Here is a 137,772-nt window from a genome sequence, read left to right as displayed (position 1 = left end):
TAAATATTCGTGGGATTTGGCTGTATGAAAATTAGCTGCCACGTTTCCACCATTTTGAAAATACTTCATGGGGCAGAATGTTATATTTCGCAGGTGGGCCTGACCCGAACAGGCATAAAATCGAGAGAGGTGACGTCGGACGAACGTCCCAACATCAAGGCACACCCGCGCAATATTTCGCTTGGCGGGCGCGCGCGGCAGTCAGAAGTGCGCCTGCCAACAAGTAAGCCCATTAATGGCGCAACCCTACAGTCGGCCGACAGGCGAATCGGCCCAGGCAGCCTTTACATTTTTGATGAAACCTCATCCAAGGGCGGGACGAAATCTCCGTCAGGAAACAAAATAAAAAGAAACATCTGGGGACAGCATTTTTTTGAGATAGGCTTTCAGGGGCTTGTTTGTGCTGCAGGGACATTTTTTTTTTTGCAGCTTTTTTTGTGCTTTATTTTATGATTTGCAAGTCTGCAGCTCCCTGAGGCAGCTGCCTGCCTTCGGGGAGATCTCTCTCTCTCTCGCAGCGCTCACCCACGCCCGTGGTGACATCGGCACCCACCCCCACAGGCAGTGCTGAGTCTTTCTCAGGGTACGTTTCACGCTGCCTGTGCGTTAATTTGGCCAGCCAGTGTGAAATCGCAGTCTGTTTCCCTACCGCTCCTGGAACAACCAATCACGCGCGCCTGACAAGGGAAAGATTGAGGCTCATCGGTTGTAAAGTGCTTGGGACGATCTGAGGTCCTATATAAATGGAAGTCTTTCTTTACTAGATTTTGTTTCCTTGCCCAGTTGCTGAGGGCTGGAGCCCAATTGCACAGGCGGAAGTGAATCCTTGTGCTCTCGAAGTACTGCCGATCATCTTTACCTAGTGCTGACACGTCTGCTTTCCAACAGAACCACAGGAAAGTGTTTGGGCATCTGAGCTTTTAAACCAGGAACGAAGAGGCTCATCATAGCAATCCTACTGACGACAGCTAGCTCAGCACTGGCTGAGCACTGAAACACATTTTTTTCTGGTCCATGACTCAGCTATTTAATGGATAAACTCGCCAAGCCCTTGGGTAGTCCCCAGATTAAATGTTGAAATGGAGTGAAATAGCAGATGGGAACCCCCGACCCATTCACTTCCTGGGGCTCAAATTACAATATGGGCTCAAATTGGTCACTGCTAGCACCATGAAACAGGCTCAGAGAGAATCAGCATCTGATTTTCTTTCCACTGAAGCCTGCAGAATGATAGTCAAACTTACTTTGGAGACTCCTTTCCTAGTCTTACTGTCACTTTTATTTGGCTCATCATTAAGAATTTCTGCAATATGTTCCAAGCCAATGGAAAATAAAAGCTGGAGTAATGAAAAATTGGCTGCAAGCTAGTTTCTATGGCTCTGGTGTCGACCAATTTCACTCCCAATTTCTCTTCTCTATCCAGGGCACTTGAAACCAGTTAGCTTCACATCAGATAATGGAATGTTTCCTCAGAACCTTAACATCTAAAACCTGAAAATACAATACAGAGGAGTCAGGGCAGATTTCAAAAGGCAAAGCCATGCTTGATTGACCAATCTTATTGAATCTTTTTGAACAAGTACCAGACAGAAAGTACACGGGCAGTGCAGTTGACAAAATATATTTCGATTTTCAAAAGGCCTTCAGTAAGGTACCACATTTTGGCTCATGACTGAGGCCATAGCATGTACAGCAGTAAAACGGATAGAAAGTTGGCTGCAAGAAGAGAGTGGGAGTTAAGGCACGCTACTCAGACTGGCAAAAGGTGGGAAACGGCGTTCTACAGGGATCGGTGCAGGGAACACTTGCTTGAAATTTACATGAACAATTTCAAAATTTGTGGATAACACCAGTTTGAAGAGTATATAAATACCGAGGAAGAACAGTCAAATACAGGAAGATATCAATACACTTGCAGAATGGACATGTAATTGGCAAGTCAATTTCAATGCACATAAGTTTGAGATGTTACATTTTGGTAGGGAGAATAAGGAGGCCACAAACTGTTTGCATGATAAGGATCCAAAAGATCCTTGGCACAGATACATAAATAACAAAAAGTAACAACACAGGTAACTAATAAGATGAAAAGCAAGCCAAGCACTGGGACCCATTTCTGGAGGGATGCAACTGAAAAGCAATTCACAAGTTATCCCCCCCCCCCCCCCCCCCGTGGATGTGGCAAGCCACTTATATCTCCATTAAGTTCGGTGGAACTGTAATATCCTGCCGGGCAGGAAGGGCCGTAAATTCCTGGCCTTGGAGTACTGTATACTGTTCTGGTCTTAATGCTACAAAAAGGATATAGAGTCATTTTAGAGAGTGGAGAGAAAAGGTTCACAATGATGATTCCAGAAGCATTGAGCTTATCAGAAAAAACTGAACAGTCTGAGGTTCTTTTCTGTAGAAAAGAGAAGACTCGAGGGAGTGATCGAATAGAGGTATTTAAGATCATGAAAGGATTTGTTGGGCTGGACGCAAGAAAATATTTCCAACGTTATGGGGACACCAAATCCAGGGGCCATAAATATGACATAGTCACCAATAAAACAATTAGACAAGTCTGGAGAAGGTTCTTTACCTGAAGAGTAGTTAGGATGCAGAACCTGCTACTACTAGGAGTAGTTGAACCAAATTGCACAAATGCATTTAAGGGGAAGCTGGATTAGCACGTGAGGAAGAAGGAAATAGAAGGATATATTGATAGGTACAGGTAAAGAGGAGTGGGAGGTGGCTCTCGTAGAGCGTAAATGGTGACTGGAGCTTATTTCTGTTTTGTAGAGTCAACACAATTCTGTGTTATCTGATGTCTCACTGCCTTTTTGTTGGTATCTGTATTGCCATCTTGTATCATTTCATGCAGTATTGCCGGCTTCAGGTTCTTGTGGTGAACAGAACTGTGGTGTGGATTTATTGAAAGCGATGACAGTGGAATAAAGGAGTTACAGGCCATCAGTACATCAGCCCTTATTCTGAATTTACTCTTTCCTCATTTCTGGCCTCAGTCATGGGGAATTCCTGCCCGTCCCTCTCAGCAGTGTAAAGATTTGGATTCACACAATTGTCCTGGGTCAAAATTGCCTATCAAAAAAAGTGAAAGCATTAGCGCTGTGTAATTATCACCACACAAATGTTGAACATCTGGTACATTTATTTTATCCGCTATTTTGGTTAATGCCTCCATTAAAGAAACAGACTGAGGAATTCTTTGTGAAATTTTCGTTTGCATCATTACACACAATAGTTCCAGGACTGCAGTGTGTGGGTTCTCTCCCTCTCAAAAGAAAAGGTCTTGTTTTTATGTAGCACCTTATATGACCCCAGAACTTCCCAAAGCCCATTGCAGCCATTGAAGCACTTTGTCGCTGTTGTAATTTGGAAGCATGACACTCAGTTTGCGCAAAGCAAAGTCTCACAAACAGTAGTGTGCTGATGACCTGACAGTCTGTTTGTGATTTTGGCTGAGGGATCGAGAGTTGCCAGGACACCAGCCATAACTCCCCTACTCATCTTTGAATCGTACCATGAGACCTTTTATGTTTATCTGTGGCAGAAAGAGTCTTGGTTTAACAAGTCATCTGAAAGACAATGAAAGGCCAAGGAGGATGGGAGCAGTTGAAGATAGTCCCAGTTGATCACCAGACTGTCAAGACTGTACAATAACTGGAGGTGTGTTGTGCAGTTCAGTTTGTTTCAAACACCATTCCTTTTTTCCAATTGTCTCTCCATATTGTTTGAGTCCTAATGAATAATGGAGCTGGGGATGGACTCGCCAACCCAAGACAAAAGGAATAAATGAACCATGAAATTACCCATTGGGTTCTTTTTGAGTTTCTTCTTAAAACAGAAACATTTTTAGGACCAAGAGAAAGTGTTAGGCCAAACATGCACAGAGATAAGCCCACCCTCTCTTCTTGATAACAAAGTACATGGAAGAATGTGCCTCAATGTCTGGAATGAGAACTCCTTGTCCATCAGCTTTCAGTGGTTTCAAAGCTCAGTGAGATGAGAGCTAAATTCTGAATGGCTTTGGAGCTCACTCACTCACTTATTCTTCGCTCATCCTTCATTCATTTGCTGCTCACTGACTTCCTCACTCATTGAACCCCATCCTCACTAACTCATTTGCTCTGATTGACCAATTTGGTCCTGTCTCACTGAGTCAGTTCACTCACTCACTTACTCTTCATTCCTTTGCACTCTTCCCCTCATCAGCCTTGGCTCAGTGGGTAGCACTCTTCCCTCTGAGTCAGTAGATGGTAGCTTCAAGCACTGCCTGAGGGACTTAGCCACAAAATCGAGGCTGACATTCCAATGTACTGTCAGCGATGCCACCTTTTTGCTGACACATTAAACTGAGTTCCACCTTCCCTCTCAGGTGGTTGTAAAGGATCACATGGGCACTATTTTGAAAAGCAATGCATTTTTCCCAGTGGCCTGGCCAATATTTATTCTTCAGTCAACATCACAAAAACAGATTATCTGGTCATTATGACATTGCTGTTTGTGGGAGTTTGCTGTGTGCAAATTAGCTGCTGTGTTTCCTACATGACAACAGTATCTACAATTCAAAGGTATTCAATGGCTTTAAAGTGCTTTAGGGCATCCAGTGGTCATGAAAGGTGCTAGAAAAATGCAAGCCTTTTTTATTTCCCTTTGCTTTCCTCTCCTTTCCTCATTCCGCGCCAGCCCACGCTACCCCCCCCGCAACCCCCGTCCCCACCCCACCCCCCCCCCCCCCCCCCCCCCCACAACCCCGACCCTTCCCTCCTTTCTCCCTCCCTTCCTTTTTTTTTCACTTCCTCCCTCCCTGCCCCTCCCTGAAGTAATAAAATACCTCTCTTACCATTTTCTCTTCTTTGGTAGGAGGATTTCTTAGGAAGATACAGAGTGGAGCATAGGAAATGTTAATTACTCCAATGATGACCATTAGCCAATGGAATCCAATTGCTTTGACAATGGCTCCTCCAATTGAGGGCCCTGGATGGTAAGAATAAAATTATTCATCTTTAATGTGAGACATTCACTTTTTCAGACATAATTAGCCAGTGATATATGTCTACCAAGGGCTGGAGGTCTTTGACTTTGTCTGAAAAAAATTAAAATAAAATAGTGCAAGTTCCGACAACATTTGAATTTCCAGGAAGTCTTTTGACAAGATCTCACATGGAAGACTATTAATTAAACTAAAACCTGGAGGAATGCAAGGTAGAATGTGGCACTGGATAGAAATTGGTGAGAAAACGGAAAATTAAGAATTAGTGAGAGGCATGGTATCACCGGGGAGATGGGGGAGCTGCTCAGCAGAGGAAGACTGGGGTTGGTGCTTTGACCATGGTGTTTCTACATGAATGATGAAAATAGAAATTAATTGAAAATTTGTTAAATTTGAAAACAAAACTAGGATACTGCAGCAGGGGTGAAGGATGCAGTTAAGTGTTGGGTAGGCAAACATTTATTAATGTTGAATGGTGAAAAATATGTGTGATTTCACTTCGCATCCAAGACAAAATTGATAGGCTAATGAGTTGTTCTCCTGGCTTTGCCTCGATTACACCTACTGCCTTGGCTCCCTTACAAAGAGCAAGTGAGGTCCAGAGGAGTCACAGGTGCCAGTGGAACTGTAATTCAACAAGAGTCAGTGCCTTCAGGGGAGAAAGGAGGAATCTCGGAAATAAAAGAAACAATAGAATATAATCGTTGGATGGAAATGGGAAGCTGCAGAAGTGAAGGTTGCCACTCAGAGAGGCACAGCGTTAATTTGAAATGGTTAACATTGAGCAGCTGTAGGCCCACCCCAGCTCTATCGTTGGGCACTTTCAGAGAGAGGGAGAGAGAGAGATACAGACTATTTAAGCAAATGTGCACCCAAGAAAACATTGATATTGACTCACCGATTGCAAATCCTAAACAAAGTGCCACGTCAGCGATGGCGAAAACACTTCCATATACAGATACATGACGAATGTCCACCAGGTACCCCATTATGGGAATCATCGTGGAATCAATCATCCCTGGTTATTTCAAAGGACACATTCAGAATTAATGCTGCAACACCCAACAATATTTTCCAAATGCAGGATTAGATTGGAAGCAGCACCTTAATCATGGGGAAACCCTTCTAGAATCGAAAAGCTTTGAATAACCTCCACTATGGGCTAGGGTTGGTCTTTTCTCCAGGACTCTCTTGATGGAGAGACCTGGGCTCAGTACAACTCTGTTCCTCTCATACCCATTTCAAACTGAAATTATGGAACAGGAAATGCTAAGATTCATCTTGAATCAATTCGTTGAACATCTGACATTAAAATAGGAGGTTTATTTTGCCGATCAAACCTTTGGACATTGTTCACATTTTATATCTAAATTCTTCCCTTCATATTCAGCATGGTGGACTCCAGCTGATCTGGTGCCAGGCAACTTCATGACAGGGTTCAGTAACAGGACCATTTTAAACCATGACCAATTGTTGCATCCCTTATTTATCCTGAACTATGTCAGGCAGCTCAGCGCCACCAACATCAGCAAGCAGTTCAGATCCCACCCTCAGACTTGGAGACTTAGCTTAAGTCCCAACCCATGTTGACACACGGGGGAGAATTTCCTCTCTGTCATGCAGGCCAGTCGGGATTGGGCGCGGAGCCGATTACCGCCTGCAATCGGCTGTGTGCTGCCATTTTATGTGGGCGGGCCAATTAAGGCCCACCCAGCGTGATGCACACCCAGTAGTGCTTAGCATTACCTGTGTGGGCGGGGGGAGGAGGGAGAGTCGAGGCCTGCGTTCTTTTGCGCATGGGCGTGAAAGCGTAAAAATCTCCCTGAGGCACGGAGCTGCCTCAGGGAGATTCAGAACATACTGAGAATTTTTAATAAAGTAAAAAATCATGTACTGTTGATGAAATGTGAAATATTTATTTATTAATTTAATAAACCCTTCATGAAACCTCATCCCACCCATGGATAAGGTTACATGAAAAACGTGAAGGCCGCTTGGGCTCTTCGTCTGCCCGCCAACCTTAAGGTTGGACGGGCAGCCCTGTCAATTACCTCAGTTGGTTCTTAAATGGCCTTAACAGGCCTTTGACAGTTTGGCAGGCACGCAGCTGCCTCCGGCGCATGCCAGCCGAATGGAACATCGGAATGACGCGTGGTGACGTCGGGACAATTCTGCCCCTGGTCTCTGCAAGTACAAGATGCTAATTCTAGTTGAAGTGTTCCTCACAGACGAGAATGAGAAATGTTGTTGGGACCCTCGTTTTGGCTGCAGTTCCATTATTAGGTCCAGCTCTGACTGCTTCTCCGCAAAAAAAAGTTAACATCCTGAGTAACAACTTAGTAACCATTAGTTTGTGATTAAGTGCTCAAGTTTGCTGATTCAGGAGGGCTGAGTGAAAGGGCTTGGAATACAGACAGGAACCATTGAAGGAAAACCCTTGCAGAGTGCCAAAACAGAGGAATATTGTGGAGTTAAGAGCAGAGAAGCTGAACCCAGGGAGAGTAAAGCTACCTGAGCAAAGGGAATGGGAATATGGGATCTGGGCAGAAGACAGGATTTTCTGTGTTATTTTGAGGGCTGCTGGAGGTTTCGGAGGTTAGAAAGAGATGAATGGCTTTATCACAGTGGATACAATTCCTGGGACAAGCTGTTTGTATTTATTGAATGAACTTCACTCAGACTGTCTATTTCCACTTTTGTAATATTTCCTGACTTCACTCCTGTCTCAGCTCAACTGCTGCTGAAACCCTCATTCAGGCCTCCATGACCTCTAGACTTTAACTATTATAATGCACTGCAGGCTGGTTTCCTGTTTTGTAGCCTCCGTAAACTTGAGATCATCCAAAACTCTGCTGCCCATGTTCTGATTTGCATTCCCTTAACACCCTGGACTTTCTGACCCACATTATCTCCCCATCAAGCAACGTCTTGAATTTAAAATACTCATCCTCGTTTTCAAATCCCTTCAAAGCCTCATCCCTCTCTCTCAGCCCCATACCCTTCCAAGACATCTGTGCTCCTTTAATTCTGGCCTCTTATGTATCCCTAATTTTACTTGCTCCTCATATAATATTTTCAGCGCTTTCTGTTTATATTTCAGATTTCCAGCATCTGAAGAATTTCCCTTGAATTTAATTGCTCCACCATGGGTGGCTGCATCTTCAGTTGCCTTGGTGCTAGGCTCTGGAATTCCCTTCCTACACCTCTCTGCCTCTCTACCTTGCTTTCCTCTTTCAGACACTCCAGTGAAACTTCCCACTTTGAACAAGCTTTTGGTCATCTGACTTAACAAGTCCAATAAGTCCTTATGTAACTGTGTCATATTTTGTTTGAGAATGCTCCTCTGTGGCGCTTGAGGACGATTTATTACATCAAAGGCACTATATGAATATCAGTTGCTGCTGATGAACTAGTGTCCCCTTATATTACTGATAAATCTATCAGAGGAGAAGTTGTTGCACAACAAGAGGAGTGCAATATCACATAATGCACAACATTGTTCCGTTGCTTTGTCCCTTCAAGGCCATAAAATCAAGTTGCTGTAAATAGGACCATTTAGAGTTGTCAAAGTGGGAAATTTGTGATCAGTGAGTTGCTAGTAAATTTCTGACTCCCAGCCAGTAGAAATCAAAAAGAAAAGACATTTTTAAAACTTTTTTTTATATAGAATATGCACAGAATATAGAAACTGTCCATTTGGCCAAAACAGTCAACGCCAAAGTTGCTTCTCTTGAGCCTTCTCTCATCCTTCTCTGTCTAATTCTTCTCAGTGTTACCCTCTATTTCCATCTCCCTCCTATGATTATCTAACATCCCCTTAACAGCATCTGTGCTATTCATCTCAACTACTCCTTATGATAACAAGTTCCACATTCTCACCACTCTCGAGGTAAAGAAGTTTCTTCTAAATTTCTTATTTGATTTTTTTTTTTGGTGACTATCTTATGTTAATGGCCTCTAGTTTTGCACTTCTCCACAAGTCAAAACTTTTTAATTAAAAAAGTTAAAGACAGTACCAAACTTAAAAAGCATCAGGTCAGAAGATTGGACAGAACATAAAGAACAGCAAAGAGTGACAAAAAGATAAGGAAGGATGAAAAATTTAGAGTATGAGAGGAAGCTAGCTAGAAATATAGAGACAGATAGTAAGAGTTTCTATAGATACTTAAATAAGAAAAGAGTTAACAAAGTGAGCATTGGTCTGATAAAAAGTGAGCCTGGGGAATTAATAATGGAAAATAAGGAGATGGCAGATGAATTAAACAGGTATTTTGCATCGGTCTTCACTATAGAGGATAAAGTAACTCCCAGAAATAGCTGTAAATCAGGAAATGGAAGGGAGGGAGGAACTCAGGAAAATTCCAATCACCAGAGATGTGTTATTGAGCAAATTGTTGGAGTTGTGGGCTGACAAGTCCTTGGGCCCTGATGGACTTAATCCTCGGGTCTTGAAAGAAGTGCTAGTGAGTTGTTGATGCATTGGTTTTAATTTTTTCCAAAACTCCCCAGATTCAGAGAAGGTTCCAAAATAGCAAATGTAACCCCTTTACTCAAAAAGGGGGGGAGACAGAAAGCAGGAAACTACAGGCTAGTTAGCTTAACATCTGTCCTAGGGAAAATGTAAGAAGCTATTATTAAAGATGTTATAGCAGGGCGCTTAGAAAGTTTCAGGCACACAAGCAGAGTCAACATGCTTTTGAGAAACGGAAATAATGTTTAATCAATTTATTGGAGTTCTTTGAAAGAATCACATGTACTTTGGATATAGGGGAACTGGTGGATGTACTGGACTTAGATTTCCAGGAGGCATTTGATAAGGTGCCACAACAAAGGTTATTGCGGAAAATAAAAGCTCATGGCGGGGTAACACATTGGCTGGATTGAAGATTGGCTAGCTAACGGGAAACAGAGACCAGGCATAAATGGGTAATGTTCTGGTTGGCAGGCTGTAACAAGTTATGTTCCACAGGGATCAGTGCTGAGGCCTCAACTGTTTACAATTTATATAAATGACTTGGATGAAGGGACAGAAGATATGTTTGCTGAATTTGCTGATGACACAAAGATAGGTGAGAAAGTAATTTGTGAAGAGGACACAAGGAGGCTACAAAGTGACATAGATAGGTTAAGTGAGTGGGCAAAGATCTGGCAAATGGAGCATTAAGTGGGCAATTGTGAAATTGTCCATTTTGGCAGGAAGAGTAAAAGGTATCTAAATGGTGAGAGATTGGAGAGCTCTGAGATTCAGAGGATTCTGGGTGCGCGAGTGCACGAATCACAAAGGCTAATGTGCAGGAACAGCAAGTAATTAGGAGAGCTAACAGAATGTTATAGATTATTGCAAGGGGAATTACAAAAGTTGGGAGGTTTGCTTCAGTTGTACAGAGCACTGGTGAAACCACATCTGGAGTACTGCGTACAGAAGTAAATGTGCCAGAAGCAGATCAGAAAAGGTTTACTGGACTAATACCAGGAATGAGCAGGTTGTCTTATGAGGAAAGGTTGGACAGATTATGCTTGTATCCACTGGAGTTTAGAAGAGCAAGAGGTGCCTTGATTGAGACCGTTGAGATCTTGAGGGGTCTTGACAGGGTGGATGTGGAGAGGATGTATTCTCTGGGAGAATCTAGAATTAGGGGTCACAGTTCAAAAATAAGAGGTCACTCATTTGAGACAGAGATGAGAATTTTTCTCTCTCAGAGGATCGTGAGTCTTTGGAACTCTCATCCTCAAAAGGCAGTGGAAGCAGAGTCTTTGAATATTTTTAAGGCAGAGCTAGATAAATTCTTGATTAATAAGGGAGTGAAAGGCTATCAGGGTTAGGTGGGAATGTGGAGTGGAGGTTACAATTAGATTCAGCCATGATCTTATTGAATGGCAGAGCAGGCTCGAGGGGCCGAGTGGCCTACTCCTGCTCCTAATTCGTATTTCATATGTGTGTATGTAATTTTAAAAGCTGTATTCTGTCACCTCTCGCTTTCACTTTTCAAGAGAAAAGAGAACCAGCCTGTTCGCCCCTACCTGATACTTTTAACATTCGACATGTGAGGCACACGATTTTTATGAATAGACAGCTAGCTGTCATCTAGGTATATGATAGGTGATTGAAGGATAACTGGCCCTGCCCCCTGTCTGATCCTGGGTACAGATATAGTCACATTGGTATGCTACTAACCGAGTGAAAAGCCTGTTCCACAGCCGGGTGCTATCAGTAAAAAAATGTTAGTTGCCAGGGGAACCTAAGGCACAAATGGTATCAAATTAGGAACAAGAAAAACAAACACTGAACAGAGATTAAAATTGTACAAAGTGTAAAGTAAAATATGCTTTAAAATCAAACTGAGTGTCTTACAGTGATCATACTGATCCCCAAAATCACCATTCCAATCAGGGAGCACAGCCACCTGCAGATACAGAGAGAAGTGTTTAAATGAATGTATACACAAATGCTAACTGTTATGGGAGAGTATTCCTGTCGTTGAAGCCTGGTTAATCCACATTTGCTTGAAGAACAACAATTTGAGCTGGACAAGACTATTGTATAAAGTTTGTACCTTAGCCTTTTCAAACACTGGAGCAATGTCGCGTGCCTGAATAATGTTATTTAGCAGTTGCCCTTTTCTTGTCTTTCACCAAGAACCATTCATCTATCACCCCTGCGCTCGCTGATCTTCATTAGTTTCCGGCACCCCATTGACTCAGTTTTACAATTCTCATCCCCATGCTTAAATCCCTTCATGGCCTCGTGCCTCCTATCTCTGTAAACTCCTCCTGCCATAGCACACTCAAAGATCGCTGTACTCCTTCAATTCTGGACTCTAGTGTAACCACAGTTTTAATTGCTGCACCATTAGTAGCTCTGCCTATAGCTGCCAGGATATCAAACTCTGGAATTCCCTCCCTAAACCTCTCCTCCCTCTACCTCTTTGTACTCATTGAACACAGTCCCTAAAAGCCACCACTTTGAGCACTTTTATCTAAATATCTCCTTTTGTGACTTGGTACCAAATTTTGTCAGATACTGTTGCTGAGAAAAGCCTTAAATTACATTTCTAGTGTTATATTAATGCAAGTTGTTGTTGTTAAAGGTGCTATATGAATGTAAATTCTTGTTAAAAGTATATTTAAATGGAAGCTGTTAAAAGGAGAGGCGGTGGCATAGTGGTAGTGTCACTGGACTGGTAATCCAGAGACCCAGGGTAATGCTCTGGGGTCCTGAATTTGAATCCCATCAAGGCAGGTGGTGGAATTTGAATTCGATAAAAATTTGGAATTACAAGTCTAATGATGACCATTGTTGATTATCGTAAAAACCCATCTGGTTCACCAGGGAAGGAAATCTGCCTTCCTTACCTGGTCTGGCCTACATGCGACTCCAGACCCACGGCAATGTGGTTGACTCTTAAAAATACCCTCTGAATTAGGGACGGGCAATAAATACCCAGCGATGTCCACATCTCATGAACGAATAAAAAAAAAATTGCAAATTGTTGCTAAAAAAGTGTTAAACAAATATAAGTTGTTGTTAAACGCACCTTATAAATGCAAGTTGTTCTTGTTAATAAGATAAACATCACCAGGATTGTCCTGACACCAGACTGGCAACACAATGGACTTTTGGGCCACTGCATCCCACAGCAGGTCCCTTCATGATGGAGCTAGAAAATCCTGGCTATTTTTCTATTATTATTCTATTATTTTTCATTACTATTCTATTTCTATTACTATTTCTATAATTATACTATTTATCCCGACTCTGACTCTATTTGCTTAATATGCTCTGTTCATTCCTGTCACACTCTGGTTATCATACCTATATTGTTACCCTGCATTATGACTTGTCTTAATGCAGGGTAACAATATAAGTAAATTTCCCCTCACATGAAGCCTCTCCTGCATTATTTTGTTTAAAACCCTCGTTATTCGATTCACCAGAACACTGATCCTAGCACAGATCAAGTGAAGTCCGACCCAATGGAAAACTCCATGTTTCCCTAGTCCTGGCACCAGAGCCCCGTGAGTTGAAGCACAATTCTCCCTCATCAATTTTTGAACCATGTATTCAACTCTCTGATCTTATTTATCCTTATTCACTCAATGCTAATTTGTTCATGGCTTGGGTAGTAATCCAGAGATTGTTACTCTTGTGGTTCTGCTTTTTAATTTAGCCACTGGCTGCTCATATTCCTCTAGCTGAAGTTCTTTCTTAGTCCTAACTTTGTTATTGGTCCCCACATGGACCACGATAACTGGATCCTTTTCCTCCCACTGTAAGTTCCTCTCCAACCCCAAGGAGATGTCCTCAATCTTGACACCAGACTGGCAGCACAGCCTTCGGGACTTACCCTCTTGGCTGCAGAGAACAGTGTCTAACCCCCTAGCTATATTGTCCACTGCCGCTACTACATTTCTTTTTACTCCCTCAACATGAATGGTCATCATTCCACGGTGGTGTGGTCAGTTTGTTCGTCTTCCCAGCAGTCTCTGCTCTCGTCCACACAGGGTGCAAGAACTTCGAACCTGTTGGATAAGTGCAAGGGCTGAGGCTCCTCTATTGCTACTTTCTGTATCCCCATAAGTGCATCACTCATAGTCAAACTCTTCTGTCCCTGATCACAGACAAAATCTGAAGTACTTAACATGAGGGGGTGTGACTGCCTCCTGGAACAAAGTTTCCATGTAACTTCCCCCCCCCACCCCCCAACCCTGCCCCCGATGAATTGCTAAGCCTGAAGCTCTGACTCCAGCTCATTAACCCTGAGCCGAAGTTCCTCAAGTACAGACACTTCCTGCAGATGTATTTGCTGTGGGTCACGCTGCTATCCACTAACCCTACATACTACAGCTGCAACACACCACCTGCCCTGCCATCTGAATTTTATTTCAAATATTAATTAGGGTTTCAAGTTTTGAAATATTGCCCAACAATTATTTGTAGTTTCATTATGTAGTTTAGCTAGTTAAGCTATAAATGTAATAGCGTAACTGTATTTATATCTCCTCAGTCTTAGTGTAAACTACTGCCCTAATTTGAAGAAAAAAAACCTGGTATCTGAAAGCAATTAATGGGTCCTTAAATCTCTGTACTTAATCGCTCAACTTTCCTGTTATTTGCACTTTGATTCCATTCCATCAATGCAGTGGTGGTGGTCATCCAGAGCGTGTATTGCCATTGAAGAATTACTGTAAGTTTATGGTGAGCTATGCATGACATAAACGGAATGGTCTCGATAAGACAGCAACCGTAACCCTCACATTATTTCATTCAAATAAACCCCTTCTTACAGATCAGAAGCTGCTGCAGTATTGCAAGAGAAGGTATGGGAGTCCATTGATTATGTTACTTTGCTAACCATCCAGAGGCCAGATCTCAGAATCCACTCATTCAACCTATCTATATCCATCTGCAACTTCCTCATGTCCTCTTCACAACATACTTTCCTATCTTTGTGTCATCTGCAAATTTAGTGACCATGTCTTCACTCCCCTCATCTAAGTCATTGATGTAAACCGTAAAAGGTTGAGGCCCCAGTACAGACCTTGTGGGACATCGTCAGAACCTGCTAATCGACTAGGAGACCTGGGACCCTAGGACGTAGTCTGTCGGGACCTGGAAATTTGCCAGCCGGCAGCTTCATTAATTTGCTCAGTATTGTTTCCCTAGTGAGTTCCATTTCACCAAGTTCCTTTCTCCCGTTCACTTCATGATTTGCAGCTATTACTGGAATGTTTTTTGTATCCTCTTTCGTGAACACATAAGCAAAATATTTGTTTATTTCTTCCACCATTTCCTTATTATCTACTAATAACTCCCCACTGTCGCTCTATACAGGGACCAACGCTCACTTTACTTACTCTTTTCCTTTTTAAATACCTGTAGAAACTCTTGCTATCCTTTTTTACATTTCTAGTTAGCTTCCTCGCATACTCTTAATTTCTTTCTCCTGATTAACCTTTTAGTCATTTTCTACTGTTCTTTATATTCTGCCCAATCATCTGTCCTGCCACTCATCTTTGCGGAGTTGTATGCTCTTTCCTTAAGTTTGATGCTTTCCTTAACATCTTTAGTTAACCAAGGATGGCGGGTCCTCCCCTTAGAATTTTTCTTTATAGTAGGAATGTATTTATTCTGAATACTCTGAGATATCCCCTTAAATGTTTGCCACTGCTTTTCTATTGATCGATCCTCTAGCCTAGTTTCCCAGTTCACTTCAGCTAGCTCAGCTATCATCCCCACATAATTCCCTTATTTAAGTTTAAGATACCAGTCTTAGACCCATGCATATCCCTTTCAAACTGGGTGTAAAATTCAATCATATTGTGGTCACTGCTACCTAGGGCTGCCTTTACTCTGACGTCATTAATTCATCCTGTCCTGTTACACAATACCAAGTCTAATATAATCTGCTCTCTGGTTGGTTCCAGAACAAGCTGCTCTAAGAAACTATCTTGAAAGTATTCTAAGAACTCCTCATCCAGGCTACTACTGCTAATCTGATTTTTCCGATTAATGTGTAGATTAAAATTACCCATGATTATTGCCATCTCTTTATCGCAAGTACACAATATTTTCTCTTGAATAATTTGTCCTGTACTGTGGCTACTGTTAGGGGGCTTGTAGACCACTCCCACTACTGACTTATTTCTCCTAATATTCCTCATCTCCGCCCAAACCTATTCTACATCCTGATCTCCTGAACCAAGGTCATCTCTAACTATTGCACCAATGCCCTCTTTGATTAACAAAGGCTACCCCTCCAACTTTACCTAGCTTCTTATCCTTCTTGAATGTCATGTACCCCTCGACATTAAGGACCCAATCTTTGTCGTCCTACAGCCATATCTCTGTAATTGCTATCAGATCATGTTTATTTACTTCAATATGAGCCATCAATTCATTTACTTTGTTATGAATACTATGTGCATTCAGATAGAGAGCCTTCAGTTTTGTCTTTTAGTTACTTTTACAACATCTAGTCTTGACTGCTAATGTATTCTTAGGTTTTTTTCTCTCTGTCCCTTCCTGTGATTCTCTTAACCTCATTTCTCATATTACTAGTTTGCTCTCCTGTGTTAACTCTACAACTTGAATTGCTACCTCTACCCAAGCTTGATCCCTCATCCCTCTTGTTTAGTTTGAAGCCCCCTCTCTACTTCCCTAGTTATACGATTTGCGAGGACACTTGTCCAAACATGGTTCAGGTGTAAACCATCCCAACAGTACAGCCTCCACTTTCCTCAGTCTGATGCCAGTGCAACCAATATCCACTTCTCCCAAACCAGTCTTTGAGCCATGCATTCATCTCTCTAATCTTATTTGCCCTATGCCAATTTGCTTGTGCTTTGAGGTTCTGCTTCTTAATTTGGTACCTAGCTCCTCATGCTCACTTTGCAGAACATCTTTCCTAGTTCTACCTATGTCATTGGTAACTACATGGACCATGGCAACTGGATCCTCCCCCTTCCACTGCAAGTTCCTCTCCAGCTCCGAGCAGATGTCCTGAACCCTGGCACCAGGCAGGCAACATAGCTGTCTGGACTCTTGCTCTTTACTGCAGAGAACAGTGTCAATCCCCCTTACTATACTACCCCTCACTAACACTACATTCCTTCCTGTACCACAATGCCATGGCCAGCCACCTTGCAGGCTTCGCTTTCATTCACGCAGGCTGCGAGCACCTTAAGCCTGTTTGACAACTGCAAAGTCTGAGGCTCCTCCACTACTCTCTGTTCGGTCCCATTACCTGCCTCACTGACAGTCCCATCCTCCTGTCCCTCACTGCTGACCAAAATAGATGTCCCTCTTCTAAGAGGTATGACTGTCTTCTGGAACAAAGTATCCAGGTATTTCTCCCCTTCCCTTATGTTGCGCAGTGTCTGCATTTCAGCTTCCAGATCAATCATCCTGATCCGGAATTCCTCAAGCTGCTTACACTTCCTGCACACATGCAAATTGGCATCGGGCATGGATCACCTTGGCATCCAAAAGCTCCCACGTCTCACAGCTGCAACATGACACCTGCCCCGCCATTCTACATTATTTAGTTAATTTACTTTAATTACTTTCTTCCTATGTATGCTACAAAATTTACTGTGTTTATTGAATGCTAGTACCACTGACAACTAAAGGTTATGTGCTTATATGTGTTGTAGATCTTTGTTTAAATTACTTTATTTTTATTGCTTTTTTAAATCTTTATTGCTTGATTTTAATTTTAAAGTTTTCAAGTTTTGTTTTACTATTTTAAAGTTTTGACTCTTTTAATTTATAGATCTACCTTAACTTGCCTGTCCTAAGCTGGTTTCTCACACACTGTCTAAGCACTTACTGGCCAATCAACTTACTAGCTTTCTGTGACGTCACAGTTGCTTTTTTGGCTTTTTCCCCGACTGCAGCCTCACAGCAGCTGAAAAAGTGAAACAGCCACTCCCCAGCTCCCGACTCTCAGCAAGGTAGGCCCCATTCAAAGCCCCGGTCTGTATTTATAGGCCCTACTCAGCTCCCGACTGTCTCCCACAGGTCCGCTCTGCTCCGACTTCTAATGGATACAAACCTAGTCTGTTCCACCTTTCCTCATAAGACAACCCACTCATTGCAGGTGTTAGTCTGGTAAACCATCTCTGAACTGCTTCCAACACATTTACATCCTTCCTTAAATAAGGTGACCAATATCATAAACAGTACTCCAGATGTGATCGCACTGAAGCATAACCTCCCTACTTTTGTATTCATTTCCACTCGTTATAAGTGATAAAATTCTATTATCTTTCCTAATTACTTGCTGTACTTCCATACTAGCCTTTTGAGATTCATGCACTAGGACACCCAGATCCCTCTGCACCTCAGAGCTCTGCGATCTCTCACCATTTAGATAATATGCTTCTCTTTCATTTTTCCTGCCAAAATGGACAATTTCACATTTTCCCACATGATAGTCCATCTGCCAGATCTTTGCCCAATTACTTAACCTATCTATATCTTTTTGTAAGATGATGGTTTCAGCCGTGGTGTCAACTATGCCATTAATACAAGGTAAATATGCAGTAGTGATTGATAAACACCACTGCAGAAACAGAACCTCACTCAAACCAGGTTAGCACCAATAGCTGATACAATGTAATTTCAAAATTGTGTAAACAGGATTGTAAGCTGTAATTAGCAGAAATATGCAGAAACATTTTTGAGAGCTCTGCATTCGACTTGCATTCTAACTCAGCGAGTTAGACCAGAAAGGCTACAAGTTTAATGCACAGACTTTGCCGAGTTGGCTAGAATGAGCTGGTACGGCGATTGTTAGCAGGTGAAATGGATTTCAGTGTCTGGCTCAGGGTAAGGGAAAAGAAATTAACTTGGATTGCTCAGTGACCACCCACCCCTACCCCAGCTGGAAAGTGCACCTGAGACCCGGATGAGATGGGCTATGATGCCAGCACTCATTTGGGTAAGTATTTAACAGTGTCTCAGCACGAGTCATCATCTTTGCAACAAAATTGTGGGAAGGGATGGGGGGGAGCTGTTGGTTTTGGCGTGCAGTTGTTGGAGGGAGTCGGGGGTGGGGTGGTGTTGGTGGGATGGGGGCTGCAGGTCAGAATTAGGAAGAAAGAACCTGAATTTATATAGTGCATTTTACAATCTGAGAATCTCCTAAACCATTAAGTACTTTTGAAGTGTAGTTTCGGTTGTCATGAATCTGGCAACATGTATATTGTGGGTGTGAATGTCATAGGATATGTTATTGTTTCTTAAATATCACACTGTAAAGAATGACTGAGTTTTATCTGTGGGCCAGTTGATGCACATATCCCACATTGCTCCTACCTGCCTATTTTGTTGGCAAGAACACCGAAGAGATTTGTGCCCATCAAGTAGCTGATGGTGGATGGCAGGAAGGCCAAACCTACCAGAAGAGAACAAACACCAGGTCAGGAAATGGGGGAGCAAGCTGACTGTGCCTCAGTCTTACATCTCACCAGATACAATGGTTTTAACTTGATCTTTGTATAAACATACCCAGGTGCAGTTTAGGAGAACACATAGTCTTCATCATCCAGATTGGCAGTGCCTGCTCCAGCATAGCGATGGCCATATTTGCGAAGCACAGGCTTCCTAGAAATAAATAATAGGCCCACCTATTAATTTGCACATTGGCTGACCTAAAATGTATATTTGACAAAGACATGTTGAAAGTCCGAGCGAATGGAAGCTTCCCCGCAGCATTTCGGATGAGAAAGAAGCCAAAGTAGTCTATTCACTCAGGGCTTGCTCCATCATTATTACAAGGTGGTGTGCAAGTGATTCAACCCTTACGTACATCATCCACTGAGCTGAGTGCAGAGAGTACCATTCAACCAGAGAAGACTTGAGTTTCCGACAAAATAAGAAAATGTATTTCAAACCTTAGAGAAAATTCAGGGGCACACCATTAAATATATCAGGAGACTGCTGTATTGTAGTTTGGTACATTGTTGAATCCAGCCTTAGCATGACAAATTGTCACTGACCCAACTGTTCCAGAAAAATATATAGTATTCTCTTACTCTGCATTTCTTTCTTACTTTTCAAAAACTTATTCTTGGGACATGGCATCATTAGAAAGGCCAGCTTTTATTGCCCATCCCTTACTTCCCTGAGATGGTGCTGGTGGACCTTCTTCTTGAACCACACCTGGGCCACTTGAGGGGGTAGTTGAAAGTCAGCAACATTGGTGTGGGACCATAGTCACATATAGACCAGACTGGAAGGTCTCCTTCTCTCAAGGTAACAGTGAACCAATAGGGATTTTACAACAATCCGACTACATTTTTTGGCCATTTTAACTAACGCTTTCTGGATTACTAGTACAGTAGCATAATCATGAGACTATCATGCGAACATATGAAATAGGAGCAGAAGTAGGCCATACGGCCCCTGGAGACTACTCCGCCATTCAATAAGATCATGGCTGATCTGTTTGTGTTTCAAATTCTACATTACCATCTACCCCTGATAACCTTTGATTCCCTTGACTAACAAGAATCTATCTACCTCCACCTTAAAAATATTCAGCGACCCCACTTCCACTGTTTTCTGAGGCACAGAATTCTAAAGTCACACAGCCTTCAGAGAGAAAAAATTCTCCTCATCATTGTCCTATCAGGATGACCCCTAATTTTAAAACAGTGTCCCCGTGTTCTGGACTCACCTACAAGAGGAAACATCCTTTCCACATCCATCTTGTCAAGACCATTCAGGATTTTATCTACTTCAATCTTCTAAACTCCAGTGGAAACAAGCCCAGCCTGTCCAACCTTTCCTCATAAGATAACCCGCTCATTTCAGGTATCAATCCAGTAAACCTCCTCTGACCTGCTCCAATGCATTTGCATCCTTCCATAAATGAGGGGACCAAAACTGCACCCAGCATTCGAGGTGCAGTCTCACCAATGCCCTGTATAACTCAAGCATAACATCCTTACTTTTGTGTTCAATCCCTCTCATAATAAAGGATAACATTCGATTAGCCTTCTTGATTACATGCTGTACCTGCATACTAACTTTTTGTCACTCATTTTTGAGAATACCTAGATCCCTGCGCACCTTGGAATTCTGCAGTCATTCTCCGTTTAAGTAATATTCTGCTTTTTTATTCTTCCTGCCAAAGTGAACAACTTCACATTTTCCCACATTATACTCCATCTGCTTTTTCCTGCTCACTCAACTTATCTATATCTGTCTGCAAACTCCAAATGTCTTTTTCACAACCTACTTTCCTACCTATCTTTTGTCGTCTGCATGCCTTTGCTCCCCTCATCTAAGTCATTGATGTAAATTGTAAAAAGTTGAGGCCCCAGCACAAGACCTCTGCGGAACTCCACTAGTCACATCCTGCCAATCAGGCCAAGGCCCATTTTTGCATACTCTCTGTTTTCTGCCAGCTTGCCAACATTCTATCCATGCTATTATGTTACCCTTGACACCACGAGCTTTTATTTTCCGCAATGATCTTTGACGTGGCAGCTTATCAAATGCCTTCTTGACATCCAAGTACAGTACATCTATAGGGCCCCCTTTCTTTATCCACAGCACATGTTACTCCTTCAACGAACTCTAATAAATTAGTTAAACATGATTTCTCTTTCACAAAACCGTGCTAATTCTTCCCAATTACTTTGTGCTTTTCTAAGTGCCCAGCTATAACCTTTTTAATAATCAACTCTAACACCTTCCCTATGATGGACATCAAGCTAACTGGCCTATTGTTTCCTATTTTTTGCCTCCCTCCTTCTTGAGGCATTCTGTTGTGCCATAGTCTCTGAAACTCCCCTTAAGGACACACCTTAAGTAGAAAGACGGTTGCTTACTGGTAACGTCACTGGACTCGTAAATCAGAGGCCCAGACTAATGCTCTGGGGACAGGGATTCAAATCCCACCACGGCAACTTGTGGAATTTAAATTAAAATGAGAAATCTGGAGTTGAAAGCTAGTCTCTGTAATAGTGGGTACAATTTTGCAGCCCCTCCCACTGGTGGGATTTTCCAGTGCCACCTAAGTCAATAGGCTTTTGGCTAGCCACAATTTCCTGCCCTGCTTCTGCCATGGCAGCACTGTAAAATTCCACCCAGTGACCATGAAACTATCATCAGTTGTCATAAAAACCCATCTAGTTCACTAATATCCTTGAGGGAAGGAAATCTGCCATCCTTACCCGGTCTGGCCTACACGTGACTCCCAACCCACAGCAACGTGGTTGACTCTTAATTGCCCTCTGAAATGACCTCGCAAGCCACTCAGTTCAAGGGTGATTAGGAATGGCCTTGCCAGCAACACCCACATCTCTTGAAAGAATAAATAATGAAAAGCACATGATCTGAGGCACAGATATAAAGAACCCTCTTGCTGCCTTACAAACTCCTGTAGATTTTCTAGATTAACATTCATATTTTATGAGCCAACAATAGAATCTGCAGAGTATCTTAGAAACCAAGCTCCCCACATGAGGAAAATGATTCAAAATCGACAGTCAAGCAAATATTTCTCAAAACTCTAAGAAAATCTCAACTCTGCCTGGCACAATGCAGAAAGAATGAATCTGCTTACCAGCAGCGATCAAAATGTAGGGGTCTCTTAACAGTGTTAGGAGTGATGATCCTTTCTGACTCTGTAACCAAATTAACAGAAACAGCAGTGAGGCAAGCTGCTGGATAAGCCCTCAGACCGTTGAAGAGATTTAGCATGAGGGGCTAGCTTGAATTCTGATAGATGAGGCCAAGTGCCAATGTAGTAAATTATTAATCATGAAGTATAAACCCTACTTTAACATTGAGGTGAAAGCAAATCCAAAGACGGGAGTAATGGATTTCTTGTTGAAATCATAAACATATCTTTCAAAGGAAATTGTAAATGCCCGATCCAGGTCTAAAATAGAATTGAATGACCTGCTCAGTTGAATTTGAACTATACTGCTCAGATATATTTCGAATTCAGGATGTTGGACAGCTTGTTCTGTGAGTAGAACAGACAGAAAGAGTGAGATCAGTCTGTGACGATTTTGAATGTTCACTGTCTGAACTGAAAGATGCATTATTCGCAAGAACACAAGGAATAGGAGCAGGAGTAGACCATATGGCCCATCAATATGATCATAGCTGATCTTGGGCTTTAACTCACTTTTCTCACCTGCTATCCATATCGCTTAATTCCCTAAGAGACCAGAATTTGAGTGAAGTAATTTTCCTCATTTCGGTCCTAAATGATTGGCTCCTTATCCTGAGACTATGCCCCCATGTTTTAGATTCCTCAACCGGCGGAAACAATCTCACAGCGTCTACCCTATCAAGCCTCTTAAGAATTTTGTAGGCTTCAATGAGGTCGCCTCTCATTATTCTGAACTTTTGGGAATATAAGCCCAGTTACTTAGCCTCTCATCATAGGACAACCCCCTCATCCCAGGGACCAATCTGGTGAACCTTCATTTTACTTCCTCCAATGCAAGTATATCGTACATACAAACATACGAAATAGGAGCAGAAGTAGGCCATTCGGCCCCTTGAGCTTGCTCTGCCATTCAATAAGGTCATGGCTGATCCGTTTATGTTTTGAATTCATATTCCCATCTACCCGTGATAACCTTTGATTCCCTTGCCGAACAAGAATCTACCTACCTCCGCCTTAAAAATATTCAATGACCCTGTCTCCACCGCCTTCTGAGTCAGAGAGTTCCAAAGTTGCATGATCCTCTGAGAGAAAACATTTCTCCTCATCTCTGTCCTAATGTTAAAACAGTTGCCCCTAGTTCTGGACTCACCTACAAAAGGAAACATCCTTTCCAAGTCCACCTTGTCAAGACCGTTCAGGATCTTCTATACTTCAATCAAATCACCCCTCACTCTTCTAAACTCCAGTGGAAACAAGTCCAGTCTTTCCAACCTTTCCTCATAAGACAATCTGCTCATTCCAGGTATCAATCTAGTATACCTCCTCTGAACCATCCTTAACATACAGGGACCAAAACTGCACACAGTATTCGAGATGTGGTCTCACCAGTGCTCTGTCTGACTGAAGCACAGCATCCTTACTTTTATGTTCAATTGCTCTTGCAACAAAGGATAGCATTCCATGATCCTTTTTTAAATGTAGGGACCAAAACTGCACACAGTATTCCAGATATGATCTCACCAAAACCCTGTACAAATGTAGCAAGATTTCTTCATTCTTGTACTCCAATCCACTTGCAATCAAGGCCAACATGCCATTTGCCTTCCTAACTGCTTGCTGCACCTGCATATTAACTTTCTGCACACCCAAGTCTCTTTGAACATCAACAGTTACACGTTTCACACCTTTTAAAACATATTCTGCTTTTCTATTCTTATGGCCAAACTGAATAACTTCACACTTCACTACATTATATTCCATCTACTATCTTTTTTTCCCACTAACTTAACCTTTATTGTTCAAGGTTGCTTTTGTTTCTCTGCCATTTCCACTTCTTGTTCTTTCCCACTACAATCCTGTCCACCAAAAATCTCTTGCAAAATTCCTTGGCTTTGCTACCTTTTTACCCATCTTCAAAGCCTTAAAAATCCTTCCTTTTTACATGACCCTTAGGCTCTTTCCCCTCAATTATTTTCCTTCCTTTTTTTTTTGCTTTGTGATTCTCACCTTTTCCTGCCCTCTCAGAAGTTTGCTTTACATGACACCTATCCTCCCTTGTGGTCTTTGACCTTCACTGATCTAATGGTCCAGCAGAGCCTCAAATTATTAATTCTTCTCCTTGTGTTACTATCCCTTATTCGCCTTTCCCCAACCTATCTCTGTAAACCTCCTCAAGCTTCAACATGCTCCAAGAACTCTGTGTTCCTCCAATTCTGACTTCTTATGCATTCCCGTTTTCCTTTACCACACCATTGGCAGCTGTGCTTTCAGCTCTCTAGATCATAAGCTCTGGAATTTCTTCCCTAAATCTCTTTGCCCCTCTACCTCTCTATCCTCCTTTAAGACACTTCTTAAAACCTTCCCCTTTGACCAACCTGTCTTAATATTTATTTCAGTAGATTGATGTCAAATTTGGTCTGGTAAATCTGCCATGAAGAACCTTGGGACCTTTGAATCATTTAAGGGTGCAAGTTGTTGTTGTGAGAGGGGCTCTGTAGAATCATAAGTCGCTCATGGAGGAGAGAAAAGGCTGGTTACTTACCTCTACAGTAGCCTTCGTGGGCTGAAGGATGCAGAGCTGGAGAACTAGGTCAAGTAGGGACAGGAATTCAGTAATTCAATAATTAAAGCAAGTTAGTCATTACAGTGTTATTAATTAAAGCATGATATTTAAGTAAGTTATTAGTTTAAATGAGTTATTGAATTATTTTGCTGGGTGCCATGTACTGTGGCATTTCCCTCCTGATCAGCTTTCTCTCAGTTTATTTCTGTGGTTGTGAGATGGAGTCTACAATCTGCCTGGTTCAGCCAGTAGACAACACCTGCATTTCAAAGTGACACACTGTTCACGAATGGGCTACTTCATCGTTCTTCAAGGACACAGAGGTTACCATACAGAAGCAACTGTATAAAGCAAAGTCACACAAAGTGGTCCTGTAAAAGGCCATTCAGTTTGAAACTAATAAAATGTTACATTCTGCAGTTCTTTTTAAAAACTCTTTCCCCTTCCACAATCTCCTAACGGAGGGGACCAGTGGGTGACTTGCTCTCAAACTTGTCTCTGGCAGATGCCCACATTTTGAGCTGACTGTTTGGTTGGTCTTTTTCTCCCACAGTGAGAAAGGGACTGAACTCCTTCCTGAGGCCTTCTGAATTTCATAGCTGAGTTGGCTACTCATGAATCTCTTGTGAGATTGACCAATGTGAGGGAGGATTGGAGAGCGAAGCCTGTCCCCTTGGATCAGTATACATGTGGCATGGGGAGCAATAAGAATGGGGTTTTAGGAAATGACATTACATTGACAATTTGTCTGTCAACTGGTAAAATTGTATTTTGTTAACAAATGGTACACATTAGAATTAATTTAAAAGGATTGCTTTGGGATAGCAGGTTTTCTCTGTGATTGCCTGAATGGCAACATCCCAGAATCTTAGCTGACACATCTGAGAAGAAGCATGTATAATTGAAGGTGGAGAGATCCCACAGGGGAGTATCTGCCAGATTGGCCTATACTGGTCTCCAGTAAGGCTGATGTGCAGAATGTGGGTCGCCATAGGGGGAGAATATTCTTTCTACTTGATAATTATTAGAATCTGGAATGCACTGGCCAAGAGTGTGGTGGAGGCAGATTCAATCAGGGCTTTCAAAAGGGAATTGGATATTCACCTGAAGACAAAAAAAAATTTTCAGGACTCTGGGAAAAGGGTGGTGGCGTAGGATTTGCTGAGTTGCTCTTGCAGCGAGCCGGCACAAACATGATGAGCCAAATAGCCTCCTTCTGTGCTGTGCACTATCCTATAATTCTATGATTCGAAATAGCTGATTTACATGAAAGAGAGCATTCATCTGGGAGAACATTTTGTCCATAAAACTTCCCAGTAAATCATGACTCCTTTACAAGTTAACAAAATTTTACCAACCTCCGTCGATTAAAGCCAAGGCTGCCAAAGTCAGAAAGGGAGCTGACTTTCCCACAAATTCATACATCACACTTCCAAAAGGTGCTCCAACTGCAAGCAATGAAATCATTGGAATGAATCCACAGTAAATATATAGGGCAGAATTTAGCCCTTGTCAGGTGGGCTTGGTGGGGGTAGGTAGTCGGGAAGCCGACCACCGCCCGCGATTTCATGCTGGCAGGCCAATTACGGCCTTCCCAGCGTGAAACGCGAGTGGCAGCGCTCAGCGCTGCCTGTGCAGGCGGTGGGGGGGGGGGTGATAGGGCAAGCAGGGTGAGTGTGCATGTGTGCGAGTGCACACTTGAGAATCTCCCTGAGGCACAGAGCTGCCTCATGGAGATGAAGAGTTTTCAAAAAATAAATCAGAAAAATGTTATACCACATGTCCCCTCATGTGACTCTGTCCCGACCCGTTCAAGTGCGAAATGACGTGTGTTGATGTCGGGCGAGCATCCCAATGTCAATGCGCAGTCGCATTCGGTCACACAAGTAGGGACATGTTATAAGTGAAATTTGAAAAGTTTTATTTTATTTTTATTTGATGTTGGAAACCTCATCCCACCCATGGATGATGTTTCCAAAAAAATGCAATGGCCATTTGGCCTTTTTGCCTGCCTGCCTACCATAAGGTTGGACAGGCAGCAAAAAAATTTAACTTCATTGATACTTTAATGGCCTTAACAGGCCTCTTAATTGTCGGCAGGCGCACTGCTGATTCCCATGCGGGCCTACCAACTGAACTATCGCGCGACTACTTGTTGACGTTGGGATGCTTGCCCGACGTTAACATACGTCATTTCATGCTTGAGCGGGTCAGGCATGCGCCCAACTGCTGAGGTGAAAATTCTGCCCATTACGTACAAAAGGTCAATCAGTCTTGTGTGTTGATCTGTCAGTGCTGCTTGAGAAGTGAATGAGAGTCCTGCAAGATGCTGGTCTCTTTGTTTATCCTCCCTGCTTCTGCACCTAACCTAAGCAACTTTGCTGAGAACAGGATCGCAGCATGAGTGCTGAGGTTGTGCCTTTCTGCTGAGCACCCTTAAAAGGTGATAAGGGACAACAGAAGCAGCTACTAGAATGTTTAGTGTTTTTTTTTATCCATGTAAGTATAGCAGTACATGGTTCAATGCAAGTCCAATATCCAAACTACTTACCGAGCACCCCCACGGCTATGCCTCCCAGCACTATCCCCATGGCTTTGCCTCTCTCATTGTCATCTGTATAATGACTGGCTAACATTCCCAAACCTACAGAGGAAGAAACCATTAGATCAACAATCATTCAGCCTTAACAAGAAAAACTGAAGGTTTGCGTCATACTTTGCACTCGTCTGAATGTCATCCTTAATCTGTCTGCCCACTTTACTGTTGCTTAGAGTTTCAATGAACGGTCACCATTCCACTGTCACACATGAAAGCTTCTAATTATTTAACCAGCTTCCATCAGGAGTCCAATATTTCAGTGCTGAGTGGTCTGATCTATTTGACTTCTCTTCATAATTTGACTGAGTTTATTAATACTCTCCTAAATTCACTGTAGTTAACCTTTGCAGAAGCAGGCAGATGTGAAGGATATTCTTGGTAACTTCTACCCTCCTATCCATTCTTCCATTCTGTTCAGCGCTTCTTACTGATCCTCCCCTCTCCAGACTCCAGTCCTATTGATTCCCTTTCATCATCTTTAAGATGTGTACTTATAGGCCCTCCTTGAAGCAATAACCATATTGTTCTAAGTCCAACTCCATTTTTCATTGTTGTTGGAAATTTCCTCATTCACCTTATCCTTAAGAATGATGATTCTCTCCTAACTGTGTAATCACTGCTCCTTTGCCTTCACATTGGTACTTTATAAAATTAGGCAAGTTACTGTCAAATGTGAAATATTGCATTCATCAACTTCCTTCACTGCATGCTCTTCATACTTATAATCTGCGATCTTCGTGAATTATAATGTAATTTGCTAATAAAACATTTTTTTCAACACTTGACTCAGATTCTTCAAATCTCTTGTTGACCTAATAAAAAGCTACAACCTTCATTGGCTCTTTGGTGTTCCTTAATCTATTGGCATCCTCACTTCTCGCCTACCCTTTAGCTCAAGAGGATCCCTCACTTCTAAACTTGTCTCCAAGAAGTTTGATTTTCCCTTTCATTCCAAACAATTTTGATCTTCTCAGAACTTGGTGTCTCTCTGTAAAGCTCACGATTTCAATACTACCTCCCATGTCTGAGACACTTTTCAACCATCTCCCTCACATTCTTGAACAGACACAAACAAACTTGTCATCTGCTGGTAATACTTATGTCACTTCTTTCTTTCTCTCCCACAACTATATTTCTATGCCTATGCCAAATGCTCCTTTGAAGTTTCTTCTTGTGTCCCTTCTGCCCCTAAATACAGCATCCTACAAGCTATTCATGCTCTCTGTCATGATGGAAACAGATTCAATCATAACTTTCATAAGGCACCTTATTTGAAATAGAAAAAATTGCAGTGCCATGAAAGATAAAGAGAGTCGGATTAATTTGATAGCTCTTTCAAAGAGCTGTCTCAGACATAATGAGGTAATGGCCAACTTCACGCTGTATTTTATGTTTCTCTGATCTCCCCATTCTGTTGAGATCAAGGCTTATTTTACAGTTTTATACTCTAATTTACTCTTTCTCAAGACTCTATATGTCCCTTAACCATTCCTTCCTCCTATAATCTCCCACCTAATTACTGCTCTCTGATGTACGTCGTTTGTTCTTCTCTCCTATTACTAGTGGTTTGCACTTGGCCCTTCACCTAGGATTTCCCGATACCTAAAGAAATACCTGACACCGAGGAACATGATGAGCCAATTCCTTGTAGAGCTCGAGCGGCAAATAACCAGGCGTAGGTGTTCGCAAAAGCATACACTGTCAACAAGAGGGAGGAATAAAATGAAAAGCAAATCGATGGGAAGAAAAAGAATTTGTCTGAGTTTTCCAAAGAAAATGCATTTTTCCACATTAAGGAAGGATACAGTTCATCCAGTCAGTGAGGAAAATCTCATAGCTCATGAATAGAATGGATACAGCATTCTTCTGTAGCCCTAATCCTCCACCACAATGCACCCCACCCCCCCACCCCAACTGTTCTTTTAATCCACTTAACAATTTATTAATCAGGAGTACTGCTCGCACAGCTCTCTACTTGCAACTGCTTAATTGCTTATTCAATTTATTAGCCAGTTTACAACATGCTCCTTTATCTCAAATCTTAAGCTTTGGTCACAAGCCTCTTATATGGCAGTTTTTCAAGCGCTCCCTGAAAGTGAGTTATAAAACATGCACCATCATCCTGCAGTGGTCCATGCGTAATTGCTTTTAATATTGTGCAATTAAAACTCTACTCACTTATTGTTGACGCAAATAATATCACAAAACCAGTGAACATTGGAAGGTGATATCCAATCCTGAAAGGAAGAAAATACGTTTTATACCATGAGCGATGACAGCTGTAGTATCAAGGAGTATCCACATGGCTGCCTTAGCTGAATATTCTCATGCTCCTTACAGGACAAAAGTATTGATTGTATCTTTTAATATGCATTTCAACAACATCACTACTGTAATGAAGGTAGAGCATTCAGGCTGTAATGAAGGTAGAGCATTCAGGCTATTTTTTATTCATTCATGGGATGTGGATGTTGCTGGCCAAGCCAGCATTTATTGTCCATCCCAAGACTCTTACTACCTTGACTGGGTGAACTGGTCAGTTTATTTATGAACGGATCCTTTTAAATTTCAGACCCTCCAAAGAAGACAGATCTACATGATACAACTTCCAGAGCTGAACTAGTATGACCGGTGTCAGTTGTGAAGGAGAATAAAGTGATTTCCTATCCTGGCTTTTTATTTTCTAGCTCACTTATTCCACTGGTTTGCAGTCAAATCAAGCTGCTTTGCTGCCTTCGCAGCTTGAAGGAGGAGCTGAAGCATTTAGACTTTCACTTTGCCTTTAGCCTGGAATTAGTCGAGAAAAAGGTGACAAAAATTGAAACCTTAGACAACTTAACTGAATCGGAAATTCTGTGTTGTGACAATGAGCAGGAATTAAAGAGTTTTTCACAAAGGGAATAGTTGAAGTCCTGCTGGTTCTCTCCATTGCCCACACCATTCCCTCAGCCAAGGGGCCGATAGCAGGCACACCTTAACCTTTGGCACTGCTCTTTTAGTTGTGGCTGCCTGGAGACAAGATTCATTCACAGATTCTGTGCTGCTTTAGGCCATGACTGATGTTCTCTTGTGTCAGAAACTGAGAACTTAAGACCAAATTCGAGGTCCATGGTACAAAATGTTGCATGCATGATACACTGGTGGTCTATGTAGTTCAGTGCCCAGTCCATACAAGTTTACCCAGTTACCTGCTGGTGCAAAGGCTTTCTTACTTACCTGTTGGTCAGTGGCCCAACCATTGGATTAACTAGCAGCTGCACAATTGCTTTTGAAGCAAATAACAAGCCAACGTGAAGATTTTCCTCTGATAAAAATGATTCATTCCTGCTGCAATGGACCTTTCCAGTAGTTGGCCTCAAGCCCAGAGTGGGAGCTCCTGTAGTGTTTCTCCATTCAAACCCTTCAGTCTTGCTTTCAGTTTTTGCAGTTTTCTCTGTCGTAAGTTGACCACCACTAGAATAGGGGAGGTCAGGGGAGGCAGTGGAGAGCAGTGCTTGAGGCTGCTTTGGTGATGCTGAGCTATTCATTTCTGTGTCATATTTATCATACAAGAAACTGGGGATGATGGGTACTGAAACAGAAGAAAGGATTATTATTATTATTATTATTGTTGACCAGTGATTAAAATCCCCTTAAAATTCCTTTGTAGCCATTGTAGACTTGAGTGCTGGCATGTGGGATAATGGTTCAACTCTCTGAAGCCTTAGAATAGCCCAAGGGCAATGGCTCTTTGTAACAACTGTGAGTTATCATTTGGAGACACTTGCCACTGGAGATAACCTAATGTACCATCTCTTTGCATAACTTAGAGACAAGATGAGGGGGGAAGCGGGGGGATTGGATAGCCCAGTAATGTAAAGTGTTGTTTTGCAAACATGCTGGAGACTGTGGATTTCAAACATAATTTTCCACATAGTTTCTTCTGACATTCAGGTTAGTCAGGTGGAAACTGAGCCAGTAAGGCAAGGGACATGTTTGAAGAAAAACTGTGAAGAATGTCAACCTGAACCTTGTGAGTGTGGTTCAGAACAGTCACTGTGGGAAGCCTGGGGGCAGATTTCCTAGCTGCCATCTTGGTTGGGACTGTGGAGAAAGTGGTGAACAGAAATTGAGGAGGAGGAAGAAGATCTGCAGTTTACTGTTCATTGTAGTGTGAGGAGATGCATCAGTATGTGAGAAACTCGACCCCTCAGTCCTAGAGATACTCACTGAGAGGCTTGGTCCCTCAGTACATTAGAAGCTCGAGCCTACCATTCTCCTAAAACCTCTGCCCTTCAGTATTGTTCTCCTATTCTACCTAATGGCCAGAATGTTATTTTAAAACTACAATCTCCAGATGATATTAAACTTGAACTTACCAATGACAGTTAGCAAAGTATAGTCCAGAAAGAGTGCAATATAAACAATAACTAGCACCATTGTCCTGGACTGCCTTGCCTTCTTCAGCCATTTCCATGCTCTGCACTCCTTTACAAATGTCACCATTTTCGTCCTGGGCAAGTAGCTCCCTCGTCAACCTGAAACAACTTGACACATTGATCATCAGATGTAGTCAACCCCAGCCCCTACCTCTAATTAACAACTTTAATTACCACAGGCTAACTCTGGGTATCAAAATGATTCTAAACAGAAGTAATATTTTCAAGCTGAGACTGTCATATCCCTACACTTGCCAAAAACCGATTTAGAGATTCAAGTAGTGTCTGGGATTCAGGTGTGCCTGTTTGGTAATGGCCCATCATTCCAAGCCGAGAGTTAAGATAATTCTCAAAACATTTTGTTTCCATTTGCATCAGTACAGGCAAAATGGGTAGAGTTAACCTCTTTCTGTGGTGTAATTTCTGTTGTGCTGTTTCGCATAAACAGAATCAATGTTGCAGGTAGCAACACATAGTAGCAGAAACCTGGACTTAAAGCCTTCTGACTCAGGCAAGAGCAATACCAACTGAGCCAAGCTAACATGGTGACATTACAGAAATAATCTGATGTGATTTTGGTCTCTAAGTCCAAGGTCTTAATAAATGAGGAGCTAAATGTTCAATGCAGCCCCTGCTTCACGAATGTGGAGATAAGTAACTCATAATCTGTGTGAGCTGTGAGCTTAGGGAATCTGCTTACATTGTCTCTTCATGGCCAGTTCCTCAGACATGTCCAGCTTCAGCTCTCATCACTTTGCAAGCCTTAATGGGGAACTCGGCTCAGCTCACCTCTAGTCTGGACAGGTCAACAGGAAATACTTGAGATTTAAGGATATTTTCTTGAAATGAATTCCATTGCTTTAATATGATTTGGATGGGCATTAAAAGGTTTCAGAGAAGCAGATTCACCTGGTGTCCTGTGTCACCTCTCCCGACCCCTTACACATACTGTGGAACTGATTAGTTAGACAAATGAATATTGGGGTAAATTGGAAGAGAACAAAAGAGAGACAGACAAAATCAAAACACAGATTGAAATATTAGAGAACACAAAGATAGACTTGAAAAAATGAACTTTTCAATTTAAGAGATTATTGCTATCCGTTTGCAAAATTGAAATCTATAGAATAAGTATAGAATGGAATCTTGTAGTACGGAATGAGGCCACTTGGCCCATCATGTCTATGCCAGCTCTTTGAAAGAGTGAGCCAATTAATCTAATTTCTTTACCCTTCCAAATTTTTTCCATTGCAAGTATTTATCTAATTCATTTTTGTAAGTTATTGAATCTGTTTCTACCACTCTTTCAGACAGTGCATTCCAGATTATACCAACTTTCTGTCTGAAAAAAAGGCTCCCCATCTTCTCCCTGGTTATTTTAACAATTATCTTAAATCTTTGCCGTTTGGTTACTGACACTCTTGGCTGTGGCTCCATCTACTCCCTTTGGGTAATTTTTCAGACTATCATTAAATATCCCCATAACCTTATTAATATTGTGCACAAGATGAGTCTAAAACTGATCATACAATCATCGCCATGTGTACACATGTAAGACACTTTTTATCTTTTTATCTTTTTAAGTTCAGTTGCAAAACAGCACCTGCATCATTTAACAACTCTGCGCTTACCTCCTCCACAACGTGCTGTGCTGTGCCCCTGGACTTAGCAGATTGTTGTCTGCTCCACTATGTTTTGTGCAGTTTCAGCTGCAGGCGGATATAAAGAGAAATGTTTTTATGAGTCAAATCTAATAAAAGACCCGAAACAAAATGTAGCCCGGAAAATTGCTTCGTCCCTTCATCAGTGCAGGAGGAAATGAATCAGGTACAGGGCTTCATTTGAACAGAACAAGGAGAGTTTGACATTGTTGTGATTTGTTTGCTCAAGATAATCTCTGTTCAAACCTATTCGCCTAGTACCCTTCATTTGATTCATTCAGGGATGAAGCAACCAGAGCAGACAATTTATAAAAACTTAAAATTCTCTTTGTTAATTCAGACAGTTTACACATAAAGTGTATAGAAAATAACCATTGAATAAGACAGAAGAAAGAAAGAGCGAATGACACACAACTAATACACTGCATGTATAGTGGCAAGGATGCTAGGGAGGCTATAATTTTGGTTCATAACAAAAAGGTCCAACAGGGTCTTTCAGGGTGCAGCCACAAGTACCCCAGACAATAGTTAAAAACAAGAAAACTCCTAATCTATGAAAGCTGGCAAAAGACTGCAAACCTTACCAAGTTTCCCTTGATTACTGTTGATGATGATCTATCAATTATTAACAGTGGGTTTGCCTAGTGTCTGATAATCTTTATCTTGGCAGCATTAAGAGCAGAATCAACCTCACATCCTCTTTGGATAATTTCCCACCACTAAATATTCCCAATGCAGGTTACTTGAGAAGAAACATTCGATGTATCGTACATTTCCATTATGTGCATCTCCTGTGCTGATTGTCTGAGGTAATTCCCTTTCATTATCCAACCATATTGCTCTTTCTCCACATTTTTCCAATCTGATTTTCTTTGAGGCTGAGGCTCCTTGAGCTATGGGTCTGATATCATGCCTCCCCCCACGGCCGCCCCAATTGACTGTAGCAGCAGGTTGAAGGCTTTCCCGGGTGAGAAAAAGCCAAAATAAAATCTCCAGCCACATGTAAGAGAACCCAACAAAAATAAAGAAGCAAAAATAAAAGAAATAGTCTGTCATTTTAACAAGGCTGCCCAAGACACCTTAAGACTTAACTATCTCCCTTTATCATCCTGCAACTCTACATATATAGTCCCATCATTTCAGCTCTGGCCTTTTCTTGTGGTTTCTGGTACTCGTCCCATCATCTCACAATAGTGCCAATCCTTGACATACCTAACATAGCCCTTGCAGAGTGCAGCCATCACATCATAACACATGGTATTACAATGCATTGATCATTTTTTCTTCAGCAGTGGTGCCTTTATCTGCTCAGATGATAGTCAACAACTGCTTTGCACGGCGCACTCTAGAAGCATCCAATTTCTCCTCAACACTACATACAAGCGTCGACTTGACACTCTTCATGTCCCAGAATAATGGCACTTCCTTTGGTCCCTCAAAAACACTTTTCTTCCGTCATCTCTTTCTTGCAGCCCCTTCATGAGGGATGAAATTCTTCCATTTCTGCATCTTTAATCTTCACTTTTATCAGCGCTTATTCTTCTGTCTGCTTCCTTAGGCTATAGATATAATCTTAATATTTGTTCTTCTGTGCTGTTGGGTTTTGGGATTTTTGCTCCCCTAATTGGATGGACTGGCAGAAAGTTCAGTTATGAGACCCCTTTAATGAGACCAGTAAGAACAAGTTTGTTAAGTGCGGAATTTTACACCGGTGGGATTTTATGGTCCCACCAAAATCAATGGACTTTTTAATGGCTTGCCACTTGTACCTGGCTGCTCCCTGCCAGGACGGGGCCATAATATTCTGCCCTAAGCTTTCGGGTAAACTAGAGCAATAAACTCAGTGATTTACAGTCTAACGAAGGCTATATTCTTCCCTTGTTATGACTGGACAGGAAGTGCATGGTCATGTCTCTTGCAGCTTTTGGTCTTCTTGCTTATTTTCCTTGTTTTTCTCTCTCTCCCTCCCTCTTGCCTTGGTTGTTCTTATCTTTTCTTCCAGATTTCTCAACTGTGTGAATCTGACTTATCGGGCCTCATTTATCCTGACTCTTATCCAGTTAATCCCTCATCTCCTCAATCATTTTCAGCTTTGTGGTGTTCATGTTTTTCTTGACAAATCAGGAATTAGTTTATGTGACTATTGCTCACCTTACATATTTACTGAATGCCCTTTGTATTTACCACTGTATCTCAAGGCTTTTACATCCTATGCTTGCTTGTCTTGTAGAGAAAGACATCTACATTCCATTGTTACAGAAGAAGTTTCTTACAGACAGCCTTAAAGGTCTCAGTTTTTTGCTTCTGTATGCAGCAAAACTTGAGATAAACTCCCAGATTTCCTCTATTTTGGCATCTTTTCTATGCTGTGTCCTACTTCTAAATTTTCCCACTTTAGTATATGACCAAGGCAAGTTCCCAATAAAGTTAGATATCAGTTTCTAATAATAAAGTTAGATTTTAACAGTTAATATTCTGGTTAGTAAGCTGATGATCTTACAATTGCCAGGGGGCTAAGACCTCACTCTATATTTTTATATTGTATATATCATCATGGCTACTTTACAAAATCTTAAGAACTGGACAAAAACGATAAAATGACTGAAACCATGACTGGCTATGACTCAAACATGAGGAACTTCCTGGCATTCAGAATGGCTGTCACTTCGTTACCTCTGACAGGATGTTGGTGACCCCTGTGACTGCAGTGTTCAAATCCATGGAAATTGCACAATGGCCATTTACTTTTCAAAGGCCAATGGAAATGACCAGTCTGTGAGGACAAAGGACCCTGAAACCTCTTTTGAAATTATTAATGGTTGAAATATTACTAATCTCAAGAATTCAGACTAAGGAATATTTATCCTTTGTCCAAACCAAAGTGTAGAGGTGGGAGTCAATGAACTGCGCCACCATCCCTCTCCCCCCACCTCCCCCTCCCCCCCTCTCCCCTCCTCTCTCTCTCCCCCCCCCCCACCCCCCCACAAGCTGCTGGAACCAGTAATATTGTCTTGTGGAGCTCGAAAGCTCAGACTGCCATCTTCCATTGAGCAAGCAGCAACCCAGAACAAGGGCTTGGTCCAGGTGAATGCGTAGCCCCCAACTACGCTGTTTCTACTGGAACTTCTGTACCAGCTTCGACAAAACTAATTCAGCTCTATGTGCCCATCTCATCATGGAAGTCATCTCTGCTGGAAAGTTGGATTATGCAGCAGTCTCAGCCTACTGACTCTGTGAAGGAATATACCATTGGATTTTTGATTCTGGACTCTGGACTCACATGAAACAATAATTCTTACTTTCTCTGTTATATTTGTCCTGTACCTCTTTCTTTCTCTATCCCTCTTTTATTGAATGAATGTACCAGGGGCTACGCAGCGACACCCCCTCCTGCGTTTGTATGTGCGCAAGTAAACAAACCCTCTGATTTTACCCTACCTGGCGTTTGCTGTGGGGTTAATAGAAATTGGATCATACCAAACTGAGAATTTGGGAAAAATACGTCATTACTTATGAAGGGGGAAATCAAAATCAAAACACCTTTCTGTTTATGGACAGGTGGTGAGAGGAGGAATCGGCCTGTTTAAATTTATCCCCCACCTGTCCGTGACACAATGCTGTAACCATTCTATTATGTTCAGTTCTAGCAGCAGAGACAATAACAAACCGTACAGGAGGACTGCATTGAATCAAGGAGCCAAAAAGCCCGAAGACAATGATTGATAGAAAAAAGAGCAAAGCATGTCAGGTTTTAAGAGGCAAAACAGTGTGGACTTAATCTTATGACCCTGTGATTTCTGACTGCACGCGCTTGTTGCCTGAGAATTCAGCAACTCGTAGCGTTGCAGCTTGGTAACGTAACGAAACCTCTTTCCTGCTTACGCTATTGTCTTGTGAGATCGACGGCTGCCAAATTGTAATGGAAATGAGTTAAAATAAGAACAAACAGGAAAAAACAAGTCAGGGGAACCTTACTGCAGAAGTAGAAATGTTTGCAAATGAGCTCTGTTGGTTACCGACTGCTATTTCGCAAAATGTGTTACTTTGAAAGTACACAAGTGCGTAATTCACATAATTGCAGTTCGCAATCATGTCGGCATGTGTGGCCCACACTCATTGCTGCCATCCTGTGGTAAAGCTCACAACTTTCGCAAATTTTATCCATTGGCATTGTAAAGAAAAATCATTTGTCAGTTCTTCATTTAATTTAACATTTATTCCATTGTACATTTTTGTGCAGTTGGCATTGCGGTTTTTGAATTATAAAACGTTTGAACATAAGATATAGGCAAATGTTGTTCCTCATGGTTTTCTTTTTTCTATCAAATCATCGCTCTACGGGCTTTTTGGCTCCTTGATTCAATGCACTCCTCCTTTATGGCCTGTATCAAGGTGCACAGAAAGATTTTTTTCTGCTGCTCTCGTGCGAGAGAATTGTTAGTGAAAGAATTGGATGAAAGAGGACATGGTGTGAAGAAGGAAAAACTCCCAAGACTTCCTTGTTGCCCAGATTAAAAAGTTAGTGCAGACCCAGCGTAACACTGAAAGATAGGATTTAGCACCTACAATGGCATCTTACTCCAAGAAATAGAGCATTATATGTTGGTACTTTGAGCACATTTTTTCCTTTGGGGCATGAGTTTTGTGTGAAGATGAGAAATATCAATGCAGATATATCCTTTATATCCTTTGCGTATCCCAAAGTGCTTTACAACCAATGGATTACCATATTAAGTGCAGTTACTTTTGTTATGTGCACAAGGTGCCTCAAACAGTAAATATATGACTGCGACATCTAGAATAAATGATCAACTGTACGCCTATAATATTTCCTTTATTCCAATAGTTTCTCTCATAAAGACCATTGGGGGAATTTAAACCTACAAAATGGGGGTTAAGATTTGCGTCCACTTTATTGGAGGGAAGACAATATGATGGTCCAACCAACCCGCTTTCAGGAGGCTGTTTGTCCATTTATATATTATAATGAGGTTACATGCCTCATGTTAACAACTATTTAAAATTTAATCCTGGCTGACTGAGTTTTACGGGTCTCAGAAAACCTGGTAGCTGAAGGGAGGTGAGGATTGTGGGATCCAGGAAGTAGTTGCATTTTACTTGCTGAATCTAGCTTACTTGATTCACTCATCCTCATATAATCAGAAATTCCTTTGAATTTTTTGATCTTCTCTCTGGCCTCATATCCTCCCCAGGCTTCTGACCACCTCTCTGGCCTCTAATCTGCCTTCTAGCCTCAAATTTCCCCAACACAGGCCTGATCTTTCCTCTGGCCTTTAATCCTCTCTGACCCTGGCCTTCGATTTTCCCTCTGGTCTCTGATCTGCTTACTGGCCTCTGATCTTTCCCACTCTCACCTTTCTCTCCCTCATCTCCCCATCCCCCATCTCCATCTCCTCAACCCCCAGCTGCTGTGTGGTGCCGAAGGCCTGTCCACTCAACAGCCAGCCAGCCTCTTGATGGCTGGCTGCAGCAGGAAACAGACAAAAAAAATTTAATCAGGTCTTGCTGTTAAATTGGAAATATTCCATGGTGGTGGAATAGCCAGTTCTTAGGCCAGCTGCTGCTTAATTTTGAAAACATGCAATATTGGCCTGAATTGCAAATTCATTTTGAAAACATTTGCTATGTTCATGGGAACATTGGCAGAGGAGTAAGCCATTTAGCTCAAACAGCTTGGTCTGTCGTTCAGTGAGATTATGGCTGATCTGTGACCTAACTCCATATACTCACCATTCCCTATAGCTCTAAATACCTTTGCTTAACAGAAACCTATCAATCTCAAATTTAAAATTATAAATTGTCTCAGCGTCAAACTCCTATCAACTTTTGGGTGCGTAAGTCCTTCCTAACTTCACGCCTGAAAGACCAGTTTCCAATTTTTAGTCAATGGCCCTAGAGCTAGATCCCCTCCCCAGCAGAAATAGTTTCTGTCTCCTGCAGAATGGCTCAGCTCAGTGTTGCACAAATAAAACTTAACTAGAAAATAATCTTGTGATTAATGCATTTATTTTCAAAGCAGGTATACTTCAGTGACTGATTAGATTTCGAACCCTCCACGTGGTGTCCTGTAAGTGTTGTGTTGTTGGATCTATACCTAACTTAAACCCTGAACTAAAGTACAGTTGCAATAAAATATTGAGTTTTATAGTGAGCAAAGCAGAAAAAATGAAGCTTGATTTCTTTCCCCCTCTCAGTTCAAATTATTTCCCCAACCCGGTTGGTGTTGAAGATCGGGGACAGGTCAAATCAACACTCAAGGATCATTTCCAGCACCAAGGACAGCAGCACGCTCATGCGCACAGCCACAGCATGGGGAAATGCGCATTGAGCGCTTGCGCAATGGGCTTGTTGCCGGCCGAGGGCCGTTGGTGCCAGAGTCGGCAAGGATCATGCGCAGTCTTCCCCCGTCATCTACAACAGACAAGATGGCGATGAAGGGGTTCGGGAGGATGGTGAACGGAGCCATGGGTGACATAACGAGCTCGGGGAGCCGCGAGCACGTTCAGGCGGTCAGCAGGGACTACATGTCGCAGCCAAGGCTTAGTGAGTGTTACAATGGGAAAGGGGTGAGGCGAGATGATCGAGAATGACCACCAACAGTGCGGCCCTGTTTGCAGGAGGTGGCGGGGGAGAGGATGATAAGCCACCCACATACAGTACTGGTGGAAGGACTGATCCTCAACCAACTGTGTGATCCCGCCCGCCTACCCGCACTGCCGGAGAGGGGAAGAGACATAAAATAGTAATACTGAGCGTGTCACTGTGAGTCTTGCCAGGACTGGGGAATTTTAAGTATGATGATGGACTGGGGTTGTTTTCTTTGCAACCCTAGTCTAAAACGATGTTACCCAAACTATTTACCAATGTGACCCCATTTTAATACTTCGAAAATTAACGTCACACCAGACACCAACTGAAAAACAACGTTAAGTATATACTTAAAGTTTGTGCATTACAGATCAATATATAACACATTGTATAAATATGAAAATTTGTCTTTTTAAAGTATTTCATAAAAGTATTACTCACCAGTCTAGCCCTTCACCTGAGCTGCTCCAGCTCCCAGTCCTTGGCCAGCTACAGCAGAAATGTTAGATTGACATTCATATTTGCATTCTGAATTACTTACCTGCACCAACTTCATATCTAAAGGCTATCTTGACAACATTGATTTTAATGTGAAACAAATCAAATAAACTCTTAACTTTCTATTGAGGATTTCAGTCCCTCTTGCCATCCTCCAACCACTCACACAAAACACACACTTTAATCAACTCCGCTCCTTCCTACCCCCACTCCGATAAATCCAGGTCAGCCAATCAGTGGTGGCTCATGGGGAGGTGCGGCAGCTCTGACAGCCCAAGGCAGTTTGCAGCCGTGGTCATGCAGACGATGTTTTTACATACTTTGAGAAGAAGAAAAAAATCCCAAGCTAGGGTCAGTTGCCACTTGGCCCTTGACGCGGTGTGCAGTCTTTGAGGCAGGGGAGCGTGTGACCCTAAATGCTCTTACCCATTATTTAGGAACTGCTGGTCAAAGGGGAGATTTACATGAGATGTATAAATTTATGATGGACCTAGACAGAATGGATAGGAATTATCTGTTTCCCTTAGCAGAGAGGTCAATAATCGGTCAATAAATGGTAGAAGAATTAGAGGAGAGTTGAGAAATTCTTTTCACCTCGTGGTGGTTAGAGCCTGGAACACCATCTGAAAGTCAAGGCAAAAACTCATCGTTTTAAAAATAATGCTGAGATAGACTTCATGTGGCTGTGTGGGAACAGGCATTCACATGTGCCAGTGGAGAGGGTGACAATTCTGACAGAAGTTGGATAACCTGAAATATTAACTTTTTCTCTCTCCAAAGATGCTGCCTGACCTGCTGGATATTTCTAGCTTTTATTTTGCTTACAATCTGTGCTGGAGTGAGGGCAGGGGAGACACTGCTGGAGTGAAATTGAGAAGGTGGACGAGACAGGTTTACACATAGTTGGAGTGGGGGGGAATAAATGCCCCCAAACAATGCTGGATGTCAGGAGAGGGGGTGGGGGAATAGGCAGTCACACATTGTGCTAGAGGGAGGGAAGAAGGAGGTATTTCTGTCACTGCCCTGGTGCCAGAACAATGGGGAAGCATTTCTGTCCCTCACTCACATGTGGTTGGGGTGGAGCAGGTATTTCTGTGAGACCCGGGATCTGATAACACGTTCTGTAATTTGAAAATTCTTTAAAGGGATAACTTCTCAGTCTTGGTCTCATTTATTCTTTGCTAACCTGCATCATGCTTTTGTGTAGAATTTTCCTGCAGTGATTCTGTTCAACTGTTAATATTTTAGTTTCATGATGTCACTGCAGGGAAAACATTGCAGAGAAAATCTTTGCCTGAACACCTGAAGAGCCATTATGGTAGATTGTCCATACTCCAGCCCTTGGGTCAAACCCTGCTTCATTAACAATTTCACCTGGGCCACAAAGCTTTGCCTTTTAACTTGTCCCTTTCCTCTGTGAGGTGCCAGGTCAATGAAATGATGTCTTTTGTCATGCTTATAAGTGGTCATTTCTGGCAAAACCCAGCAGCAAAAACAGCTGATTCTCCAGAAGGATTTTGGAAATTTTAAAGAACAGGCAGCATTACCATCTTTCTTTTTAACAGGAGTGCACTGGGCTGATAAGGACCTCTCCTCCAGCAGTCCTCTCCTGTTCTGGTTAGGATGTGCCTCAGGAATTCACTTAACCTCAGACCTTGATTGGAGCAAAAATGAAAATGTAAATGGCCTTTTCAATGGATTCAAAAAATAGACAGATGAAGCATTTACTCACTGTTCTGCTCAACCCAACATAGGAAGAGGAGTGGACCATTCTGTGAGATCATGGCTGACCTGTGCCTCGACTCCATTTCCCCGTCTTTGATCCATGTCCATTGATATCTTTTATGTAATAAAAAAAATCGATGGATTGGAGTCTTGACTGCTTCGATTGACTCAGCATTCACAGTCCTTTGGGGGAGTGAGTTCTAGATTTCTGCTAGCTTTTGTGTGGCAGATGCTTCCTGATTTCACTTTTAAATGGCCTAGTGCTGATTTTGAGGTTGTTTCTTCTGAATTCCTCTACCATATTGATTCTGTTAATCATTTCAAATATCTTGATTAGATCACCCTTAACCCTCTAAACTCAATTGCACAAGTGTAATTTATGCAATTTTCCATCATCATAACATTTTAAGCCCTCGTAAATCTGTGCTGTATCCCTTACACATTCTTGTTGAGATTTGGTGCCCAAAAGTGACACACAGTTCCAGGTGGGATCTGACTAAGGTTCTGTACGATTGAAGCATAACTTCCTCCCTTTTGCCTTACAACCCTTTTAAGAGAAGGACCAACATTTTATTCACCTTTTAGATAGTTTTTGTACCTGTCTACCAGTTTTGGGTCATTTATGTACAATGACACTCTTCCACAGCTCCTAGTCTGTCAAATTCTGATTTGTCTTCCTCAGATTAAAGTGAATGAGCTGCCTTTTCTCTAAACATCAATTTTATATTTCATAATTAACAGCATTGAATAACAAGTTTTTCAGTGTACTATCAATGCTGGAGTTTGATACAGCTTCACCTGTTCTCTAAATATTAATGATTGATATAATTGAAACATTTTGATGTTCCAATTGGAGCCTTGTATAAGCCAACTGAACATCTACCCTTTACATTGTTAACAGTGTCATGACTGGACTTCGCCTTGGCTTGCATTTTTTTAAAAAATTGTTCATGGGATGTGGGTGACGCTGGCCAGCATTCATTGCACTAATGATCTAAAATGTCTGATGCTAATCTCAAAATCTCAAACCAATCCGTCCTGTTCATTTGAAATGCATGTGGGCATACGGTAGCTAATTGGAAATGAGATGCTGCAGAATTCCACTTGTACTTTGGCAATACGTACAATTTTACATTTTGACAAATGTAAGTTTAAAATTCAACAAAGTTAAGATGTATTTTGCATCCCAGTAACCAAGTTCGGGGTTTATTAACTTCGATACAAATGAATTAATGCAGCATTTTACTTTGCAGCTTACAAAACTGTGTCTGGTGTTAATGGGCCGTTGGTAATCCTGGATCAAGTCAAGGTACAGACCTCAATGTTCTCTGTCATATTACATAGAATTCCACAGTCGTTTCAGTGCATTCAGTCTTTGGTGTTTAGCCTTCATATCAGCAGTGATCCTAATCCCAGACAAATGTCCTGTTCCCAAAACTCTTCATCCCTTTTTCTGTCAACCTGTTGTTAAATGTTAACCTAGTCACTGCTCCATTCACTCCACAGCCTTTCCACACTTAGTGTGTTTTTTTTTAAGTTTTCCCTTCACTTTATCCCAAATCTTTTATGTTTAGCCTTATATATGTCTTCCTAGACCACTCAATCACTGGAAGCAGACTATATCTATCTCCTCTGTCGCTTCCCTTCATAATTTTATCTATTGAATCATCCCTTAATTTCCTTCTGTAATGAAATGGCTCCAATTTTGCAAGTCTTTTTATTTGCTCATATCTGTGCCCTACCCCCTTTTGCTCCAACATGCTTCCAATAGTATTGAGCCCATTGTACTCCACCAGTGGTCTTACTAAGGTTTTACATAGATTCACCATTCAACTTTTATATTCTCTACTTCTTGCCATAAAATTCCATTTGAGGAGCTCTTTGTATTATATTGTGAATTGGACACAAATCCCTCTACTCTACCACAGCAACCAGCCTTCCTCCACCCGAGTATAACCAATAGTTTTTAATCAAGATGTATCACTTCAGTTGCTGACAAATTTAGTTTGCCATTAATAATGAAAGAGATTAAAACCATTTTAAAACTTGGAATAATCTTGGTTTTTACTGGTACTCTGTTTTATTGGTACTCCAATTTTCCCGCTTTACTTTATTTACCTAACTTTATTTGGACTTGAAAACATTTGAAATTGGCAAAACAAAAGGGAAATTGAGATTATTTTTTATTTATAAAGGGTTGTTAAGACCTGGAGCTTACTACATGAAAAGGTGGTGAAATCCGATTCAATAGGATCTTTGAAAAAGCAATTGGACATGTACTTGAAGAGGATGAATTTGAAGGGTTGCGAGATAAAAGCTGAGGTGTGGGACTTTAATGAGCCAGCACAGGCACATTATGCCAAATGGCTGCTTCCTGTACTGTAAGATTCTGTGATTCTAAAAATGCTGTCTTATTGCTCTCTGCCTATCTCCAGGTATTTTAGGAAAGGGTCTCAGTTCAGTGGTTACGGCATCCTGGGTTAGTCGAGAGTGATTTGGAGGCCTTGATTAATAATCTGGAGAACTTGAGTTTCAGTACAATGTCAGATTGTGAATTTGTATTCAGTTCAAATTGGTAGTTGAGTACAGTCGCCAACTCTGGCTGGGCATAATCTGGGAGATATCAGCAGACGTGATATCACGGAAAGCCGGTGGCATGGCTCAAGCAGATTCTCAGGGTAAGTGAGAAGGAAAACACACCAACTTTAATTAGGCAAACAGGAAGAATTTGCCGCGAGTGTGAAAGACGATTAAAGTTCAGAGGAGAAAAAAGCTTTACTCTTAAGAAGCTTGATGCAAGATCCAACACTGTGGTTTCAAATGGGGATATTAAAAGCTGCTGAGACTGAGGAGAATTTTTTTTCTCTTTCTCCACCTATGTGTTTTTAATAACCAGGTGAAGTGGCCTGAATGCTCCAGTCATGCTCATGGCAGTCGGACTAACGCTTGCTGCTTGCACCTGATACCTCAATGAAATTCAAACCCATCAATTCCATTGCGGCCTGCCAAAATCCCAGCCAATTAGAGTCCCCCGACAGCTTTTTTCGCTTTATGACAAAAAAAATTGAATTTGATAGGGCAGTACTGCACCTGATGTGATGTCACCATGTTGTAATGCCTCATGTTGGGAGTTATAGTTTCTTCCTCTTCTTGGTGGTTGCTACTGTTGACAGGTTGGTCCAGCTGTGACTCAGAATTATCCGTGCGCATCTGTACTGGTTTACATTTTATGTTATCATGCTGCCAAGAATCCAATCAGATCACTGTTTTTCAACGAATGATGAGCTTCTTTGCATTGTATTAATATATTTGCTTAAAATATATTTTGAAATCTCTCAGATTGCTTTCAATAACCAATAGGAGATCGAGGCTGATTCCAGTAGACTCCCAGTCAAACCGGGAGGGTTGACAGCTCTATAGTTGAGGTCACTGAAGTGCAAAATGTATGTTGTCACGTAAAGCAGTGGTCATCCTTCAGACAGCAATTAGTGATATTTAGAAGCTGCCGTAATACCAGATGAGATTGTGTCCAATGCTTTGATTTAAAATGTTGATATTTCCAGTGTCTGTCACATAAGGAATCCACTATCTGTAAAATGTTTTACCTCTAGTTTCCCAGGTATGCTGAGATTGTGCATCTGACACTCCCAGATGGCACCAGGCGCAGTGGGCAGGTACTGGAAGTCAGTGGCTCGAAGGCAGTGGTTCAGGTATGATGAGGCATTCAGTCCATCAGTATCCAGGTAAACTGGCAACGTGCATTTAACATCGAACAGAATGTGGATGATGATGTGCTCAGCCGCTCAATCAGCATTTTCAAGAGAGGTTAACATTTCTGGTTCTAAAAAAGGTTTAAAACCCAAATAATTAACTTATCTCTTTCAGACACTGACTGTCCTGCAGCATTTGCAACTGGTATTTCAACTTCCCAACATTTGTTCCACCAAGTTTCTGCTATTAGTATCTAAACTCTTGATTCTTATCGCTCTGTTAGTTCTGCCCATATTGTCATTTCTCTGAGGCTCCCTTCTTTCCCTTAGGCATATGCTTGGCCTGTGCTCTGCCAGTGGTATGGCTGAGATCAGTCACTCAGGTAAATTTCTATTCTGTCATTCTGTAACATAGGTCATGGGTTTGGTAGTGGTTTTGCTTATATTACTGGGCTATTAATGCATAGGCCCGGACTCATAATCCAATATTCACAAACATGAGTCAACTTCCACCAGAGAATTTGAATCCAATTTAAAGTTACATCTGCAACTAAAATCTGGCATCGGTGAAAGTGGCCACACAGCTCAGATTGTTGGGAAAACCCAGCTGGTTCTCTAATGTCCTTTGAGGGAAAGAAAGTCCTTTGAGTCACCATAATGTATTCAACTAAGGAGAGAACTTCGATTGTCCAACTCTGCTAGACAAGAGAATCGTAGGCACATAGTCTCATACGCGCATCCAAGGAGACTCCGGTGCTACACCAAGGTGGTTGGCTCCAAACTGACTACCTAGCAGGTCACTCAGTTGGACCAAACTACTACAGTTACAGCAGTCCAAGAAGGCACACCACTGCCTTGCTGTGGCATCTCAGGATGGGGAATAAATACCAGTCCAGCTAGTGCTGCCCACACCCCAGGAGTGATTTTTATTTTCAAAGCCCCAATACATCTATGTTCAACTGTCATTTACTATTTCAGTACATTATTTCCCAAACTAATGTTTGAGTGTCACTGAGGCATTGTGCGTCAATAGTTAACTCAGTGTTTGTCATCAGGACTGTGCTTACAATCCTCTTGTCACTAAACAGTTAGAAGAGGGTATCAGACCATTCTGAAGTTGTGACAACCTCACATCTCGAGCAGTATAAATTTAGGAGAGTGAAACCATTGAATGAGTCACCATAATGTATTCAACTAAGGAGAGTACTTCGATTGTCCAACTCTGCTAGACAAGAGAATCATAGGCACATAGTCTCATAAATTGTCTTACACACCAGACAGATGCAAGTTGTTTTATGCACACAAAATACCTCTGCTGTAGCCAAGTGGTTGACTAAAGATAAATTATGCTGTGAATGTTGTTCGATGGTGTTGTTTCACAATATACCCCATGTGTGTCATGTTTTTAGTGGTGAGAAATCTCACCATTAGGGACAGTGAAATATAAGCCACACCCATGGAATATTACACATTTTCCTTTTTATCCTGTTTTAACAGGTGTTTGAAGGAACCTCTGGTATTGATGCAAAGAAAACGAGTTGTGAATTCACCGGAGACATCCTGCGGACCCCAGTGTCTGAAGATATGCTTGGTAAGTGTCGAGGACATCATGGCCATCGTGTGCAGAGTGTCGTCAAAATAGTGATTCTCAAGATGGAGTCTGGATTTTGCAATCTGTTCTTATGTTTAATCACAGCTAGAGGTGAGCGAGAGTGTGTATCTGTGATCATAGACAAGGGCCAAATGCAGATGCAGCGCTATATGGCAGACCAGTTTACTTTAAGTTACTTGTTAAAATACTTTTTGTTGATTAAGTGCAGGATGTTAGCACTTTCCCATCTTGATTAACAGTGGGAGCATCAAATGTTTCCAGTTAGATACTGGTTAACGCTCTGTAGCAATGTGGCTCAGCTCAAGAAGAGCACACCAACTACAGCAGTTTTTTTTTCCCTCTATCTTGGCACTGGAACCACCTGAACCAGTTTTAGGAGGAGGTTTGTGCTGAGGGTCAGTACCCACCAGGAATCAAATAACGACTACCTGAATTAATTTCACTTGAAGCAAGCGGACAGACTGGATTCAAACCCAGTCTCAGACAAATGGACACAGTCTAGTATAGTGCACCTTCAGCCCTCCTATCTTTTAATATTTTGTACCTTGCTGAGTTAGATATATTCTTGATTGAGAAGTGTGTCAAAGGGTATAGGGACTGGAGTTGAGGCCACAATCACATCAGCCATAATCTTATTGAATGTCGGAGCAAGCTGGAGTGGCAAATGTCCTACTTGCGCTCCTAATTTGTATGTTCATAGATGATACTTTGTTGTACTTCAACAACATGAATGAAATCTAGACTTCTGTCTGTATGGTACAGTGGTAAAATATGTTTTGTGAAATACAGTCATGGAAGCAGTGAAGAAAATTGTTTCAGGATTTTTGTACAAAATGTAATTTTTTTTGTTTATTCCAGGTCGTGTATTCAATGGATCTGGAAAGCCAATCGACCGAGGTCCCACTGTCCTTGCTGAGGACTACTTGGACATTATGGGTATGGGGGATACTTGTATCATTGAACTTTTTCCCCATAAATTCTGCAGTGAAATTAAACCAATTCCTTCTCCGAAGTCCCTCCAGCCAAACCCCCTAACACTCTTCTTGCAAGTGCTGATCTATGCTCAGATGTGATTCCATTGGTGCCTTTCATCTTCTGCTACATCAATCTTGTGCTTTTCTTCCTCCATAAGTTAGATTATGAGTGCTCAGCATATTTTATTTGCATGTTGCATCACCGTAGAGCCTCACGTCCACCATTGATGTTCACATTCTGTACATTCAGCATGCAACAGATAATAATCAAGAATGGTGAGAGTAAACTGGATACAACTATTAGAAGGAAAGACTGTGTCAAATCAGTGGGAGTTATTCAAAGGCGAGATTGTACGGGCACAGTTTCGACCTGTCCCCATAAAAAAAAGGGTGGTACTGCCAAATCTAGAAACCCCTGCTTATCCAGAAGCATACAGGCCAAGATAAAGCAGGAAAAAAAAGCTCATGACAGCCACAAAAGACTTAACACTGTAGAAAGCCAAGAGGAGTATAATACAGGGGTGAAGTAAAAATGGAAATTAGGAAAGCAAAGAGAGGATACAAAAAAAATTGGCAGGTAAAGCAAAAGAAAATCCTAAGATGTTTTACCAGTACATTCAGAGCAAGAGAATAACTAAGGAAAAGGTAGGGCCTATCAGGGATGTACATGGTTACTTGTGGGTTGATGTAGAAGATGTGGGCAGGGTTCTCAATGAGCACTTTGTCTCTGTCTTCACTAAGGAGCGGGATTTTTAGTTACGACATATTAGTTAAAGAGGAGAAATGTGCAGTCAGCATAGTAGGAGAGGACGTACTGGCATTCTTGAAGGTAGATAAGTCACAGGGCCAGATGGATTGTATCCCAGGCTGTTAAAGGAAGCCATGGAGGAAATAGCAGATGCTCTGAGGATCATATTCCAATTCTCACTAGATAGAGATGAGGTCCCAGAGGACTGGGGGTCTGCAAACATTGTACCATTACTTAGAAAGGATCCGAGGGATAGGCCAGAAAATTATAGGTCGGCCTGACTTCGGTGGTGGGCAAGTTATTGGAAACAATTCTGAGAGGTTAAACTGTCACTTAGGTAGGCATGGATTGATCAGGGATAGTCAGCATGGTTTTGTTAGGAGAAGATTGTGTCTTACTAACTTAATAGAATTTTTTGAGGAAGTAATGAAGAGGATTGATGAGGGTAGAGCAGTAGATGTTGTCTACATGGATTTCAGTAAGGCATTTGACAAGGTGCCACATGGGAGACTGGTCAGGAAAATGAGATTTCATGGGAAATAGGGGAAGGTGGCAGGTTGGATCCAACATTGGCTCAGTCACAGGAAACAGGATAATGGTTGATGGATGTTTTTGCGAATGGAAAATGGTTTCCAGTGGTGTTCCAAGGGCACAGTGTTGGGGCCGTTGCTGTTTGTTGTACATACTTGTGACTTAAATGTGGGAGGCGTAATTGGGACATTTGCAGATGACAAAAATTGGCAGTGTAGTTGACAGTGAGGAGGATAGCTGTCAATGATATCAATGGTTTGGTTGAGTGGGCGGAGAAGTGGCAAATGGAATTCAATCCAGAAAATGCATTTGGGAAGGGCAAACAAAGCAAAGGAATACTCAATAAACAGCAAGTTTTTGAGAGGGGTTGAGGAAGTGAGACCTTGGAGTGCATGTCCACAGGTCCTTGAAGGTGGCAGGACAGGTGGATAAGGCAGTCAAGGAAGCATATGGAATGCTTTCCTTTATTGGGTGAGGTATTGAATCCAAAAGCAGGGATGTAATGATGGAACTGTATAAAATGGTGCTTAGGCCACAGCTAGAATTTTGTGTACAGTTCTGGTTACCACATTACAGGAAAGACATAATTGTTCTGGGGGGAGTGCAGAGGAGATCTACAAGAATATTGCCAGGGCTTGAAAATTACATTTATGAGGGGAGATTGGTTAGTCTAGGGTTGTTTTCGTTAGAACAGAGGAGGCTAAGGGGTGACCTAATTGAGGTGTATATAATTATGAAGGGCCTAGCTAGAGTAGTAGATGGGAAAGACTTGTTTCACCGATCTGAGGGGTCAATTAACACGGGGCATAGATTTAAGGTGATTGATAGAAGGATTAGATGGGACGTAAACTTTTTCACCCAGAGGGTGGTGGGTGTCTGGAGTTCACTGCCAAAGTTGGTGGTTGAGGCCAAAATGTTTAACTTATTTAAAAGGTACCTGGATCTGCATCTGAAGTGCTGTAACCTGCAAGGCTACTGTCCAGCTGCTGGAAAGTGGGAATAAAATGAGCGGCTAGTTTCTTTCGGCCGGCGCAGACACAATGGGCTGAATGGCCTCTCTGCACCATACCTTTTCTGTGGCTCTGACAGGAACTCTAATCAAGTATCTCCTCTCAAACCCAGGACTAACTTGGCTAAATGTGGTGAAAATTTTTAACCACTGAAATTTATGCTAACTGTTAAATGATCTCGCATTTGTTCCAAACCTCCTTTTTACTTAGTTCTGTTGAAGAGTCATATGGACTCGAAACATTAACTGTGTTCCTCTCCGCAGATGCTGCCAGACCTGCTGAGTTTTTCCAGGTATTTTTATTTTTGTTTTGGATTTCCAGCATCCGTAATTTTTTGCTTTTATCCTTTGTATGTCATATTCCTACCTGAAGTGTCACTGGACTTTGAGAGAAAAAAATGCTAAACTGACACTTCAGTCTGATACTGAGAATTCTGCAATGTCTGGGATGCGCTCTTTTGACTGACACATTAAACAAAGGCTTGTCTGCTTGCTAAGGTGAGGGTTAAAGCTGCCACGGCACAATTCAAAGAAGTACAGGGAGTTGGGTACATGGGCGAGCCAACATTCTTTCTTCAACTAATGTCACCAAAAATAGATTATGAATGTCATTGATGCTTGTGGCAGCTTGCTGTGTAATATCTCTACCTGTGTAGTAAATACTGTACCTTGGGACATTCATGGGAAGAAGTTTTGGACATTTGATATCTGATAACAAACTCTGTAAATCATTGGCCCTGATTTTGCTGCTTTAATAATGGTGAGTTTAATGCACAGGTTATTATTGTGTAAATCATCCAGCAACTTGTGGTGAGGAAGAGATAACCTATGAATTGTAAAGCTCCAGAAGTTGCTGCATGATTTGCTCTGCCATTAGCCTTGTGAAAAGGACAGTTTACTCTCTGCCCATTAAATGCATTGTACATTGTTGTCAGAGTGTTTTTTAATATAAATTTTAGACTTTTTCTTCTCCTTTTCTGTCTCCCTTTTCTCTCTTAATTTCCTCCCTTCTGTTTATTTATCTTTCTGTACTTGGTTTGACTCTAGTTGGCCCCATCCCCCTCCATTACTTTTCTGTTTATCTGAAACCTTAAAATATTTAAAAGAATATACTGTTAGTCCTATCATTCACTAAGATTCTAGAATCCCCGTTGCCCTTGCCATGTTATTACTAGCTTGCACTTCCAGCAGGGCCTATTTTTGAATGTTGAAGGAAAAGTCTAACTGAGGCTCACACTGCGGGATGTTCCACTTCAGTAAAATCTACTTCAGTCTTGCTAGCTGGTTACAGTTTGTTTTCTTTAAATTATGTTTCACCATTGCTGGGATTTCTTAGGTCAGCCCATAAATCCTCAATGTCGCATCTATCCTGAGGAGATGATTCAGACTGGGATTTCTGCTATTGATGGCATGAACAGCATTGCTCGAGGACAGAAAATTCCCATCTTCTCAGCAGCTGGTTTACCACACAATGAGGTAAATGACGGGGCCCGCTCAGCCCTCACAAAGCAGGGGTGAGAATATCAGCAGGCACTAGCTAATTTCTGATTTTATATATGAGAGAACCTGTCTGCAGTGCCCATAAAACTGCATAGATGAGTGGTTGTTTAAATTGGGGCCTCAGCCGAGGGGAGAGTTTGACCGACTCAGTTGGCTCATAACAATGTTGGGTTCTATTCCATTTTGGTACCTCCTGTTGAGTCATGCAGAGGTTTAAGAAGGACATGAGAAAACCAACAAAGATAGCAGAGAATTTATACAAAAATGAAAGTCACTTTTTCTTTCTCCCACTTAAATGGAGCTGCAATACGATTGTTGTGACCAGAGATTCCTAAATACAGCATAAAGGAGCCAGAATTGTGCTGGATCAAATACCTTGAGAGCCATGAGCTCACACAATTTGGGCACTATGCAAATCTTGTGGCATGCTGCATATTTGGACTGTAGGTTGTTGAGATTGAGACACTTGGCACGAATACACAAAATAGATGCCATCAAAGTAGCAGTGAACCAACTCTTTTTCTTGTGACAATAGAATATTTAATAATGGGTGTGATCCTGATCTGTTATCTTGTGATAGATTGCTGCCCAGATTTGTCGTCAAGCTGGTCTTGTAAGGAAATCCAAAGATGTTCTGGATTACAGTGAAGAGAACTTTGCCATTGTGTTTGCTGCAATGGGTGTAAGTATCTAATGAGCTATCACTTTCCCCAAAACGATCAAAATTATGTGCTTGAAGTTGGCCTACATGAAGCAGGAGGAAGTGAAGCTATATAGAGAAAGTTGTGTTGTTTACAGCCTATGAAGGAGAAGTAGCAGGAGCTTAGTTAAGACTGTCCAAAGAGGTCTTGGGGTGCATGGTATGCATCTACCTTGTGTGGGGAATTAGTGTTCTCAAGTCGAACACTCTACCCAGACTCTTTGATCTGTTCAGTTTCCCTTGGTATTTTTTATCAACTTGGATAGAGTGATCCTTGAAAGCCGAGAGAATCTAGAATTGTTAGCAAAAAATTGCAACTTCCTACAGAATGGGGAGGGCAATGGGATGGTACTTGTCACCTCGAACTGCTGCTACTGTCAGTGGGTTGCATATGGCTTTTTGCTAACTGGATCCAACTGAGGTAGCAGCAAGAGGAATCTCCACCCGGTCATTGAAGACAAAGACACTTTGGGAAATACATGGCTTAGAGAAAATTGATGTACTGAAGGCTGAACCAAGCTAAGTTCTTGGAAATTTAGCCTCTGTTTCTGGCCCACTGAGGTAAATGGGACAAAGGGACTTTTTCACAGTCCATGGTTTTCTTATTAATAGCGGGTCAACATTCTGATGAAGTCCCCTGTCAGCATCTATACACTGAGCATCCATTGTCCCTCCACCTTCTGTGAGCAGAGTAAGGCCCAAAATTGAAAGTCTGTGTTACAAGTGGAAAGTATATAAGTGTACTTTAACACTATTGCCTTTTCCTCAAATCAGTTTTTAAGCCAGAATGGAAAGCTCACTCATGATGCCATAACGTACTATATGTACAAAATACTGAAAATAACATATGATTAGGAAACGGTTTAGTTCAACTATTTGGAGAGGGACTGAGTGAATTTAAAGTTATGACAAAAACCTTATTCCTTCAAGGTAAACATGGAAACTGCCAGATTCTTCAAGTCGGACTTTGAGGAGAATGGTTCAATGGATAATGTGTGTCTGTTCCTGAATCTGGCTAACGACCCAACGTAAGTTAGTTTTTCCACAGGGGAGCTTGGGGAAATGCTGTATTTTCATTTACAACTGAATTCATGTCAGCATTCCACCGGCCTGAAGGCTCTGGAATGGAGATTATTGCTATTGATGAAGGCCCTGAGATGCATTGCATAATGTTTGGAAGCTCTGATGTGTATCTGAGCTGACCCTTGTGTCGAGAGTTGAATGCTGTTTACACAATTTGATGTAAACAGGCTGGACAAGAAATTACAACAAGCGTGACCGAGGGTCAGTATTCTAAGTTATGAGTAAGGGTGAAGGAAGTTGGGCCGTTTTCTTTGCTAAAGGGGAGACTTCAGGTAACTGGATTGAAGTTCTAAAAATCTTGAGAATTGTTCAGGTTTAAATAACAGTTGTAAATTTGGAAGGTACGGTATATATTGGTTCTTGGGACAATTTGATGTTCTACTGAAAACAGAAAAGACTCAAGTTTGTAGTTCATTTCTGAAAGAGAGACTGGCCTCTTGGCCACAAATGGCATTTTTATTTCGAGAAGCAGTGTTATTTCTGAACTAAATGTTGACTTATCTCCCACAGCATTGAGCGTATTATCACTCCTCGCCTTGCACTTACAACCGCAGAGTTCCTTGCATACCAATGTGAGAAGCACGTGCTGGTTATTCTGACCGACATGAGCTCGTATGCAGAGGCACTTCGAGAGGTAAATCTAGACAAGAAAACTGGAATAAACTTTTTCAAACGTTGCACAACTGCTTAATGGAAAAGCCTTGTTACATGTCTTATGTAGGATGTGGGGCTGTGGGTATAATGTTCATGGATTTTTACATAGTGAAATGAATTGCTGCATTTCCACTTGAGGTTTCTTAGAATATTGCACCAAAACAACTCTATGGAATCTGACAAATCTTAGGTAGCAGCTGGAAATTTGTCGAAACATAGCGTTGTGCAGATTAAGATGATATGTCCTTCAAATTTGTTTATTTTTGCATATACGTTTTAGGATATTGCTAAAGGCATTTTCTGTGTCAAATTTGCAGGAGTCAAATTAGACTTTCAAATACATTACGCTTGTAACTCCAAGGATGAATTTAATGGATGTTTAAATTTTTGAGAATTGTTAACAGATTCCATTTTCTGCAGTAAGTCTGGCTGATGGAGTTAGTGTACAACTGCCCACTGTACTGATATGTAACAAGCTGAGAATATTTTGTCCTACTGTTCAATCATGGTAGGTCTCAGCAGCTCGAGAGGAAGTGCCTGGTCGTCGTGGCTTCCCTGGTTACATGTATACTGATTTGGCCACCATTTATGAGAGAGCTGGGCGTGTAGAAGGCAGGAATGGTTCCATCACACAGATCCCCATCCTGACCATGCCGAATGATGGTAAGCGTAATCATTGTGAGGATGAACATTCTTCAGTGGACATTTATTATGGGTATCACTTGCAATGTATCAGAGTCTATGAGAGCCTGTAAGTCATTCTGAAAGGAAGAGAACAAACAAAATGAATCCAGGCAAATGGTTAACTGGATGAAGTAAAAAAAGTCAGGTAGAATATTTTCATCTAGAGGGTAATTGAATTATGAAGTAAGTTTCTCTGGTTGTAAAAGTATTTCCTCTCTTTTAGATATTGAACGCTATCAAAAACATTCTGGAAGTCCATATAAACCTTATCATAGGCTGTCCCATAATCTTGTCACTTGGGTATCCTCAGGAAGTTGTGGCCCACCGAGTTGCTTGCTGTTAAATTACCACAACAATAACTTAAGTTTATATAGCACCTTTTAACTTAATGAAATGTCCCAAGGCAGTTCACAGGAGTATTATAAATGCTGAGCCATATAAGGGGATATGAAGTCAGATGACCAAAAGCTTGATCAAAGAGGTAGGTTCAAGAAGTGTCTTGAAGGAAGTAAGCAAGCTGGAGAGGCAAAAGGTCTACAGAGGGAATTCCAGAGCTTGGGGCCTAGGCAATTGAAGGCTCAGCCACCAATGGTGCAGTAGTTATGATTGGGAATGCACAAGAGACCAGATTATTACAGTACTTAACTCTTCGAAACCTTTTTATTATTTTTATGCCACTGATGGACATTCTCCCAAAGGTACTGTTTGTGCTCATGGTAAAATTATGCTTTCCAAAAGCAGACTGAGTTTCTCATGGTTCAAAGCCTGTGGAATTTTGCATGTCTTTGTGGAGTAGTGTGTCCAAGATTAACAATTACTTTGTGTACTTTCACATGAACAAAAGTGAAGGTTAAGTTTTAGCACATTACATATGTTTGTTCCTTTCTGACCAGGCAGAGGGATGCTTGGTGTGTTCTATTGAAATTGTAACCTGCTGGTGCAGGTGAGGAAATCCCTTAATCAGGCTTCAACTAGACAAGCTATCAAAAAAATACAAATAGATCCAGATTTATTCCCAGTCTGATAAGATGTGTGTCCTTTCATAGACTGGTACACCGTGCCAATGACAGTGGTGCTGATGTTGGTGGCTTTTAATGTGCCTGATTTTTTTTTTTTGGTTGATATTTTGTATGTTAAATGCAGACATCACTCATCCCATTCCTGATCTGACTGGCTACATCACTGAGGGACAGATCTATGTTGATCGACAGTTGCACAACAGACAGGTAAGTTATTTTGTTTTATTTTGAATCTAAAGACTGCACGAGTACCCTGTACAGCATTCCATTGTGATCAAACACATTGTGAGCTAGATTAAATGTTACTTACAAAGGCCTTGCTATACTTCCATCACAAGGAGTGAATGCGTTAATAGAAACAACATAAAAATGTGACCACCAGCTTCCTTTTACAAAATAATCACAAGTTGCAGATTTAGAATTTTAGTTATTTTCCTTTTTAAGAAGAAAACTTCTTGGTGCGAGTTGACTCCTTTGTTTGTTTGTGCTGCTGCCCCACAGATCTATCCTCCAATTAATGTGCTTCCCTCACTGTCACGATTGATGAAGTCGGCTATTGGAGAGGGTATGACACGCAAGGATCATGCAGATGTTTCCAACCAGCTGGTAAGGAACAGAGAAACAGGGTAGGCCATTCAGCCCTCAAACCTTTACTGCCATTCTTTTTTATGGCTGTCTTGTACTTGAGCTCTTTTTACTCACTTGGTTTTGTATTTGTTAATACCCTTCCTTAAAAGTTTTATGAATCTCAGTTTGAAACTTTCAACTGATTTAGTCTGAGCAGCTTTTTGGGGAGAGAGTGCCAGCTTACAGCTTCCTTTAAATAAAGAAATACTTCCTGATATCATCCCTGAATGACCCAGGCTTTCATTCATGAGGTATAAAAGACAATATGCCCAGAATACTTGGAAAGACTCAGCAGGTCTGGCAGCATCAGCGGAGAAGAAAAGAGTTAACGTTTCGAGTCCTCATGACCCTTCGACCGAACTGAGTGAATCCAAGAAAGGGGTGAAATATAAGCTGGTTTAAGGTGTGTGTCGGCGGGGTGGGGTTTGGGTGGGGGGGAGAGAAGTGGAGGGGGTTGGTGTGGTTGTGGGGACAAACAAGCAGTGTTAGCAGCAGATCATCAAAAGATGTCACAGACAACAGAACAAAAGAACACATAGGTGTTAAAGTTGGTGATATTATCTAAACGAATGTGCTAATTAAGAATGGATGGTAGGGCACTCAAGGTATATCTCTAGTCGGGGTGGGGGGAGCATAAAAGATTTAAAAATATTTAAAAATAATGGAAATAGGTGGGAAAAGAAAAATCTATATAATTTATTGGAAAAAACAAAAGGAAGGGGGAAGAAACAGAAAGGAGGTGGGGATGGAGGAGGGAGTTCAAGACTTAAAGTTGTTGAATTCAGTATTCAGTCCGGAAGGCTGTAAAGTGCCTAGTCGGAAGGTGAGGGGTTGTTCCTCTAATTTGCGTTGGGCTTCACTGGAACAATTCAGCAAGCCAAGGACAGACATGTGGGCAAGAGAGCAGGGTGAAGTGTTAAAATGGCAAGCAACAGGGAAGTTTGGGTCATTCTTATGGACAGACCGCAGGTGTTCTGCGTTTGATCTCTCCAATGTAGAGGAGACCACATTGGGAGCAACGAATGCAGTAGACTAAGTTGGGAGAAATGCAAGTGAAATGCTGCTTCACTTGAAAGGAGTGTTTGGGCCCTTGGACGGTGAGGAGAGAGGAAGTGAAGGGGCAGGTGTTACATCTTTTGCGTGGGCATGGGGTGGTGCCATAGGAGGGGGTTGAGGAGTAGGGGGTGATGGAGGAGTGGACCAGGGTGTCCCGGAGGGAACAATCCCTACGGAATGCCGATAGGGGGGGTGAAGGGAAGATGTGTTTGCTGGTGGCATCATTCTGGAGTTGGCGGAAATGGCGGAGGATGATCCTTTGAATGCGGAGGCTGGTGGGGTGATAAGTGAGGACAAGGGGGACCCTATCATGTTTCTGGGAGGGAGGAGAAGGCGTGAGGGCGGATGTGCGGGAGATGGGCCGGACACGGTTGAGGGCTCTGTCAACAACCGTGGGTGGAAAACCTCGGTTAAGGAAGGAGGACATGTCAGAGGAACTGTTTTTGAAGGTGGCATCATCGGAACAGATGCGACGGAGGCGAAGGAACTGAGAGAATGGGATGGAGTCCTTACAGGAAGCAGGGTGTGAGGAGCTGTAGTCGAGGTAGCTGTGGGAGTCGGTAGGTTTGTAATGGATATTGGTGGACAGTCTATCACCAGAGATTGAGACAGAGAGGTCAAGGAAGGGAAGGGAAGTGTCAGAGATGGACCATGTGAAAATGATGGAGGGGTGGAGATTGGAAGCAAAATTAATAAATTTTTCCAAGTCCCGACGAGAGCATGAAGCAGCACCAAAGTGGGGTGGGGACAGAGGGACAGGCAGGGGTGTTTACTAAAACCTGCTTTCACAGCCATATCTCCTTTCTCAGTGACTTTCTCCGTCTCCGACTTACCCCACGTGGATTTCAACTGAAATTCCACCCCTCATGTTTCGAACCCACCCAGGATTACAGGTATCTCCGGGACATAAAACGTTTCTCGGACTGCTGTTCCTGTCACATTCTGAGATCCACACTCAGTGCCATGCGCCGCCATATGAACACACTCGACCTCTCCCTCCAGCAGCACCGCCGTACCCTTTTTCAAAGCTTCACGTGCCCCCAGTTTCATTTTATTCTTCGTCTCATCGGACGCCTCAACAAGAAACTTTTTCTCTTTCTCTCAAGTGCTAAGGAACGCAAGCTCCAACAACTCATCGACACCAACACCCATCTAGGACCCTCCATCCCTGCCAGTCCCTCTGTCCCCACCCCATCTTCCAAATCCAGCCCCAGCCGTGTATTCACTATACCCCCTGACCTGCCCTTCTCTGATGCTGAACGTTCAGTGCTCAGCAAAGGACTTAGTTTCATACCCTTACGCCCTCACCTCAATGAATTTCGGGCTCGGCATGATGCTGAACTCTTCTTCCGCCGTCTTCGTCTCCGGGCTCACTTCTTTGGGCAGGAGTCCTCTCCCCATTCAACGGATCCTTTCACCCACCTCCAATATTCTCCCTCCACCTGGACCCCTCCCTCTGGATTCTTACCTTCTCTTGATCTTTTCATTGAGAACTGTCGGCGCGACATTAGTCGTCTCAATTTCTCTGCTCCTCTCACCCATTCTAATCTCTCTCTCTCTGAACTTACTGCACTCCATTCTCTCAGGTCAAACCCTGACATTGTCATCAAACCCGCTGACAAGGGTGATGCTGTTGTGTCTGGCGCACTGACCTCTACCTCGCGGAGGCTGAGCGTCAACTCGCAGACACTTCCTCCTACCTCTCCCTGGACCATGACCCCACCACTGAACATCAAGCCATTGTTTCCAGGACTGTCACTGACCTCATCTCCTCTGGGGATCTTCCTCCCACAGCTTCCAACCTGAGAGTCGCCCAACCTCGGATGGCCCGCTTCTACCTCCTACCCAAAATCCACAAACAGAACTGTCCCGGTAGACCGATCGTCTCAGCTTGCTCCTGCCCCACAGAACTCATTTCTCGTTATCTTGACTCCCTTCTCTTTCCCCTTGTCCAGTCCCTTCCCACCTACATCCGTGATTCCTCTGACACCTTACATCACATCAACAATTTCCAGTTCCCTGGCCCCAACCGCTTCCTCTTCACCATGGACGTCCAATCCCTCTATACCTCCAACCCCCACCAGGATGGTCTGAGGGCCCTTAGCTTCTTCCTCGAACAGAGGCCCGAACAATCCCCATCCACCACTACTCTCCTCCGTCTGGCTGAACTTGTTCTCACACTGAACAATTTCTCCTTCAACTCCTCTCACTTCCTCCAAATAAAAGGTGTGGCTATGGGTACCGCATGGGCCCCAGCTATGCCTGTCTCTTTTTGGGGTACGTGGAACATTCCTTGTTCCAGTCCTACTCCGGCCCCCTTCCACAACTCTTTCTCCGGTACATCGATGATTACTTCGGTGCTGCTTCATGCTCTCGTCGGGACTTGGGAAAAATTTATTAATTTTGCTTCCAATCTCCACCCTCCATCATTTTCACGTGGTCCATCTCTGACACTTCCCTTCCCTCCCTTGACCTCTCTGTCTCAATCTCTGGTGATAGACTGTCCACCAATATCCATTACAAGCCTACCGACTCCCACAGCTACCTCGACTACAGCTCCTCACACCCTGCTTCCTGTAAGGACTCCATCCCATTCTCTCAGTTCCTTCGCCTCCGTCGCATCTGTTCCGATGATGCTACCTTCAAAAACAGTTCCTCTGACATGTCCTCCTTCTTCCTTAACCGAGGTTTTCCACCCACGGTTGTTGACAGGGCCCTCAACCATGTCCGGCCCATCTCCCGCACATCCGCCCTCACGCCTTCTCCTCTCTCCCAGAAATATGATAGGGTCTCCCTTGTCCTCACTTATCACCCCACCAGCCTCCGCATTCAAAGGATCATCCTCCGCCATTTCCGCCAACTCCAGCATGATGCCACCAGCAAACACATCTTCCCTTCACCCCCCCTATCGGCATTCCGTAGGGATTGTTCCCTCCGGGACACCCTGGTCCACTCCTCCATCACGCCCTACTCCTCAACCCCCTCCTATGGCACCACCCCTTGCCCACGCAAAAGATGTAACACCTGCCCCTTCACTTCCTCTCTCCTCACCGTCCAAGGACCCAAACACTCCTTTCAAGTGAAGCAGCATTTCACTTGCATTTCTCCCAACTTAGTCTACTGCATTCGTTGCTCCCAATGTGGTCTCCTCTACATTGGAGAGACCAAACGTAAACTGGGCGACCGCTTTGTAGAACACCTGCAGTATGTCCGCAAGAATGACCCAAACCTCCCTGTCGCTTGCCATTTTAACACTTCACCCTGCTCTCTTGCCCACATGTCTGTCCTTGGCTTGCTGCATTGTTCCAGTGAAGCCCATCGCAAACTGGAGGAACAACACCTCATCTTCTGACTAGGCACTTTACAGCCTTCCGGACTGACTATTGAATTCAACAACTTAAGGTCTTGAGCTCCCTCCTCCAAGCCCACCCCCTTTCTGTTTCTTCTCCCTTTCTTTTGTTTTTTCCAATAAATTATATAGATTTTTCTTTTCCCACCTATTTCCATTATTTTTAAATATTTTTAAATCTTTTATGCTCCCCCCACCCCCACTATACCTTGAGTGCCCTACCATCCATTCTTAATTAGCACATTCGTTTAGATAATATCACCAACTTTAACACCTATGTGTTCTTTTGTTCTGTTGTCTGTGACATCTTTTGATGATCTGCTTCTATCACTGCTTGTTTGTCCCTACAACCACACCAACCCCCTCCACTTCTCTCCCCCCACCCAAACCCCCCCCCCCACACACACACACACACACACACCTTAAACCAGCTTATATTTCACCCCTTTCTTGGATTCACTCAGTTCTGTTAAAGGGTCATGAGGACTCGAAACGTCAACTCTTTTCTTCTCCGCTGATGCTGCCAGACCTGCTGAGTTTTTCCAGGTAATTCTGTTTTTGTCCAGAATACTTGGTCTTTTGAAGATGTGTTTACCAGTGTTATTTTCTGTCTGCAGTACGCATGCTATGCTATTGGTAAGGATGTCCAGGCTATGAAAGCTGTGGTTGGAGAGGAAGCTCTTACTGCTGATGATCTACTGTTTCTGGAATTCTTACAGAAATTTGAGAAGAACTTCATAGCTCAGGGTAAGGTTCCTTTTACCGCACCAGAATTTCAATGGCTCTTCTTCCTGACATAGTTCCAGGAAATCTTTGCGTTGCTTTCCTCAAAGCATGGTCTCAAATGACTACTTTAGGCTTTCAATATTCTGAAGTGGTTGGAGGCCCAGTACTGTTGGTATTCCAATCTCCTGCCCCGTGACTGTTAAATTGAAGGGGGTGCCGGATGCTGCACACCTCCTAACCTCTCCCCATGGGTAAGTAGCAGTAGTGGTTATGGAGAACAGTATAAAATCTGACCTGACCTCTGCTGGAGCACAAATTTGCTACCCAGCCTTTCTGTCTACAATTTTCAAATTTAATAAAAGCCCTGAAACACAAGGATAGATCATATCATAAATATATATCTAATATATACAAACAAACATCTTGTATTTTGTTTTGTTAACATTTTTTAAACATTGAGCTGTGTATCCCAACACTTAGAAATTCTTGTCTTCTCATAGAGGATTGTTTAGCTTTCTAACTTTTATTTCATTAGGAGCTTATGAAAACCGCACTGTGTATGAGACCCTGGACATCGGCTGGCAATTATTACGTATCTTCCCCAAGGAGATGCTAAAGCGAATCCCACAGAGCATCCTGGCTGAGTTCTACCCAAGGGACTCTGGCGCAAAGCATTAACTCATCGCTGTCCGCATTCGTGTATTCTTTATTTTGTCAAGTGACCTATTTATTTTCAGTGGTTAAACTTCTTGAGAAGTTGTATTTAAGCAAAGCAAACATTTGTGACTCTTCTGGTGTTTATTTTGAGATCTTTCAGCCTGAGTAGGATTCGAAGCACCTGTCTTATCGGTGTCTTCGGGTCGTGCAGGCCTGTGACCCAGGCAGGCATTTTGTGCACAGCACAAATTGGGGTTTGTGAAGGTTTCAGAGAGGCTTTCTTGCAAGTAATTGGACGTTGCCATTGTTCTTTCAAGTGTGTGAAAGGTGCTGAACTGATTGCCTATGTGTTATAGGCAGCTAATGACTATCACTGATGATTCATGAGTATCATCTTAGTTATTATTAGTTATTAGTTAACAAATGATCATAGATTGGTGAAAATATCCAGTGAACAATAAAAACATTTTAAACATGCTGTTTTACAAAATAACATTCTGAAATGACAAATTTGGTTTCTCTGTACTCATGCTCAGAAATGTGGCATTCTCCAACTCACTCATTGGTTTCTGGGATGGTGCTCAAATTACTTCATAGATTTTTGAAGGTGTTTTAACTGTTTACTTCACAAGAAACCTTTACATTTTCATACTGTCAAGTTGGGCATAAATCGGAAAAGACTTGCTGTTGCACGACTAGAGTCCACTTTGGAGCAGAGATGAGACAACTTCCTAACTTCACGAAAGACTACAGATTGTGGAATGTTTCAGTTGGTGCATTTCTCAGCAAATGATTGGTGGGTTGCTAGAGTAAAATAGTACCTGCTGGTGATTATGTTGGGCCAGTCAGCATGCGCAGCTAGTATTTTTTACGTATTGCCATAAGCATGATTCTTTAAGCCAATGGTACTAATACCAAAAGTAGAATAGACTTGTCAGCACTTAAAATTTGCAGCTTGTTGTAGTCCTTTGACTTTTTGGGAGTTTACATATTCGTTTCTCATTTGTATAAGGATAGGTTTTGTAAAATGTCATGTGGCTTGAGGGTAAAGATTTTCCATTCCATCTGGAGGTTCAGTTCCATCCTTTCTTTGTCTGGACCAGTCTGAGTTAGGTTCTCTTGTGTTTGGACTCAAGTCAGTTGAAGATGGATCAACCTAATTGGAATGTAGTGTGATCTATTTATCTTATATATTGGTAATATATTTATCTTAATGTATTGGTACATAGCGTGGAAAATACAGGCATTTTGTATTGCGTTCTGCATGAAATCTGTAAGCATTTTTTTCCAATGTGCAGTGTCATGGCTAATGACTTTGCTTTTAATTGAGTTTTTCCTCAGCTTAGACTGCCTGAATATCGCTTGTGGACTAATATCCATTGTATTAAAGCCCTTCTGAGTACAGAAAAGGCGAGTTCTGGTCTTACCTGACTCTTTCTCATGCAGCGTTTTTCATTGTACTTCCCCTGCATTGGCTTCATGAGATGTATAAATTGTTTAGTTGTTAGGTGTTGTATGTAAACTCACTTTTGATAAACTGTGTTATATTCCAAGCATTCCATAAATTCTGATATGTGTATAAAGGAGCCTTTGGTTTGAAACTGAAAATACTGGGAGATCTTAAATGTTAGCAATTATAAATAAATGTTAATAGAACAATGACCAGTGTTGACTTTTATTATTTTTAGATACCTGCGCTACTGAGGCTTTAAAAGCTCATGCCGTTTAGTACTAGGCAGCTGTCCAGCTTTTCAAATTTCATCAAACTTTGAGGGAAACACATTTTACTGGATTAAAAATGGCCTCAAAAATTAAGTTGGTCACATTAAACACAACTGCTTCGAGGGACTGTAAGAAAGTTCTGATTTAACATATGCATGCTAAAACAAAAGCAAATTATTTCTTGTAAACTCGTATAGCAGAAATAGAGATTTGGAGCATAACTTTTAATTTGTTCATGGGATGTGACTAGGCCAGCATTTATTACCCCCATCCCTCATTGCCTTTGAGAAGGTGGTGGTATGCTGCCTTCTTGACCCACTGTGGTTCCTGTGTTGTAGGCTTATTAGGAAGGGAGATCCTGAACTTTGACCCAACTACAGTGAAGGAATGGCGATATAATTCCAAGTCAGGATAGTGTGTGACTTGTGGGGGAGCTTGGAGTTGGTGGCCTTCCCATACACCTGCTGCCCTTGTCCTTCTAGGTGATAGAGGCCATGGGTTTTGGAGGTGCCGTTGAAGAAGCCTTGGTGAGTTGCTGCAGTGCATCTTGTAGAAGGTACACACTGCTGCCACTGTACATTGCTGGTGGTGGAGAGAGTGACAGTTGGGGTGCCAAATAAATGGGCGGCTTTGTCCTGGATGATGTCAAGCTTCTTGTGTTGGAGCTGAACTCACCCAGGCAGCGGAGAGTATTCCAATACACTCCTAACTTGTAGATGGTGGACAGGCTTTGAGGAGTTGGGAGGTGAATTACTTGCCACTGGATTCTCAGCTTCTGACCTGTTCGTTGCCACAGTATTTATAATGGCTGGTCCAGTTCAGTTTCTGGTCAAAGGAAGCCCCCAGGATGTTGATAGTGGGCGATTCAGAGATGGTGATGCCCTTGAATGTTGTAATGTTGTATTTGCTCGCACAAGGGTTTTATCTTAGAGATGCCATTAACATTGTAGATAGACCAATTTTTTGACTCACCTGTGCCCTAATAGCAGAAGTAGGAATGAAATAGAAGCAGCCAACAGGAATGTCATAAGTAAAACCTGTGTTCAATTGGCTTTGAAGCCAATATAGCCAGGCAACTACAAGTTCTGGCTATGGATCAAGTATTTTGTGCAGAAATGAATTGGATATATTAAGCAAACTGTAATGTATGCCTGTTGCTTTAATGCAGGTTAAATGTTGATCATGTGGTTGCAGGAATATATTTCAACCGTAAAGGAACCATCTCAATGAGTAACACTTAATAATGTGAGCAATTGATTAGAAACTGTCAGACATAACACTAAGTCAGGAAACTGAGAATTAGCAGCGAGTATAATCACCTCATGTACACTGTGCTGATATGAGAATGTTACAATTCTTCAGGAAAATGGATACTGATAATGATTTTCATAGACCTGAGCAGCACCTCTAGTTTAGAGGAAAGATCATAGGCTTGAAACTTTGAACAATCCATGAAAAAATAATGTATTTGGAAAGATGTAAGCTATAAAACCTTGGCAAGATTCAAAGAACAAAGAAAAGTACAGCACAGGAACAGGCTCTTCAGCCCTCCAAGCCTGCGCCGATCATATTGCCCGTCAACTAAAACATTTTGCGCTTCCAGTGTCCGTATCCCTCCATTCCCATCCTATTCATGTATTTGTCAAGCTGCCTCTTAAACACCACTATCGTACCTGCTTCTACCACCATCTCTGGCAGCGAATTCCAGACACTCACTACCCTCTGCGTAAAAAACTTGCCCCGCACATCTCCTTTATAGTTTTCTCCTCTCACCTTAAATCTATGTCCCGTAGTAATTGACTCTTCCACCCTGGGAAAAAGCTTCTGACTATCTACACTGTCCATGTCACTCATAATTTTGTAAACTTCTATCAAGTTGCCCCTCAATATCCGTTGCTCTAGTGAGAACAATCCAAGTTGCTACCAACTTCCAGACCAGACAGATTCCTGGCAAACCTCCTCTGCACCCTCTCCAACACCTCCATATCCTTCTGGTAATGTGGTGACCAGAATTGCACGCAATATTCCAAGTGTGGCCTAACCAAGGTTCTATACAGCTGCAGCATGACTTCCCAGCTTTTATTCTCAATACCCCTGCCAATGAAGGCAAGCATGCCATATGCCTTCCTGACTACCTTATCCACCTGCCTTGCCACATTCAGTGACCTGTGGACCTGTACATCCAGATCCCTCTGCCCATTAGAGATTTTTGATAAAAGTCTGCACTTGACCCTTTCACATCTTAGATTTAATTTGTTCTATTCATTTGCATCAATACCACTCTTAGGAAACATGAGACTCCACTGAGACTGCATCAAGGTATAACCAAACAAGGCCACTAAATACATGGATCAAATTGTTGAAAGGGAACAAATTCAGTCTTAAAGCCTGCTTGATAACAATACTGCTTCTGGTACTTATATAGTTACCCACTGGAAAGGAAGTAATACTGAAAAATGAAGATTAAGTGCTTGAAGAGGATGAACAGTAGAATGAGCAGTTAGATTATACAATTTTAAAAATTTGTCATTTGGATTATGTGCTGAAACCCTCCTTAGATTATAGTATACTCTGAAAGGACCAAATAGCTTGGGAGAAGTTTTGTTTTCAAAGTAATTAAACAGTTAAAGAACAGAGAGCTGGCAAATACGTAAAATGTTTGCCCACCTGGTCTTAATCAACAGTTTTTCTAATTTGAATTAACATTTTATGTATTTCCAGTATTGAAAGCAATGCCTAGTACACTGTGTTCGGTTTTTTGGACTTTGGGTTTATGTTGACATAACACATCATTCAGTGGCTATTCCTCTCGCTGGTATTTACTTAGTTTTGTTTAAAATGAAATTAAAATTACCATAATTCATGTTTAATTATATAACTATATAGAAACAATGTCTCAGAAATATCACATGAAAATTCAAGCTGTGCTTCAAAGTTTTGGAAGGATAGATTCTGCAACTTACAGTCTAATTCAAAATTTCAAATATGAATTTCAAACATTTTTCCTATCATGCAAAACTAGAAGTAGTCTCAATTTTGGCACCTTGCCTTTTAAGAATGCCATCACATTTTAAGTGGTATCAGTGTGATGTTGTTTGCACAAATGCGATCAGTGTAGACTGTAGCCTGAAGTCCAAAGCCAGTTCAGGAAACTCCACTCACCCAACCCCAACTAAAGTATTCTGTAGGTTAATACAGAATATAAAATTTATATAGCTCTTAATGAAAATAATATTCAAACATAAATTGAAGATATGATTAAATTCATAGCCCATTGCTTTTTTGATTATTCATCTGCTGTTATGACGCAGCAAATGATGTATGCCAGGCAGCTCAAATCCATGAGGGAAACTTGATCGTGCTATCACAACAGTTTTGCAATTTGTATTTATTTTGAGATGCGTGCAGTGAATTCAGAAGTAATAAGCCCACCAAGACTTGTAGAGATTTTTTTAAAAACTAAATTAAAATATTTATTAACTAAAGAATTTTCAAGCACTTATATAGAACTACAAATTATTATTAGAATAACTCGTAAAATCCCTACTTAACCTAACTCCCAGTTACACTTCCTTTAATGCAACGGTCCAAAAATAGATTTTAGATTTTAAACAGATCCAGCAAATTAACACAATACCCTGCACAGTGTAATTCCAAATGACTCTTGTCCAGCTCCAGTTTTTGTAGACAGTAGGCATACGCACAAATGCTGGAATCGTCATTAAGGCTATTTCACACACTTCTGTTAGATCTTACGATACCTTCTCCTGACACAGCCTTGTTCTCCTTTATTTATGTTTCTCTCTTTTTAACATGTAAATTCCATTGTTGCCAGATGTCTTTGGAACTTTACCTTTCTCATGATATAAATCTTTCCATGTTTCCAATATTCTCATTAACTTCTTTGAAATCCAAGTCTCCCTTCATCTATCTAAAAACGCAAATTCCTTTCACACCTTACATGTGAAAACCTCAGCCATGTTTTCCTTCTTAGCATTTTAAAGACACTTCTACTTCTTACTTTTGATAACTTCAACTTAGTCTGCTTGACTACAAAATTAATTAAATCACACAAAGTAGAAAAACACAACCTCCATAAACCTACTTTACAATAAACCAGAAAAATATCATGAAAATTATTATGCTCTCATGACACTGTTCACTGTAAAGAAAAAGAAAAGCTGGTATTCATATAGCACCTTTCGTGACCTCAGGCTGTGCTGAAGTGCTTTACAGCCAATTACAGCAAGCTCTCAATGAGTTAATCTGTTCAGCAACAGTGATTGAGGTAATAAATATTGGACAGGACACTGACGTGTACTCCCCTGCTCTTCTTCAAAATAGTGACAAGGAACCTTTTATTTTCAGCAGAGACTTGATCTGCTCTATCACTGTCTACCAACCGAGGCAGGGCTGACACACTTTGTGTCACAAGCCATTTCCCCATCTTTTCCACCACCACCATTTTCTGAAAGAATTGAGGGTTTCTGCTGCTCACGTGAATTGTAACTGGGAGCTGAAATGCACTTTGCCCCTTTTGGCAATGTGACTGGACCTGCACCCCCCACTTTGGTAAATGTGTGCGGGGTCTCCCGACTTGGTTGCATTTTGGCAACATCTCTCTGGCCATCGAAGACTTCATGGTCTTAAGCAGAGGACCCCAATCAGTGCGGTTTGGTGAGTGGAGGCTGGCACCCCACTGCTCGCTGAACCTGGCTGCCTGCATTTGGCAGCAGGTTCTCCTTGGGGTGGGGGGGGGGGGGGAAAGATTGGGGCTGTAACTCTTTCGAGTACAAACACATTTCCATCTGTTTCAGATGAAGTTACATTGTTTCATAGTTTTGCCATTGTGAGATTTGAACTCTTGATCTTGGGGTTACAAACCCAGTACCATAACCACTTGGCTATTTAGGCCAAGCTGGGATTGGGGCTGTAGTGGGCCCCATACTTTCTGGGGACGAGGGGTGAGATGGGTCACAGGAGGCGTCAGCCACTCTCTCCCTGCTCCCCCCTCCCCCCCCCCCCCCCCCCCTCTCTCTCTCTCTCTCTCTCTCTCTCTCTCCCTCTGTCTGTCTGTCTCCCTGGCTCCTGGAAGTAGGCTCCGTTGGTAGGGGGCAGGCCCCGTCTCCATGGTGACGGGAGGCTGGAGCAGACTTTAAACGGCGGCAGCTCCAGCAGACGTGAGTGGGGAAGAGGAGTAACGACAACAACAACAACAACAACAATAATATTTTTTTAAAAAAATAATAATAATAATAATAATAACAAAAGAGATCGAGCAAGTCAGTCGGCGTGATGGGGATGGGGTTGGGAGGGTAGAACATTCGTCCTCTCAGACACACGAAGGAAGCATTTCAGCCCCAGGAGAGTGTGTGGTGGTGGTGGTGGGGGTGGGGGTGTTGGGGGGGTGGGGGGAGTCGGCATTAAGTAAATCCGAGAAACAGGGGAAACACTCTCAGGGAGAAAATAAAAATCACCAGAGGGAGACAACCCGGCAGGAGCGAGGAGAGGAGCCGAGTGATATCCGCCAAGCTGAGACCTGACCAAACATTTGCCTTAATGCCGAGCAACAGAGCCAGGATAGACCACAGTAGGATGCAGAAGGTAAAACTCGGTATTTTTTTTTTAATAATAAAAGCTGATGTATTTTAGAAGAGCAAAATTTTATATATTCCAAATCGAGTCGATCCCTTTTACGCTTTAATTTGGTCTCGGCTGGTTCCCCCCCCCCCCCAATGTAGTTATCCTGAGGTGGAAATGAAATGTTTTTTTTTTCTCCCCTTGTGGATTGGGAAGCGACGCTTGCAAATGTTTTTGTTGGGAAGTATTTGTTTCATGTTTCCCCCGCCCCCAGCAAGTCAGATCGGACTGGGAAGTGGGAATAATGGGTCTCGACCACCTAATTCTGGTTTCAGAAAGTCAAGCTGTCAAGGGAAAGTAGAATCACTGTGTTCCCTTAATCCAGTTTCAGAAATTAAATTGGAATGAAGCCTGGGATAGTATTTCTTTGTGTTCAGATGTAAGGTATTTAAAGATCACCGTTTTAAATCGATATTTTCCTTCATTCACCCTCTGCGAAGCGCCTTGAGACGTTGTCCCACGTTAATTGCGCTGTTTAAAAAGTTGTTGCTGCACTTTGGAGTTCCAGATGATTTACAGTCAGTTAATTACGCCTTTGATCAATTTGTCACAAATATGTTCAAGGTTAGAAAGAGTGTTAGAAAGAGAATAACCAGGAGCAGACCATCACATGAGGTGAGATTGCTTTCTTCACAGAGCAATCTGATGGAGTGAATCGTCCACTTTTTACAGAACTTGCATGTTTTTCTTTCTTCTTTGTTTTAAATAAGGCAGGAACATTATAATATGTCGTGCACGATATGTTATTATGCTGTTAACATGTGACTGTGTGCGATTTGATGTCTCTTTTTGAGGCCACATCATGTAATTACTGCGCCCAGATCAGAGGCTGGCTGGGCTTAAATTAGAGGTCAGAAGGACTTCTAAAAATCGATTATAACTAACTACAGTTCAATGAAGATAAATGTGAAGTCGCATATTTTGGTATAAAGAGTACGATTGATAGCGTTAATAGAATGACAGGCAAAGGGATTAAGAGTTGCAGGTTAATTGATCTTTAAAAGTGAGATTGACGTTGGTAAAGTAGGGAGGCGATAACTCTGTAAAACAACAGCTATAGCATCTTTAATGTAGCAAAACATGCCAAGGTGATTCACAGAAGAGTAATCAGACAGAAAACCAAAGGAGACAGGAGGACAGGCAACCCAAAGGCATGCGGGATTTTCAGAAATGTATTATTGATTTAGGGTAAGGTAAAGAGGTTTAGACGGGAAATTCCAAAGCCTAGGGCTTGGATATCTGAAGGTACAGCCAGCTATAGTGGGGAGGAGAAAATGGATGATGCACAAGAGGCCAGAGTTGGAGGAAGGCAGATTTCTCAGAGGGTTGTACAGCTGCAGGATAAGGAGGAATGAGGCCATAAAAAGGATTTAAACACAGACTGGAAACCAATCAGGCATGGGCAATAGGTGAAGTGAATGTGGTGTGAGGTAGGATACAGGCTAAAGAATTTTGGATAAGCGTAAATGTATAGAAGGTTGAATATGGGAGGTCAGCCAGGGAGCTTTGGAATGCACAAGCCTGCAACAGAGAAAATTTCAAGGCTTTTTGTTTTACAAAAAACTTTTTTCGAATATGGAATGCATATTGCTGCAGAGTGAGTTGCAAGATTTTAGAGGGAAATGGATAAACAATTGAATGAAAATATTAAATGATACAGGTTAAAAACAAAAAAAAGGGGCAAACAGAATGGTCTTCTATCATTAAACCATGACCCTTACATTGTCATTACATAGATATTTCAACATCAAAGTCCCACTGAAACACACATTCTTCATCTTCACGCTTCCCATCAGCATACAGACACCCACACACAAGCAATGGCAACAACTTAGACCATATGGTCCCTTGGGCCTGCGTTGCCATTCATTAAGATTACGGCTTGTTTTCCGCCTCAGTTTCACTTTCTCTTCTGATCCCAATACCCCTGATTCTCTTGGAGTTCAAAAATCAATTGGTCTTAGTCTTTAATATATTCAATAGCTGAGTATTCACAGCTCTCTGGGTTACAGAAGTCCAAAAACTGACAAGCTTTGGAGTGAAGAAATTCTCCAAGATGGTCAACTCCTTATCATGAGATAATGCTCCCCAGTTCTAGACTCTCCAAGCAGGGGGAACAGCCTCTCAGCATCCAATCTATCAAGCCCTCTCAGATTATTTTTATAGTCATTCATGGATGTGGTCACCACTGGGAAGGTTAGCATATATTGCTGTTTCCCAATTGACCTGAGAGGTGGTAAGCCTCTTCCTAAACTGCTGCATTCTGTGTCATGTGAGGGAAGGTGGTCCAGATTTTTGATCCAGTGGCAATGAAGCAGCGGTACTTTATTTCCAAGTCAGAATGACGGAGGGTAACTTGCAGGAGGTGGTACTCCTGTGCGTGTGTTGCTCTTCTCCTTCTTTACAATAAAGGTTGCATGTTTGGAGGGTGCTGTTGAAGAAACTGTGACTAGTTGCTGCAGTGCATCTAGTAGCTGGTACACAATACAGTCACTGTGCAGTGGGTGGTGCCAGGCGTAAATATTTAAGGTGATGGATGGGACACCAATCAAGCAGGTTGGTTTGTCCTAAATGGTGTCATGCTTCCTGAGTGTTGTTGGAGCTGCAGTCAGATAAGCAAATGGGACGTATTTCATCGCATGCCTTACTTGGAGATGATGGAAAGGCTTTGTGGAGTCAGGAAGTGAATTACTCGCCACAGCTTTTGATACTAAACCAAAATACAGTGGATGCTGGAAATCAGAAACAAAGATAGAAAATCCTGGAAATAGTAGATCAGGCAACATCTGTGAAGATGGAATCACTTTAACATTTCAGGTCAATGAGCTTTCATCAGAACTGAGAAAAGTTAGAAATGTAATGAGTTTTAACTAGGTCAACTGGGAGAAGGTGGAAAAAGACCAAATGTGGAGGCCTGTGATATGGCGGAAGATGGGAGACATTAAATGACAAAAGACTTGGTGGGGCGGAGCCAATAAAAGATGTATTCACAGGAAGTGTGAATGATAGAATAACGAACAGCTGCCATTCAAAAGCAAAAACAAGATTAAGATTGACACATGCAAAGAAAAGGAAACTAAATAGTGGCAGAGATTATGACCTGAAATTGTTGAACTCAATGTTGAATCCAGAATGCTGTCAAATCTGCCAAATCAAAAGATGAATTATCAGCTGGCGTTGACCTTCAATGAAACACTGCAATAGGCTGAAGGCAGAGATGTCAACATGAGCGCAAGGTAGAGAATTAAATTGGCAAGCCACTGGAAGAACAGTGTCAGACTTGCAGACTGAACAGAGGTGTTTCACAAAGCACTCACCCAATCTGCTTTTGGTCTCCAACAGTTTTGTAAGCAGCAAATATAGTTTACGGAATTCAAAGAACTACATTTAAATTGCTGTTTTACATGAAAGGAGTTTTTGGGACCTTGCACAGTGAGGAAGGAGGACGTAAAAGGGCAGGCATTGCATCTCCTGCTGTTGCATGGAAAGGTGCCATGGGAAGGGGACAGGGTGTTGGGGTGATGGAGGAGTAGACCAGGTTGTTGCAGAGGGACTAGCCTCTTCGGAATGCTGAAAGGTGAGGGGATGGGAAGGTGCATTTGGTGGTGGTGTCATGCTTGAGGTGGCAGAAATGGTGCAGGATGATCCTTTGAGTATGGAAACAGGTGAGGATAAGGGGAACTGTATCGTGATTCTAGCAGTGAAAGAGCCAAAGTGTGGGAAATGGATCAGACATGGTTGAGGCCCTGACAACCACAGTGGCGGGAAATCCCTCATTTGAGGAAAAGGGAAGACATATGCTCTGCAGAAACTCACCAAGGCTCCTTCGACAGCACCTTCTAAACCCACGACAAGCGCAGCAGACACATGAGAACACCAACGCCTGGAAGTTCCCCTCCAAGCTACACACCACCCTGACTCGGAAATATATCACCATTCCTTCACTGTCACTGGGTCAAAATCCTGGAACTCCCTCTCTAACCACACTGTGTGTGTACCTACACCACAGGGACTGAAGCAGTTCAAGAAGGCAGCTCAGCACCACCTTCTCGAGGGCATTAATGGGTGGGCAGTAAATGCTGGCCTCACCAGTGACGCCCAAATGAATGAATTATTAAACATCAGAAACACTACTGTGGAAGGTTGCACCATCAGAACAGATGCGATGGAGACAGTGAAACTGGGAGAATGGAATGGAGCCTTTACAGGAAACATGGTGTAAGGAAGTATAATCAAGCTTGCTGTAGGAGTCAGTGGGCGAATAGCAAATATTTAATTGTTAGGCTATTCTCAGAAATTGAGACAGAGAAGTCAAGGAATGGAAGGGAAGACTCATTTTTCAATTTTAATAAGGCTCCTTGATGCCATACTCAGTGAAATGCTGTCTTGATGTCAAAAGCTGTCACTCTCATCTCACCTCTGGAATTCAGTTCTTTTGGCCAAGTTTGATCCATGCTATAATGAGGTCCAGAGCCAAATGATCATGGTGGAAACTAAACTGAGTATCGGAGCAGCTTATTGGTGAGTAAGTTCCGATTGATAGCACCTCTCATTTTTCTAAACTCTGCAAGCTATAGGCCCATCCTACTCAATCTTTCCTCAAAGGACAACCCTCTCATCCCAGGAATTAACCCCATTTCTTATGACCATGAACCACACACGTACATTCTGACCTCACACATTTGCTTGCACAGTTGCAATCAATCCAACCCTATGCTATAACATCTGTATAAAGCAGCAGGATCTCATGGTGCACTGTAAATCCAGAATGCTCTAATTTATCAAATATACACTAGTGACATCTCATGGGAAAGTTTGAATTAAATCTATTTAAGCAAAGCAAAGCAGATGAATGGAAAGTGAATGACAGATCAGGTTTAGCAAAGATGTTGAAGGGATACATTCTCAATTGTGGGTAATTCATTTCATTCTGGTAAAAACGTCATTTAATATTGATGCAGCAAACTGTGAACAATGAGATGTAGAAATTCCAAAGTTAGTAAACAGTGATCTGAGCTCCCTAATAGTATCTTAGCATAAAGCCATGGGGAGTGACATTGACAAAGCTCTTGGAAAGAAGATTCAGGAAACAGAGTGTCAGAATAAATGGGTCTTTTTCAGAGCGGCAGGCGATGACTAGCCCTGCCACTCCCACTGCTTGTGTCCCAGCTACTCACAATATATTGCAATGATTTGGATGAGGGAACTAAACGTTGTTTTTTAGTAATTTGCCACAGTCTCCTCTGTAACATATTAACCTAAGAGATGCAAGGTGACCGTGGCCACATTGCTAATTGCACTTAATAACTTCCTAGCAAATGTGACTTTGTGTAAATGCTCTTACAGGCTAATGATCTACAGAGAAATCTTTGCAATAGACAGTGGGCAGGATTTTGCAAGCCCTGAAGTGGTTAACTGAACAGGTAAACTGAGCCTGCAACTTCAGAAAAGAATGCTGAGGTGCTTTATCTTATCATCTATGTTATATGCCTCCAAGATATGGACAATAAACAAAGATACTATTGATAAGCTGAATGCATTTGGGTTGTGGCCATATAGGACATGTATAGAAAGGTCTTGATTAAGTCCCACATAAGAGGTTAGTTTGCAAAATTAAAGCACATGTGATTGGGGGTAATATATTGGCATGGATTGAGAAGTGGTTAGCAGACAGGAAAACAAGAGTAGGAATAAATGGGTCTTTTTCAGGTGATTATTGGGGAACTGCAGGGATCAGTGCTTGGGCCCCAGCTATTCATATTATATATCAATGATTTGGATGAGGGAACCAAATGTAATATTTCCAAGTTTGCTGATGACACAAAACTTGGTGGGAATGTGAGCGATGAGGAGGGTGTTAAGAGGCTTCAAGGCGATTTAGACAGGTTGAATGAGTGGTTAAATACATGGCACATGCAGTATAATGTTGCTAAGTGTGAAGCTATCCACTTCAGTAGGGAAAACAAAATGGCAGAGTATTATTTAAATCGTGATGGATTGGGAAATGTGAATGTACAATGAGACCTGGGTGTCCTTGTACACCAGTCACTGAAATAAGCATGCAGATGCAGCAAGCAGTTAAGAAGACAAATGGTATGTTGGCCTTCATTGTGAGAGGACTTGAATACAGGAGCAAGGATGTCTTACTGTAGCTGTACAGGGCCTTGGTGAGACCACACCTGGAGTATTGTGTGCAGTTTTGGTCTCCTTACTTGAGAAAGGATGTACTTGCTATAGAGGGAGTGAAGCAAAGGTTCACCAGACTGATTTCTGGGATGGCAGGATTGTCGTATGAGGACGGATTGGGTCACCTAGGCCTGTATTCACTGGAGTTCAGAAGAATGAGAAGGGATTTCATTGAAACGTATAAAATTCTGACAGGGCTGGACAGACTGGATGATGTTTTCCCTGGCTGGGGGGTCTAGAACAAGGGTCATAGTCTCAGGATACGGGGTAGGCCATTTATGACTGAGGTGAGGAGAAATTTCTTCACTCAGAGGGTGGTGAATCTGTGTAATTCTTTGCCACAGAAGGCTGTGGAGGCTAAGTCACTGAATATATTAAGAAGGGAAAAGATAGATTTCTAGACACAAAAGGGGTCAAAGGGTATGGGGGGAGCGCGGAAGCATGGGGTTGAGGTAGAGGATCATCTATGATCATATTGAATGGCAGAGCAGGTTTGAAGGGCTAAATGGCCCACTGCTTCTATTTCCAATGTTTCTATGTTCTGCATATCCTGTACAGATAGAAAGACGCATGAGGAAGTGCTGGAAAGGCTGGGGTAAAGAAGAAGTTAGTGCATAACATCAAAGAGGGAAAGATACAATATTTTGATTACATTGTTAGGGCAGACAGAGACAATTACTGGAAGGAAAGATTTATGGAAAATGTAGGAGAGGGAAGTAGTTGACCTATGTGGAATGTGTAAGGGCAGCACAAGGACAGACATAGGTGGAGATCCATGGCAATCAACTTTCTGGGAAGAAGGTGTGACCAACAAATGAACAGACAAAGTGGTGGACTGCGAGGCTTGGAAAAGAACAGAGAGCCATGTCGGGATGACTCCCTGATGCAGTCCCACTACCTGAGAGGTTTCCCATTGGTGGGACTGGATATGGATCGGCTGCCTGCCAACCAAAGATGCTCAGCCAATTGAAATAATTGAAGGTCCTGTTAAGGAAAAGTTCCTATACTGCCGCCATCTTGTTGGCTGTGTCACCATGGGGAGGCCACCAGCTTCATGGAGGTGGCTGCCCTGTGGCCATCCTGGGCTGGAGTGTACGGGGGTGTCAGGGGTGGGAAAGTTGGTGCCATTGGAGCTGGAGGTCCCATGGCCCAAGGAGGGATCCAAAGGCAGGTAACGCTGTCCCCGTTGTCTCATTGGGCCATTCAGAGAATCATGACCCTCCCAATTTTAAATTTTTCACTAACGTCTTTGAGGCTGCCTCATAATGGAGAAGTCCTTTTGATCTCTGAGCTGCTTTAGCATTGCCCACCTCTCCAGGTGGGGCTGCCAAGGTTTCAGAGCTGCCTCTATTTGAGCCGCCAGCATCTGCTTCCCGCCTACTGTCCTTACTTGGTTGGTGATTTGCAGATTGCTGAACAGGCCCTTCAGGCAAGTCAGGACTCAGAACCCCTATTCAGTCAGGATCCTGAAGCCCGCGGTGAAATCCGTCTCTCCTGCATTTTCAGAAGAAAGTATTTTTGTTCCCATGTTCCTGTTTGTTTCCTTTTGATCATGCTTTCTATTGCACTGTATGAACATCAGCATATTAGCATCTTACCAGCTTTGTTTAGCTGTGTATGTCTGACTACACTAATGGTCGCACAGTCACTTCAGAAAGGTATTTGCTAACATTCCAATAAAATTAGAGTATTCGCGCTGATTCTCATTCTCAAATCCCAATTGTGTGCTAACCTTAGCACTATTCACTGCAATCACTCACCTGAGCATTTCAGGTAGTTGGATTTCAAGGGTTGAGAAGTTTCAAAGGCCTGTTGACTCAATCTTACACCATAATCCAGTAGAGTAATTGAATTGTGAGGTGGTAGACTATTCATTATTCAAGTATGTCCAAGCTGTAAGTGACTTCATCTTATGTGAGTCCTCTTGTGACTGAAGTGTCCGTTGTGTGATCGGCTTGTCGGTCCAAAAAACTGGCAGTTCATGTTGTCACTGTTGCTGCTTGGGAGAACTTCTGGAGCTGCGCCACCTCTGGCCTTCCCTGGATATGTTGGATGTTGTGAGTTTGATATCAATGGTCTTTGGAGCATTTTGAACCAAATTTCAGTGCTTGCCTCCTCATGGGCCAGTCAACTGCACTGTTTTCCCAAGAGATATACTCTGCCAGGCTCTTTTTATTAGGGTGTCCTTGTAGTGTTTGTACTGACCACCTTGTTGTAATTTGCCCTGAGACAGTTCTGTTTGTAGACGATCTGTTTGGGTAGTTTGCAGTTGTCCATGCAGGAGACGTGGCATGCCCATCTCAGTTGAATTTTCTAGCTGGTGTTCTCCATGCTGTTTTGTCCAGCATGTTGAAGGACCTTGTTGTTTGTAATTTTGTTCTACCATTGAATTTTCATGATGGAGTTGAATTGTACACTGTCCAGTGAAACTGCAATGATAACACGATGCCACGATCAAAGATACATGATTGAAGGGAACCTGGTGAGGCCATGTCATCTCCATACTATTATTAAATATTGTAATATCAATATGTGTCACATGTATTGCAAGTCTATAAGGCAGCATTTAAACAATACACACTAAATGTCCCACAGGTTTGAATTACAGTTTAAGATATCACATTTGCAGTCTGTACCAATATTGTTCGATATTGAATCTAAAACAGCTATCAAGTTTGTTAGGTTCAATAACAAGGTAGTATAATGCATAGAAGCCTGTGAGCAAGAATCCAGAGATAGTATCCATTTAGATAAGATATAATAATCTGGTGTGTAACCTCTGTGGTCTCTAAGGGTCCACAATCAAAATAAAAGAGAAATTGTTGATCTTCATTATGTTATCCTGAATACAGCAGGTTATAATTAATATTAAGATTTTTCTGTTTATATATCTTCTCTACTTAACAATAGTACCTATAATTCAAAAATATTTCACTGGCTGGAACATAAGAACATAGGAAATAGGAGCCAGGAGTAGCCCATATGGCCCCTTGAGTCTGCTGTGCCGTTCAATAAGATCATGGCTGATCTTCAACCTCAGCTCCACTTTCCCACCTCATCCCCATGTCCCTTGTTCCCTTGGAGCCCAAAATCTATTTATCACAGTTTCGAAAATATTCAGTGACTGAGCATCCACAGTTTTCTGGGGTAGAAACTTTAAAAAATTCACAGTCCTCTGAATAAAAAAATTTCTTTCCACCTTAGTCCTAAATAGCCAACCCCTTATCCTGACATTATTCTCCCAGTTCTCGACTCTCTAATCAGAGGATACAACCTCTCAGCACCTGTAAAGTCCCATCAGAATCCTATCTTTCAATGCAATTGCTTTTCATTCTTTTAAACTGCTGGAAATATAAGCCCATTCTACTCAGTCCTTCTAGGACAACTCTCTCACCTCAGGAATCAATCTATCAAACCTTTGTTGCACCCCTTCTAAGGCAAGTATATTCATCCTTAGGTGTGGAAACCAATACTCTGTCCAGTACTCCAAATGTAGTCTCACAAAGCCCCATATAATTGTAGCAAAACTTCCTTTCTTGTACTCCAACCCCTTGCAATAAAGGCCAACCTACTATTTGCCTTCCTAAATGTTTCCTCAGCCCATCCAAAGTGAGGCTATTTGTGCACACTATGGGAATGAAGGAGCAGATCAAAGGTTTGGGACTCTCAGAGACAACAGGTTTGTTAAGAGAATAAATGCTTTAAAATGGGTGTAAAGATTGTATCCATAAATGTGCGTAGCATTAAATCTACTACGCGATGTGTCGCGACCTTGGACTACCTTGCCAAGGTCAAATCTGACCTGTTGTTTCTGCAGGAGTGTGTGATACCGCGCCTCAGCTCCTACAGGCAATGGTTACGATGGTGGTCCCATGGGCCACTGATCTGGTCGGGCAGAAACGACTCTCGTTCCTCCAGCCTGGGTATTCTGCTGCGAGGAGGCAACTTCACCGTCTCCCAGGTTAAGGAGGTGGTGGGCGAGCGCCTCCTCGTAGCAGACATAATATACAAGAATGCTCCACTCCGGTTAATTAACGTGTACGCCCCAGCACAAAAGGCCGAGCGGCTAGTGGTTTTTCAGCAGCTCCCACTGCTGCTGGCGACCTCCAGGCCGGTCATTCTGGGCGGCGACTTCAACTGCATCATCGATGTGGCTGGACGCTTGGACGCTACATCCAGATCCCTGATGGAAACAGTAAAGGATGCCAAGCTGCACGACGTCTTCAGCAGCCCTGTAGACAGAGCGCAGCGTAGATACACCTGGTTGCAACCAGACGGTTCCATTCGTTCCAGGATAGGCTTCCTGTTTGTGTCCCGAGTGTTCGCAGTCAGATCCACCGACGTCAAGCCAGTGTTCTTCTCTGACCACTGCCTCCTACTGGCTGACTGCCACTTAGAGAAGGACCAGAGGGTGGGCAGGGGAGCATGGAAGCTAAACGTGCAACTGCTGACCCCAGAGAACATTGAGGAGCTCAAGAGGAATTACAAAGTTTGGAGAACCGTGAAACCCCTCTTTGAGTTCCTGACACACTGATGCGAAGCGATCAAGGGAAACATCAAAAGGTTTTTCATCCTCAAAGGCAGCCAGAAAGCTAGAAAGGAACAGAGGGAAATGTCCCGACTCCAGAAAAACATGCAGAATCTGCTCCGGCTGCAGTGGGTGGGGGTCAATGTCAAGAAGGAACTCCAAGAGCTGAAGAGCCAGAAAGCCTCGGTCTTTGCCTCGGAGGCCTCCAAGACCATCTTCTGTTCCAGAGTCCGCTTCGTGGAACAGGATGAGACATGCTCACGTTTCTTCTTCCAAAAGGTACACAGAGAGAGCTCTGTGATCAGCAGCCTGAAGGAAGAAGACGACTCAGTAAAGTCATCACAGTCCAACATTTTGAGGATCAGCAAATCCTTTTATGCCGGATTGTACGACATGAAGCCCACAGACAGCATGGCCTCCCAGTCCTTCCTGTCCTCTATCACGGAGGTCTTAGATGACAGTACACGGAGAGCCTGGACAAACCGCTAACTCCTGACGAACTGACTAAGGCCCTTCAGTCCGTCGAGAAGAGTAAAACTCCCGGAAGCAATGGCTTGCCGGTGGATTTGTATTCAGCTTTGTGGGACTGGATCGGCCCAGACCTGCTAGAAGTGTATGAGAGTATGCTGCTGGCTGCCAGTAGGTCAGAATCCATGAGGAAAGGCATCATCACCCTCATCTACAAGCACAAGGGGGAAAGGGAGGAAATTAGAAATTGGTGACCCATTTCACTGTTGAATGTGGACTATAAGATTCTGTCCAAGGTCATCGCCAATCGGGTCAAATCCGCTCTGGAATTGGTGATCCACCCTGACCAGACCTTTACTGTGCTGGGCAGGAAGATCTCTGACAGCCTAGCACTGCTCAGGGATACGATTGCCTATGTGCAGGAAAGGGCGTGGACACCTGCCTCATCAGCTTGGATCAAGAGAAGGCATTTGACAGAATATCGCACACCTACATGTTGGATGTGCTCTCCAAAATGGGGTTTGGGGAGGGAATTCGCAATTGGATCCAACTGCTCTACACTAACAGTAGCGCAGTCTCAATCAATGGGTGGGAATCAGATAGCTTCCCTATTAAATCTGGAGTCAGGCAGGGCTGACCTCTCTTGCCTGTTCTTTTCGTGTGTTGCATAGAAACCTTTGCTGAGTCCATCAGGAAGGATCTGGGCATAAGAGGAGTGATGATCCCAGGCAGTGGAGGCACTCAGATCAAAGCCTCCCTGTACATGGACGATGTCGTCGTCTTCTGCTCGGAACCACTGTCGGTGCACAGACTGATCCACATCTGCGACCAGTTCGAACTGGCCTCGGGAGCCAAGGTAAATCATGGGAAGAGTGAGGCCATGTTCTTCGGGAGACTGGGCTGACCGATCTTTTGTCCCCTTCACCGTCAGGACTGATGGCCTGAAGGTGCTGGGGATATGGTTCGGAGGGACTGGGGCATGCGTTAGAAACTGGAAGGAGTGGGTGTCTATAGTGAAAAGAAAACTGGGCATGTGGGAGCGACGCTCCCTCTCCGTTGCGGGTAAGAACCTGATCATCAGGTGTGAGGCACTCTCGCTGTTGTTGTACGTGGCGCAGGTCTGGCCCATTCCAGACTCCTGTGCGATGGCGATCACCCAAGCCATCTTTCACTTTATCTGGAAGTCGAAGATTGATCGTATCCACAGGGATGCGATGTACAAGCCTCTAGATAAAGGGGGAAAAAATATGCCCAACATCGCCCTCATACTGATGGCTACCTTTGTGTGTGGCTGCATCAAGCTGTGAGTAGATCCGCAGTATGCAAACACCAATTGTCTCTTGGTGCTGAAGTTCTACCTGTCCCCGGTGTTGTGAAAGATGGGTCTGGCCACGCTGCCGCGGAACGCTCCAAGTAGTTGGCCCGTGCCGTACCACCTGTCCCTTGTGGAAAAATTTATGCAGAGAAACAGCTTTGACCACAAGTCCATCAGGCAGTAGTCAGCACGTAACATCTTAGAGGCCCTTCGGGAAAAGGAGAGGGTGGATCCTGTGGGATGGTTCCCCGAGCAGACTGTCAAAGTCATTTGGCAGAATGCCTCATCGCCAGAACTTTCCAACAAGCACCAAGATGTAGCTTGGCTGGTGGTGAGAAAGGCCCTCCCTGTCAGATCCTTCCTACACGCCAGGAGTCTCACCCCCTCTGCATGTTGCCCTCAAGGCTATGGTGGGGACGAGACCATTGTTCACCTCCTTGTAGATTGTGCCTTTGCAAAGAAGGCCTGGAGAGAGATGCAGTGGTTTCTGTCGAGGTTCGTCCTGAGCAGTTCTGTGACACAGGACTCTGTGCTCTATGGGCTGTTCCCAGGGACACACACCGAGACGAACATCAATTGCAGCTGGAGGATCATCAACTTGGTGAAAGATGCTCTTTGGTCTGCCCGAAACTTGTTGGTCTTCCAGTGCAAAGAGTTGTCCCCTTCCGAGTGTTGCAGACTGGCACATTCCAAAGTCCAGGACTATGTGCAGAGGGACACACTAAAGCTTGGGGCAGCTGCTGCAAAGGTGCTATGGGGAAGGGTCGCTGTCTAAGACCTTTCTGCCACAGTGCACCGAGGGACTGGGAACTGTTTAGAGCCCCTCGGGCTGTACAGCTCAAAATGAATGTCTGCAAATGATTGTAATATTCATTGATTGTATTGATGCACCTCGTGATACATGTTGTAAAAGTTGAACTGATTGTACTTTTGTGATGGTGATTTTGAAATGGTTTGGAATGTTCTTCCAGATATTTTATGAATAAAGTATATTTTTCCAAAAAAAAAAAATTGCCTTCCTAAATGCTTGTTTAACTTTGTGTTTTGTGCACAAGGACTCAAGTCACTCTGAAAACCAACATTTCAGAGTTTACCATTTCACAATATTCTGTTTTCTAATCTCCTTATTAAAACAAATAGCCTCACATTTGCCTACGTTGATCCATCTGCCAGCATCTTGCGCACTCACTCACACTATTTATATCTCTTTGCAGACTCATTGCTTCCTCCTCACAACTACTTTCCCACCTAGCTTTGTATCATCAGCAAACACTCAGTCCCTTCATCTAAGTCTGCAGCTGAGGCTGCAGCACTGATGCTCTTGGCACTCTATTAGTAACAGCCTGTCAATCTGACAATAAATCATTTACTCCATGTTTTTTGTCCTTTAACCGATCCTCAATCCATGTTAATATATTAGCTGCAACCCTGGGAGCTCTTATCTTGTGCCAAACATTTTGTGTGCCTCTTGAATGCCTTTGAAAATCCAAAAATACTATATCCACAGGTTTCACCTTTACCTGCCCTATTAGTTACCTCAAAATAATTTAATAGGTTGGTCAAACAGAACTTCCCTTTCATAAGTGAAGGACATTGGGACATTAAAGGCACCATATAATTCTTTCTATCATGCAGAAACCACCTTTTTGCTGCAAATAGAAGACGAAAGTGTTGGAATAAATCTCAAATCATAACACTGATCTACTGGTACATTAACTTGCTATTGTATTGCTGGTATAGTAATCTGCTACTGTTATCTCATCATAGTCGTCCAGTTAATATGGTATTGATATGAGCTGTACTGATTCAGTAATATGGAATTGCTGTTTTTCACATTATAAATTTATCACCATAGTATCAAGCTAATTATATGGACATAAGGAAAGACTGTGCTGCTAGATTCAAATTGTTGCTATCATCTGGTATCATTAATCAGCAGGAATCTTTCAATAACCACCTATGCTGTACTGAGATTCTGACAAAATTCTGATTTGCTGTCCCATTTATTAATAAATTACTGATTAACTTTGTCACTTCACAGCATAACCAGATGTGTGTCAAGAAGCTCATGTATAAATGTAGTTTCTTGGTAGATTTCCAAGAATTGTGTGACTCTGTTATTAATTAACAGCGGCCCATCTACAACCATCCATTGTGAAGAGTTCATTCTATGTTATTCATGAAGCGGATAGAGACAGAGATAGGAAGCTCATCACAGAAATTTATAAGGCAAAGAATGATATGGAGATGTTACAACAGAGTGAAATTGAGTTTTCAATAGATAAGGTAATGCAACAATGCTCTGTATAACACAAGGTGTAATAAAAGAAGTTGTCATATTTGAAGTAATTTTCCAAGATGATTAACAAAAGCTGCCTGCTAATTTAAGAAAAACGAAAACATCATCGTCCATCTCATTGTGTCAACCTATGCTGCTAACACTGGCAAGTTGGTACCACGTCATTGGCAAAGGCCACCAAAAGATGCTCGTTGAATAATGTATGTATTCTCCTGTGTAGAGGTTATTTTTGCCTCACATTGATACATTAGAGTAGCCACTGGCGACCTGTCACCCAGTTAATGTCCTTACTGTGAGGAGTCACATGTGCCAGGAGAGGGGAGATAAGAATTCAGCAGACTGGATTAAGAATCCACATCCAATTGTTCTGTTGCATGCTCTAATACACAATCATTCTGTGACATGTTTTCCTTAAGAGGTCAAATAATGTGCTGTGTAATGCTGTAATAAATAATCTTTGGCTACTGATTTCTAAAAGAAAGAAAGACTTGCATTTATATAGCGCTTTTCTCAAAACACTTTACAGTTAATGAAGTACTTCTTGAAGTGCAATCACTGTTGTAATATAGGAAATACAGCAGCTAATTTGCAGTCAGCAAACTCCCACAAACAGCAATGTGATAATGACCAGATAATATTGGCCAGGATACCAGGGATAACTTACCTGCTCTTCTTCAAAATAGTGCTTTGCGAACTTTTACATCCACCAAACAGCCAAATGGGGCCTTGGGTTTAACATCACATCCGAAAGACGGCAACTCAAATAATACAATGCTCCGTCAGTACTGCACTGGAGTGTCCAGCATTGATTTTTGTGCTCAAGTCCTGGCGTGGGATTTGAACCCAGAACCTTGTGGTTCAGAAGCTGCCAACTGAGCCACAGCTGACACACCTCAGCTCTCCAACAGTTAAATTATGAGGGGATATTACACAAAGTGCAGTTGTATTCTGTGGAATTTCGACAGTTAAGGGATGACTTGATCAAAGTTTTCAAGATATTAAGGGGAACAGATAGGTTGGATAGAGAAAAACTAGTTCTGCTGATTGGGGAATCTAGGACTAAGGGTCATAGTCTAAAAATTAGAACCAGACCTTTCAGGAGTGAAATTAGGAAACAATAATGCACACAAGGGGTGATAGAAGTTTGGAACTCTCTTCTACAAACAATAATTGATGTTAGATAAATTGTTAACTTTAAATCTGAGATTGATAGATTTTCATTAACCAAAGGTAGCAAGTGATTTGGGGCAAAGGTGGGTTTATGTAAGGTTGCAGATCAGTTATGATCTCATTGAATGGTGGAACAAACTTGAGGAGCTAAATGGCTTACTCTTGTTCCTTTGTCACAATGTTCTAGGTTCCTATATTATTTTGTTCTTGAATAAGCCTACCTAAGTTTAGTAAGATTACTATGTACCCTTCTAAAAGGGTAGAGGATATTATGAGGTAGTATGATCAAGAGTTGTCATCGTACCTCTATGTCTTGAGAACTGACACTTCTACCTGCTTCTGACCTAAGAAGGCTTTAGTGCATTGGAGAAGGAAGTTCTAGGCTATCATAGGGGACAGAGATAACAGATCGTTAAATCCTGATTTCCACTTTGATTTTATATTAAATATGGAATGTTACTGTAGCTGTACTGTTACTGTTTTAGATTCAGTCTTAATTGATGCTGAGGGTACTTTGTACTATTTTCCAGGGACTGGATGAAGAATAATGACCTCAGAAGCATTTATGGTCTGGCTGGGCTGCCAGAGAACTTCATCTCAGCATAGAGTCCAAACACTATCGAGTGCAATACCACATCTCGAGCACATCAAGAATCTACCATTCCTGGCATATTTCAACTACATACTACACCTAAGATATACATAGGTTATACCATACACAGCAAACGTCCTGTTCTTATCTTGTACATATACCATATCTACTACATGGTTCTAGTACATATATGCTGTACAAGCATGGTACATACCATATTCAGCACCTATCTACTACATACCTTACCTTGCAATTAGAACCATAGTACCATAGAATTGTTACGGCACAGAACGAGGCTATTCAGCCCATCATTCTGCACTGTCTGGAAAAGGAAAAATAAAAAACCAGCTGCCCATTCTAATCCCACCTTCTAGCACCCCGGTCCGTATCCTTGCATGTTACTGCACTTTAGGTACAGATCCGGGTACCTTTTCAATGAGTTTAGGGTTTCTGGCTCCATCACCAAACCAGGCAGTGAATTCCAAACACGCACCACCCTCTGGGTGAAGAACTGTTTCCTCATGTCCCCTCTTATCCTTCTACCAGTCAACTTAAAACTATGCTTTCTCATATTTGACCTCTGCTAGGGGAAACAGGGCATCCTTGTCTATTCTATCTAGGCCCCTCATAATCTTGTACACTTCAATCAGATTACCCCTCAGTTCCCAGGAAAACAATCCCAGTTTATCCAATCTTTCCTCATAGTTGCAGTTTTCAAGCCCTGGCAACATTCTTGTAAATCTCCTCTGCACTCTCTCCAGAGCAATTATGTCCTTAATGTCATGTGGCAACCAGAACTATACACAAAGATCCAGCTGTGGTCTAACCAGCATTTTATACCGTTCCATCATTACATCCCTGCTTTTGTATTTTGTCTTGTCTAGTAAGAGAAAGCATTCCATATATTTATTTAGTTGATTAGCCTGCATCAGTCTTGTGTATACCATATAAGCATGCAATGGTTTGCCACGTGAACTGTTGGGAATCATTGCATCTTATAAGGGAGAGTAGATAAACATTTGAAGCAAAGAAATATATGAAGCGATGAAGAAAGAACCATGATAGTGCGATTAGTTTTGGATAGCACTGACAAAGAGCCTCAATAGATTTTTGGCTGTAAATTTATACGGTTTTACAAGCCCTTGAGATCTCTGTGATCCTCCAATTCTGTCTCCTTGCAGATCTTCAATTATAACAATTCTGCCATTGGTGGATAGGCCTTCAGCTGCCTATGCCCTAAGCTCTAGAATTCCCTCCCTAAACTTATCTACTTTCCCTCCTTTAAAATCTATCTGTTTGATCAAGCTTTTGGTCATCTGCCTTGATAACCCTCTGTAGCTTGGTGTCAGATGTTTTTATTGATATCCCTCTTGTTTAGCATCTTGGGACATATTTATACATCAAAGACGCTATATAAATGCAAGTTGTTGTTGTTCCATATCCATATACCATGTTTGTCTCACATATGAAGCACATGCATTTTCATATATATTTATATATGTATATGCTTTACCGATCTTCCATATGTTGTTGCGGTCCTTTGCTCCCTAATAGGTACAGCAGATTTTGTCAGAATTTCACCTTGAGAAAGAGGAGCTGCTGGAAGTGACGCGGAGAATACAACAGGAAATGGAGAAGGGCCTGCGGCTGGAGACCCACAAAACAGCCAGTGTCAAGATGCTGCCCACTTACGTACGTTCAACACCAGACGGCTCAGGTAGAAAAACTAATCTGCTGAGTAACGTTGTCCCAACGCATTCCAATAACTGATGACAGGACTATTATAATAAGACAAATTACTCCAGTAAATGCAGAAGAAAGTCTCCCATAAACAACATGACTCTGGTTCTGATTCTTGTTTCGGAACAATCAATCCTATCTTAGTCCAATTCACCATTTTAACCAACATGTGACAACTGCCCAGCAGTTTGCCATTTCAGTGGTCCCACGATTTAGAGGAATGTGCAAGACAGCATTCTAATCCAACTGCCAAAATTAAAAGTATTGCACATATCACACTTTTTTCTCTCCCTATTCCCCTTCTCTGCTAAATATGTGCATTCTTGAATGTGCTGACATGAAATGTCCTCAAGAAAACAAAAAGAGAAGCTTGCATTTATACAGCATCTTTTATGTTCTCAGGATGTCTTGAAGTGATTCACAGCCAATGAAGTAATTTAAAAAAGTGTAATCACTGTTGTAATGTAGGAAACAGGTAAGCTAACCTGTGCACAGCAAGCTCCCACAAGCAACATTAAGATAAATGACCAAATAACCTGTTTTAGTGATGTTAAATAATCTGTTTTCGTGATGTTGGTTGAGGGACAAAAATTGACCAAGACCCTGGAAAGGATTCCCCTGCTCTTCTGTGAATTGCATCATGGAATCTTTTACATCCACCTGAGAGGGCAGATGGGGTTTCAATGTCTTACCCAAAAGACACACACCCAACAGTGCACCATTTCTTCAGTACTGCACTGGAGTGTCAATCTACATTTTGTGCTCAAGTCTTTGATATGAGGCTTCAGCCCATGCCCTTGTGATTCAAAGGCAAAGAATGCCAACAAAGGGCTTTGGCTGACGCATTTCATTGCTTTCCTCTGAAGTTTTCCATCTATCCACCACTATCTATTAAGTAAGTAGGGTTTGTGAGAGGCTGCTGACAATGAGTCCTTCCAGCACATTAGCTCATTAATGCACCTTTTCACATTTGTGTACACAAGTGATTTCTTTGTTTAATGCTATTACAAGATGATCCTTCGTATTTCAGAACTGTTTCGGCTTTCCCTTTAATGGTTACACTTTCTCCTCACAAAGCAGAACTTTGAAAAGTAAGAATTCTGTTGAAAGGTCTTCAAGCTGAAAAATTCACTCTGCTTCTGTTGACACAGATTCACCAGATCTGCGGAGTATTTCCAGCATTCTCTGTTTTTATTTGAAAAGTGTGCTTCTTCCTCTGAGTCAGTTTGGTATTTCTTCTGAAACTATGCTTTATTTCAGTGCGTGTCTTTGTTCATGTTTGTGAATCATTGATCCCTTGTCCTCTACACTCAGAGGTTGGAGATTTCCTGGCGCTGGATCTGGGGGGCACAAATTTCCGTGTGATGCTGGTGAAAGTAGGTGAAGATGAGAAGGGCGATTGGAAAATTGCAACCAGTAACCAGAGGTACTCCATCCCATTTGCTGTCATGACTGGCACAGCAGAAATGGTAAGAATTTATAAGCTTGCCCAATGTTTCAGTCTGATTTAAATGAAGTGACCTGCTGGTGCAACTGTTCTTGATTTTATTTCTGGAGTTTTATTCTAAAGCAAGATCAGAAACTGTTTTTCTGAAATATACTGTACATATGTTGCTTATATTCTCTCAATCAGGTTATCTGTGATTATAATAACTCTTTCTAACATGATTTGCTTGTTTGTTTTTCTAGCTCTTTGATTACATTGCTCTGTGTATCTCCAACTTCTTGGATGAACACAACATGAAAGACAAGAAGCTGCCATTGGGATTCACATTCTCATTCCCTGTCCGTCATGAGGACATTGACAAGGTGAGAAATCTCACTAGGATCATCAGTAACAGTTGCATAGTACCACATACTAAACCGTAGGATACAAACACTAACATCACAACTATCACAATAGCCTATAATGCCTTCCTTTATTTCCAAAGCTCTAGGTTTTCACCACTAGTTTGTGCTAATTCTGCACTCTCACAAGAAGCAGCTGCTACATCAACCATACTTATCACAGATTCCTTCCTGCAGAATAATGCATTATATCTGACCACACTGAACTTTCTAAACAGGGGATCCTTCTGAACTGGACCAAAGGGTTTAAAGCATCTGGAGCTGAGGGGAACAATGTGGTAGGACTACTTCGTGATGCCATTAAAAGGAGAGGGGTGAGTCTAGAATTCAGAACATCTTACTACAGAATGCTACAGTCATTCAGCATTTGTAATTAAATGAAGTTTCTTGCAACAAATGTAAAATATTTCTTATTCCTAATGATATCAAAAATCACCAGCATTTCTGTCCACGAATATAATACTAGCACTATTCGTGCTGGCTCATCAGTCTTATGATACTATCCCTTCTATTCCCCTGAAAGTGAGTATTGGAGATCATAACAAAGAAGATTATAAGAAATAGGAGTAATAGTAGGCCTCTTGGCCCATCGGGCATTGGAACATAGCATTTAGGAGCAGGAGGAGGCTGTTCGACCCTTTGAGCCTGCTCTGCCATTCAATAAGTTTATGGCTGATCTGATCGTGGCCTTAACTCCACTTTCCTGCCTGCACATAACACTTGACTCCTTTGTCAATGAAAAATCTGCCTAACTCAGGCTTTAATATATTCTCTGACCCAGCCTCCACTGCTGTCTGTGGAAGAGAAGTCCAAAGACTCATGATCCTCTCAGAGAAGAAATCCTCATCTCCACCTGAAATGGGAAACCCCTAATTTTTAAACTGTGTCCCCTAGTTCTAGATTCTCCCATGAGGGGAGACATGCTCTTAGCAGCTCCCCTGTCAGGCCCCTTCAGGATCTTCCATGTTTCAATTAGATCTCATTCTTCTAAACTCCAATGAGTATAGATTCAACCTGCTCAACCTTTTCTTAAGACAACCTCTTTATCCCAGGAATCAGCCTAGTGAACCTTCTCTGAACTGTTTCCAGTACAAGTATATCCCTCCTTAACTAAGGAGACCAAAACCATCCTCAGTACTCCAAGTGCAGTCTCAGCAAGGCCGTGTACAGTTGTAGCAAGATGTTCCAACTTTTACACTCCATCCCCCTTGCAAGATAAGCCAACATTCCAATTCCCTTCCTTGTTGTATCTGCATGCTAACTCTTTATGATTCATGTACAAGGACACCCTTGTACCTCAGCATTCTGCAGTTTCTCTCCATTTAAATAATATTCTGCTTTCCTATTCTTCCTGCCAAAGTGGACAACTTCACATTTTCCCACATTCCTCTCCAGATGAGAGTGACTGCCCTTGACATCAAGGCAGCCTTTTACTGAGTGTTAAGGAACATTAAGGAACCCTAACAAAACTGGAGTCAATGGGAATCAGGGGAAAACTCTCCCTGGGGATTACCATTGACCCAAAACTGAACTGGACCAGCCATATTAATATTGTGGCTACAAGACCAGGTCAGAGGCTGGGAATTCTGAGACAAGTAACTCACGTCCTGACTCCCCAAAGCTTGTGCAAGGCACAAGCCAGGCGTGTGATGGATTATCCTCCACTTACCGATCAGAGCAGCTCCAACAACACTCAAGAAACTCAACACCATCCAGGACAAAGCATCCTGCTTGATTGGCAACCCATCCACCACCTTAAACATTTACTTCCTCCGCCACCAATGCACAGTGGCAGCAGTGTGTACCATTTACAAGATCCACTGCAAAAACTCACCAAGGCTCCTTTGACAGCATCTTCCAAACCCGCAACTTCTACCCACCTAGAAGAACAAGGGCAGCAGACACATGGGAACACCACCAAGTTCCCCTGCAAGCCGAACACCATCCTGACTTGGAATTATATCACCGTTCCTTCACTATTGCTGTGTCAAAATCCTGGAACTCTCCCCCAACAGCACTGTGGGCGTTCCTGCAACGCATAAACCGCAGTGATTCAAGAAGGCAGCTCACTACCACCTTCTCAATGCGATTAGGGATGGGCAAAAATGCTGGCCTAGCCGGCAATGCCCATCCCATAAACAAATTTTAAAAATCTGCCAAATTTTTGCCCACTCACTTAACGTATCTATATCCCTTTGGAGACTCTTTGCATCTCCCCAAAACTTGCTCTCCTACCTATCTTTGTATGATCAGAAAGTTTGGCTACAATACAGTCCCTTTATCCATTAATATAGATAATCTGAAGAAGAGACATACAGACTCAAAACATCAGCTCTGTTTCTCTTTCCACAGATGCTGTCAGATCTGCTAAGTTTTTCCAACATTTTTTTTGTTTGTGTTGAATATAGATTATTATATCATTGATATATATCGTAAATAGTTGAGGTCCCATCGCTGATCGCTGTGGCACTTCACTAGCTACAGTTTGCTAATTTGAAAATGATCCATTTATCCTGGCTCTCAGTTTCCTGTTAGTTAGCCAATCCTTTATCGATGCTCAAATATCACCCGCAAGATCACAAGCTCTTATCCTGCACAGTAACCTTTAAGTGGCACCTTATTGAATGCCTTTTGGAAGTCCAAATACACTACATTTACTGGTTTGCATTTATCCACCCTGCTTCTAACATCCTCAAAGAACTCTAATAAATTTATCAAACATGATTTCCCTTTCACAACACTGTGTTGACTGCCTGATCATATTAAAATTTTCTAAATATCCTATTGCCACTTCCTTAATAAAGGATTCTAGCATTTTCCCAATGATAGATGTTGGACTAACTGGCTGATAGTTTCCTGTTTCCTGTCTCCCTCCTTTCTTGAATAGTGGTGTTAGATTTGCAGTTTTCCAATCCACTGGGGCCGTTCCAGAATCTAGGAATTCTGTAAGATTGCAGCCAATGCATCCAATATCTCTGCAGCCACTTCTTTTAAGAACCTAGGATGCAGGCCATCAGGTCCAGGGGACTTGTCAGCCTTTGTCCCATTAGTTTTCCAAGTACTTTTTCTCCAGTGATGTTAATTGTTTTCAGTTCCTCCTTCCCTTTTGTCTCTTGATTTTCAACTATTCTTGGGATATTTAAAATCCCTGCCCTTTCCTTGTTTCTCATTATTAATTCCCCCGTCTCACCCTATAACTTAAGCTACTCTTTTTTCCTTTTTGTATATGTTTAGGTCTGTTTTTCTATTTCTTAATCGTTTTCTCTCATGCCATTTAAATAAATTAAGACAAAGACCATTGTGTTTTCTAAATGCTTCTCTAATATTGTAGGATTTTGAAATGGATGTGGTTGCCATGGTGAATGACACTGTCGCAACAATGATCTCCTGTTATTATGAAGACCACAGCTGTGAGGTCGGAATGATAGTAGGTAAGGAGAAATTACAGCTGCCAGTTATGATTATGAAATAAATGGGAATAAAGCATTTTGCAGGTTTGGAAAAGAGAATTATGCTCCATCTGGTCAGTCCCAAAGTTGGTTGAAGAATTTTCAGTTCAGTTAAAGAATAGACAATACAGTCTACTTTGCAAACTCTAAGAAAGTGGAACAGTTGATTGCAGTTTCATTCTTGAGGTTTCATCCATGATAAATTTCCATGTCATGTGGGACTATCTTGAGAGGTGCTGAGCAGAGTCAAAAAGTACTAATGGACAGGTTAACCTGTGCTGCCCTGACAGGCAGACTGATACAGAATGGCAGGCAGGTGCAATTGAAGCAGCTGTCTCTCTGTGGTGGTGTAATGTGAATCAATAGGAATTCCAGATTGGGAAAAATTCTGAAAGCTCAGGAGAAAATTTGCAACATGTGTCTAAGGGTGATGATCAGACCACTTTAAGAGATAACTGTCAGGTAACTCCAGGTAACTGTCATTCAATGCAAGAGTGAAACTTTACCAGTTTGTAACAATCAATTGAACCCGAAGCAAAGACTATAATTTCATAATTGCTCCCACATATTGAAATCTTTTGCTGCCAGTTGGGATGATAACAGTGACCTCCAATAACAGCACAACTGCAAGGTGAAAATACTCACTATGCTCTTTGCACAGATACAATCTGATGATAACATCAGCAGTATGCTTTCTACATCATATTACAATACTGGCATGCTAGCACAAGCTGCATTCATTCTCCCTCACTACCCACATGAGTGGCTGCTGCGCTCAGTGGTCGTATTTTCATCTCTAAGTCAAAAAATTGAGAGTTTTAGCCTCTATTCAGTTATTAAGTGCATAATTTAGACTGACACAGAAATGCAACACTGACGAAGTGCTGTATTGTCAAAGCTGCCATCCTTTGTGTGAGGCACTAACCCCAGGCTTTGTCGACAGATATTAAAGAATTTGTTGAACTTATCATAGCAATGGGAAAACATGTTTGTGAAATGCAAAACCCCACCTTGTTTTGGGGGTCGATTAGCCCAATTAGCTAAATGGCTAAAATGTAGTGTAGAATGACACCCACAGCTCAGGTTCAATCCCCATACAGACTGTGGTAGTTCATGGAGGCTTGCATCTTTGCCTAGCCTTTTGTTTGATGTGGAATGCTGCCCCTCAAGCTTCATAACCAATTGTCTGTCTCTATTGGTGAGAGATCTTTCATGCATGCAGCTCATTTCCAAAAAAAATTAACAGCCTTGTTGTCATCTGATGACTGTAAGCAACACTAATTGTAAGAGCTGCAAGAGAAACATGGAGGAGCAAGGAAGCTCCAAGGAATTTCAATGAATGTATTTAAACTTTATTTAGGTCTTTGTGAATAGGGATGCATGTTGTGCTTACTGTGCTCACCAGTGTTTACAAAATGAGCAATGTGGCTTCAGTTAGAAACTGGAAAAAGTGAGAACTAAGCTATAGGCAGAATAATGGAGAACCATTGTTAAAGTGGATTAACAGACAGAAAGGCTGGGCTACATAGGAAGATTTGGTCATTGGCTGGCTTGGACCATCATCATCATCTCCAGAAAATGGCCTCACTGAAATGTATTCACAAAAATGTAGGATCACTCCCATTTAATATTTTGTCTGTGGCTACATTTTACATAGAATATATCTGTATTCATGCTTCTAGGCACTGGCTGTAATGCCTGTTACATGGAGGAAATGAAAAATGTGGAGTTGGTGGAAGGAGAAGAAGGAAGAATGTGTGTGAACACTGAATGGGGGGGTTTCGGAGACACGGGTGAGCTAGACGAGTTCCGTCTAGAATACGATTGTGTTGTTGATGAGACGTCAAACAATCCAGGGTATCAGCTGTAAGTAAAACTGCATTCTATCTATAGTTAACATTGCTGCAATTGAATGTTGTAGCAGCATCACAAGGTACCTATATTAGTTAAAGAGATGTGGGTGATATAGAGCACATCAACATATTAAAAAATTAGAATGATGGGCGGTGCTTTGGGTGAAATTTCCCTTTCCCTTTGAGAGTTCCTGATAATTGCTCATGCCTAGTTGTACTGAGAAGGTGGTGGTGATCCTTCTTGAACTGCAGCAGTGCTGTGGGGATGGTGTACGTACAATGGCATAACCAATTACAGGACTTTGATTCAGCAATGATGAAGTAACAGCAAAATATATGTCCAAGTCAGGATAGTATATGACGTGCAGGGGAACTTGTTAGTGATGATGTGCCCACAACATTGTCAGTAAAGTTGCACAGGTTCAATAAACAATGTTTTAAAAAGTAATTTGGTTTATTCCTACTTTACTGTTTCAGCTATTTTAAGTTGACCATTTCAAATGCAGGTTGTGGCTTTGCTTTCATTCTTGGTTGTAATGTTTTGACCTAGTTTTAGCAGATCTACCCTAACATTTAAACCAAGCAGTTACTTCCAAAATAACACCCACCCTTATCCTCTGCATTACTGCTTCAGGTTGTTTTTCTGGCCTTTCTACTGTGCACTATTCCATAATTCAACAATAAATCTTAACTGTAAGAGAGTAATGATGTGCCATTACGCAGCTAGGACTCATCAACCCAAATTGGCCTATAGCAACTGCTATTACCAACTCAGCTAATGGCTGTTTCTGCCTCACGAGATGAAAGTGTTTACAGTTTTGATCAGTATTGCTGCAGTTATGGAGTCGAAGTTCATCACCTGTTTGAGCTACTTCAGTGGCTTCCAGTCAGAACAGCTGGGAAAACCTAGTCGCCGCCTCAGCAGATTAAAGTTGGTCAAAGTTTAATTGCTGCATTTTACTGTATCCTGTATGGTGGATACAGCAGGCAAAGATTGAATATGTGCTGATGCAAAGCATTAACTAAACGTGTTAATTAATGCAATGATACTCAGAAAGGTCAGGTCTAAAGTGTTTCCAGCATTGTGCTTTTCGGTGCAGGAAGATTTCTGCATTCAGTTAAATGGCATAATCCTATACTCAGGGCTCCAGGACGAGAAAAGTATAGCCAACTACTGGAATTTGTAGATTTGATGGTCCCACATTTAATTCCCAGAGTTAGCTGATCTCACTCAGCTGGACAAGTTCATAGAATTTTACAGCACAGAAGGAGACCATTCAGATCAACATATTCAGTTTTCCCCATGTCCTCTTAAATCTTTATTTTTCGAATACTTATGCAGTCCCTTTTTAAAAGCTATTCTGAATTCTGGTTTCCCACTGTTTCTGGTCAACAGTCCATGTTCTAACAACTCACTGTGTTCTTAAAAAAATATTAATTCTGAACCTTAATTTTTTTTGGCAATGATCCAAAATTTAAGTCCCCTAGTTAGTGAATCACTGACTAGTAGAAATAATTTTTCTTTATTAATCTTATCTAAACCCCTTGTAATTTTAATCTCCTTTAAATCTTCTTTGATCAGCTGAAAATAGGCCCATGTTTCTGTAGTCTCTGCTCATAGCTAAAGCCTTTCGGCTGGAGTTGGCATTAACCCCACTGGGTTAGGGAGGGGGAAGAAAAATGATTGTTGCTGGAAACAAAACAAACAGCAGGTGAATCAACTGCAGGTGTGTTGGGGTTAGCTTAACAAGAGAGGCATCAGAAAATGGCTCTTTGGGAGTGCAACTTCGATAGAGTGGAACAACAAAATGGATTTTTCATTATGAAACATAAGAGACTGGATGAATATTAAGATAGTTTAATTTTGTGGTATTATTGAAGCATTTCTATTTTTCTAAACAAAATCCCATAGGATATGATTGGAATTTGGGATGGACAAGGAATTGACTGCATTTGATTCATGTCCTCTTTCTTAACCAGATATGAAAAGATTATTGGTGGGAAGTACATGGGTGAGCTAACACGACTTGTGCTGCTGAAATTGGTAAATCAAAACCTGCTCTTCAATGGAGAGTCATCCCAGCTGCTGAAAACACGAGGCAGCTTTGAAACAAGATTCCTCTCACAAATAGAAAGGTACAAAGAAACTTGTTTGTGATCAAGATTGGAGAGGTGTGAGTCTTCTCCTGTGTCTAGTATATATTTTAGGTTAAATGCAGCAAATTCTGGAAATGCACGGCTAACCAGCATCTAGTCAACATCTGGTCTGTCTTCCCTTTTCATGTATTGACTGCCCCTATGTATTTCCAGGACTCATAGACTCCTGGAATACTGTGTGCAGTTTTGCCCATCATATTTAAGGAAGGATTATGTTTGCATTGGAGGCAGTACAGCAAAGGTTCACTAATTGGGTCCCTGGGATAGGGTGTTGTCCTATGGTGAGAAGCTGAGTAAATTAGGCCTATATTCCTTGGAGTGTAAAGGAATGAGAGGCGATCTCATTGGAACATACAAGATTCTGAAAGGATTTGACAAGGTAGATGCTAAGAGATTGCTTCAGCTGGTTGGGAATCTAAAGCATGAGGCCATAGTCTCAGGATAAGGGTCAAATCATTTATGACTGAGATGAGAAGAAATTACTTCACTGAAAGGGTTGTGAATCTTTGGAATCTGTGGATGCTTCAACGTTGAATACATTTAAGGCTGTGATAGATAGAATTTTGGTTTGTCAGAGAATCAAGGGATATGGGGAGTGAGCGGGCAAGTGGAGTTGAAGCCCAAGGTCAGCCACAATCGCATTGAACGATGAAGGAGATGTGACAGATCGTCTGGCCCACTCCTGCTCCTATTTCTTTGTTCTTGCGTTCTGTTTTTGTGTCTACACATTTTGACTTGTTCTGCTAAAATAAAGCCCGCCCACCTTCTTCCACGAAATAGAAATGTATGTTACTTGCAATTGTCTCATTTTGCAGCTTGTAAGAGTTGATTATTTTCAGCAGCAGAAACAGAAAATTCTGGCACAGCATATCTGTGAGCTTATGTCAGGAGAGAAGACAGATTAGCATTTGTCAAAACAGATTAAGGCTCAAACAGAAAATGTTAACATGTCCTTTTCCTTTTCAGATGTTGCATTAATTCCAACATTTTCTGTTAAAGATTTCCAGTATTTTAAGTTTTTCTTTTACATTTTCTTTGCAGTCAATGTAATGGCAATTCTTCCATTCAATTACCCCTAAGTAGGAAACTTTAAGAATTAGAGGCTAGTGTTATTGGCCTTGACTTTATATTGCATATGGATTTAATATACTGGTGAAATGAAAGGCCCAATTTAACCAATTCTTTGGTGTTGACCATTTCCTAACACTTTAAAATCCTTTGTGTTAATCACACAAGAAATCACAATCCAACCAGGATTTATTCCTGGAAGCCCTTGATCCATCCTTTAAAGTGTCAATATGCCTTCCATATTGCATTTCTCATGAGTACTTCAGGAGCTGAACTGAGGTTTCTGATGTTTACCAAGATCCTACTGCAACACAAACATGACAACGTGTTAAAATTACTGAAGCACTATATCTCACATAATGGGGCAAAAATATTGCACACTTAAAAAAGATACATATATAATATACCTGCCATATTATAAAACATGCTTAGGCTGCCGTGATCCATTTTTGTTCTAATTCCCACGATTGTTTATTGAGCTTATTTAATAAAATATATTTTTTGCTTGAACATACACAAATCAAAATATTTTTAACATGAACATGTTATTCAATGCAAGGCCCAGAGTGGAAAGGAACTAAGAAGCAAGACAAAAGCTGCAAAAAATATTTCCTTTTATCAATAAGAAATTGTGTTTTGTCATCTCACATGCAATATTTAGGAAAAGACAATTTTCATTTTCAGTGGCTTGGTAATTAGAGGGCTTAAAGACTGTCACCAAAAGAGAGATGCTGGAAGAAATACTGTTACGCAGAATGTTATAAGAACATAAAAGGCCCAGCCAGAACCAGTGATGAAAGCAGAATTCCCAATATCCTATAAAAGGGAATTAGATAACTAATCAAAAAGCAAAAAGAGAAAGCATACTGGGAAACAGCAGGACAATGGAAGTCAGTGGGTAACATTTTGGGCTTGATGGGCTAAAGGACCTCCCAGTGTGCAAAAAAATCTTTGATTCTGCATGAATATATGTCCAAGTTGATGGCTTTGTAAGGGACAAGTGCAGGTTCCACACCACAAAGCATCCTGAAGATGTGGGCATAAGGCTGAGATCTAGTGCACCTGAGTCCTGACCAAGTTACGGCAAGAATCTGCTAGTTTTCAGGGCCGCTTTCTGTGGAGTCAGTCTGGCATTCCATTGTAATCCATTTTCCAGGGTCAGTTACCTACTGCCAAGCAGGTTAAAACAGTTTCCTATTGACTTATCTTTGTTATTTTTTTTCAAGTGACACAGGGGACCAGAAGCAGATCTATAATGTTCTGACAAAACTAGGTGTGTTGCCATCCGAAGCAGATTGTGATATTGTCCATTTGGTATGTGAAAGCGTGTCGACACGGGCGGCACATGTATGTGCTGCAGGACTGGCAGGTGTTATAAATCGAATGTGGGAGAACAAGCGCAAAGAAACAATGAGGATTACAGTCGGAATTGATGGATCGGTTTACAAGTTACATCCTCAGTAAGTGTTCATCTGAGAGAATAGTGATTTTTTTGGAGCTGTTGTGAACTCTGTGCTCCTCAAGGACTGTGCTGGGAGCGCATGCAGCATTGTGCATATGCAGATCAGGTATGGGGGAAATGGGAATGTAGGCCAGGTCTTCTAAAAGTGTGACCTATAATTGTCACAAAGTATGAGTTTCCCAAGATAGAATTTATAGACAGAATCACAGTGCAGAAGAGGCCCTTCGGCCCATCGAGTCTACACTGACACGTGAGAAACACCTGACCTACCTAATCCCATTTACCAGCACTTGGCCCATAACCTTGAATGTTATGACGTGCCAAGTGCTCATCCAGGTACTTTTTAAAGGATAAAAGCAAAATACTGCGGATGCTGGAAATTTAGAACAAAAACAAAAACAAAAATACCTGGAAAAATTCAGCAGGTCTGACGGCATCTGTGGAGAGGAATACAATTGACGTTTCGGGTCCATATTACCCTTCATCAGATCTAAAAAATATAGAAATGAGATGAAATATAATTAAAGGATGTGAGGCAACCCGCCTCCACCACCTTCCCAGGCAGTGCATTCCAGACCGTCACCACCCTCTGGGTAAAAGTTTTTCCTCACATCCCCCCTAAACCTCCTGCCCCTCACCTTGAACTTATGCCCCCTTGTGACTGACCCTTCAACTAAGGGGAACAGCTGCTCTCTATCCACCCTGTACATGCCCCTCATAATCTTGTACACCTCGATTAGGTCACCCCTCATCTTCTCTGCTCCAATGAAAACAGCCCAAGTCTATCCAACCTCTCTTCATAACTTAGATGTTTCATCCCAGGCAACATCCTGGTGAATCTCCTCTTTTAGTTTAGACTTTAAAACTGCTCTTTACACTGTCCACAGTTTGAAAGTTAGAAAATAATAGTGTGTTACATAGTTAAATACAAGAGAGAATAATATGTTTGATAATTCACTTCACTTATCATTGACAAATCATTATTCCGAAACACCGAACCAGCTGTACAGTATAGTACATATTTGCCCTGTGCCCAAAATTTACTACGCACAGATTTTCTGCTAAATCTCCTAAGCCTTTTGGCACCCCATGGTCTCAAATGCAGCTTTCTTTCCTTCTTCCTAAGTAAACATATCTTCTACGGAAATGACTATGCCTCTAATTCCTGGACAAGAACCTGTTTCAATATCAAACAATCCAGACTAATAAACAGTTTTCTACTACGGTGCAATCTCTACCCTACGAGATGTACCTTAAACAGAGGCAGAGTTCACCACAACAAATCCTGCAGGAGATGTGAGGCCCCCTTCGAGTCACTGGCTCACATCTCCGGCAACTGCCCGTTCGTAAAGAATGCAAGGATCAAAAGGCACAACAAAATACTGGACCGCTTACAACAGTTTGTCGCAAAATACGGCTGGACATCACACCTAGAACCGAGGCTCTTCGGAAAGGACGGGTCCCTGTGGAAGCCCGATCTTGTTCTCGTCAAAGACGAAGTAGTCGCGGTGGTGGATGTGACAGTGCGTTTCGAAGACAACAACAAGTCTCTGGAGAAAGCATGGGCCGAAAAAGAACGCAAGTACAAACACCTTGAGGAGGAGATACTGAAACTGACTGGCGGCAAGTCAGTACGATACTTCGGATTCGTTATGGGAGCTCGTGGCAAGTGGCTCGACCTGAACAACAGCCTCATGCGATTCCTGAAGATTTTCCAATAAATTATAAAGATTTTCCTTTTCCTTTTCCCACCTATTTCCATTATATATAAAATAAAAAAAAAACCCACTAGAGCTATACCTTGAGTGCCCTACCATCCATTCTTAATTAGCACATTCGTTTAGATAATATCACCAACTTTAATTTTAACACCTATGTGTTCTATTGTACTATTGTCGTTGACATCTTTTGATGATCTGCTTCTATCACTGCTTGTTTGTCCCTACAACCACACACCCCCACCCCCCCTCCACCTCTTTGTCTCTCTATCTCTCCGCCCCCCACACACACACCTTAAACCAGCTTATATTTCAACTCTTTCTTGGACTCGAACGCAAGTTCTGTCGAAGGGTCATGAGGACTCGAAACGTCAACTCTTTTCTTCTCCGCCGATGCTGCCAGACCTGCTGAGTTTTTCCAGGTAATTCTGTTTTTGTTTTATATCTTCTACCCTTTTGGTTAATGTTTTACAACCACCCATTTCTTTCAAATAGTTTGCTGGAAATGAGAGGCCTCATACCCTTTTCACACAGACTGTTTAGCTGTTTACTGCTCCCATAAACCATCACCTTGCTCTAATCAGTCCTCCTAGGTATATACTCAAGGTACCTCTTGTATTTCAAATGCTTTCCTTCTCTGCAGTATTGAGAAGGGCTTTTGAGAATATAAAAACAAAAAAACTGCGGATGCTGGAAATCCAAAACAAAAACAGAATTACCTGGAAAAACTCAGCAGGTCTGGCAGCATCGGCGGAGAAAAAAATAGTTGATGTTTCGAGTCCTCATGAGTTCTGTCGAAGGGTCATGAGGACTCGAAACGTCAACTCTTTTCTTCTCCGCCGATGCTGCCAGACCTGCTGAGTTTTTCCAGGTAATTCTGTTTTTGCTTTTGAGAATATGTCTGGGAAAAGACAAGCTTTTTCAAGAACATGATTGGACAAATCCTTTTCATTTTATAGTTTTATCTCCATGAGAAACAAACGCAATGTAAAAACGTATTGATATTCTTACATTGTTGTGTTCACCTCAGAAGTTAATTTCAAGATTTAGTGATTTATAAATACATGAAGCATTGTAGCAGCAAGGTAAGTACCCTGCCCTGGTTCCAAGCCCACACTGTGACCCTTGGTATTCCCTAGCTAACAAAGGTATCCTGGTTAAATGGAACAATCACTCCCATCCCAATTCTTAAATTGCTGATAGGTTGCTAATTTAAAAGTATTTAAATCAAGGGAAGGAAAATCTCTGTACAGGTTAAAGAATGATATCTAAAGTATACTTTAAAGTCATCCAGGAGGATCAGAAGTGCCAGCTTCCAATCCCTAGTGTTGAATGCAAAGCCCCCATCTATATTGCACCAGAATTACCCACACTATTGAGATTCAGGGTAAGGTATAGGTGATCTGGAATTCTCTCAGATCCATAGAGAGATTTGTGTTTAAGTGGAAATCAATAAAAACTGAAAGCTGTGTTCTGTAGAGACCTCAGACGTTCAACCTACCCCCTACTGGCTTCACCTGTTCGTGTGTCCTGGGTGAGGCACTATCAATGCTGATTAGCAATGTCAAGCATATGATGGAAAGAGAAGTTTGCAAATTGACTTCATACCAATAATTTACAGCACATGACAATCTGCTGATTATGTTTGCTAACAGAAATTAACATATGTTTGTTTCCAGTACCTACTTAGACCACTTCCCCACAGGGAGTACCTGAGCAGTATCCTTAAGGGGACAGATCAGGTTAGCAGCTGAACATCACAAGTCATTCCACCAGGCCACAGTCTACCAGTGAACAATGCCTCAGAAGGTCAGCTAATTTGTGTATAATAATAAACCATGTAGCAACAACTATCCCTTAAGAAAAGAGACTCTTTCCTCTATTTCTAAATACTTCTAAAGCACACTGGGAGAGATCCTGAATTTTTACGACACTGTAAAACAGGTGAGAGCAAATCAACAGCCAGTTTTGCATGTCTGATTCGGGAGAGATGTAGAACAGACTGCTCCTTTGCTCTCAAATGTTTTATGCTGATGCATGAACTCACCATCTATCTCATTGTATTTTTAGATGACCTACACCTGAATTAAAAATATATATTTTTAAAGATAGTGGGGTTTCTGTTCTTATGCTGCTGATCTCCACTCTTTATTCGTAGGTTCCTGCCATTCACCGTGCCAAAACCCCAGGATCACAGAGTGGAGCTTATCGGCATGAGTACACAAACGTGCGTTCCTGAATTTGACTTTCACGGCGAATACATGCCTTTCCTAACAATGAATGATGCTGTATTAGAATTGCACAGTTTTACAGAGTAGTCAGGTGGGTGGAGCTAACCCCTCGTGTGGTTGGCTCCTGAGTCAGAGGGAAACGGAGAGAATCAGTATGCCATCAACTGTAAGGTATATTGGTATGTTCAAAGAAAGGACTGGACCAAACCAATCTTATTGAGACCTCAAGTCCCATAGGCGAAAGGACAGTGTCTAACTTACAAAAGCACCCAATTCCCCTATCAGAAAGAGAATTTCTCCCTCCCTATCTAGACTGGATTGAACTCAGCAACTTGCAGAATTCAGTCCTCCTCAGAGAGAATAGAGCTTCACCTTTTCTGTCTGGATTGTATTCCAATCCAGATGTTAACTGAATGAAAAGTAACTAATGGTGTGTATGTGTGTAAGCCAGCACTTTCCCAGCAAGAGTCATGTTTGCAATTTCATGCTGCTGGTTTTCTTTTCCCTGCAGTGTTAACCATATTTTCTTATCTCACTTTTATTCCTTAGCTTCAAACACAGATTTCACACAATGGTTAGAGAACTTGCACCTCCCTGTGACATCACTTTCCTCCAGTCTGAAGAAGGCAGCGGTCGAGGTGCAGCGTTAATCTCCGCTGTGGCGAGCAAGATGGCCAGCTGATTGATGGGTAACCTTGTAAACCAGAAGCTGAACTAAAATTAAGCAACATACTGCAGAATCCCTTCGGTCAGTTCTGCAGCATTTAGTGATGGGCTGAAGATAATGACTTCCTTATGGATTACTGGTGAAAATAATTCAGCCAATCCATTTATGATTAAAGCATAGCACTTAATGTCCAGTGAAAGACTAGCTATAAGCTGCAGGTGGAAGACACCCTTGCTTTGAAATCTGTTTCAACAAGTTACTCTCTGCTGTCAGATCTGTCCTGCCAGCTTCTGAGCAAGGGTTAGTGTTCTGGACAATGTTTCCTTGTCCAAAGCAATGTTTTAATCAACATGAAGCATGACATGAAGAAGGACTTCCTTTTGTTGAAAATCACTTAGTTTCTGTTTTATATTTTCCCTAAACTGAAGTAATGCATAGTAGATCAGTACCTGAGGTGAAGGTTGAATGATTCGAACAGGTTAATTGAACCAAGGTTGCAGGTCAGCCCCTTTAGCTCCCTCTCACCTTCCTGTCATTCTTTGCTTTTTTCTCTAATTTTTTGTGCAAGTTGTAAAGCTCTAGGTGACTACCTGGTGCTCAGTGCAGTCTTAGATCTTTGTAGAGTCACATCAGCGTCTGGAGGTTATAGTCCTTAACAATGTAAGAAGCTGCACTGTATCAACTTTCCTCATAGAATTAATGTGTTAAAGTGTTTATTTTCAAGTGAAATGACAGATTATGAATCATCTGGCACATTTGCATCTCTGTATAAAATGTAACACAAATTCTTCATAGGTCGAGTAAAAAGTATGTTTTGTGAAGAAATATGACAAAGAATTCTGTTGGTAAATGAACCACTGGAATTAACTTATTTTCCCTGAAGTGTGACCTTTTCCCTAAAAGCCTTGGTTGTGCAAAAGTCATGTTAGAATAGAAAGCTGCAATCATACTTGCATTGATGGTGGTGATACCTGAAGAATTCTACTTTGGACACCATGAAGTAGGCTCTTAGTCTTGAGCTTATTAACAGCAAATCTTTATTAACAACTCATAACTATGTGTGTGTGTGTATATATATATATATATATATATACAGTAGAGGGTACAGTTTTGGAACTGACTCCATCCTAGGCCTTAACACATCTCTGTCCATCTCTCAACTGATCCTGGTTCTGGGTCATGAGTCTTCTTACATTACTGTATGGGCGTTATTGCACTCAGTCCAACATTAACCCTGTATGTACCAGGCCCTACTATTACACTATTACTCCTGACAGTGCTATCTTTTAAAAATAATTTCTCATGGGGACAACTCTAAATTTGCAGCAGCTATAATGAAATTTGCTGCAGTCATCACCCAGTGGATTCATAGACTGGAGCTGTGCATAGGCAATTAATTTGTTCCAAAAAGAAGTCTATCTAAGGAGCAAAACCTTAGTACTTTGTGTAAAATACTGCAGAAAAACAGCATTTTATATTAAATTATTCTACTTGATATTTTTTCAGGTTCTAACAGTTTTAATAAAATTTAAGAGTTTATTTGAAGTTGGATAATTCTGATCTTTATTGCTAAGATACTTTTTGTGGAAACATCGATGCCTCATTAATGTACAATGTACAATGTCAACCTGACCAAAATTCAGTTTCACTCTTAATTCTAATACTTCATTATGCAAACCATATGTAACTACAAATCTCAGACGAATGCAAGTGAGAACACTCCTTGCATTTTGTTTGTACTGTAACACTTGCATCACTCTGTGCGATGACAGCCAAACAATGTAATTATTGTGTAATTCATGATACCTTTTAGACATCCTATGATTGATATCTAGGAATACTGTACGAATCGACTGCAGATAGATGGTGAGTAAAATAAAATTAATGTTACTCTGTTGAAAATGAAGAATAAATACTCACATCAACAAAGTTTTTTTTGTCTGGTTCAATTTCTTCCTGTGATGGAAATTTTGTATTTTATGGTTAATCTGGTTTGTCTTCAGTTACCATTCTGCACTACAAGAATAATGGTGCAACCACCAGGGGGGAGCAGAATCTCTCATCTGGTTGAACACTGAAAAAGGTTATCGACAAGTCTCTTGTATAATAATAGAAAATTACTTTAAGTTCATTGTTTATTACACTATCAGCAACAAATTTATAATAAAGCAGGAAACAGTGCTTCGGATTCTTTTTGCATTGCGCCTGAGTCTATTGTAGAATAATTGATAGAGATTGATTGTCATTATCAGTCAACGACTTCAGATCTTGTTTCATGTAACTACCAGGATGATCATAGGCATACTTCCTAGTTCTTAGTCTTTTGTTGTCCAGCCATTCCCTATGTCTCTAAACTATGTGCTCGATACAGGAGCAGTGATTTAGAATATTAACTGTTCAATCTTCTGTTACAGCATCAAGCCCGTTCTTAAATGAACCATGTCCTGATCCCAACCGTTCTTCCTCACCCCCCATTTCAGCTGTTGATGTTCCTCTCTGTAAAGACTTCCTTCCTTTTCCTAACCTTGCCTTTCATACCACTGAATTTGTGCTCTTTTGAATATGGACTGAAATGCTATCTATGAAAACATCTGCTACAGCTAGCAATGCAGCAAGAATTGAGGTGCTATACTCATTACCAGGAGTACAGGATAAAAAATGGTTTTGAAAATCTAGCAGAGAAAGATACTCTTTGTAATAAATATTATTGAAGTTCTTAGCTTTATCACAATTCTCTCTTGGGAATTTGAACCTGCAGAGTAATTTCAAAATAACCAGTTATGTTGGTTGGGTGGGTGAGGGGGAAGAATGTAGATTTCTGAAGCAGTTCCAAAGGATCTTTAATGTTCACCTGAGCAGACAGTGAGGACTTAGGTTTAACATCTCATTCAAAAGGTGACACCTCCAACAATGCAGCATTCCTTCATTTCTGCACTGGACTTCCAACTTATATTTTGTCTTTCTGGCCGGAAGCATGGCTTGAACCCTCAAACCTGACTCATAAGCACCTGGGTTAATCTGGGAGGAAGATTGAAACTAGTTGTTCCTTTTGTGCTTTCAAACTGTCATTCATCACTACACCCTGCAGGACAGGAAAGTCCTCAAAAGAGCTCAGATTTACACCAATGACGCAAAGAACTAGTTTGGTTTAACTCGGGGACAACTAAATGGTTCCTCGCTATATAAATGGTTAAAACAATTCTGGTGTGCTTTAAAACCAAATGGCGTGTTATACTTGAATACAGAGTCACGTAAAATGGAATTTCTCTCCAAGAAAGGATGTATGTTGCTGTCATGTTTGTGAGGAAACAAAGTAGCCATGTTTTGCTGAACAAAGGACTCCCAGAATTTTTGCCCTAACACTTTCGAAGCATATATCTGTGCATTCTGTAAAAAGGGAAAGAAAACAAATATAATTAATATAATACCAGAAATTGGAACAGGAGTAAGAAGTTCGGCTATTTGAGCCTGCTTCACCATTTAATAGGATGCAGGCCATTAGATGCAGTGGATTTGTTAACTTTAAGTCCTATTAATTTTTTCAGTACCATTTCTTTACTAATACTGATTTCCCAAGTTCCTGATCCTTGGTTCCCCAATGTTTTCAGAATGTCTTTGTGTCTTCTACTGTGAAGACAGACACAAATTATTCTCTATTATAATTTCTCTTGACTCTGCCTCTAAAGGACCCACATTTGCTTTATCAAATCTCTTCTTTTTTACATAGCTACAGAAGCTTTTACAATCTGTTTTCATGTTTCTTGTTAGTTTACTCAATTTCTTTACTCTTTCTTCATCAACTTAGTTATCTTCAATTATAAAATTTTCCCAATCCCCATGGGACATAGATTCAAGATAAGTGGCAGAAGGTGTAGGGGGGACGTGAGGAAGAAATTTTTTATGCAGAGGGTATTGGATGTCTGGAATTCGCTGCCTGGTGGTGGAGGCAGAAACACTAAACTCTTTTTAAAAGTACCTGGATCTGCACCTTAAGTGCTGTAAGCTGCAGGAAGGTGGGATAAGAAAGGGCACCTGGGTGTCCTCGGGCTGGCATAGATAAGATGGGCCGAATAGCCTCCTTCTGTGCTGTAACTTTTCTATGGCTCTTTCTAAATGGGGCCCAACTGAATAGCTGCTCCATGCGAATAGTGCTTAAAATGAATTATGTTCCCTTAAAGGGTTAAGTTACTTTGGAATGTTCAACCCTCTTTACACTATCTGGGCTGTAGAGATGGAATTTGTTTTATCACAGTCCTGTGACAGTGGGACACTGGCTTACATATTTCCATGTAAGGTTTATCCGTCAGCGTGTGTCCGTTTTTAGGAATAAAAGAGATAAAGGGGACTATATAGACTGGGCACGACCTGGTCAACTGACATTTGTATCCAACACCAGCAACGCAAAATGGTAAGTGATAAAATATTTTGTTCTACTCAATGCCTCTGCTCGTCCATGGTTTTCTTAGTGTGGTACAAATTGTCAAGGTCAAACAAGGTTGCATCTTTTGAAAGAGATTGTTTACTACCTTGTCTTTCCTTGACAATTTATGTCTGCTGCTTTTTGTACTGATGTGATTTTTCCAGGAAGGTGCAACTCACACCCTTCAGCTTTGATTAACTCAACTTGATCTTCACTGAAGCATATAGATTAAAAGTTGAATAAGCTGAATAATTTAGCATTGATGATTTCTAAATTAGTTCATATTTTCACATGTATTATTTGCCACCAGATTTAGATGCAGGAAGGAATTTAAATGGGAATGGTTATATGACAGCCATTTATCAGTTTGGATTATGTCATAAATTGTAAAAGCAGTTTGGACAGAGCGTTGGAACAATGAGATATCTGAGTGTAATTACTCAGAGGACTACTTCTAAAAAAAAATTAATCTCTTCATTTTGCATATGATTTAACTTGGGTTTTTTTCTGCCTCGGAATTGGCTGCCAGTACCTGCTCTATTGTTAAAGTATAATAATGTTCACATTGAAGCATTAGAAATTTTGAAGCCGTTGCTACAAATGTAGTGATAACTAGTTTTCCGTAAATTACCTGGAAATTTAATGGATACTATTATTTCAAATATTTGCTGTGAGCATCCCTTTGTGGTGAGTTGATCCACTGGAATGACAGTGTTCCATTGATCACTATTAACAATGTATTGATTATGTGCTTTCCAGCCTTCTCAAGTGTGCCTGAAATTGGACAATCATTACTGAGTCTTATTTGTGTCAGGCTTCCTCAGTGCACAGTAATTCTTTAATTTTAATTGACATAATCTAAATTTTTAAATGTTTTCTCTTATTGCTTTAAGCTTAGTTATTCAATCTCTTCAGAGCCTCCAGTGGGAAGAAGGGATGAGATTTGCTGCCTTCAAATCTATTATTAAATCTCTGATATGCCTGAATTGTCCCTGTTCATCTGTCGACTCGTCTAAGCACTGCTGGCACCAGTGAAGAGAAGTGCAGATTGCACCGAATCCTTGTGGTGTCAAAATTACGTCAACAGCAATGTCTGTGTGCTGCATAGTGTCATTATTCACTCCCTTTCCAAAAGCACATATGCCTCCTACAACCTTTGGAGATTACTGTGCTCCTCTAATTCTGGCCTCTTGTGCATACCGATGGTGCGTGCCAGCAGGCTGTCTGGGTCTGAGGCGCTGGAATTTCTGCCCTGAGCCTCTCCACTTCTCTACATCTCCTTCTTTAATATGCTTCTTAAAACCTACCTCTGAAACCCAGTATTCGGCCGTCTATCCTAACATCCCCTTATGTGGCCCGATGTCAAACTTTGTCTGATAATGCTCCTTTGAAGCATCTTGCGATATTTTACTATATTAAGGGTGCTATATAAATGCAAGTTGTGATAATTGTTTGATCAGCTCAAGAGTTGGATTATTTGCATTTGTACAGATTGTAATCCCTTATTTTTACCTTAATAAACTGAAATATATATTTTATGTGATTCTTAAGAACAAAAATGTGGGATTAATGTTAATATTCTTGAATATTGAAACATGTATGTTCTGACTCTCATGGCTATTGAGAACTTCTTCACATACAATATTAACAGTATATTTCCACAATATTAACAGTATATTTCCACCAGCAGAATAGAAAATGTTTGAGAGGCAGACAGAAAGTTGTCCAGAAAAGAAATCCATTGGTGGTACATTAATATTATACAAAAATAGATGCCTGGGGATGAATTTCAAATAGAAATCTGATGCAGAGCTTTGGATGATGTCAGGTTTGAGAATGTCAGCTGTTTTCAATACTGCTAAGATTGTTGTGGGTTGGCAGAGTTTTTTCAAGGGTAACAAAGACTGACAGTGAGTTACAGTTATTGACAATGATTATACATTGGTAATGGAAAAATGCAGGTGTGCTAACAACAATCATTAGTGAATGAAAGAAAGGAATGCTTGATGCTTGATAATTATACTAAGTTCTGTGAGCAGTTGACAGATATAAGAGATTTAAACAACATTTGAAGGCACCTGAACAAACTAACCAGATGGGTAGATCAACTGTTCAAACAAGGCAAGGAATTTGGACGAGCTTTGTTGGTTCTGTTTGGATGTAAGTGTAATGTAATGTATATCGAGACTGAAAACAACAGATGTATATGCAATGAAAGGGTATCCAACACCTAAAGAAATATCATTATTGATCTTTTGTGAAATTTGGCAGTCAATGTGAAGCCGTTAACAACAGTGCTCATGGAATACAGCTGACATCATGAAGGATTTTAACTATAAGTTACTGTAACTTACTGAAGGTCACTGGTGAGGACAGATTTGGAATAGTGTGCATATTTTTTGTGCATTGTAGATTGCAAAGAACATATTGGCACCTATAGTACAAGCAAGGGGTCATTGGTTATGGTGGACAGTAAACCAAGGTTATATCGTGGAAAAGTGGAGGCATAAGTGTTCTTAGAGTATCTCTGCAATTTTTTTCTCAAGACTTTAATAGGTGGCTAGTTTGTGGTCAAGTGAATTGTATATAGTGAGGAAAAAGAGAGTCGGATGTGCTAGATGGTATTTTCTTGATTCAAGTTTTGTTTAAATTGAGACAGCAGCAGATGGAACTGATTTTCATCTTTTAGCTAGCCATTAGATCTTTTAATAATATATTCTGATTTTTCTTTTCATGAAACAATGAGCTTCCCGATGATTTGTATCATATTTCTTGACAATGTGAGTGTAACAGGATACATAGACTTGTGGTTTGCTGCTTTATGATGCAGTGGCTCCTGTCACGTTGCTTTTTTTTTGTTTTTTAGGCAAGCAGGAAAGCAGCTAGAGGGAAAGGTTCATCCAAACAGAACCAACGAAGCTCATCCAACGTCTTCTCCATGTTTGAACAATCCCAAATTCAGGAGTTCAAGGAGGTAAAGAGTCCACGTACTGTTATTATTATATTGTTATATCATTGGTAAAGAGCTAGGAACTAATTGTTATGTGGATATATATCCAGGGGCACCACATTCACTGTAGCACTGCAGTCATGGACCAAGTAACAATGTATCAGTCAACCGGCCACATGGAGAGCTGCAAGAAATACACTCAATGAAGCTGCAGCATTTTGAGTCTAAAATGTGATTATTTCTAACTTACGGGAACCAGAAGACATAACACGTACTAAGCTAAAATTTTGGGCCACATAACATGTTCTAAACTAAAATTTCGGGTCTGCCATGTCCAATTTCCCTCAATCTTTCTGCTTTGTTCTTGCCCCTTTCTTGACACCTGTATGATGCCAATTTTCATGTTTACCCCTAATTTGAGCTTAACAAACCAAAATAAAGTACTAATAGTTTTTGTCTGCATTAACAACTGTTAAACTGATCATGGGTAATTTTGGCTTGAGACAACACAATATTGGTTCAGACACCAATTAAACACCTTTGCCAATCTTTATTCTCAATGAAGTCACTTAGAAGAGGTGTTTAATAGGTGTTTAAGCAAAAATTTGCATTCTTGTCTAAAGTCAAAATTTACATCTGTCTTAAAAAGTCCAAGGGACGGACACAGTGTCCGTGGTTAAGTAGAAAGGTTAAAGATAGTATCAAACTTAAAGAAAAAGTATATAATTGTGCAAAGATAGGTGGAAGGCCAGAAGATAGGACAGAATATAAGGAACAGCAAAGGATGACTGAAGGATTAATAAGGAGGGAAAAATTAGAGCACGGGAGAAAGCTGGCCAGAAATATAAAAACAGATGGTAAGAGTTTCTATAAATATTTTAAAAATAAATGGGTTAACAAAGTGAGCATTGGTCTTATAGAAAGTGAGTCTAGAAAGTTGATAATGGGAAACAAGGAAATGGCAGATGAATTGAACAGTATTTTGCATCAGTCTTCACTATCGAGGATACAAGTAACATCCCAGAGGCAGCTGTAAATCGGGAAATGGAAGGTAGGGAGGAACTCAGGAAAATTACAATCACCAGAGAAGTGGTACTGAGTAAATTGTTGGAACTGAGGGCTGACAAGTGCTCGGGTCCTGATAGACTTCATCCTTGGGTCTTAAAAGGAATGGCTAGTGAGATAGTTGATGTATTGGTTTTAATTTTCTGAAACTCATGACATTCAGGAAAGATCCCATTAGATTGGAAGAAAGGAAATATAACTCCGTTATTCAAATAGGGAAGGAGACAGAAAAAGGCCAGTTAGCTTATCATCTGTCATCGGGAAAATGTTAGAAGTTATTATTAAAGAAGCTATAACAGGGCACTTGGATAAGTTCAGGGTAATCAGGTAGAGCCAACATTGGTTTTGTAAAAGGGAAAACATGTTTAATCAACTTATTGTTCTTTGAGAAAGTGACATGTGGATAAAGTGGGACTGGTGGATGTACTGTACTTGGATTTCCAGAAGGCATTTGATAAAGCGCCACATCAGAGGTTATTGCAGAAAATAAAAGGTCATGGTAATGTACTGGCATGGATAGAAGATTGGCTGGCTAACAAGAAGCAGAGAGTAGGCATAAATGAGTCTTTTTCAGGTTGACAAGATGTGACGAGTGGTCTGCACAGGGATCTGTGCTGGGACCTCAATTGTTTACAATTTATATAAATGACTTGGATGAAGGGATGAACAGATGGTTGCCAAATTTGATGATGATACAAAGATAGGTAGGAAAGTAAGTTGTGAAGAGGACATAAGGAGGCTATAAAATGTATAGATAGCTTAAGCGAGTGGGGAAAGATCTGGTAAATGGAGTAAAACGTGGAACTATCCATTTTTGCAGGAGGAATAAAAGAGAAGCATATTATCTAAATGGTGAGAGATTGCAGAGCTCTGAGATTGAGAGGGACCTTTGAACAAGAGACTCAACTGGAAGGCTGCAAACAATTCAACAGGGTTTCCTGTCAGCCTCCCCTATGGCAAGTGCCCTGTGGGATGAGTCCCTTAAGTGGGTATTAATTGCCCACTTAGGGGCCTCAATTAGTGTCTTGGGAGGAAGGCCATCAATGAGCCTTCCCTCCCTGGAATTAATTAGGTGTAAGTGAGGAGATAGTGGGTACCCACCCTGCACCCTCCTTCTCAATCATATCCCTGTGTCCATGATCCAATGCCTTCCAGATGTCCTCCCTGGCTTGCAATCTATCTCCTTCTGAACAGCATCCCCTTCTCTCCCCAATCTCTCTAGCCCCTTCGCAATCTTTCCTCCTCTGATCACTTCAGGTTTTCTGTGATCTTCTACCTGGGACCACCCCTCCCACCCATGTACCCCAACCCTTGATCTCTCCCTCCTTCCCCCATGCTTCCTGGCCTGGGGCCTACTGCCGCAGGCCTCCCACCTGATAGCCTATCAGCCTGGCTGGCTGTAGCTGGAAAATGATTAAAAATGGTAATCAGATGCTGAAGGATTTTCTGACTACTATACAGCCCACTCCCCGACCAGTCCTCATCTCCCACTATTTCAGTGAATGATAGGCAAATGTATGGAACTCTCTCGGGAAATGGTGAACATAACTACCATTCATGATAACACATTAGATAAATTTATTTCAGAAAATAACACCTTGGGATACAATATATAATTAATTTGCGACATGAGTAAGTGTAGCATGCCTAGGAACAACAGGTGACTTTGAACTTATGTTTCCCAAAACTGTCCACCAGTTGGATCTTCCTCGTGTTACGTTTGGCTCTGCTATAGTCAGCAACTGCATTACTATTGTATCATGCAACTATCAGGATTCCACAAGGAAACCATGGGTCTTCACTGCTCCAGGATTCCCATCCCAATGTATCCATGTCTGGGACCCGTTCCCTCTGGTTCCTGGCTGTGGCCTCTGACCAGAATGATTTTCAAGGCCAGGTAGCTGCTTCTCACTGACATCCTGGCTGTTTTGGTTGGGAAGTTGACAAACAGCATGCAAATTAGTTCTTATTTGGGGGTGGCAGCATGCAGTAATGGCTAATTTTAACAATCAGACGTCATTCACATGTTCTTTGCGGACTTCCCAAACAAAATGGACAGTAGTTAGGCTTTCTCGCCTAGTTGACATAAAACCCACCAGCCAAAAATTGTCTTGGAGTTAATTTTGGGGCCACAGTTCCCCATGATGAGCATTACAAAGGTGAAGCCAGAAGTTACAAGGATAAAGATGATTCACAGTGGAAGAGTTTGGACGACCTGTTTAATCAGCATTAATCTGCACTTACAGAAGAATTAGTTTTGGAGGCACATGCACACACAGGAGTAACAGATTTCTCTGCAGTGTAGACTGTATTGAGAAGTTAATCCTATGAGTGGTGAAGAGCACCAAACTAGCAATGCCAATGCAATTACTGATTAAACCTCTGTTATGGATTTACAGGCCTTCGGCTGCATTGATCAGAACCGTGATGGGATCATTAGTAAACAGGACCTGAAGCAGACCTTTATGCAGCTGGGTAAGTGAGCAGGTCTGTCAGTTCCTGCTGGTAATCTCCAGAGACTGGCAATCCAGTAATTTCAGTATCAAAGCATTTACTGAGAACAGCTATGACCGGCATTCAACGATTGGACTGGAAAGCCTGGCTGGAACAGGAGTGTTGGAATTGGCCTATCATACTATGACTGGTACTAACTGGTTTCTGGCCCTATAGACAAATAAGATTGCTAGAGAAATACACCCAGAAATTTTAAAAACATAGAAATAGGTAGATTGTATGAATATTAATCTGTATAAATATATTTGTAGGTAAGCTGAATACGAAGGATGAAGAATTGGAGGAGATGTTGAAAGAGGGAAAGGGGCCCATGAACTTCACAGTGTTCCTTAGTCTTTTTGGAGAAAAACTGAACGGTAAGAACAGGGAGCAATCTTACAACAGTTGATCACTCACCAACCTTATTCACATACCTAATGGATCTCAATTCTTGGAACTGTCTTCCTCTTATAATACTGGAAGGATTTCTTACTGCTTGTTTTGTATCTGCTTATATGGTGGTGATGGAGGAATTGCTGCCGCTAGGCCCATAGTTGATAGGTGCTCTTGCCTCTGAGTCAGAAGGTTGTGGGTTTGAGTCCCAGTCCAGGCACTTGAGCACAAAATCTAGGCTGACACTCGAATGCGGTATTGAGGCAGCTGCACTTTCGGAGGTGTCATCTTTCAGATGAAACAAGACCCTGTGCTCTCTCAGGTGGACTTAAAAGATTCCATGGCATGATTCAGAAGAGCAGGGGATTCTCACTTGTGATTTAACCAATATTTGGCCTTCAGCCAGCATCAATAAAACAGATAATCTGGTCATTATTACATCATGGTTTGTGGGACATTGCTGTGTGAAAATTGGCTGCCACTTTCCTACATTGCAGTGACTACACTTGAAAAGTACTTCATTGGCTCTAAAGTATTTTGAGCATGTCCTTTGGTGTGCAAATGCAAGTCTTTCTTTCTTTTTCAATGTCACACCATATAACAGCTGTTCAAACCCAAATGTTATTGTGAGCCAGAACAATCAGTTTGCTGCTTATTTTATCTCTACTGCAGGCGCTGACCCAGAAGAATCCATTTTGAACGCCTTCAAATTGTTTGATCCCCAGGGAACAGGGCATGTCAACAAGGATGAGTGAGTAACAAAGCCATTGAAACAGTGAGCTGAGATCAAACCCACCTTGCATGAGGATGAGGATGAGGATGTGCTTTTAGTATTTCAGCTGATAGTTTCTTTTTGAAAAATCTGAATCTTTGAAATAGATTGTTGATTATCAGAGCATTTTCACACAGGATACTTAGTGTGTCCTTAAACCAATTGTCAGAGTTGCTTATTTTTCTGGAGGCTATGCACTTGGTTGTCTTACTTTAAAAAAAGTTTTCTCACACCTTCTCCTTCTTCTGCTGAAGGCACTGACTTGTGTGGGGACAGGGCAATAGAAACATAGGAGCAGGAGAAGGCTGTTGAGCCTGCTGCACCATTCAATACAATCATGACTGATTGAATGCCTTTTACCCACACTATCCCCAAAACCCTTTATGTTATTGTTAATCAGAAATTTTATCAATCTCTACCTTAAACATACACAATGACTGAGCAGCCCTCTGGGATAGAGAATTCAAAGATTCACAACCTTCTGAGTAAAGAAATTTCTCCTCACCTCGGTCCTAAGTGGCTTCCCCTTTATTTTGAAATGTTGTCCCTCTTTACATCTTCCTCATAACACACATTCCCACCTAACTTTGTATCATCCGCGAACTTGGAAATATTACATTTGGTCCCCACATTCAAATCATTGATGTATATTGTGAACAGCTGGGGCCGAAGTACTGGTCCTCACAGTATCCTACTAGTCACAGCCTACCAATGCAAGAATAACCATTTATTCCTACTCTGTTTACTGCCTGTTTGCCAATCCTTAATCCATGCCGGTATATTGCCTCCTATTCCATGTGCTTTTATTTTGCTAAGCAACCTCCTGTGGGGGGCTTTATCAAAAGCCTTCTAAAAATCCAAGTATACCACATCCATCAACTCTCCTTTATCAAATTTTTAGTAACATCCTCAAAAACTCCAATAAGTTCGTCAAACATGATTTCCTATTTGCAAATCTATGCTGACTATGCCTAATCAGATCATGATTATCCAAGTATCCATTTATCACATCCTTTTTAATAGATTCTAGCATTTTCCCTACTACTGATGTTAGGCTAATAGGTCTGTAGTTCCCTGTTTTCTCTCTCCCTCCTTTTTAAATAGTGGGGTGATATTTGCTACCTTCCAATCTTCAGGAACCATTCCAGAATCTATCAAATTTTGGAAAATGATCACCAATGCATTCACTATGTCTATAATAACCTCTTTCAACACGCAGGGATGCAGAATATCAGGTCCCAGGGACTTATCAACTTTCAGTCCCATTAATTTCTCCAAAACAACCTTTTCACTGATATTAATTTCCTTCAACTCTTCATTCTCCCTAGTCCCTTGGATCTCTAAATCTGGGAGATTTCCTGTATCTTCCTCAGTGAAAACAGATACAAGGTAATCATTTAGCTTCTCTGCTATTTCTCAATTCCCCATCAGGGTTCAGGATTACGTTTGCTTATGTCATGGTCTGAGATGCAAGTGCTTTGAAATATGGTAGCATAATAGTTATATTACTGAACTAGTAATCCAGAGGCCTAGACTGATTACCTAGAGACTTGAGTTACATCATAACAGGAAATCTAAGTTCAGATAATTTTTAAAAATTATAAGTTAAAAGCTAGTATGGTTATTGGTTGTTAACTGGATTCACACCAGTTGGTGAACTATAAACTAAGATACTGAAAGAGTTTATTAACTTTATCCAAGATCAACACTCCTCACCCAGTGTCCCCTATTTATGTGTTCAAATACCCATCAGCTGTTCCCTTAACAATGTAATTGAGATTATCAAACATTAACAATGTAATTGAGATTAACAAACATTAACAATTTAATTGGTAAGACATTGACATTGGTGACCATGCTACTACTAGATCGTCTTAAAAACCCATGTGGCACACAAACTTGATGCATTTTTCTGAAGGCATGAAAGGTGTTTTTTTAACACAAGTTCTTTCTTTCATTGATCACCAACAGAGGAGCAAGTTAAGGCTGATTGAATTTAGTGCAGTTGAACTAATTAAGGATAAGTCCATAGCATCAAGCTGAATCCATTCATGATTCAATTTGGCAAAAGCATTAAAATTCTGCTCAGCCACATCTTAACAGTTTGTATCTTTTTAATTGCTTTCATAGGTTTAAGAGACTACTGATGACACAGGCTGATAAATTCAGTGCAGATGAGGTGAGGTTTTACATTCAAAAGACAAATAACGTATTTACTCCTAAAACTGTATCATTTATGAGATTAGACAAGCTTTTCCAGTTTTCCAGTGGAACCAGACCAAACCCATAGGAATTATATCTGGGGTGGAACTAAACCCATCAGTGAACAGGATTATGTCTAGAGAATATTGACTGTCCATGGGATGGGGTTGCATCCTGGGTGATGTAAATTTTTTTTACTGAATATGGCTGTATCCAAGATGATTGGTACTTCACTGAGTAAAATTCTCTCCTGGGTTAACTAAGTTCTCTGAAATAAGTTCAATAAACTCTTTGCCTGGGCAACTGACCATTCACAATGCTGAGTTCTATCTATGGTGACTGACCACTCACCTAGTGGAGCTTTGTCCAGCAATATTGTTTCATGCTCTGCCCAGGAATAATGAACCATCAATGGATGGTTCTCTAATCAGTAGGAACTGAACCTTCAGTGGGTTTGACAGAATGCAAAAGCAAGAAGATTGTTAAACTTGTATAGAACACTGGGTCAGCCTCAACTGGAGTATCAAGTTCTGGGCACTATACTTTAGGAAGGATGTGAAGGCATTTGAGAGAGTGCAGAAAAGATTCACAAAATGGTTCCAGGGATGAGGAACTTCAGCTACGTCAATAGATTGGAGAGGTTGGGACTATTTTCCTTCGAGAAGAGAGGGATGAGAGGAGATTTCATTGAGGTACACGAAATCATGAAGGGTTAATAGGGAAAAACTTCCCAATTTTGGGAAGATTGAGAATTAGAGGGCATTGATTTAAGGTAATGGCAAAAGAAGCAGTGGAGACATGAGGAAAAGCTTTTCACACAGCAAGTGGTTGGGATCTGGAACGCACTGCCTCAGAGTGTGATGGAGGCAGGTTCAATTGAGGCATTTAAGAGGGAATTGGATATTATCTGAAAAGGAAGAATGTGCAGGGCTATTTAAAGAAGGCCATGGAGTGGCACTAGGTAAATTGCTCCTTCAGAGACCCAGTGCAGACACGATGGGCCAAATAGCCTCCTTTGTGCTGTAAGCATTCTGTGATTCTGGGTGGTCCTCTTAGCAGCATGAACAGAGCCTTCAATGAGTAGTTTGCCAATCGTGACCTTTCTCTAACCAGTGAGGAGTGAACCTTCATCGATAGGGTTTCTGAGAGTGTTGGGAATTCAGAAGTTATTGATATGGAAAGAGACAAAGGGAGTGGGGTTGGAAAGCACAGAGTCTGTGACTCTTTAATGGTTTGATGGGATGATATTTATTCACTCTATTTCATCAAAAGAAATATAATATATTAAAGAGCTTGTAAAACTGAATAAATCATTTTCTCCAAATGTCTGTGACCATGTCAGCTTGAATAATATCTGTTCCTGTTGTCCCTTTCTCCCCACAGGTACAGCAGATGTTTGCTGTGACTCCCATTGATGTTGCAGGAAACATTGATTATAAGTCACTCTGTTACATCATCACACACGGAGATGAGAAGGAAGAGGCATAGTTTGAAAGCAGTTTATGTAGGGATTTGCTGTCATCAACGAAAACATCAGAGATAATGATTGTTTGATTCTGCATGAAATTAAACATGGTCCTCCATATGGACAACTTATCCTTAGATGTCAAGTTAATGAGATCTGCTTATGTCGAATTGTCAAGCTCACTGTTTTCTAGACTACAGCCGCCATTAATCATTTTTTTCATGCCATTTTGTCCCCTTTCCCTCTTCTCCTGAAGATGTCGACTCCTCACTGCAATATGCTTCATCGACTCAATATTTCTTGGTTTTTGTCCATGATTCATGAGTCAGTGTGGGTGCTGACTGGATATTCTGTTACTGAGGAGTAAACCTGTCCACACACATGCACACATCATGGGAAGACACTGGATAGTAATGAGGAGCAGGAACGTGTCAGATCTTACCCTTCCGAACCCAACACAGTGAATGCTACTTAGCACAGGCTGCGATTGAAGTCTTCCTCTTCTATGTGACTCAATGACTGGCTGAATAAACACTCTACCATTGGGCAAGCAGATCTACTCGCTTAGTTATGATCAGTCAATCTTACTTCAGTAACAACTTATACTCATTTTTCAGTTTCGGGTCCCTCAGGCTGTTTCTCCACTTATATTTATGGAAAGGTGTGGTGTTACTGTAATTCCACAGAGAGAAGAAATAAAATCAATTCATCTCAGCATCTTCTATCTAGTTAATGCAATTGTCTCCATGTGTGCAAATGCTTTTGTTTGTTTGGTCTTGGGCACATGATTCTCCACTCCCTATGGTCCCCACCCTCGGAGCAGTGTAAATGGTATCTTTATTATGTAGAATGACATGGAATTCCACCACTGAAATTCCACCAAAATTAATGTGGGGAATGACTGCTGAGGGTTATTGAGATGATCTAGTTATGCTTGAATAATTTGCTCAGCCCCTTATGATTTTTCCAGTAGAACATTTTTCTGCCAAGTGAAGCGATGTCATGTACATATACTGCTAAAGTTACAAAGCTCATATGCCAAGGCTCTTCTTGAGGTTCCACTTTTTCGTGCTTGTGTCAGCTTTTTGCAAACCTTTGGTCAGTTGCCATATCTGCCTTTGATAGTTATGGTTGGGTGGAGTCTTCTCCAATTGTTTGAATGTCTAGACAACTGCTGATGTGACAAGAATACTTGTTTCAGCCTCAAAAACTACGTTATTTCATTTTAAAACTTTACTCCACATGCATCAGTCCACATTCACTGGATGAGGTAAAAAGTCCTCATGCTACTGCTACCACAGTGCAATGCTTCAAGAAATTGCTCATGGCAAAAGGGAAGGAATAGATGTCACAACTGACATAGTGTTGATACGGTGGGTTGCTTTTAACCTTTTGGATTTTGCACAACGGCATTATTAATTTTAAAAGTGAGATGAATTACCATGAGTTCAGCGTGAGGTTTTGCCTATTCCTCAGCACTCATGAGGATGCAGGTTTAACCTCATGCTGAACTGAAGGTGTGAAGTATAGGGATAGCCGGATTCATTGGGGATTCAGGGGTGGCTTTAATCCTGCCTGCAGAATTTTTTATTGTCACCAACTCTTCATTTACTCAATTTAATACACCAATAAGCAAAGAAGTGAGATAACAATAACAAAGCCTTGCATTTATATAGCATCTTGAACATACTGAATATGGTGTTAGCTGACAAAATTTGACACCGAGTGACAGCTGACCAAAATTTTAGTCAAAGAGGTGGTTTTTAACGTGAAGCCGAGGAGGGAGAGGCAGAAAGGATAAGGGAGAGAATTTTGGAACTGAGGGCCTAGGAAGCTGGAAGTATAGCCACCAATAATGGGGGCGAACGAAGTACAGGGCGCACAAGAGGCCAGAATTGAGGAATACAGGGAGGTATACCTGGGAGGGTTGCGTGGGACTGGAGGAGATTGGAGATGAGGACGGGTGAGGCTGTGGAGGATTTGAAAACAAGGTTGGGAATTTTAAAATTGAGGCATCTTATGCAGACTGGGTCAGGGACGCTGTTTTTATTTCAAATAGGTAGTAAGTGAGGGTGGAACAATTCCTTTGTGTACTGTTCTTAAAAATGTATTCGTCCATGCATTATCCTAGCTTTCTGGATTACCACTACATGGTTAGTTGCATTTGTGGCTCACTTTTTTTTTGCCCTGTTGATGGTCTTGCTTTCTGGGGGCGATTCCTTTTGCACCTCAACTGCTGGATCACTTCAAAAGGATTTAAGATTGGAGTACATAGTCTGTGGCTGGAGTCATGTGTATATGGGGCTGGGGCGAGCATATGGGAGTCATGTGGATCCCCAGAGGTGGGGATCCTTTACTGAAGGGTTACCTGGGGTTTAATGAACAATCCAGCAACTTTCATGATATTGTGTTAATTCTCACGTCAGCCACGATTTACCAGAACAAGAGGGCACAGATTTCAACTTGATTGGCAAAAGAAGCAAAAGCGATATGAGAAAAAAATATATTTTTTCACTCTGCTCGCGGTCAAGTTGTGGAATTCACTCCCCGAGAGCGCGAAGGTGGCAGGTTGAATGGAAGCACTCACAAGGGAATTAGGGTGTTAGCTGAAAAGGAAGAATGTGCAGCGTTACAGGCAGAATCACGGAATAGTTAGGGCGCGGATGGTGTGCACCGGCTCTCCCAATGAGCAACAGACCCAGCGCCTTTCCCCCGTAACCCTGCACCTTCTTTTCAGACCACGGTATAAAACGGAAGGTGGAAGAACAACGCGAAACGAATTGCTCATTCGGAGATCAGCCGGCGGCAGACACGATAGGCCGAATGGCTTCCTTTTTGCCCCGCAACCCTTCTGTCTTTCGGTGAATTTGCCCCCCAGTGACATGGCGGAGGTCTGCTTTGTTGTGCCCCGCAACAAGATGGCGCCCACCCACCCCACGCCCCGCCGTGCCCCTTCCACCCGCGCGCGAGAGGCGAGGCGGCGGTTCGTCACGTGCGGGCGGACGCGCGCGCGTCGCATGGCGGGAATCTCCCAACGGAAAAGCGTCCGAGTGGAGGCGCCGCCGCTGTCGTTTCTTCGCCGCAACTGAAAAGCAAGCAAACAAGCAAGTCAGTCAGTCGGGCGCCTGAGATCTGCAAGGAGGGAATTTTTTTTTAAAAAAAACAAACTTTTATTTGCGCCTCTCCCCGAAGCTATGTTTTCTGAGCGGGCGGCCCAGAAAGAGCCAACTTTGTTATCGGCCCCGCTGCCGGCACAGCTGGGCCCGACTTTCCAGCGGGTCTCCACCTCCTCCTACAGCAACCGCTCCGGCCTCTTCAGGCTGGGCGAGCGCAGCTTCCAGCGCCAGTACGCGCACATCTACGCTGCCCGCCTCCTGCAGATGCGACCGGTACTGGAGGAGAGAGCCAGAAAGAAGTGGGGTGAGTGCTGGAGGGAGGGAGGCCAGTGCCTGGCATTCAGTTATAAAAACAAAAAAAAACTGCGGATGCTGGAAATCCAAAACAAAAACAGAATTACCTGGAAAAACTCAGCAGGTCTGGCAGCATCGGCGGAGAGGAACAAAGTTGACCTTTCGAGTCCTCACGACCCTTCAACAGAAGATAGTTATGTTGCTGCCAGACCTGCTGAGTTTTTCCAGCTAATCCTGGCATTCACTTCATTGACTTGTCCATTTGTTTGAACCTGTCACTGCCATTGTTTTCCTCAATCACAGTGATATAATATGCAATGTATGGTGTAATGTATGCAACAAATGGTATAATTGCAGTGGTAAATGGAGGATGTGCTGCACTTATAGACATGTCCATTGTTTGAACCTGCCACTGCCATCATTTTCCTGAACGTGGCGTTACCTGGTGTAACCTATCGCCGTGAAATTGCTCCACCGTAAACTCGGCCGCAGGAGATTCCCAGGAGGGCAGCGGAAATCCATCAGGGGACGCCTGCAAAGAGGTTGAACATACCTGTCGACCAGCGGAAGATCCTGGCTCATGACCGACCAAAATGGAGGATGTTCGTTCAGGAAGGCACCAAGCACAAGTGAGAGAGGCTGTGTTAAGACACGTGCAGAGGCGTTGGAGGGAGCGCACAAGCCTCCAAGCAGCCCATCTACCCAATCCTTCGAGCACTACCCTGCCCCATTTGTGACAGAGCCTTCAGATCGTGACTTAACAGCCACCTCAGAACCCATCGAACCAGAGCGAAAGCGAGTCATCGTTGTCCCCAAGGGACGACCTAAGAAGTACAGAAATGATATACAATATAGTGATTGTATAATAGTGTAATAATGTGAGAATCTGCTGAGGCTATACGTTTGTCCATTATTTTAACCTGTTACTGCCACTGTCTTCTTGAACCCAGTGAAATCATTTATATATAATATAATGATTGAATCTGCTGCTGATTTTGATAAGTGACTTAAAATTATCATAGCTTTTCAAAGCAGCTCCAATTATTCTCAGCTGTAGCGAGAACTCCGTGCTTTTTGATCTTTGTTGATGTTCCTTTAAAATGAATAGAACCTGTTCAGATCTTAGCGCCCGGTGAACAGCGTGATGAAATGAAACCTCAAAAGCACAGTAGTATAATCTGAAATTAAATCTTTCAAAAGCGGAGTTGCTGTTTCGCAGGCACTGATCCTTCTGTGCTATGTTTTACAGGAGCAGATGTGGTACTGAGGAGGCTGTGTGAGCTGCAGTTAGGGGAGAAATGTTGTGTGATTGGGACCCTCTTCAAACACATGGAATTGAAACCGTCCATCCTGAGGGAAATCAGTGAGGAGGTAGGAGGCATGTTTTTGGGGGACACAAATCATATTGAGCTCTTTGAGGATGACTCTGGAAAATCTCCTTGATCATACATCTGAACCTTTGCCAATACCCCTTTTAGTTGGCCATTAAGAGGAGACCAGGGAAACATTTTTTTATTTTACTGAGCATCAGACCATCTCTGTTCCTTTCTGCAGTCAATTCTCTTGAATTGCTGTTTATGGGAATGGAATTTGTACACTGCCATGACCACTGTGGTGATGTTTAGGTACATTGGCTACTAGAAACTTTGTCGTATTAATTTAACTGTCATTTCTGAGTATACAGACACTGCTACAGTTATTACTGACAAAATTTAGATTTGACTTAATCAGGTGAATGAAGAGGTTTTTCTATTATCTATGTTTCTGGAATAAGGTGAGTTTTTTTGAACTGAGAAATAATTAATGGGACTCAACTTGCAGTCAAAAGCCTCTGCACGAAACTTAGTTTGGGAAGGAACCTCAGTCAAGAGGCTTTTCACTGAGGTAGTACTTTATCTGAAGAGAAAATGGAAGGGTCCAGTTTTCCTTTTTTGTATTGTCTCCTTTTCTTCATTTGATGTCTGCTTACCTCTGGAGCTGGGGTGTTAGATGCACAGCTTGTTATTTTGCTTCTTGTACTCAACCCCTCAGGTGTGACTCTTTTCTGAGGTTCTCTGATATTGAGAATTGCTATATTTCATGTGGCTTCGTATTGAAAGTTGATTGGAGCAGCATTTGAACCACGTCCAGTTTGATGGCATTTATCATGATGTGTCACAACTCAGTGGCACTGAATTAGGAGGATTCATTCTGTCTCCCAAAATACTAAATTCTGTCTTTTTGTTTTAAGCACAACCTGTTGCCTCAACCAGCACGTACGAAATACACAGATCAACTAGATGAGCTTATTCTGGAGGATGAGTTACAACGAATCAAATTGGAGGGAGAGATTAATGTCCAGAAATTTGTTACAGGTATGGCTGGAAACAGCATTGAAACAATGTGAGTCTATTCAGAGAAAGGCTTCTCCTTTTAGAGATGCAGTGCTAAGTATAGATGCTGGGCCAGTATAGTGATGTGGAGGCTTGGATCTGAAGGTCCTTGCAGGCCAAATTTCTCATTTTTGCTTTGTGATTTCAGGATTTGATTGGAAATTGTTGAGTAACCTGCTCTAATATTTATGCAGCAGCTGCACAGTGATTATTGCAGGTTTATGTTTAGAAATATTTAGATGATTGTGCAGAACTAAGAATGAAGGAAAACTTCTGACAAGAAATGTCACCTGTTGTCTCAGCTGAGTCATGGTTAAGTGTTATTCTAGTTGACAATGGAGTGGGCAGAAATGTGTATTTTCTGAGGGTGGAGGGTTATGGGTTTGATTTGTCATTGATGAGATACAAGGCCTCGAGTATGCACCTTTTTCCTTGGAAAGGTTGACTGCACTTTGGTAGTCGAGTGACAATAATGTCAACTTGGAGAGAAATTACCTGCTTTGAGGGCCATTGGAGGCATTTGAAGCTACAACAGAAAACAAGGAGGAAACATAGATTCAATTTCATCCTCTGGAAGGCCACTTTATTTTTGGGCATCTCAGAGGAAAAAAATGCCCAAGTTCAACAACTCAGGAGATGGTATAAATTGTTAAGAGCAGAAGGGTTTATGTTGACTATAGTGTATGAATATTCCTTCAGTTTGCTGAAGATGGAAAAATTCAAGGTATAGCTTTGTAACCAGATGTGTGTTTCTGTTTTCTGGATGTGGTTATCGTGGTTTGGGTGTTCTGCTTTGTACTAATTCAATTTAATCACATTGTTGATTAAAACAGTCTTGTTAAATGTAAAACACCGATGGTCAACCTGAAATGTTAATTTTTTTCTCTCCAAACATGCTGCCTAACCTGCTGAGTATTTACAGCATTTTGTGTTGTTAAATACTATGCGAACCTTCATTTTTTAGAAGACCTATGTTGTGCTGTGTTAATCCTGTCACTCACAAAAGAGTTGCTGATTGTTTAATTGGTTGCAATAATTATGGTTATTATTGTGACTCCCCATTGTTAGCCATAACACTTTTTGTGTCACAGAACCGATAACCTGAATCTAACTTTTCCTTGTGTCTTGTTTACTAGGAGCAATTGTTGCATTACTAGGTGCTGAGCAGGGTGATGGAAAATTCTTTGTAGAAGAGCTTTGTACTGCTGACCTTCCACCACAGCGGCAAATGGCAGGACCTGATACTGACAGGTGAGGAGGAACACTTTTACATCACTGATCTCAAGAAAGGAATAGATTAATTTCAACAGGTACCAGCTGGTTAATTATGTTATTCAGCACCAGGAAATGTCTATAGTTTTCTAATCCTGCATTCTCAGCATGAGAAATCCAAAGAAGTCAAGGTGAAAGTAGAAAAGATCATTCAGCCCACCACTCAGCTTTTTACATCAACTGTATCTCCATATCCCTCAATTGCTTACTTTCCTTCAGGAATTCATCCTCTTAAGTTATTCAATGTATAATATTTACCTCAGCATTATTCTGGTAATTTTCTCTACAAGTTTGAGTGAAATGATTCTGCCTGACTATCCTTTTTGCCTAACCTCCTAATTTAAACACTTCATTTTGAGCAACTTGCCTAATTAATTTGTTTTACTTTGCTTCACTTCACAACCTTGAAACTGTAGTTAGAATTTTGACTAAATCTGAGAGTTAATTGTGCATTATTTTGCTGTTTGAAGGTATGTTTTATTAGCCTCTGGTCTTGGCCTGGGTGCAAAGAATGCAGACAGTCTTCTTGGCATGCAGCTTCTGGTTGATATGGTGACAGGTCATTTGGGAGATGAGGGCGAGCAGAGCAGTGCTGCTAAAATCTCCCGTGTGATTTTAGCGGGAAATCTTCTCAGTCGGAATACCCAGAACAAAGACTCGTTCATCAAGGTAAACAGCTAGAGTTTCAGCAAATGTTCTCCATATTGCTAAATGAATACATGGCATTATTAAGCAAATTTCTTAACCTGCAAATTTGGACATCAACCATACAGACCCTAAAGTTCACAAATGGTCAGAAACAGGCCGAGTTTGTAGAGATCTTTATCAACACACAAAATTAAAGTGTATATTTGTTTTCCCCTTGGCACTTGTCAATTTGAAGGACTGATATTTCATGTAATTTTTCAGAGTATTTTATCAAAAATATCTCGAGGTATCGAGAAAAATACAGCTTAATTTGTCTCTTAAATGCTGCAATTCTTCAACTATTACCGAAAATCTTCAGCTGGCTAGCATCTGAGGCAATGTGCGGCTTGGCTTGATTTGGTTATCAGATTGCAGTATTAACACCTGTATAACGTAAGAATATAACAGAAGTAATTGGAGCAATAGTAGGCCGTACAGCCCATTGAGCCTGCTTGTTTTTATTCTCTCATAATTTGAGTATTGCTGGAAAAAAAGAAACAACCTATGAAAACTTTTTGGCCTGCACTCATCAGGACAGAATTGCAAGAATACCAAATCTCAAGGGAATAATAATTACTACTGTCTGTGAACAGGGTGCTGATTGGTACAGGCATTGCCATGGAACAGGTTCACATAATGTTCCTTTTTTAACTAAACAGTTGTCTCAAGGATAGCCACTCCCTGATTCAGCCCCCATGGCAAGGCCTTTACAGATCAGAGTCTACTTGCTGGTTTGAATTTAAGCAGATGCTTGGCAGTTAACTGTTCCCTGGTGCACTCTTCATGGCAACGCCTCGACCAATCTGATTCTACTTGCCAACCAAGCAGCACTCTCCTCTCAAGCAGTATAAATAGTTGTTCCCTTTGAGATTTGGCATTCCTGAGATCCTGTCCTGATGAGTGCAAGACGAAAAGCTTCGACAGCACCGTCTTTTTTTGCTTCAACAATACTTAGCTTCTGTACAACCAAGTGACAATTTTTCATATTTGTGTTGGCTGTCAAATATTGGAATGGCTTTATTGCTTTGACTGTGTATGAATAGGAGCATTGAGACATGAACCAGGCAGATCCAATCATCACAGCTTTTGTAATTTTTTTTACATTTCCTTGTCTCATGATGGCATTATAAATTTGTAACCCAGTATTTTGTGTTATAGGCCAAGTATCTAACGAAGAAGACCCAGGCAGCTAGCGTGGAAGCCATCAAAATGTTAGACGAGATCCTGGTGCAGCTGAGTGTATGTTTTTGACCTAGCTTCATTTACAGCAGCATAAAACTATTGACTATCTGGTGGGGGATAGTGGACCTTTGAGTGCTTTGTTTAAAATGGGTTGTCATGACTCACTGGGGATAGTGTGCTGCAATATCAAGCCCCACTGTTCCCCGAGCCGTGACAAATGTGAAATATTTGATCAAACCAGCTAATTGTTTAATTTGGGTTAACAGCATACGAGCACCAGGCTTGTAAACTTAAGTAAATAACTGTTTATTGAACAAATTGTCTTTAACCAGTGGTAAAAGGAAGAAATATGAACTGCTAATTTCTAACTTTATAACTTATAAACTCTCTACCCCTTCTTAAATCCCAAGACACGCACATACAAGATACATAAGGCACACTAAACATGAATTTTAAGGGTGGGATAAAACAGTTCAATAGCACCAATTCTGGAGTACAGGATTCAATGAGTTGACTTTGATCGATGTCTTCCGAATTCCTCTCAGTTCTTTGTTGATGACACGAGGTGGTCTTCCCAGCACTTTCAGCCCTTGGTTCACTGGCTGAGCACTTGCTTTTCCATGTCCCTAATGGTGATTTTCCCCGTTTCCTCTTGACAGGGGTTTTTCAGAGAGACAGCAGGTTATAAGGATGAGAGAGAAAAAAGCCAGCTAGCTATTATCGTAGAATTACTGGAACATTACACACAGGAGAAAGAAGTTTTAGGCCTTGTACCTCTCAGGCTAAGAGCTGTTCAGCTGCACTACTTCGCACATAGCCCAGCCAGGAGCCAATTAAAACATGGTTGCCAGGCAGCTCCCTTGGTTCAAGACTCCTTTCTGGCACCATCCTGCCTTTTATGGCACACTATGTTCTCAGGTTTGCAACATTGTATTTTTATCTCATCCTGTTCCAGTAGACGTGTCTTTAAAACTGCAGCCATTGTAATTTAATTCACAGTCCTACAGAAATAAAAAAATATGTTTGTTATAGTGTGTTGAGCTTGACAGATAACTAGTTACTCAAGGCAGAAATTGTATTATTTTCTTTGTTCACTACAGGCTTCTGTTCCCGTAGATTGCATGCCTGGAGAATTTGATCCGACGAATTACACCTTGCCACAGCAGCCACTCCACCACTGTATGTTTCCACAGTCTATTACCTACCCCACAATGCAGCTTGTCACCAACCCTTATCAGGCAGACATTGATGGAGTTAGGTATGGATATAGGGAAAGAGGGTGTGTAACAATGGGGTTGTTTGAGATTAAATACTGTTAAGGATTTTTGCAAACTGGCTGTTGTATCCTTTTTATGGGATATAAAGTTAAAGTCTCAATTCTAGAAACAAACAAAAAAACCTGGTGGTATATTTTATGAATCCAACTATGGAGGCCTAAATTTGGAATCCTTGCCTTTAGGTTCCTGGGAACAGCTGGGCAGAATGTGAAGGACATTTTCTGTTATAGCAGTATGGAAGATCACCTTGAGATCTTAGAGTGGACTTTACAGATAGGCCACATGAGTCCTACTGCACCTGACACACTTGGTAAATATCTCATAGTTTTCCACCTCCATTTATTTATGTGTTGCACCCTAACCCTTCGGTATTTTGTAAAGAAAATTCCTCCTCCAGTTTTATGCCGGAAGGCGGTTTTTAAAAGACGTTGGCATCTACTCTTGGCTAATATATATATCGATATGACCTGCATTTTCTCACAACATAAATGTCCTCTATATCCTTGTCATATTTGTTCTTTCATGCTCTGAGTTAGCAGTGTTGGGGTAGATAAGAAAATATCTTAATTTCTATTTATTTCTAGGATGTTACCCATTTTACATGAATGATCCATTCATTTTTGAAGAGTGTCCGCATGTTTACTTCTGTGGCAATGCGCCATCATTCAAATCAAAAATTGTCAAAGGTGAGGACCTGCTTTATTATGTGAGAGATGGCTCAAGAAATGGTAATGTTCACTGTCAAACTGCAGAAACATGATTTCTGTTTTGGCAGGAGATAGAGAAGAATGTTTTAGTTGAAAATCTAAACGCAGGGTTGGAAGGACTGCTGAAATATAAATAATTTGAAGCAGTAAATTTATTCTATGTGCTGATGTTTTATGTTAGTAACACTATGGAGAAATTTGGGGATGTAATATTTTGACGCCAAGATGTTAGAAAATAAATAGATTTCTGTCATTATCAGAGAAGCACTGAGGCCTGGAATATTCCCTTTAACTTAACTGTCCTCTTGGGACCTTTCCTGTTCCACTCCCTGGTTTTGGGGACTTTCTTATTCTGTTCTTTGGGGAAACCTGCTTCCTCTGCAGTTCCCTCCCCTGCCCTGCTTCTGTTGGCCACTGCTCCCAACTTGGGCCTTGCTATTTGTCCCTCTTTTATGCAGCTTCTGCTGGCAACTCCTTTCATTCTTGGAACCCACTGACCAGCTGCAACCAAACTGAACTGAAACTACTACTATGTCTCTGTGGGGTCTCCTGTTGCTAGGTAAGAGCAGTTTTTTTCCTCTACCTTGTTTGATTACCTTTTTCAAGAATCGTAAAATCTCATTAGAATGCAGGCACACAAACAAAGCCTTAGACCTGCTGTCTCCATTCTATAATGATAGTAAATCCCAGGTTTCACTTTTAACCCACAAATAGAAAAACATACATTAAACGTAAATATATATCTTATTCCTAACACATCCAAATACACATATCACTTAAACTAACTCTATTTCCTAACAATAGTCATTCTGAAAGTCAAGTTTCTGAACCCTATTCTTTACAACTCTATTAGAAAACCTGTGTAAAGATTGGAATTATTGAATGGATGTATTTCCAGTTGGATTACCCTGGAGACAAGTGAGGTAGCTGCCAAGAATTGCTCACATTCTTTTTGTATTTGCTTTAGAAACAACAGTATCTGTGCAATTCACTCTCTATTCTAAAATAAACCATTGTGGTCAACTCCAGCTGCTTACTCAACACTAAAATATCAATCTGCAGAGCCTACAGTGACTTTACGAGTGTATAATGTGATATTCTAATGGATTTAGTGACTCAATCAGGCAGTTGAAAACACAAATCCAGAAAGCCTAGAATAGCTTAACCATACGATGGAAGTGTCTTGTTACGTTCAAATTATCAAAATTATTTTCTCTTTTGATTTGCTAAACTAGTGAACAGAGTGGAGTAAACCCACTCACTAACTTGCATACAGTTCATGACGCTAAGTGAGAGATTAGGTAACTGTTAAACAGTTTGGATTTGAAAGTTGGCAAAAGAAGTGTTGCTGCACTGCTGTAAAATTTAGTTTGTAGCTATAGAGACTATTTTAGGAATATGGAAGGAATGATACATGAAGTTAGGAAAAATGAACTGAAATCTTAAAAGAAATGATTTGTTTTGATTGATTTTGATCTTTTAAATGGCAAATTTTTGCCCACCCGCTGCTTTCAGCATAGAACTTTGAAAAAGGGCACCCTCTGAATTTGTGAGATGGGTATGCAAGGAGAGGAATAAGCAGGTTTGCACTTGGTGGTGGGTGTCCTCCTGTTGAAACATTATTGTGGGAGGTCTATGCCCCAGGTGTCTGCATGTTTTTAGCTACCATCAGACCGCTTGAGCCTGCTTTATGTTGCCAATTTTTCATACTTCCCTTTCTACCCCCTGAGCTATTTGTCTTGTATTTGATACTCACTTCTTGCATTATGTACATCCTTTCATCTCCTGCTGATATCACTTCTACCATGTAAGCAACTCCCAATTCTTTAGCCAAGCACTTCACAGGTCATTAATTTACTCTTCATCTGTATATTTCCTTCCCTATTCCTGTTTTTGATGCCTTTTACATTTTTTTTATTTTCAGATCTCCAGCATCTAGACTATTTTGCTTTTCTACTGTATTTTTAGATTGCTTAGTACACAAGAGCTCATGGGTTCTTTGGAACATCAGCTATACAGTCTGTGCAGGGAACCATTCAATAGCCATAGCTATTGAAGTTCTTGAGGCTGTGAGTAGCCAATGGAGGAATTCACTTTCAAAATGGTCACCATTTGAGGAAGCTGTTACAGGAATGCAGAAGTGTTTGAAAATTATTGATCTACAGAAGCCTGTAATGATGATCTGATGAAATCAATAACGTGTAACCAGTTTTAATGCTGCATCAAAGTTCTATCTTGTCTGTCATTCATCTTGACCTTCTGCAGGGAGGGAACCTCTGTTTTGATCAGTGAGAAAGACATAAGTTGCTGGAAAGCAATTTTTATGCCTTTTGTTTGGCCCCTTTTTTTGCTTGGGGTAGAGAAGGAAGTAAATCAAACAAAAAGCAACAGAAGCAGTTGGCCCTTTTGGGCTACGCTTTAATCTTGTGTATAGTTTTTTCAGATTTGTGGAGTAATTACAGAAAATACTCTCTGTTCTCAGGTGTAGATGGACAACAGGTGCTGTTGGTTGCTGTCCCGGAATTTTCTGCAACGCAGGTGGCTTGTCTGGTGAACCTGCGGACTCTTGAGTGTCAACCAATCAGTTTCTCTGCTTTCTCTGCTGAGGAGGATGATGTTGAGATGGATATCAGTCACTGAGCTCACAGACATTTTTACTTTAAATGGTTTCCTGTGACATTTTTCCTGTTGCGCCTCTGTTGCAGCAAGCAAGATGCAGGTGCCCCTGGTGCACTTCAGAGTGAGTAAACTATGGAGTGCTGTGTGTCGTATGCAACAATGCTGATGTTGGTGCTTAAGGCAGTGATGTGGGAGAAACGTGCCAAATGATAATTTTCATTTGAGTTTTTTTTCCATCTCCAGTGGCTAGACTGAAATAATGCAAGTGATGCTAATATTTTCAGGTTTAACTCTGAAACTATAAACCAAGCCCCTTAACCTTGTCTCAATGGTCTGTTTTCCAAAATACTAGATGGTTTACGGCATGTTTAGTTAACAATGTGCTGAAATTCTCAGACTTGATCCCTGAGGGATATGATGCATGAACCATTTTTAACTAGTTAGTGAAAGAAGAATGTGAAATCCTGTACTAGCAGCCAGCACTCTTTGGTGGTGTGTTTTTATTTCGCATGGGGGTTTTTGTGTCTCTTCATGTTTCACTGCTTTGATGACTTAGAAGCACAACCCTTTCCTTCACCAGCACCATCTGAAGAGGAACACTGCTGGGAAATTGCTGGAAATGCTTAGATTTCAGCACAGGATGACCTAGAATAAGAAGCAGTGTCTGTTTGGTGGGGGCTATGTACCCCATATCTGGATTTTTTTATAACAACTTTTATGACGTAAAACATTTGACGGAATTCTTTTTAAATATTGTAAACGTTGATCCTTTTCTGTATAACTGGATGTACAATTAAACAAAATGCTCTTCCATAGGACAGAACTTATTCCTAAAGAAATACAGTTTGCTATTCTACCCTTCAGGCTTGCCTTTTCCTCTGATCCTGCACAGTCTACAATTTTTTGAAATCCACCCATCTCATCTTAGGGAACAGCTAGTAGGACTTTAGTGCAATAGGCTGCGGTTCACTTAACTGTGGAGAGGTGCCATTTGTAAGCCTACGAAGTTCCAAACTCCTTTTAGCATTAGGTTTCAAACTAAATGTCCTTGATGTTTAGCTGAACCCCTTGAATTAGTTGGATTTTGATGGGCCACGTGTAAGCTTTGAATACCTGGTAATATATGACTGTGCCTTTCATAAATTAGGTTAACAGCATAAGTTTATCAATTACTTGGATTTTTTTTGGCCACCCAGTTTACGGTGGAATAATTAGATCCTCCTGAGGTCAAGCTCAAGGCATTAATAAAACACCTCAGCAGCAAGATGAATTCTTTGACGAAGGAAGAGAAAGTAAATAAAAGGCAATGAAGTAAATGTACTATATCTATACTTCCAAAACGTCTTTGATAAGGCACCAATAATAAAATGAATAAGGTCAGAGCGTGTGGAGTCAAGGCAAGTGAGAGAAATGACTGGCTGCAAGATAGAAAGTGGAGAGTATGGACCAAAGGTAAGTATTCTGATGACAGAAGGTGTAAAGTAGTCAAGCAACAGCCTGTAGTTTGACAGCATCTTCACTTTTTTAGCAGTAAATAGATGCAGGTTTTGGCATACAGCTGGACTGTTGAAAAGTCAGTGCCACAGCATAGTTCCCCACATCCATTTGTTTGTTGAGTTTTATTTGCGCCAGGGCAGGTTACTTGTTGCCATTTTGCCTCTGCTGTACTTGGAATTAAAGCAGGAGTGGTTCCCCTGTCTAAGCACTGCTGATCTTATTTGGCTAATGAAGCCTATGGTATTGCATTTTGCCATTTGTTGCAGGTGATCGGTTCTGTGCAAGCTTGACATTTTCAGCAGTCTTATCTTGATTAGTTGGTGACTATGATGTTTAATTGAATATCAAATAACACTTGAAATCACTCATGCTGCGGGTCCCTTTTTTGCACCTGTATGTAGAATGTCTGAGCCATATTTTGGCCAGAAGTGCATCTTCTATTTTCTCTAAACATGGAGGGATCCACTGCACTACTTGTTTAATGCCCAGTGAAAGGCTTTGCATATAGAGCAACTCTTAACAGCACTCAAGAAGCTTGACACCATCCAGGACAAAGCAGTATGCTTGATTGGCACCCTATCCTAACATTCACTTCTTTCACCACTGATGCACAGTGTGCACCATCTGTAAGATGAACTGCATGATCTCACCAAGGCTCCTTGGACAGCACCTTCCAAACCCACGCCTGTTACCATCTAGAAGGACAAAGTTAGCAGACACGTGGGAACACCAGCACTCCATCCTGACTTGGAAATATATCTGTTTCTTCACTGTCATTGGGTCAAAATACTGGTACTCTCCCTAACAGCACTGTGGGTGTACCTACACCACATGGACTGCAGCACTTCGAGAAGGCAGCTCACCACCACCTTCTCGAGGACAATTAGAGATGAACATTAAATGCTGGCCTAGCCAGTAATGCCAACATCTTGTTAATGAATAAAATAAGTTCAGAACAGGTCACATAACCCCCTTCATTTCTCTATTTTACCCTAAATTAAAGAGACTGACCCAACTTCATACTTGTAACGGTGCCTTGAGGAGAAAGAGGCAACAGGTTTTTCTGGACAGATATGTAGACACAGACATGGCTGCTGCTGTGTAAAGCAGAAGAAAAAGCTTTTTGTTTGTTAATCACTGCTCAAGTTGGCAAGGGGAATTGATTTTCCGTTCAAAGAAACAGGACATATGGAGATTTAAGAACCAAGGAGTTTCCAGAGTTGGCCTCACTGCTGAAAGTCAGTAGGTGGATACTCAGAAGACTGAATGAAGTGACGTTCAAAGGTCATTAGAAGACTTGCAATTATGCGACAGGGAGAAGTGAGTCTGCTGGAGAAGTCAGGAGGGGTTTGAACTTGAAACTACAAGGCTGCATATCTGCTAAGAGTGTAATAAAACAAAAAAGGTTGTAAAGCGTCTCAGTTACGTTAATGGGGAAGTATCTTTTCTGTAGTTTGGTATGTTAGTTGCCTATTAAGTAATGTTGATTTTAATTTGTTACAGTAGACTTAAAATGTGAAGTCTTGTGTGATTTTTTTCCATCTGTCACTGGGAAATTTATAGCTCTTTACAAAAGTTACCAGTCCATGATGTCACACAATATTTGACACTTAGCCACAAAATGAGATATTAGGACAGACGATCAAAATCTTGGTCAAAGAGGTAGTTTTTAAGGAATGTCTCAACGAGAATGAGGTACAGAGGCTGAGGGAGGTTTAGGGGAGGCAGTGGCATATTGTCACTTGACTGGTATTCCAGAGTCCCAAAGGACTGCTCTGGCGATCCAGGTTTGAATCCCAACTTGGCAGATGGTGAAATTTTAATTCAATAAAAATCTGGAATTAACAATCTGATGATGACTACGAAACCATTGACAATTGTAAAAACCCATTTGGTTTACTAATGTCCTTTAGGGAAAGAAATCTGTCCTTACCTGGTCTGGCAGAGATGTGACTCCAGACCCACAGTACTGTGGTTTGCTCTTAAATGCCCTCTGAACAAGCGCATTTAGGATGGGCAATAAATGCTGGCCT

General features: G+C 41.6%; 5 protein-coding genes across 10 annotated transcripts; 4 read left to right on the top strand and 1 right to left on the bottom strand.

Annotated features, from left to right (window-relative positions):
* Positions 1 to 2,967: 2,967 nt before the first annotated feature.
* Positions 2,968 to 31,778, bottom strand: LOC121290077 (chromaffin granule amine transporter-like). Its single transcript, XM_041210233.1, has 15 exons — positions 31,652 to 31,778; positions 30,510 to 30,864; positions 29,472 to 29,530; positions 28,908 to 28,991; positions 27,246 to 27,338; positions 26,053 to 26,142; positions 24,674 to 24,717; positions 22,075 to 22,135; positions 19,008 to 19,103; positions 18,816 to 18,894; positions 11,349 to 11,400; positions 11,172 to 11,235; positions 5,895 to 6,014; positions 4,847 to 4,980; positions 2,968 to 3,081 (listed from the first exon to the last, which is right to left on the bottom strand). The coding sequence occupies exons 1-15, from the start codon at positions 31,776 to 31,778 to the stop codon at positions 2,968 to 2,970; spliced, it is 1,572 nt and encodes a 523-aa protein (XP_041066167.1).
* Positions 31,779 to 39,786: 8,008 nt separating this feature from the next.
* Positions 39,787 to 64,505, top strand: LOC121289815 (V-type proton ATPase subunit B). 5 transcript variants are annotated; one of them, XM_041209677.1, is made up of 14 exons: positions 39,787 to 39,936; positions 43,458 to 43,513; positions 45,816 to 45,914; positions 47,412 to 47,505; positions 48,385 to 48,462; positions 52,125 to 52,264; positions 52,869 to 52,970; positions 53,919 to 54,016; positions 54,582 to 54,705; positions 55,238 to 55,388; positions 56,553 to 56,635; positions 56,930 to 57,034; positions 62,078 to 62,207; positions 62,722 to 64,505. In XM_041209677.1, exons 1-14 carry the CDS (start codon positions 39,819 to 39,821, stop codon positions 62,862 to 62,864), a joined length of 1,521 nt encoding a protein of 506 aa, XP_041065611.1. In that variant the 5' UTR covers positions 39,787 to 39,818; the 3' UTR covers positions 62,865 to 64,505. The 5 variants fall into 5 exon arrangements, with proteins under 5 accessions (XP_041065611.1, XP_041065612.1, XP_041065615.1 ...); XM_041209678.1 differs by lacking the exon at positions 45,816 to 45,914 and having other exon boundaries at positions 39,793 to 39,936; XM_041209679.1 differs by lacking the exons at positions 39,787 to 39,936; positions 43,458 to 43,513; positions 45,816 to 45,914 and adding exons at positions 45,976 to 46,054; positions 46,245 to 46,297.
* Positions 64,506 to 80,021: 15,516 nt separating this feature from the next.
* Positions 80,022 to 104,971, top strand: gck (glucokinase (hexokinase 4)). Its single transcript, XM_041210232.1, has 11 exons — positions 80,022 to 80,070; positions 84,834 to 84,988; positions 88,318 to 88,480; positions 89,818 to 89,972; positions 90,193 to 90,312; positions 90,570 to 90,665; positions 93,683 to 93,782; positions 95,483 to 95,666; positions 97,634 to 97,789; positions 100,105 to 100,338; positions 104,839 to 104,971. The coding sequence occupies exons 1-11, from the start codon at positions 80,022 to 80,024 to the stop codon at positions 104,969 to 104,971; spliced, it is 1,545 nt and encodes a 514-aa protein (XP_041066166.1).
* A 4,310-nt stretch (positions 104,972 to 109,281) lies between these two features.
* Positions 109,282 to 121,430, top strand: myl7 (myosin, light chain 7, regulatory). The gene is made up of 7 exons (XM_041209790.1): positions 109,282 to 109,364; positions 112,243 to 112,350; positions 115,791 to 115,866; positions 116,157 to 116,261; positions 116,950 to 117,028; positions 119,180 to 119,228; positions 120,635 to 121,430. The coding sequence occupies exons 1-7, from the start codon at positions 109,362 to 109,364 to the stop codon at positions 120,737 to 120,739; spliced, it is 525 nt and encodes a 174-aa protein (XP_041065724.1). The 5' UTR covers positions 109,282 to 109,361; the 3' UTR covers positions 120,740 to 121,430.
* A 2,289-nt stretch (positions 121,431 to 123,719) lies between these two features.
* Positions 123,720 to 135,103, top strand: pold2 (polymerase (DNA directed), delta 2, regulatory subunit). Of its 2 annotated transcripts, XM_041210179.1 has the most exons (10): positions 123,720 to 124,136; positions 125,376 to 125,497; positions 126,357 to 126,480; positions 127,635 to 127,749; positions 128,241 to 128,439; positions 129,616 to 129,696; positions 130,740 to 130,897; positions 131,099 to 131,226; positions 131,501 to 131,602; positions 134,106 to 135,103. In XM_041210179.1, exons 1-10 carry the CDS (start codon positions 123,911 to 123,913, stop codon positions 134,261 to 134,263), a joined length of 1,413 nt encoding a protein of 470 aa, XP_041066113.1. In that variant the 5' UTR covers positions 123,720 to 123,910; the 3' UTR covers positions 134,264 to 135,103. The 2 variants fall into 2 exon arrangements, with proteins under 2 accessions (XP_041066113.1, XP_041066114.1); XM_041210180.1 differs by lacking the exon at positions 131,501 to 131,602.
* Positions 135,104 to 137,772: the final 2,669 nt, after the last annotated feature.

This window comes from Carcharodon carcharias, chromosome 17, assembly GCF_017639515.1.
Source record: "Carcharodon carcharias isolate sCarCar2 chromosome 17, sCarCar2.pri, whole genome shotgun sequence".
Classification (NCBI taxonomy): domain Eukaryota; kingdom Metazoa; phylum Chordata; class Chondrichthyes; order Lamniformes; family Lamnidae; genus Carcharodon; species Carcharodon carcharias.
This window is presented reverse-complemented; position numbering and strand designations above follow the sequence as displayed.

Excerpts from the sequence above, each read along its gene's own strand:
- pold2 (XM_041210179.1), top strand. The coding sequence starts at position 123,911 with ATGTTTTCTGAGCGGGCGGCCCAGAAAGAGCCAACTTTGTTATCGGCC. Across the intron at positions 131,227-131,500 it reads TACTGCACCTGACACACTTG|GATGTTACCCATTTTACATG; the intron begins GTAAATATCTCA and ends ATTTATTTCTAG. Across the intron at positions 131,603-134,105 it reads CAAATCAAAAATTGTCAAAG|GTGTAGATGGACAACAGGTG; the intron begins GTGAGGACCTGC and ends CTCTGTTCTCAG.
- gck (XM_041210232.1), top strand. The coding sequence starts at position 80,022 with ATGGGAATGAAGGAGCAGATCAAAGGTTTGGGACTCTCAGAGACAACA. Across the intron at positions 90,666-93,682 it reads ATGCCATTAAAAGGAGAGGG|GATTTTGAAATGGATGTGGT; the intron begins GTGAGTCTAGAA and ends CTAATATTGTAG. Across the intron at positions 100,339-104,838 it reads GTTTACAAGTTACATCCTCA|CTTCAAACACAGATTTCACA; the intron begins GTAAGTGTTCAT and ends TTTATTCCTTAG.
- myl7 (XM_041209790.1), top strand. Across the intron at positions 112,351-115,790 it reads AAATTCAGGAGTTCAAGGAG|GCCTTCGGCTGCATTGATCA; the intron begins GTAAAGAGTCCA and ends ATGGATTTACAG. Across the intron at positions 117,029-119,179 it reads GGGCATGTCAACAAGGATGA|GTTTAAGAGACTACTGATGA; the intron begins GTGAGTAACAAA and ends TTGCTTTCATAG.
- LOC121289815 (XM_041209677.1), top strand. The coding sequence starts at position 39,819 with ATGGCGATGAAGGGGTTCGGGAGGATGGTGAACGGAGCCATGGGTGAC. Across the intron at positions 52,265-52,868 it reads CTGGTTTACCACACAATGAG|ATTGCTGCCCAGATTTGTCG; the intron begins GTAAATGACGGG and ends ATCTTGTGATAG. Across the intron at positions 57,035-62,077 it reads CAGATGTTTCCAACCAGCTG|TACGCATGCTATGCTATTGG; the intron begins GTAAGGAACAGA and ends TTCTGTCTGCAG.
- LOC121290077 (XM_041210233.1), bottom strand. The coding sequence starts at position 31,778 with ATGGTGACATTTGTAAAGGAGTGCAGAGCATGGAAATGGCTGAAGAAG. Across the intron at positions 27,339-28,907 it reads ATCATGTTCCTCGGTGTCAG|GTTTGGGAATGTTAGCCAGT; the intron begins GTATTTCTTTAG and ends CTTCCTCTGTAG. Across the intron at positions 24,718-26,052 it reads CTTGGCTTTAATCGACGGAG|TTCTCCAGCTCTGCATCCTT; the intron begins GTTGGTAAAATT and ends TACTTGACCTAG.